The sequence below is a fragment of the Micromys minutus genome (assembly GCF_963924665.1).
Source record: "Micromys minutus genome assembly, chromosome: 5".
Taxonomy (NCBI): Eukaryota; Metazoa; Chordata; class Mammalia; order Rodentia; family Muridae; genus Micromys; species Micromys minutus.
In genome coordinates, this window is record NC_137974.1 from 79,572,665 (window position 1) to 79,686,666 (window position 114,002).

The window sequence follows — 114,002 nt, forward strand, 5'->3', positions numbered from 1 at the left end:
CCAACAACTAATAAATGGGACCTCATGAAACTGCAAAGCTTTTGTAAGGCAAAGGACACTGTCAGTAGAACAAATCAATGCCTGAAAGCTAAAAATAAATGATATCCAGAGTTAAACAGAGCAGAGCAATGACAACTCAATAGGATTTAGTTTTTCATCTAGTCTCACCGTATCTTTTAAATTTGAGTTCATGTTTAGGACAGTATTTTGTTCAGTCACACAGGAGGTATATATGTACACATAATATATAATACAACAAGAAATATATAAAATATTTCTAGCTTAAAGAATATTAGGGATTGGGAAGCTATACTTCATCTTACAGGTGGGGTAAATTTCCAAATGCAGAAGTAGCCTGACTACAGCACCTCCTAGTGGAAACCACTGAAATTACAGGCAAAATTCCCAGGAGGAAAAATGAACTACAGAGGGCAACCTGCCCTATTTGCTTCTCTGGAAGCCAACAAATATGAAATTTCAAAGCATGAACCTTAGTTATGGGTATCTGAATTTTATATATGCAAGTACTTTCTTGAAATGAAAAATTATGCTATACATGCACCAAAGCGACTTTCCAAATATGTGTGGTTTCTGAAAGAGTTAATAAAATACAGTGTCACCCAAGCAACCATTAATACTTAGCATCTTTTTGTTAATGGTGCCTTTTCTAATGATGGATTGTGAAAATGTAGTCACTGTCATGTAAATGTTTTCCAATTAGTTTAAGTCACATACATAGAAACCTGAAAGAGTAGCTCCAGGGGAGAATTGTAAGAGAGATGACCCAGAAGAAAAATAGCTTGCTATGCAAGCATGAAGACTAGGGTTCAGAAGCTGAGCAGACACTGTGGCTTTCTCTGGTCTCAGCACTCAGGAGACTGGCCAAGCTGGATTAGCTAGATTAGTAGGAACTGGCAAGCTTCAGTTCAGGAAAAGACCCAAGAGTAACAGAGGAAGACATTTCAATGTGAATCTTAGGCCTCTACATGTAGGTACACAAGCATATGCTCAAGCACACACACACACACACACACACACACACAAAGAGAGAGAGAGAGAGAGAGAGAGAGAGAGAGAGAGAGAGAGAGAGAGAGAGGACAGACAGAGAAACCAAACACTATGGTATATTGCATATTGATCCTTTTTAGATCATTTTTCTCCATATATTAAAACTTGGTCCCCAGAGAGAAGATGGTGGCACTGGAGGGTAGTAGAACATTTAAGAGGTGACACCCAGTGGGAGGTCTTCAGCTTTCCTGATGTGGTCAGGTCAGTTCAGCCACACACTCCTTGCCATCAGCCTGCTGCAGACCTTACAGCAATGAGCCAACCTCCTGTGCAACCTTCAAAGTTGTAAACCAAACAAACCTCTCCATAAACTGGTTACCTCGGGCACTTCTTGAAGTAACATAGAGCTAGAACACCTGGGAAAGAATCCAGGATGAACTTGAATCCGGTGGCCAATCAGTTGAAGCTGCCAATTCCGTTCTGAAGTCTGGATGTTCATAAGAAAAGGGAAAATCTCTATGGTACCCACCTGCTGCTCCCATGACAGTGTTGATTTAGGAGCTGGGGAGAAGCCGGAATGGATGATATTGGCAAGAATCTTCTCCTTCAGTTCACTGAGCACATGGTGAACAGTGCCCTGGGGATAGCCCAAGGAGCTAGATGACACAGGACACAGCCACCAGATCTGAACTGTAGCTCACTCCCTCGGGCACACCTGGGTCTTCTGGGGTTCAGACAGGGCGCCATGTTTGCCTCACACATGCAGTTTCTTCGCCTTGAAACGAAGATCACCATTTCTATTTTTAAATGTTTGTTTTTATTTTATGCATATATGGGTGTTTTGCCTGCGTGTCTGTCTGTGCACTGCACGTGTCTGCATCTGTGGAAGACCAGAAGGTGTCAGATTCTCTGGAACTGGAGTTACAGGGGGTTGGGAGCTGCTACCATGGGTGCTGAAATTAAACCCAGCTTCTCCCGAAGAGCAGCCAGAGTTCCTAACCTCTGAGCCATTTCTCTGGCCCCTATCATTTCAATTTTTAATTAGATGGATAGGACTTCAGCTCTAACTATTCCGTGAGTACCCAACCATGGAGCGCTCACTCGCCAGCCTCCCTTGAGAAGGCAAAGGAGGACTCAACAGTGCCAATCATGTGCTGCGGAGGCCTGGGTGTGGTTTGTGTCTCCCAAAGCAACGTATGTGGGAATCCTGCTTCTCCGTGCAGAGATATAGAGGTAAAGGGACCTTAAAAAAGTGGAGTCTTCTAGAAAATGATTAGATCTTTAGATGACAACTTTTCCGACTATTAAAGGCCCTGAATGACAAGCTAGATAAATCTCGTTTCTTTATAAAGCACCTGGCTTTATTTTTTCTACCTATAGCAAATGGGTTCACTCTGGCCTTGGCACAGGATTCCCACTACGCAGACACCAGTGCTCCCACTGAATCCGCACAACATCCCTGAGTCTAAACCGGTCTGTTCCCAGCTTTCAGGCGGACGACAGAGGCAAGGAGACCCACAATAGCTAGAGAACGGGAGACCCACAATAGCTAGAGAATGGGAGACCCACAATAGCTAGAGAATGGGAGACCCACAATAGCTAGAGAACGGGAGACCCACAATAGCTAGAGAACGGGAGACCCACAATAGCTAGAGAACGGGAGACCCACAATAGCTAGAGAACGGGAGACCCACAATAGCTAGAGAACGGGAGACCCACAATAGCTAGAGAACGGGAGACCCACAATAGCTAGAGAACGGGAGAGCCGGGTTATGCACTTGGAGCTCCACTTTGGGATGGGCTGGAAGCTGTTGTGGGTCCTTCATCCAACTGCAGAGGGCCCTGCCTGCGACTCCACTCTATTCTCACCAGGTACCAACTGTCAAGAACTCCTAACCCTAACAGCAATGTCCCCTTCACTCTGACACGTGTCACAGTAACAGCAATGTCCCCTCATTGACATGTGTCACCCTAACAGTGATGTCCCCTAACTCTCATATGTGTCACCCTAACAGCGATGTCCTGTAACTCTCACATGTATCACCCTAACAGTAATGTCCCCTCACTCTGACACGTGTCACACTAACAGCAATGTCCCCGAATTCTGACATTTGTCACCTTAACAGCAATGTCCCCAAACTCTGACATGTGTCACCCCATCTGCTATTTCCACACAGTCACCTCTACTTCTCCCAAGAGCTCCAAGTCTCACAGCTCCCATAGCGAGAGGAAGATGGTGAGGTCTAAGCTTCTCCAAACAGCACCTGACTAGAGTCTGGACTGAATCCAGTCAGCCCCCACCAGTGATCTTCCTGGTCCTGCCCTTCTGTTCAGGGTGGGCAGGGAGAGGTAGGAGGGCATCTGCCACCATTACAGTCTGGGGCTTTGGTACAGAATGAACTACAGAGACCTGCTCTGGTAGGACCTGGAGTCTAAGGAGCCCCTCCCAAAGTCCAGCTCTAAGCAGTGTACACAGCCTGCTGGCCATCGCTGACACTAATGGAACACTCCGGAGTTCACAAGGACATGCTCCACCTGGGCATTTCCAAGTTCAAAAGTCAAGGCAAAACAAGAAGATGGGGACTGGAGAGATGGCTCCGTGGTAAAGAGCTCCTGCTGGGACTTAATGCCTGGTTCAACCTGCCTGAAACTTCAGCTTCAAAGGCATTGTGCGCCCTCTTCTGGTCTGTGCATGTACCTGCACTCACATGGCATTCTCTTGCGCACACATACACGGTGATGCAGAAAGGCCCCGTTCTTCTACATCACGAAGACGTGGATGAGTCCCGTGCATGCGCTGTGCTACAGTTTGCTTCTCTGTAAAACAGGGATAAATGCAGCCAAGGAGACACCACCTGATGCCCTGACTGTCTCAGCAGAGATAAGGTGAACACCCACGGGGCATGTGGCAAGCAGAAGAGCCACACTGGGAGCCAGGCAGTGTGCCACCCGAGCTGGCTCTAGCTAAGCCACCCCTGGCCAGGGTTCTTCCCTTCTCTGAGCCTCAGTGTTTGTTCCTTGTAAACTCAGAGTGATTTTAAGGATCAAATTAGATGGTCAAGGTAAAATGATCTGAAATAATGATAAGCCATGCTCTAATTATTAATTATCTGAGAGCACAAGGCAGTGAGGGTTTATAGCAGTCATCCAGAATATCCAGTACTCACCCTCACCATGTTCCCATTCTGTCCCCCAGCACACACACACACACACACACACACACACACACACACCTCTACATAATAAGAAATGAGAGAAAAATGGCCACTGGCGATAAGGTAATTAGCATAGTTTACTTCATACAGCACACTCAGCACATACCACCAGATTAAGGAGAAATGACTGCTGTATAGAAATCAAATACTGCTTTAAATCTGTAAAGAGAAGGTGCCATAGAAACCTGGGGCGAGAGCGTGGATGTGGGAGAGCAAAAGAACAGGGAGAAAAGAGAGGGAGAAAAACAGGGAGGGAGGCAGGGGGAGAGAGAAGAGGAAGGAGGGGAGCGGAGGAAGGGCAAACCATTTGCTGAATGTCAAACCGCTACTAGATTCCCTGCTGTCAAAAACTACCGGTCTCCTGTATAGACCTACCAAAAAAAGTATGACCTGCTGGGCCTGCCCAGGGCTTCTCCTCAGAGCAGGAATGGGTCCCTCCTTCCAGCCCCCTTCTACCATTCAGATGGAGCACCCGGTTATTTAAACAGTTTAGCCTCCCAGAATGATGTTTGCTGCGGGGGTTCGAAGGGCCACCATTAGGTGTGCGGCTGTCCACCTTCACGCACTGTCTCCCACGTTCCCGGGCCTCTGGAGTGCTCTGAGCTGCTGAAAACATGGTCTCTCCTGAGCCTCCTTCCCAGCTCGCTTGCGGTCTCTTATCAACAGAAAATAGCCCACCCTCATTGAGGGGGCTCCCGAGAACCCCACAGCTACCCGAAGTCAGAGTGATTGCATACAGGAGCCCATGTGAACAGGGAAAGGGAAAAATAAGCCAACTGCTGATTAATTATGACTCATGAGAAAAAAAAAAGCAGCTATTTACCTAGCACCAAATTAAGTGCTGCTTCTTGCCCACGCGTGGCCACGGAGGCTTCTCAGTACTCACCCAGCACTGAGAAAGTGCAAGAGCCTCGCATCTCATGTGCCCTCTCCTTGAAGGCAGGACTCCTGGGGACCCAATTTCCCAACTCTTGGCTTGCAGGCTCCCCGCACCCCGAGTCTAGTAGAGTTCTTCATGTGTCTTCCCCTTGTTCTCTACCTGTCTTGACACCCAGGCTGGAATCTGACTTCTCTGAGAGAACAGAGCTAGGACTTGCGGGTCCCTGTCAAGAGGCACATGCGTGGAAGAATCGAATGTTCCCACGGATCCTGGCAGAGGTCCTAGATCCTCAAGTCGAGTCTCTATGGACTCCAAGCAGTGGATGGGACCCTCCATGGAGCGATGGCTAAAGGTATGTGGCGTGAAGCCACCAAAACTTCCTGCAGGGCCAGATCTGCACGGCCGCTGATGTTCTACCCGGATGTCTGGCCAAGGACCAGGCTTCTAACAATCTGTCAGCCCTGAGCTTCCTGCCTTCAGCCTTCTTCTGCTTAGACTAATTAAGACTGAATCCCAAATAACACAGATGCTGACGACCAGGACGCACGAGATCTCAGCACCAATTCCTCTCACGGCGAAGAAGCCCGGTGTGAAAAGAAATTACTTCAGGCAGGACATGTCAGAGGAGGAGCCTTGTGTATACACAGGAGTCCTTCGTCAGGGTTAAGCACTCAGAAGTAACCAGACAATTGTGAAGGAGCAGAACTCGGGGCAAGGGTGTTCACAGTTGGACGGCTGCTAAACGGGGAAGGGCTGGAAATGACCTGAGTATGCTCTACCCAAGATGAGGCTTAGATGAGGAATTTAAAACCTATCCCCAGAATGGAACTTCTCCCAGCCGTCAAACTGGTGCAAAGAACAAAGGTCTAATCATCCAGTGGAATGTGGAAAAGAAACTCCATGCACATATTACTTTTGAAAAGGCCGTCCACAGAGCAATATGCAATTGCCTTTGCTTGTGCATAAACAGGCCTATGCCACAGGATCTGCAAAAAGCTGGGGTTCCAGGAACCGGACCAAGGCAACCCAAATCTGCAGACGCTCAAATCTCTTGGTTGTTTCTTGTGTAAAATTTCTCCCACAATTTCATTTGTATGGCCACTTGGTCCCTAGGGGATGGCGCTGCTTGGGCTGGTTGTGACGTTTTAAGGACATGGGATCTAACTGAGGAGGTTTGCTAGAGGGTGGGCTTGCGGGGGTTACAATGCAACATTGCTTCCAGCACAACCTCTCTCAGATGCTCCCTCAATCATCTTGCTGGCAAAGTCACCATGAATTCTATCACACCTTCTTTGCTACAATGAACTGTCCTTTCAAACAACATAAAGTCCTTCCTCTCTTAAGTTGCTTTCTTGTCAATTATTCAATCACAATGATGATTAAAAACCACTACACCCTTAACAAAACTGTCAGGGCTGGAAAGATAGCTCATTGGTTAGTGCTCGCTGGATCTCAGTTTGATTCCCAGCCCCCACACCAGGTGGCTCCTAATCACAACTTCAGTTCCCAGGAGACCTGGTACCCTCTTCTGTCCTCTGAGGGCACCCACACACACGTGCCATACATCCACACAGACACATATACATATACATAAGCAAAAACAACTCTTTAAAAATGGTATAGCATTTGCATAGAAACTACATATAGCCTCCCACATACTTCAAATCATTTCTAGATTATTTAAAATGCCTGACACAATGCAAATGTTATGCAAATAGCTGGTAAGCTTCATTGTTTAGAGAAAGAGACCAGGGCAGGGGTGGGGTGGGAGGAAGTCTATGTGTATTCAGTACAATGTTTTCAAATGCCTTCAATTTGCGGTTGGCTGAATTCATGGATGCAGAACCCACGGCTACCAAGGGTGACTGCATATTCTTACTCAGTGGGTCTTCAGTATAGCACAGACAAATGTCTGGAAGGATGTTCCCCCAACGATATGAAGATATCTGCTCCTTTTCTGCCCTTGGCTTTGTTTGATGGTAGAGACCATTGAGTCTGCCAGCATCTGGCCTGGTACCACACAAGAGAACAGTCAAGGAGCCGTACCATGGCAGTGAGCCAAAACACGAGTCTGGACAAAACCTGGTCTGTCTAACAGGCCTGATCAATGCAGTTCGTTTCTCTCTGGCCTTCCCTGTTTGTTCAGCCAGGTTCTCCTTCACCTCCTGGTGCGTCTCTGTTCTAGAATGTAGTACCAGATAAGACTTATCTGCCACAACACCTCAGCCCAAAGATACGTCTTTTCCTATGGAGATCATGAAGAACAGGAGAACATGGGCCAGGCCTGGGAAAATGGCAACCGACTCCTCCAAATGTCTGAGCATGTATCCTGAGATCTCTATCTGCAACCTAACATTGTGTGGAAAACCCTTGGACAGAAAGATACAAAGAGATACAAAGAAATACAAAGGAGCTAATTTCCAACAGAGAGGTTGCCTAACAATTATTCAAGCCGACTTGGATTTTGGGTCCTCTGGAAATGATCTGTTTACAGAGTGAATCACCAGCCCCGGGAAGAGATAGGGTGGTGCGATTTCAGACTTACAGTGGGCGAGTCTGTTCTTCACCTCCTCACCTCCACTGCCCTTAGGATACAGCTTCTAAGTCACAAGTTGTGTGCACAGGAAGGGCCAAGTGTCCTGGGATGGGGGGAAGGTTGGAGCATTCGGAGCTCAACAAACTGCTAATGCAGAGGGCTCAGTTCCCAAACTCTCACTGGATAGCTGTAACTCCAGCTCCAGAGGGTTTGACGCTGTTCTGGCTGCCACAGGCACTGCATTCATGAGCACTTGCTCTTAGAGGTGTTTCATTGCAATAGAAACCCTAACTTTAGACGTGTATGTATGTATGCATGACTGAGATATAAAACAAGGTCATATTGGAATAGCAAGGATGGTCACTGCGATTCCCATGTCGACTGCAGAGACTCAAACGGAACTCAAGGGATCCAGGTCTCTCTCGGCTTATTCCCTGGGAGAATGTGTGGACTCTGTGTCTACCCATGTGCCCTTGAACCTGCTGGGTGTAGGCAATGTGCCTAGCAACTGAGCCATCAGCCGACCAAGGACAGTGAACTGTTGGGACCAGTTTTCAACAAGACTCCAAGCAGTATATGTGACAGTGAACTTCCCCTCCTTGGCCACTTCTCTCTCAGAGGCAGCCAAGAGCCTAAGCCAGCCCAAGTTCAGCATCCAAACCTAAAATGGATATAACCAAGCTTCGCTGTCCAATACCGACCTGCACCCACTCCCAGAAGGTCCCCAGGTGCCTCTTCTCACCTATACCAACAAGAGAATGATTTCACAACAATATATCCAATCCAGCAAACAAAACTGAGAGACTAACTTGAGACCTTCATTTTACTGTTTGAAAAATACTGAGTTCAGAGGAAAAGACTGTACATAGTATTACATGAACCCTGTCAGATATAGTTAATATCTTGTGTCTTAAACACAGATAGGGATATTTGGGAGGCCCAAAAGATGCTTAATATTCATGGCGTCCTAAATATACCCAAGACAGCTGGGCATCAAATAGCACGCCACTCTAAATACAGAAAAGACACTCAATATTTGTATGCACATAACTGTTTATACAAGAGGAACAGGCTAATACAGTTGCCCATGGATGACACCTGCTCTGGTCCTTTGGTCCTGCTATGGAGAACAGGGCGCTCCCGTATTCCCTCAGTAGAATGTGTAGGTCCTCGGCTTGGGGCACCTACAATATATGTGGCCTCATAGCTAGCATTTCCAGTCCAGTTCCTGGGATCCCGTGTTAGCGGGGAAGTACGACGCTGCACACAGGTGAATGTGTAATGTGGCGTGCGGGTGCTACGGGCTAACAGCATCTACCTGGCCTCTCGCTGCATGTTTAACTCCATCAAGGGCATTGTCCAAATGTCACCCCTGCCGTTAGCTCTGCTGGGGAACGCTATGTGCTACAGCTATGCCTGTTTTTCTTAAATTATATCGGATCCCAAAGGCTGAAGAACCCTTTTATGCTTTATGTTACCTCACTAGGAAATCTAATTGGGAATTCTAACAAATGCCCCCCCCCCCGTGTTCTTCTTATTTAAACATTCTGTTTGTTTTGTGAGCATCCGTGTATGTGTGAGAGGGCACATGTAGAGAGCAGAAGACAGCCCGTAGGGGTCAGTTCTCTCCTTCTACCACATGGGTGCAAGGGATTGAACTCTCAGACTTGGGGGCAGATACCTCCACGATTGAGCCATATCATGGGAATTACCCTACCGCAGTCTGCCAGGGTCAGCACTTGCAAATACTTAATAAGGCATTCTCTCCATCATTCAATAGTCAACATAGTGCGTGTTCGCATACATGGGCACATGTATGTGCATGTGTGCATCTGTGCATGTGTGTGCATGCATGTATGGGTGCATGTGTATGTGGGGGGAGGATGGGAGTGTGTCTGTGTGTGTGCACCACGTTCCTATTCCATGGGAGCCTGGGGTTACAGGCTCTGAGCAGTCATGCAGAAACCAAAGCCCGACCTCCTCACAGGACTTCCTCCTTTGAGAAAGCGAAGTCCCTCTGACATTTCCAAGTCCCACAACAGACTGTATCTTTCTAACTGTTTCTTGGAGACGGTGTGTACCACAGCTAATGGGCCTGGGGCCTCCCACAGGCAAGAGAATTTGGAATCAGAACCATGAGAGGTTTGGGTGTGGACTTCAGAGGTAAGGGCAAACATTTCTGGAAGTTCTTCAACTGCGTACATTTAAAGATTGGTCCCACACACCACAGCTAGGCAAAGGCCTGAGGAGCTGATAGCTTTTCATGCCTCGCCTCCCCAAAGGCTCTTTTCCTTGTCTCTTCTCACAGAAAACTTAATCGCAAATCCTCCCTGAGAGCACCTCCTCCCATGGATTCTTTTCAGGAATGCTGCCGGGATTTCCAAGGTTGGTGGTTGATGTCGACATACCTGAACCCTCACCTCCTCCAGCCCAGGTCATGGAATACAGACATGGCAGCCCAGGATGGTGAGCTGGGGCACTCGTAAAGCAAGTCGAAGAGCCTGGAGATTACTTCTTCGAATCACAAGTGTGTTCTTGGGGACCGTTTACTTGACCCAAAAGTTCACTGTTATTTTCTGGAGTCGGTAAGAATCACGAACGGGATCGGAAGAGAACTCACTGTTTCAGCGTAAAGACAGCAAGAGGAGCTCAGTGTGCTGCGTACCCTTGCTGTCCTACCTGCAGGTGACACTGCCGGTACCAGGTCTCTCAAGAGTGAAAGAGATGTGCACAGCAGCCAGACAAGCCATTGGCTAGTGCAAAGGATGCTTTGAGCAGGTCTCTGGCTCCTTCTCACATTATTGTGGCTAAGTCCATTTGAAGGCTCACCTCTTCCCAGAGGCTTCACTTTCCAAACCTAGCATGAACCCAGCATGGACAAAGGCCAGGGTTCACATACTCAACACCAGCCCTCCCAAGGGCCAGCCTTGCTCCCTCGGTGGCTCTTAACCTCTCAGAACCTTAACAGACTTTTCTGCCATCCTGCCGTGGCATCATAATAAATGCCAAGCACACCGTGGCTTGTTCTTAAGACGAAGCAGCCGCAAAAGCAAGAAACCACGTTATTTATGGAAATTAAAAAGTCCAGTATGTATAATCCAGGGCAACCTACCCAGAAACACAGAGACGGGGATGGGGAGGAATGTTCTGGTCTTGTTTTCTCAGTCTTTTCCCTCCATCCCCCACCCCACTTCACTTTCTCCAGGGACAGTGGAGTAGGGTGATTGCATTTTAAATAAATTAAGGCAGAATTTTGTTTCCCACCAAATATCACAAAGCTTGATGATCTAGTCAGGATGACTGGAATATCCAGAACCCCAAGAATTTAATTATTTCTCTCTCTCTCTCTCTCCTCATATATATGTGTGTGTGTGTGTGTGTGTGTGTGTGTGTGTGTGTGTGTGAAATGTATATAGTAACTCATTTTTACCTATAGTCACTTTGTTGTGTCAGAACATATTGTCCTCATATAACAACATAATTTGTGTTTATGTTCCCTTTACAGATTAGTGACAGAGCCTAGCTGTTTTGGTCTAAAGTCTACTGTAAGCCTGTGTTCAACATCAGAAGAAACCACCTAAAAAACATTCCTGGTCCCAGGTATGAAAAGCTCTTCTGGTCTTGGGAGGAGGGGATTGGGAAAGATTCCCCCATCTCCAGAACCTCTGAAAAGCTAATGGGGAGGCAGCAAACACAGGGGACTTTGGTCCAGCTTCCTCTGTGTAATGTTGGGAAAAGGCTGCCCAGAAATTCGGGAAAAAAAAATGGTGGCCTGCTGTGGCCGTGCCACATGACAAGTGCCTGGCCAGTTTACCAGCTACCTTCTAGAGACCTTAGTGAGAGGGATAGCCAACGCAAAGACCAGCTAAATAGTACTTAGTAGAAACCTGAGGTGGGAGGCCAGTGTAGCATGGGGATGGGGGGTGGGGGCTGAGGAGGAGGGGCTCCCTGGGGAACAGCAAGAAGACTGACACAACACACAAGAGGCAACTTCTCCATGTCCAGATTTCATGGTGGCTTTTTCCTGGTGCCTGGCCACCACTTCAACAAGAAGGTTCCTGGAGGAGGACTAGGGGAACAGACTGCTCTAAGCTACACAGGAATTGAAACATCACTTGAATCCTGCCCAAGAAAAACAGACTCCTGAGCTACAAGCAATCACACCGAAAGGGAAGCCGGGGCATTCTGTCTGGGCCACCGAAGTAAATTCACATCAGAAAGCTGCACCCCTTCCGCTGGGTCTCTGTGCAACACAAACAGTATTTATAAGACTATCTGCCTGGGCTAGGTTCCAGGCGGGAAGCACATAGACTCAAGCCTGCCAAGTCAAATGCAGGCCTACCAGGCCGTCCCAGAAGACTTAGCCCACAGGAGGGCCCAGGCCCCTGTTCACAGTCTCCCATTGTAGCCGAGAACTCTCCCAGAGCTGACTGCTAGGTAACATTCAGGCTGCTGTAACAAAACACCCCAGACTGCGAGGCTTGTAAACAACAGATGTTTGAGCCTCGGTTGTGGGAGCCTAAGACCCAAGCACCCAAGCATCTAGTACCTCGTGAGGGCTGTTTCTTGCCTCACAGATACGTTCTCCAGCAGCCAAAGGAGGGAAGAAGCTCTCTGGAATCTCACTATAATGTACTTCAGCCCAGTGCGCTATCTCACAAAACCATCACCACAGAGCCTTCAGGACAGGAATCTGGAGGTGGGCACACGCGCAGAATGCTATCACACGTCTGCTTCTCCATAAAGGACAGCGACTCGATGCCTGAACGAACAAGACCCAAAGGACCAGGCTGACGCTCCTAGCCTGACCCTCCTAGCAGACAGTCCACCACGTGCCAGATCTGACACGCACTTGCCAGCTCCTGAAGCATGGCCGCGCAACAGCTAAGGATGGATACTACCTTATTGGCTATTACACTGATTCGATAAATAGGGGAGGGGCTGCTGGAGAAGCTGGAGCAAATCTAGAACCACAGAGGGTCAAAAACAAACACCCCCCAGATTACAAAATAATTAATAATAATAATAAATCACTAATCCTACTAGAAATGTTAAGTGCAACATTTTGAAGCATTTAAAATAAATATGAAGACCCACAATATACAAAATACCTCAATTTTAAGTAAGGGACAAGATCAGCCTTCCTGATCTCTTGGTGCTCCAATATGGAACTGCACAGCCCTAGGATTGAGTCTGGAATCCAGCCCGGCTCAACGCAGGGCAGGCATCTTCAGCCACCCCCACCGTGCTTTCTCGTCACCATTTTATAATCTCAAAGAGCTCTTGAGGTGATTCCGATCCTCAGTCATCTCAGGTGTGTGTCAGCATGACTGAGCTCCCAAGGAATATCTGGGGCTGAGATTATTTCGTGGTTGCTATGTGTTTAGGTAAATGTAAGGAAGTTCCAGCCTCCGCCAAAGGAGGGGCTTAAAGTAGTTCTGGAAGGTGCGAGGTGGGCTCCCAGGGAAGAGGCAAACACAGGTGCCTGTCTCCCATTTGGATTTTCTGGTTCAGTTCTGACACGGTGCCAACTGGTCACCTGCAGGCAACAAGTCCAGTCACACGGCGGTCTTCCTAGTCCCTTGCATCGCAAAAACCAAATGCTTGCTCATTTGGGAAACTACTTCGCCTCTCGGCACATGCACACCTACCTCATACTGAAAACGAAGTCCTGCCGGCTAGTAGATGACCGCTCAACAAATATTTGTTGATACGAATTCTGATTATGGCTAAGATTAAACTCAGAATCCCCTCTGGTGGCTTGTAACCTAAACCCCAAGCCTGTTAAATAAACCATGACCCGAAGCATAAGGAAGACAGCCAGTGTGTCCACTGTCTCCCTCGCTGTGGCCCTTGGAGACAGACGCGATTATGCCCTGGTACTAAGAACTGAAACGCAGGCAGCAAGCCCTGCTCCCCCCCCCCCCCCTTCTGTTTTCTTAGTGTTAAAACTGGTTAAACTGCTCAGCTTGCCTCACATTTCAAAGTTAAGTCCAGCAAAGCGCTCAGAGGAAAACTTTGGGCACTTGCGCGTCTGGCTTCTCTCGGCCCCACCGACCAAGGTGTCATGGACTTGGCCCCCGCAGGGGTGGCGTGGGTCCTGCGTCCAAAGGACCCCGGGGCTATCTAAGCTCTGCTCCACCACCTCCCCAGCTCCACTTGGGGAACGCGTCAGACTCTCCTCCCCAACCCGGCTCCCTCCAACCTCCCTGGGTCTGCACCCCACGCGTGCTGCGTGGCCACGCCATTTCAGACCGTCCCAGGTACCTGGTACCGGAGCGTGGCCGTGCTTGACGAGCGTGCGGGGAAAGGCTCAGTCCGCGGGGACACGCGGGGACACGCGGGAGGCTGCTCTGCCGGGGTGCGCGCTGACCCCCGGCCGCAGCGTCGAGGGCCGGCGGCGCTGCGCAGCAGGTGGCGGTAAGGCGCGGGGAGCGCGGGGTCGGCGGCCGGGGGATAGACGCGGACGCGGGCGCGACCCTCGGGAGGCCGCGCTGGCCTTGCGCTGGGCGCGCGCTCGCGGCTCCGGGCTCGGCTGCGCGCGGCCCGGCGGGGGCGGACGCCGCTGTTCCGCTCAGCTCAGCTCTGCTCCGCGCCGCCCAGGCCCGCGCGCCTCCCCCGCGCCGCTCCCGCCGGGCACGCGGGACCCTGGCCACCCCACGCGGCGGCGCTGCAGAGCCGGGATCCTCCTGGCTGGCTCCTGCCTGCGCGAGGTTCGAGGGCCGAGGGACCCCCCGCCGGGACGAAGAAGCAAGCCCACGATCTGCGCGGCTCCTGCGCGCCACCTCCCTGCCACCTTGGCCTCGGATACTGGGCGCCCGGATGGCAGAGAGGAACGTGCGCATACGGATAAAAGTAAAAGTTGTTTCATAACCTTGTGGGTCCGAGCGTCTGAAGACTAATAGGGGAAGCTGCCGCCCCGTCTCTAGCTGAATCATTGCTGTGACCCTGGCAAGTGTGGGATAAAAACCTCAAGGAGACGTCTCAGCCTCGTTCCCCACCCCCACTCCTTCATCTAACTGGGGAGCTGGCCCATTTGGGGCTAGCCTTGAATACCCATCAGCAGCTACCAACAGAAAGAACCAAACTTTGACCTGCGGACACTGTAATCATCAGGGATTAAGTACAAGGAATGTCAGCTGAGCCCTAGCAGGGCGCCCAGGCTGCAGTAGCAGGAACCCCAGCAGGAAAAGAGAATTCTTCCATCAGATGGTGTCTCTGGAGTGGAGTGGTCCCTGAGCTCTGACTTCGCAGCGGATGTTAAGAGCACCATTGTTAGATCTAGAGGAATCTTTGGGGCTGATGACTTGGGACCAGAGACACTGAGGACCCAAGAAGCACACACTTGCACCTCTATCTTGACAAGTCTTTCCCCACAGCTGGCTTTAAAATGAGACCGAAATCCCAAACAAAATAGAAAGGCCGGGAAAGAACCTGTGATAGATCTCATTTGGCTGAATGCATGAAAAGAAGTTCCCTTTTTAACTTTTGGGTGTAATCGATCCCTTTGGTTCAAGCTAGTCATTTAAAAGTCTCCTTTGATGGTTAAATGAAATTAGTTCCTTCTAAGAACATAAACAAATCATGAATCAGTCTCCAAATGAACAACCACTCACAATGAGCAGGTGACTCACGGAGGAGCAAATGAATTGGTTAGGTGTGTGTGTGTGTGTGTGTGTGTGTGTGTGTGTTTGCCTTGTTTGAAATCCTCAAACTAAACTGAACATCTACTGGCAAGCCGGTGCCCTCACCCACCCTGAGGCGGCTGCTGCTTGCTGTTCAGATCCCCGTGCCTTCAGCGCTGCTGTAACCGCTAAATATGTATTGACTTCGTAAATTGCCTTTCTAACCTAAGAATTTTGTTTCCAGTTTATCAGAAGCCTCTGGCTTTATTTGTGTGTGCTTGTGGGTGGCTTTTGAAGTCCCTGGAGAGTTTTGGAGGGGGAAAAAAATAACCAGAGGATCTCGGTGATTAGCTAAGGCTGAGAACAGGGTGTCAACACCCAAAATAGAAAGCGGTTGGGAACTCAGTGACTAGGTTGGCAACAGGGAAAGCTAAGGAGGAAGGAACCCTGAGGAGGAAGAGCTGCCTACAGGAGACTCCCAGGGACTTCCACCTTGGTGGACAACTCTGGTTCTCAGAGCATCTGTCCATACAGCTCTTCTCATCATTTCTGCCACCAAGCCTTCAAACCAGCAGAGAAAACGCTATTGTATTCAAGTAAGGTTTTGTGGAGCTTCAAAGGAAACATCGTTTCTCAAAGCCAGCAGAAACCACCACACAGCCCAGAGCATAGGGTTGACTTTCCAGCCCCTAGAAAGTCTCTCTTAGCTCCCTCCAAACTTGCTCTTCCAGGGCAGGAGACCCTACAGATAAGCCAGAGGAGGTGATGCCACTCCTAAGTCCGTTGTCTCTCATCTGGGGACATGTCATTGTTAAAAGTTAGATGCTGTTCTGAGCCATGGACAAGCGGCAGCTCAGTAAAGGCTTCCTTCCCTGCAGAACCCTGACAAAAGAGCCACCATTGTTGCCATGTTCCCAGTGAGGGACCAATGTGTCCTCCACAGCCACAGTAAGTGGCAGAGAGAGAGTCTGAACCAACAATCCATGTTCTTACATGTAGAGCAGGGCTGCCTCTCTCAATGTGGCCTTCAACCATGAGAAGGGAGGAAAGAAAAGCTTTGAATTTAAACGAGACAACTTCCCTAGAGAGAAACCTCCTTCGGGGTGTCAGAAAACAACATTTTAAAAAGTTTTACCTGTTTACATTTAAGCATTTCTATTTCCTTTCCCCTCAATTATTTCTGTGTTGGTTAGTTTTTGGTCAACTTGACACAAGCTAGAGTCATCAGGGAAGAGGTAACCTCTGTTGAGGGAATGCTTCCTGTGGGCATTTTCTTGATTGCTGATTGGTTGATGTTGATGTGGGCGGGCCCAGTTCACTGTCTCCCTCCACTCCCCGCCCCCCCAAAAAAGCAAGCAAGGAAGCAACATTCCCATGTGGTTTCTGTTTCCAGTGGCCCCGCCCTGGCTTCTTTAAATGATAGACTGCAGTGTGGGACCACCCCCACCTCACTATCACCAAGTTACTTGTGGTCAAACTTTTCTGTCACAACAGTAGATAGCAAACCAATTCCTGGCGCCATCTTCACCACTGTGACTGAGAGGATTTGCGTAGAAAGGAGTTTCCACTGCCCTGAAGAGTCTCTCAGTTAAATGACAGGAGTGATGAGAGCTAAGCTAAAGGTGGGCTTTGTCACCTAGGCTGGCAGTGGGAACTTGTGTTTTGCAGGACTCTGCTTGTGGGTCCCTGGAAGACAGCTGGTTTCTTTGATTTCCCTTAGATTAGGAAAGCAGAGGCCCAACTGACAAGAATGTCTCTGTTTGGGTGGCACTCAGGAACCGAGAGAGATGTCATCCTCCAGACAACGGGACTGTGGCTCAGGAAAACATTGGTGGCTGAGATCTCATTGACCTGCCCTCTGTCTGAGTGTAATGGACAGAGTTTGAATCTCTGGTACCTACATAAATGCTGGTTGAGACCATGGCCTCTCACTCGGAAAGCAAAGACAAGGGGTCCTCCGAAAGCTGTCTGGCTAGGCTAGTTCATATTAGCTCTGAGAGACTGCCTCAATGAATAAGACAGAACAATCAAAGGAGACTCCCAAAGTCAACTTCAGGCTTCTACATATACACACATGAACTCCCGCAAATATGTACACCCCCACACATGCAAACATACCTACGTGCATATCAAAAATTTGATGGACCAGTGAGATGGCTCAGTGGGTAAGGGTGCCTGCTGCCAAGGCCTACATCCTGAGTTCATTCCCTGACACCCCTCCATAAATGTGTAGAAACATACCAGAATAACTAAAGAAATAAAAAATTAAACTTAACTAAGTTGATTTTTTTTAAAGGGTAGGGTTTGGCTCTGTTTTCAGCGTTACTATGTCCCCAGCTAGCACGTGCTCTTGCACAGCAGCTGTCTGAGGAATGTCATGGGACAATGATCTTTCACCATGACCCGCTATGTGATCCATATATGAGGCCATGGTAGCCACTCTTCTGTTTCAGACTCTGTTTCCCCAACTAGCCTATTCTCAGTCGTTGCCCAGAGTTCCCATTGCCTTTACCCCACTCCCTCTGCAGCCACAGTGGCCTTGATCCTCACGGTGGCTACACAAAGTCACCCTCCCAGGCACCAGCAGTGAATGTCCTGAGCCCTTGGTTCTCCCATCATGCTCTTCTGTTTAAAACCATGACCTACACCACCTTCCTCTGTTCCCACAGCCAGGCCTTGCCTGGGTGCCAAAAAATGCACAAGGTTAAACACATAGAGTTCCCCAGCCTCACTGAACTTTTCTTGGAACATTTAATTGCTTTCTGAACCCCAGATGGGCCTTACATAAATGAGAAAAAAAGGGGAGACCACTGGCAGTTTCAACCCCACAGGTTACTACTATTGCTGGGTTTTTTGTTTGCTTGTTTGTTTGGTTTTGTTCTGTTTTCATTTTTATTTACTATAAAGAGGGCTTACAAATGTCTCCTACATAACTGAAGTCAAGGCACAAGGAAGGAGATGTACCTCAGAGGTAGAGCACTTACATACGACACCCAAAACCTTGATTCAATCCCACCCCCACGCCCCAGTAGTTGAGACTAAGGCAAATAATTTTATATTCTCTTTAAAGAACTGCATTAAAATACAAGTGTTTCTGCACACAACAATGAAGTCTTCATAAGTCTACATTCTTAATGACTTGCTAGTGTTCTGCATCACGGCTATTTCATAATTTAATGTTTAATATTGCTTCCAAGGTATGTTACGGCATTCTCTGCTGGTATGAAGATGATCCGACAGTGTGTATTTACCAGTATTTCCTTCCTTAAGAGAGCTGCAGAGAGGGGTCTCCAAGTGCATCGGTAGGGGTGAGCCTGAGGACTTGGCTCCCACAGGCCTGAGACACATCAGTCACATTTTCACAGTCTCTGGGTGGCTCCCTGTCAGCCATGGCTGCTCTCCGACACTGTGTATCCCCATCTCCCACCAGAGTCTCTTGGGAAGAGTTTGTCTATAGGTTTGTTTCTTCCAGGAAATTAAAACGTTACAGAAACGTTAACTATTTGGCATGTGAGAGCAGGGTGGGAGGAGTTTCCTACATCATCTGGGTGGGTCCAACACAACCATAAAGTTGTTCGTAGGAGAAGGGGCCGATGGTGTTCTGCGAGCAGGCAGGGGACTAGAGAACCCCACTGAACAGTGCTTTAGGGTTGGACATAGATCATAACCCCAGGAAAGTGGGCATTTGCTAATGCTAAAAATGGACGGATATAGTTTCTCCCTGATTGAGCCTCCAGAAGAATATAAACCTTGATTTGTATCAATTTTATCAATAAAATCCCAGTGAGATTTCTTCTACCAGGACTCCAGCCCCCAAAACTATGAAAAGGGCTGACTTAAAGCTACCAGTTTGGAGCTGGGGGGATGGCTCCGTGGGTAAAGTGCTTACTTCCCAACTGAGGGGTCCCTGATCGTCAGCACCTACATAATGCATCAGGGACACTGGGATTGTTGGCCAACCAGCCTGGCCCAGGCAGTAGAGCCACTGCCTCAAAGGGACAACAAGCTAGAGGAGGACATTTCCTTCCAGTCTCCACGTGTGCATGGGTACGCATGCTCACGCCACACACGCATTCACACGCATATCAAACACAGACATACTCATGCAGGTGTACAACACCCCCACCCTCCCCACTGAGTTTTTTGGCAATTTATTATCAAAGGGGGATTAGTAAAGCATTTGTTTAGATTTCCCTTCTCCTTGCCAGCTCCATTCTGCAGTTCCTGCTCGCTGGCTCTGGCCGTGGCAGTGATCCAGACACACTTCGGTCAATTGCTGCCTATAGAAGCTTAATAATTAGTATTCTAAATGAAGGTTATCATTGCCCACTCTAATAGGGTCCAGACTCTTGGCTAAGAGGCATCATTTGTTTCTGTTGTTGTTTCATGCTAAACACAGATGATCTGTTTTGGAATCTTGACAACTACTTAAGTTCCTTGCAGCTAGTATAGACTCTTCAGCAATGCACGGATTGTCCCCCAAGTCTATCACAATGCTTCCAAGACAATCTACATCTAACCCACCCAAATCTTACTGGATTTATTCTTAATCCTTTGCCCCTTTCAAAAAGGTGTGTACTTTCAAAAAGATGTCAGAATTGTGTTGGTCTTAGACATTGATAATACCAACTATTTCCCACAGAACACTACAGTTGAATGATTAATCCTAACTGTTTGTGAAAACACTTGTTACTTTGCTTATGCAAATGTGTGGTCAGGTTCCTGGATATGAAAGAATCTGGAACATGACTGGGGAGCAGTACCAGTACCAATGATACTCTGTTTATATGAAATAATATTTAAAATAATAGAACTGAGAACTCTTAATTATCAAGAAAACATCCAAACTGCTACTTTTCTCTCAGGCAGAGAGATAAAACAGCGTGTATCTGATTTTTGTGCTGGCTCACATAGCTCCTTTTTTTTTTTTTTTTTTTTTTTTTTTTTTTTTTTGCAAATGTGGCTTTAAACCAGCTAATCTTTTAAAAGTCTTTACACTGACTAATTTAGAAGCAAGGAGAACAAACGTGGGAGTCTAAATGTAAGGCGCTGAATAAGAGTGATAATTTCCGCCAATGAGCGTGCTGCTGTGTCTCTGGTACCCAATGCCATCCACGGCTTTCATTCCGATGGAGCTTCCTGGAGCTTCTCCCGCCTCCCCTGCACGATGTGCTACGTGACTAGGGTTTGGAAGCTTAGATCTGCTCAGGATCTTAGAAAATGTGCTTTCCTTTCGCATTTTTCTGGAGGAAAAAGTGCCTGCTCCAAGGATACCCACCGACAGCCAAGCACGGCCCCACCCCAGCATCGAGAGGAGGATGCGTACAACCCCTACCCACCTCTGTGTGTGCAGACAAACCACTTCCTGGTCCAGTTCTGCACTTCGCAGAATTTCTCCGGTCGTCACACATTTTCAAGACAGCTATCTTCACAGCAGAACAAATGGCCATATTTTTTGGCCCCCTTGCTAGGAAAATCATACCTGACTGATTTGACAGAGCGTACATTTTTTTTAAAGGTACTTTTAGTCACTAAAATATTTTAATGGCCAATATTTGCGCTGTTCCTCATTTGTGGCCGAGTTGCAAACAAAAGGTGCTCGGAAGGCAGGTGTTTGGGACCCAAAACACACACTGTCTCTGAAAGCTGCTTAAGTGGCTGTTTCCAGTCTCTGTCAGTAAAATACTGTGGCATTAGGTGAGAGAAGGAAGCCAGTGTTTCTATAGCAAATGGTAGCACTAAAAATAGTGTCTGGAGTGGAAGGGGGTGTGGAATAATTTTTCCATTGTTTCCATGGAAAACCAGGAGCAGGGATGGTGAATCCGTGGTCTGACTGTGCTGATGATGAGTCTTCGTGTAGATTTGGAGACTTGCTGAGAGGAAAAGGAGAACATCCACAGGCGTTCACTTCCTGGGTCTGAATTGTGTCACACACACACACACATACACACACACACACCCCTTTAGAATGTCCAGGAGGGGTGGTCCATGGTTTATTCCACGGAGATACGACACTGTTTCTTCATTGGATTTTGAATCTAGTTTGTCCATTGATCAGCAATGAGTCCTTGCGGAATCGCCCCGGCGAGGACCCAGTGTGATACAACCAAGTCTCGGTTTGGTGCACATGAGAGTCCTCTCGCAGCTTGAAGCTGGACTACCTTGGTAGGCAAGCTTCCTTGGTTCACTAGTCTTCCTCTCCAACAAGCCTTCGTATAAAGTTCCATCGTGCAACTGGAAACCGGTTCCTTCAGAGGCAAGCATTGATTTGAAGTTCTCTGCTTATGCGTAATTTCCTGAAACCCTGGGGAGTGGGGCGGGGCGGGGGGTGGGAGGTGGGGGGACAGCCCCTAAGCAGCGCTGGGCTGTTGGTGAAAGGCACAGGCGAGGACATTGAGGGGAATGTTGGGGTGCAGGTCCTCAGCCAGCCTCTCACTGCTATGCCGGGCACAGACTGCTTCCGCATGAGTCAGCAGCATAGCCGGCAATGGCGGCGGACATATGCTTCCTTTTCTGCTCAAAATACAATTGTGCAACATGCCATTTGCATTCCAGCTACCAAGAAACGCACGAGAACCTGCAAAGTTCAAACACCAGTAAATAGCCACATGGGAACCAAGACCCAGTGGCCGGACCCCAAAGACCCTTATGGCGAGTGCCGCATTGGTATCGGAAGCTGATTCTCTTCTTTGTGGAGAACTTAGAGGAAGTATTGAATTTGGGCTATGATAATTTGGTGTATCTCTTTGACAGAAACGTAAATGTGTTTCCGTTTAGTCCATGGGGTGTAACGATGAAACCATGGGCCGTACCAGATACCTATGGCAGACAGGAGTTATGCTTTTTTTAGGATTGCCTGGACTTTAGGGGTGCTACACTCCTCTCCTGCCCCTTGCCTTCCCCCTTGACCTCAGAGGGGATTGTGCTAAGCGAACGTTTCCCTATTTATAGGAGTGCAGCTGAGAGGGGACAATATCCGGTCCACATGGACCTTTGTGAGAACTCTGGGCATATGGCTCTGAGGTCCTTTTAGCTCAGCTGGGGGGCACATATTCTACATTCCACTATTTCACACACACACACACACACACACACACACACCTATACAGGTGAACGCAGCAGTATAAGAGAGGTTAATCAATTGGACACTGGAAAAAAAAATAGGAAATGGTTATGCTCTCTTAACCAAAACAGCAGCACAGGACCGTGGTCCCTAAGAACAGAGAAATAAACGCAGAGCCTGAAGATCACCTTGGCTTCTTGCCTGAAGGTGGTTTCTGGGCTGCGTGGGCAGAGAGAGAAGGAAGCTGGAGTCTGGCAGCTTTGCTGAGTTAAGGAAATGAAGCTGGGAATCCAGGGCGAGTTGGAACTCACAGGGCAGGTCTGGAAAGGAGACATTCTTTAGGGAGAAGAGCTGTGGGGGTTGGGGAAAGGTGACTAGGATCTTGCAGATCACACACAATATGGTGCCCAGGACTCGCACAGATCTGGGGATACTCAAGATGTAAGCGTCTCATAACTGATGTATCGCACCTTGCTCAGCACTAGAGATACCTAAAGGGTCACTGGAGCTTCCCTGGCTTAATCGCCATTTAGACAAACCAGGCAATGAGTTGCAAATTGAATTCATCCCTCTCATGCCTAGCTGCAAGCATCTTGAATATGACCTTATTTGGAAAACATTTTATAGATGAAGTTAGGGAGAAGGGGGTCATCATAGATTAAGGGTGGACACCTAAGCCTGTGTGCCTTAGTGCAGGTGATAAAATAACATGACCAGAAGCAACTTGGGGAGGGAAGGGTTTATTTGGCTCACACCTCCACCTCACTGTTCATCATGTAAGGAAGCCAGGACAGGAGCTCAAACAGAGCAGGAACCTGGGGGCAGAAGCTGATGCAGAGGCTATGGAGGGATGCTGCTTACTGGCTTGCTCCTCATGGCTTGCTCGGCCTGCTTTCTTCTAGAACCCATGACCACCACAGCCGCAGGGATGACACCACCCACAATGAACTTGGCTTTCTGCCATCAATCAGGAATTAAGAAAATTCTCTACAGGTTTGCCTACAGCCCCATCTTAAGAGAACATTTTCTTAATTGAGGTTCCCCCTCCTTTCAGATGACTTTAGCTGATGTCAAGTTGACACACTACTATCCAATACGCCATGTTATTGGTACTCTTATAAAGAGGGAAATTTAGATACCGACACACAGAGAAAGAATGCCAAGTGGGCGCACAGACAGAGATCCTGCTGGTGAACATGCGAAGACACTGAAGATTGCTCACAAACCCACAAACCTAAGAAACCTGGAACAAACTCTTCCTGGTTGATCTCCGAGGATGCCGCCACACTCCCACCTTGTCAGTGAGTGTTAGCTCCAGAACTGGGAGGGACTATTCTTCTGTCATTCAAGGTTCTCAGTCCAGGGAACCTTGTTATGACAGCTTGAGCAAAGTTACATGCAAGCGTTAGGAGGGGGTGCCGGGGAGGAAGTGACCACTGTCAGACACTGCACAGCACAGCCTGTGAGCCTCCGGTCTGTTTTCGCTCAGCCAGTTCACAGCTGTACTGCCTCACCTAGACTCTCAGCCTCAAAGCTTAATGCCTACTTAATGAATTTGAGTTACATCAAAGTGTTAGGCCAAGGAAAGGAGGGGTGTATATTACACCAAGGGTGTTTGGGAAAACAGGGCATTGTATTGTTTTTATGTTTATCTAAAATTGCATGTAAAATGTGTGTGTGCATGTGTGTGTGTGTGTGTGTGTGTGTGTGTGTGTGCGCGCGTGCGCGCGCGCGCACATGCTTGTGTACATGGTTTACAGAACTTACACCACACAGGGAAACAATATACTCCCAAGAGCCATGGATTAATAAAAATGCCAGTACCAGACATAAGAAACCCCTCTGAAGCTGTTAGTCAGGGAAGTCCAAGAGAACCTGAAAGAGTAATAATGTATCTTCTGTGCACAATGTAGCTGCCTTTGTGTGGTAGAAGTATGCAATGCTCTTTTTCTTTTATTCAGGGTATTACAATCAAAATATTGCCTTGAATCACCGAAGAGACTCGAGACTTTGGATTTTTGAGTTGTCTTGAGATGGAAAGACCATGGGGACTTCTGATTAAATGCACTTCCTATAGTGATATGGCCAGGGGTCTATGGCGGGCAATGGAATGCACCGGCTTGAATGAGAATGGGTTTCATAGTCTCATATATTCCAATGCTTGGTCCCCAGTGGGTGGAACTGTTTGGGAAGGAGTGGGTATGGCCTTGTTGGAAGAGGAGTGTCACGGGGGTAGTAGAGGTTTCAAAAGTTCATAATATTCCAATCTAACACACACACACTCTCTCTCACTCTCTCTCTCCTCTCTCCCTTCCTCCCTTCCTCCCTTCCTCCCTCCCTCCCTCCCCTCCCCCCTCTCTCCCTCTTCCTCTCTCTCTCTCTCTCTCTCTCTCTTTCTCTCTCTCCCTCTCTTTCTCTCTCTCCCTCTACCCCCTCTCTCTTCTCTCTCCCTCTGCCCCCAACCTATGGATAAGATGGAAGCTCTCAGCTCCTGGTCCAGCACCATGCCTGCCTGTATGATGCCATGCTCTCTGCCATGACAGTGATGGACTCAGCCTTGGGAACTGTAAGCCCCAATAAACCCTCTCTTCTTTAAGTTGCCTCGGTCATGGTGCTGTGACACAGCAACAGAAGAGTAACAAAGACGAAGCCTCACAGGAAAGTCTTATGAAAAAGTAAAGTAATAAAAAGAAAAAGGGTTGGGTGACGGGAGCAATTGTTTTGCTCTTTGCTGCAGATGCCTAGATGCAGAACGGGTGGCCCAGGGGCTGGTGGGAGACAGCTCAGCAGCTAAGAGCACAGCCTGCTCTTCTACAGTTCCCAATAACCACAGCAGTTCACACCTGCCTGTAACTCCAGCTTCAGGGGATCTGATGCCAACTGTGGTCTCCATGAGTACCTGTAAACATGTGGTGTACACTACACACACACACACACACACACACACACACACACACACATCTTTTCAAAGGACTGGTGAGATGGCTCAGTGAGCTCTGGCTGCTTTCCCAGAGGACCTAGGTTTGATTCCCAGAACCTATGCACAGCAGTCCTCAACTGTCTGTAATTTCAATTTCAGGGATATCTGATGCCCTCTCTGGCCTCCTCAGATACTGCATGCCTGTGGTACACACGCATGCAGGCAAAACACATACACATAAAATAAAATGTAAAAGGAAGAAACTTCACTTGACTATCCTGACTCAAAACAGGGCTGGTTAGAGTAGGCAGCAGTCCATGCCACACCCCTAGAAAGAACTAAGCCGCCTCTGAGAGCTTAAATTTTGACAAAGTATCGTGAAGAATTCTCATACACAGACACCTGCTCCTCTTTGCCACTGCTGTGTGGCCTGTGATGGGATAAGAGAGGGAAATGCTGTGTACTTTATTGTTAATTATTATTACAAATGTATATTATTATTACAAATGTATATAAATACTTTCCACTTTTATTATTGTCTTTTAGTGTTTTTCGTGTCTGCATGAAAGAGTGTGCACATGAGTGTAGGTGTCTGTGGAGGTTAGAGGGCAGGAGCTACAGACAGCTGTGAGCCTTCTGACATGGGTGCTGGGAATCGAACTTGGGTCCTCTGGAAGAGCAGCAAGTGTTTTTAACCACTGACACATTTCTCCAGCCCCCAGATATATTTTAAAAGACTCCACCCCCATCAAATATAGCAGGAGGAGCTATACTTTCCACAGACACCCCCCCCAGAGCTTCTGGGGACTAAACCACCAACCAAAAAGTACACTTGGAGAGACCTATGGCTCCAGCCACATATGTAGAATTGTCTGCCATCAATAGGAGAGGCCCTTGGTCCTGTGAAGGTTCATGTCCTAGTGTAGGGGAATGCCAGGGTGTTGATGTGGGTGAGTGGAAGTGGAAGTATTTTCATAGAAGCAGAGGGAGAGAGGAGGAGGATGGGAGAGGACGGAAAGGGGATAACATTTGAAATATAAATACATAAAATATCTAATAAAAGAGAAGAAAAAAAAGAAGAAGGTTGTGGGGATGAGGAGTCTCTACCTGAACCAGGATGAGTCTAATGCAAGTGTATGGTGTTAGTACTCCTGTAAAAGGTGTTAATAGTCAATGCACATGCTGTTACTGTTTAACATAATATGAGTTCTGGCCCATCCTATCTGTGGGGAAGCTTCAAAGTCTTTCTAAACATCAGTTTTCCTATCAATGAATCAAAAGGGATTGAACTATTTAGAATATTGATAATTGATTTCAAATCCACACATGCAGCAGACCTGGTAGGAAGCTAATAAACCAACTGCCATTCTTCCTTGGTGGATGAGAGATTGACAATAAGTTGGTTTTTTGTAATATATTGTGGTGTATTAAATGAGGCTAGCCCCAGAGACTCAAATGTTTGAATACTCGGTTCCCAGCTGGTGGAACTGTTTGGGAAGGATTTGGAGGTGTGGCCTTGTGGAGGAGGTTTATCTCTTGGGGCTGGTTTTGAGGTTTTAAAAGCCCAACTCCATTGCCAGCTAGTGGATCCTACTTGTGCATAAGGATACTTAGTGACACAAGGAAAGCAATGATAGATACAGACAGAAAGGATGACAACCAGAATGCACACCAAGTTCTACAGCTCACCAGATTAGTATTTACAGCCATTACTATGTGTTCTCTAACCTAGTCATTTCTACTTTAAAACAAAAGAGCCGTTTTTCTCTTAAAATAAGAGTGTCTTCTGATAGTTGTATTGAAAGGATATCTATGGGACTTATAGGTCTATGAATGTATAGCAAAGGGTGTCCCGGCAAGTGAACTAAAGTACACCCTATTATAGGAAAAGAAAAATCTTTACAGCCTGAATAATAGTCACAAGTAAAATAAAATTTGGGATTTTTTTCAGAAAATTTTCTAATCTAGTGGAAGAAAATATTTCAATGTGTATGTCAATGCGTCTGAAAAAAAAATCTAAATGCAGGATAACAAAATCAAGATCTTTAGCTGGGCTTCAAATCAATCACACACCTGCAATCCCAGCACTCAAGACTCGGAGGCAGAAAGACCAGGAGTACAAGGTCAACCTCACTTACCTCAGACACAACTTTAAAACAATTAACAAAAATAAAAAAACAGCACAAGACTCTCAATGGCACAATGATTATACTGTCCGGCATTCAACAGTCATGCCAAGAAAAATGTGAGCTACAGTCAAAATGAAAAAATAATTCAGTTAACAGGAACAATGCTGAAATAAATAGGTTGCGGGGGGGGGGGGAGAATAGACAAAGCAACTGATGTGACCATGTTTAGACATTTGAAGAAAGACATGAACATAAGGAAAAGAGAAAGGGACCCTAGACTATAGTGATAATTTTGGAATTTTTGGTTTCTTTAAAAAACACAGAAATATTACAAGACTATGTTTTATGTTTTAATTCCATGTATGGGATATGGGACTTCCTCAGCTTGTCCACAGCAGCTGACTATGATTTACCTCATGCTCTAGCAAGGATATGATTTTTCCAGCTACAGATAGTTTCTGCGGTTGTGAGACAATTGGCATTCTGAGGACTTTTCGGAGGGTTTATAAATGTCAGAACCCTGAGAGGCAGAGGCCAGGGGTGTTGCTTGTTGGTTGGTTGCTGTTGATTGTAGTTTGTTAAGTAGTTGTGTTCAAAGAAGAAATTAGTTATCCTGATAGTGAAGACCAAAGTTGCCCCCAAAGAACTCCATGCCCCTAAGCAGCAGGAAATAGTCTAACAATAACATCTCCCCTTTTCCTTTCTATCCTTTTTTCTTCTCCTGTCTAGTGTTACAGAGTTGAAATGGTAGAAAAAAGGTGGAGAATGATGGAAGAAATTGTAACAGTAAATATTAAAAAAGGAAATCACCAACCCCTGCTATGGTCCCAGCGGCAGCTGCCCTCCTGTGACTCTGTTGCCCGCAGTGACAGCCCTGTTGACTCTCCCCCTCCACCCCTGCAGCCTCTCTGCTGCTGATTCTGTTCACATTCCCAGTAACTGCCCCCTGTGATTATTGTCACAATTCCCACTAGCCTGACAAAATCAAAACCCTAGAGGCTTGTAATTTATCAACCAGATTTATATCAATAAATTCACACTTCACAAAATGTCCACAAAATAAATTCAGAGACAATTGATATTGGTATAAACTGCCCACCTGGATAAGACATATTGTCCCTAGATAAGACATAATCTGTCCCTTATAAGATATTTATAGCTACCTGTAGCTAGGTATATTATCTTCTTCCTCCTTCATCTTGGCTTCTCTCATCTTGGCTTCCTCTTCCTCCCCTAACTCTCCAGCCTCTCAAAAACTCTGTCCCTACCTTATTTTTCCACTGTCCAGTCACAGGCCTTGCCTTATCTTGTGCCTGCTCTCACCTGCACATAGACATCAACAAGAAATAAAAGCCCACAATGTAGCAAATGCTGGCTACGGTGGAGAACCTGCTACTGCCATTTTCCTAAAGCAGTACATTTCTAGGTGCATTCTAAGGACATGCTTTTATACCCATACCTTCGAACCCCTCATCAGAGAAGCTCTGCCTGCAGCAGATGGAGACTATCACAAAATCCACAACTGGTTAAATGGGCAGAACAGCAGACCACAGGGAACCCAGTCCCAACTGATACATTTAGAGTGCAACATCCTTACACCTGAGGCTCAGGGGACATCTCAGAAGATGGAATGGAATGCCTGTAAGAGCCAGAGGACCAGGACCTCATTCAAAATAGTGGCTTCTCTGAATGAAACAGAGGCTACACTGATGGAATCTCAGAAGCATGGCTGCCTAAACAAGACCCAAATAATGACAACACTAAATGATAAGCTAACACAGATGAAGATCCCACAAGGCTCACCCCTAGGTGAATTGCTACAGATAATTACTGGCTGCTAAGAGAGGGAGAATCAGTCTTCTCCAAGGACAAGTCTCTTGACTGATTGGTTAGTTAGTCAATCTCAAGTGGTCAGCCCTAAACAAATACACATGCTATGAGCAACTAAATGGACTCAAGAGGTTGTGTGTGTGTGTGCTTGTGTGTGTGTGTGTGTGTGTGTGTGAGAGAGAGAGAGAGAGAGAGAGAGAGATAGAGAGAGAGAGAGAGAGAGAGAGAGAGAGAGAGAGAGAGAGAGAGAGAGAGGGGAAAGAATTGGAGAAGTCATATTTTGAGAGGGAGTGGAGAGACACAGGAAGAGTTGGAAAGGGGAGAGGAAGGGATGGAAATAATGTAAATGTAGTATTCATGTAGGAAATTCTAAAAATTTTTAATTAGAAAAATGATCAGATCTATGTATTGATATACTTATGTAATATGCATGTATATGCTTGACAATTACTGTTGTGGCTATTACTGTTTTACATATATAATATGCATATGTAAACACAGATTGATACTTTGGTTTTATTTTTTAAATTATCATACAAGAGTAATACAGGTTTCACTATACCATTTCCACATTTAAACTTCAGTATGCTATGTTCTTATTTGGCTCCATCCACTACTGTCCTCCCTGTTTCTGATCCTCACACTTGTTGGTCTCTGTCCTTCCCCAAATTAGCTCTCCGTTCTTTTTCCCCATCACGCATGACTCAGGCTACCTGAATCCTGTCAGTCTCGGGTTGCCTCGTGGACCTCAGTGCCTGCTACAAAACACGTGGCTGCCCAGGGCATCTGACTTTCAAGTGCCACACTTGGGAATCAGTGGCACAGGCAGTGAGGGTAACGAGGGTGAAGACCTGAACCAGCGGAGGGCTTTGCAGGAGAAAAGGATAAATGGAGACGACGAGAAGAAGGGGGGAGGGCTCCCTGAGAAAATCAAACTGAAGGAAAGAGGAAAAGGTCTTATTCCGGCTCCACTGAAAAGGACTCTTTAAAACAAGAGAAACAAAGAGTCAAATAAAGAACAACTTTGTTTTAAAGAGCCAGAGGGGGCCAGGACACCAGGTGAACAGAGCTCTGAGAGCTCATAGGGGCTCACAGAGAGGGAGTAGCAGCCACGGAGCCTGCATGACTTTGTGTGTGTGTGTGTGTGTGTGTGCGTGCGCACACACACACACACACACACACACTCTTGGAACCCTTTTCTTCCTATTGGGTTGTCTTGTCCAGACTTGATATGAGGGTTTGTGCCTAGTCTTATTGTTTCTCCCTAGGCTGTGTTAAGTTGTGTTTGGTTGATGTCCATGGGAAGTCTGCTCTCTTCTGAAAGGGAAACAGAGGAATAGTGGATGGGGGTGTGGAGGTGGAAATCAGCTTCACAGAAAACCCCAGCCTCTTCCATGAGGACAGTTTTCACATGTAGGAGCTCTTACATCTTCCTTGCCATCTATACTAAATCAATCCGGTTACTTGAGAGCCGTGCCTCGAGTAAAGATATTCATACATGCAAAACACATCATTTTGGGTATTTGTGTCTGTGGGTTTGGCTACTGTTGTCATCTCATAAGTTAATTATCACATGGCTTTACTGCAGTCAAAAGAGCAATCTACACAGAAGCTTCTGAGTCCTGTCAGCCTTCCAATGACGGAACTGGGCTTGTGCTAATGGATGAAACACTGAGTGATTGCCTACCGAGAAAGATCTAAATGAAAAGAAATGTGACTTTGTTGGAGGAGGTGTGGCCTTGCTGGAAGGGTGTGTCCTTGTTGAAGGGGTGTGTCCTTGTTGGAGGGGGTGTGTCCTTGTTGGAGGGGTGTGTCCTTGTTGGAGGGGTGTGTCCTTGTTGAAGGAGGTGTGTCACTGAGGGCTGGCTGACTTGAGGTTTCAAAGGCCCTCACCAGGCAGTCTTTCAGCCGCTACTACTGCTCCAGGGCCATGCCTGCCTGCTTGCTGCCATGCTTCCCACCATGATAGTTATGGATGCATCCTCTGAAACTGTAAACAAGATTCCAGCCAAATGCTTTCATTTATAAGTTACCTTGGTCATGGCATCTCTTCGCAGCAGGAAAACAGCAGTAAGTAGCTAAGCCGTCAAGTGACAGGCAAGTGAGAGAAATAAAAGCATCCAGACGTGAAAGGAAAAGGAAAGTATATTTGCAGATGCTATTTTATATATAAACATCCCAAGAACTTATCCAAGAGGTGTCAGAGCCAATAAGCAAATTCAGCAGGGCTGAAGGTTACTCACTGATCAGTACATAAAAATCCATCGTATGTTGTCAGTAAACAACCTGAAGTTAAAAAAATTCCATTTATAATAGCATCAAAATAATAGAAAACATAGACATAAATTTAACAACAGAAGCACAAGGTTCACTGAAATCATAAACCTCTGTGGAAACAAATTAATGGCATCTAAATGGCTGGAAAGCCAGCCTCTGCCAGCCTTACTGTTTATTGTTAAGATACCAAGTGCACTGAATGCATTTACAGACTTACCATGCCTGCCAAACAGTGGCTCACCTTCCCTCCTGCTGGCAACCGAAAAGCCTATTTACAGGAAAACATAAGAAATGCAGAGCAATCAAAACCATCTTGAACGTGAAGAACAGAAACAGGAAAACTCAAGTTACAGTGGAGGTGGCTGGAGAGATGGCTCAGTGGTTAGGAGCACTCGCTGTTCTTCCAGAGGTCCTGAGTTCAGATCCCAGCACCCATATCGGGAAACTCACAACCGCCTGTAACTCCATTTCCAGGAGGTCTGCTGTTGTCTTCTGTGCTTTGGCAGGCACTTGCACACACATGGTGCACTCGCACGTGCGCTGGCGTACACACACACACACACACACACACACACACACATGGAGAAAGAGAGAGACAGAGACGGAGAGGAGACAGAGAGACAGAGATGAGACAGAGAAGACAGAGAAATACAAAAAGAGAATCTTTATTAAAAGTTACAGTCAAACTACTGAAACTAAGGCCGTGCAGTTGTAGACAGACATATGTAGCGAAGGATACACTCGGCAACACGGAAACCGCTCCCACATTAATGGCTGAGTAATTTTCAACCTCAGTGCCAAGAAGGCTCACTGGGGAAAGAGCCATCTCTTCCACAAATGATGACGAGTGACTGGGGTCCACATTCCAGAGAGGTGATCTGATTCTTTTCCTCTTGCATAAAAGACACGGTAGTCAGGATAAATGTAATTGCTCACGTGGTAAAACTCTCAGAAACACAGGAAAAACCTTTGAGTCTTTAGGATAGGCATTTATTTCTTGGAAATGTTACAGAGAAGGAAGCAGAGGTCAGAATGCAGCAAAACCACCACCATTCCATGTCTCAATGGACATCAGCTAAGTTCGAATGCATACAAGACATCTGTAAGTTACATAGTGGGTAAGCGACTTGTGTTTAGAACTCAGGAGAAACTCCTACAACTCAGTAATAAAAAACAAATCACTTCATTAAGAGTGGGCATATGATTTATACAGACATTTCTCCAAAGACATGTTGGAATTCAATGTTCTCAGTGTTGTACAAAGAGATACCGAGTAACATAGCAAGGCTTTCTTTCTGTCAAGGGTATACCACAGCTCAAACCAGGTCAACAGGCAGCACTTGTCTCTGTCTTTTTGGCCCTTAAAGCTCCCCAAAGCCTCCTTCTGATTAGCCAATTTGGAAAGTGGTGGGGGGAGGAAGGAAAGGGAGGAGGGGTAGCTGATATGGGCCACCAAGTTCTGGGAATGCAGCAGGACCTTTACACAAATGGAAGTCTTACTGTGTGAGGGAGATTCAAAGATTTGAATTTCTTGCATGAAAACTCTACAGGGTGTGTGTGTGGGGGGCAATTATGAAATATTGGACCTTGTCAGACTAGCCACCTTTGATAGAAAAAAAATGTTCTCACGGTATGAATAGTTAATAAACACACGAAAAGATAGCAGCGTTGTGAGTCATTAGGAAATGCAATTCAAGCTCTTTAGTATATGTTAGGATAAAATAAAAATACCACACATCAGCAAGAAGGCAAATTTGCAATTTCGAGAGTGATGCATACCCATCATGTCCATTATAGAGAAGCACGGGGAAATTCATATGCCTAGAAACAAGTTTTCAAAATGTATGGTGCCAACACTTTCACACACAAAGCTTCAAGACATCGAAAATAATGACAGAGCCCTACCTCAGACCCCAAGATTAGAAACCAAAGCCCTGCCTACTTCTCTTCTGCCTAGTTACAGGCTGTAGGCATTTTTAATAACTAATCACAGGTAACTTGGAGGACAAGGTCCATCCAACAAAGGCTGGTATACGTGAGGATTTGCTCATCTTGGGGCAACCAGATCTTGGGGTACAGAATTTGGCATTTGAACACAAGTAGCACCAGACCAATCCCCTGCATATATCAAATGGAATTAACAGATCTGCAGAATGTCCCACCCAAAGTAAATATAGAATATTCCACCCTGACACACAAAAGAAAATGAACTTTCTCCTCTTCTAGAATAGACCACATGCTTCTAGAATAGACAGCTCTTCTAGAATAGACCACATGCTTCTAGAATAGACAGCTCTTCTAGAATAGACCACGTGCTTCTAGAATAGACAGCTCTTCTAGAATAGACCACATGCTTCTAGAATAGACTGCTCTTCTAGAATAGACCACATGCTGAGACACAACATAAATCTTTACAAATTCAAACAGATTGAAAATACTTCTTGTATCTTACCCGACCACAATGCAGTAAGACTGAAAAGAGCAGCCACATCTTTAGCAAATACATAAAAATTGAACAACTACTGAATGGTGAGTGGGACAGAAAAGAGATCTAGAAAGAAATGAAACCTTCCTGGAACTAAATGATAGAAACACAACCCAACAAACTCTCTAGGACATGCTGAAAGCAGAGGAAAGTAGATCTCTTGAGCATGAGTCCAGGCTACGCTACAAAGTGAGTTCACAGAGAAACCTTAAATGGAAAAACAGATATGTTTGTTGCTGCTCTATTTTAAAATAGCTAAGAAATGGGCAGAAAAAAAAAAAAACCCTAAATGTTCTTCAGCCAATTGGATAACACAATGTAGTGTATATACACTACGGAATACTATTCATCTGTAAAGAAGAATGAAACTATCCATTTCGTAGGGGAATGGATGGAACTAGAAAAGATCATCTCGAGGGAGGTAACTCAGACCCTGAAAGACAAACATTGCATGTTCTTTCTCACCAGAGGGTCCTAGGTCCAGATCTTCAGCTGTGAACAGATATTACGGAGTGAGTGCAGAAACCAGGAAAGTTAGAAGGACCATTGTCAGCATGGGGGCTGGTAATAGTGAGGTAAGAATAGGATATAGATGACGTAATCAGAGAAAGTGGGGGAAGAGAGGAGACAGATCCAGAGGAAGAAGAAAGAAGGACAAAATAACTGTAAGGGTGTCTTTAAAAGTCATAAAGAATAATACTATTCGCTACCTACCTAATAAAAAGCCCTATAATACACATAAGTTTGTGTATGAATATATGGTACATATATAGCTTAAATGAAAAATTCTTACCTTTGCTGACAATCCTCCCTCCAGGAGTCAAAGATCTACACACACACACACACACACACACACACAGAGAGAGAGAGAGAGAGAGAGAGAGAGAGAGAGAGAGCTGTAAATATTTGGGAGAGAGAGAGAGAGAGAGAGAGAGAGAGAGAGAGAGAGAGAGAGAGAGAGAGAGAGAGAAATCCACCATCCCTTGCCTCCTGGCTCTTTGCCACCGGCTATTCTCTGGTCCAGTGGTGATCTTTCTCCACTGTGGACACTGTTTCCATTCCCAGCAGTGGCTAGTCCCCTGCGGCTCTGGGACCCGACCGGCTCTGGTTCCAGCAGCAGCTGTCCTTTTATGGTTCTCTGTTGCAAACTCTGCTCAAATTCCCACTAGCATGACAAAATCAAAACTCTAGAACCTTGTAATTTATCAATCAGATTTATTTCAGTAAATTCTTACTCCACAAAATGTGTGCACAATAAACTCAGAGCCAACTATATGATAAAATCCACTCACCTAGACAAGACAAATGTTCCTATAATAATACATTCCTTATAAGATATTCATAGCTACCTGTGGCTATTCAGAGCCACATGGAGATGGGTCATCTTCATCCTCCTCCATCTTGGCTTCTCCCCATCTTTTCAATTCTCTGTCCTTGCCTATCTTTTTCACTTTCCAATCACAGGCCTTGCCTTATCTTGTGCTTTCCCTCCATGAATATTAACCATAACACACACACACACACACACACACACACACACAAACACACCTTTGAGTTGTTGGTCAGGGTTGCCTAAGACTCCAAAAATATTACAAATTACTGCTAGTGCCTTCAGTTGGCCTTCAGATATGGACAGTAAGTTCCTACTGGTAGTGATATCATGTAGTTTGAACACAGGGCCCAGAAGTCAATAATGTGGGACTTACCTGGATGTCACCCCTTAAGAACTAACTTTTATGGTACCAGAAAGCACCATGCAAGCTTCCAAAGGAGGGAAGCGACTGAAAGTCCTACCCAGTGATAACACCTATGAACAACTACTGAAGCATGAAAATCCCAAGGGTGCTCCTGCAGTGGCAAATATACTTGCGTAGTAACCAGCATCTCTCTAGTTGAACTTAATTTAAGGCCTACTCAACAAGAGAAAAACCATGCCTGGCACCAAAAACCTAGCTGTAAGGAAGTCATAGATCTTGAAGGAGAGAGAATGTATAACTGACCACTTTACTAAATCAGCATAAACCCTAACTACATTATAAACATTTATCCTTATACACACAGGCATAGAAAGGAGGATTAAATTGGGATTAAATATATATCCTTATATACACCCTCATGTCTCATCAATAAAACTTCTTTTCACAATAGACACAGGCCTTTACAGAAAACCACAGCCAATCAAAATGCAGTGGTTGCATCTACAAAAACAAATCCCATACATTAAGTCTCAGGATCATTGTGGACATGTCAGTGGAAAGACCAGAGAGCTTGCTGTGTGATATGTCTCCTAGTAATGTCAGAAGCTACACTCAAAATTTTTTCATTAGCATAACCACATAAACATGAGTCAGCAAGGACAACAACACACATGGCAAAGTGCATAGGGGAAAGCCCATGAGGCCTCACAGACTCTGTGAGTGTGTATGTGCAAGTCTTGTGTCTGGAAGACACTGTTTCCTTGGATATCACCTCTGTTTCTTACAATATCTTTACCTCCTTGTGATGGTTTGTATATTGACACTATTTGGAAGTGTGGCCTTGTTGGAGTAGGTGTGTCACTGTGGGCATGAACTTTAAGACCCTACTCCTAGCTGCCTGGAAGCCGGAATTCTGCTAGCAGCCTTCAAATGAAGATGTAGAACTCTCAGCTCCTCCTGCATTATTTCTGCCTGGATGCTGCCATGTTCCCACCTTGATGATAATGGATAGAACCTCTTAACTAGTAAACCAGTTAAATGTTGTCCTTATAAGACTTGCCTTGGTCATGGTGTCTGTTCACAGCAGTAAAACTCTAACTAAGACACTCCTCTTGCACAAAGACCCTTGATCTTTAAAGAAAGAGGTTTGATGAAGACATCCCACTCCAAGCTGAGTGCTCCAAAGTCTCCCACTCTCTGTACAGTGTCCAGTTGTGCGTCTCTGTGTTAACTACCATCTCCTGAATGAAGGAGTACCTCTAATGAGAGTTAAGTGAGACACTAGCCTATGGATGTTTTACTTGGTTACTTTTAGTCTCTCAATATGTGTGTTTCAATCCAAATAAGTGCAGAGCCTTAGGTACACAGTAAGAGACGGGGGCCATGGGGAGGGGGAAGGAAGGGACTCTCCCAAGGAAGGAAGCATAGTATCATGAAGAGATAAAGGGGGAAACACAAAGGATTAAATGGGGAAGGGGATGAGGAAGCAGAGCAAGGAGGGGATGTGGGAAGAGACAACTAACCCTAAAGGCATTCTGGGAAAGCCATATGGAAAGCGACTACTGTAGAAGCTTCCTAAGATATATACATGTTTAAATGAAGTCACCCCACAATATGGGAGACAACACCCCATGTAAACATCTCAGTCCATCGACTCTGCTGTGTTGATGTATGCCCAACACACGTGCCAAAAGACATTCACTGAAGCACTCTTCCTTTTTTACGGTTTGTTTTTATTATTGTCTATGGGCCTATGCAATATGTTATGTGTCTATGAGGTGCTCAAGGAGGCCAGACATGGGTGTTGGATCCCCCGGAGCTTGTGGTACAGGTAGTTGTGAGCTCCTAGGTGGCTGCTCTAAGGTAATAATGTGTCTGCACTGTGGAAATGAACAGCTGAAGCTACCGTCATGTTTATCAATATGGACAAGGATCATTTCATTCAGAGATTCTCTGCTGAAAGCCTCTGCATGGACTAAACTAAAGTCTCAGCACTAGATGCCAGGATGTTGAGAGACAGGAGTAGTGACTGAAATAGGGGCCAAAAAAAAAAAAAGAGCCTATTAAAGTTTGGTGTAGTGTATATTTTTACTCAGATTGTGGTTATATCATCTCATAATGCATTATGTTTATAAAACAGGAGCACTGTGTACTTTTCTGCCTGGTCGTAACCTGTTAAAGATGCATTCATTCAGGCATGGCCGACTCTATTTTCATTATCTCTTTTCTAATACTAAAATAAAGTAAATCAGAACCTTGCTTCTCCCCCGCCCTGCTCAGTCCAGCAAGCGGCCTTGTCTAGTCACTGTTCCATGTATCTGAAATATCAGGTGTCAGGTCTAGGATCCTGTGAGATCCTAGTCACAAAGAGAATGCTTCCCAGAGAAAGAAAATCTTCCCGTCCTCATTGTAGAAGCAGAGATGTCTGCTTTGTTTTGCCCCAGAGAGCTTTCAAACAATGAACACAGCACACCAAGAGAACAGACAGTACAGAGAAGCAGCCAGGGAGACACCAGGCTGCCCTGTCTGCCTTTGATGTTATGGTAACTCAAATAAATGATTCCTAGCCCCTCTTTTCCATTACGAATTAAACTCTAGAAATCTGCCATTCATTGCTGTGAAGGAGGGGACTGTTCTGTTGCTACATGGCCACTCACGCACTGGCCCTTCATCCACCCCCAAAGTGTTTATTTCAAAACCTATAAAGGCTAACCTATCCTGCCTGAGGGGTCTGGGCAGAAACGAGGAGCCATGTATCTTTTGGTGCCCCTCTCCCTTAACAATCCAATTTCACAAACATCTGAGGATCATGGATAAGCAGAGAGATTTGAGAGATGTCCTCAGAGGCCTGTCATGTTCAGATGTCCAGTCTATATCAGTTATAGCAAGTTTAGTAGTTTACAGTTTATAGTTTAATCAAGGTACAGAATTGGAGAGTTTTTCTTCTTGTTCTAGAGCAAGCATAGAATCATCACAAATACAGTTTAAAAATATTTTAACACAGATATAGATTTTATAACAGGCAACTAAGTGTTCTGGGTTCAAATAGTCTCTCTCTCTCTCTCTCTCATACACACCGTTTTCCACAGTGGTCACACCACCTTATATTTTCAACAAGGAATAAAGATTCCGTCATCTCCATATTCCCATCAGTCCATGTGAGACACCCTTTCTTTAACTTAGAGCCATAACAGTATTTCTGAGGTAGGACTTTAAGACTTTGATTCCCATCACCCTGATGACTAATGCCATTCAGCATCTTTTTTTAAAAAAAATCTAATTATTGGTCTTCTTTAGAGAAATATTTGAGAGGCCTTTGCTTATTTTTAATTAAACTGGATTTTGTTTAGGTTTTTAACATATATTATACATAGTAAATCCTTGTCAGATATCACGTGCAGATGTGTTCTCCTAATGAGTCTGCTGTCTTGCACGTTCCTGATGTTATCTTCTGTTACATTAATTAAATTAATTAATTAATGATTATGAGGTATTTTTTGCTGTTGTTGTTGCTTCTGGTTTGAGTTATATTTAAGAAACCATTGCCAAACCCAAAATAATTTGTCTCTGTATCTTTAAATTTGTGTTTGTGCAAGTGCACACACCCACACATACATGCTTGGCGGCCAGAGAAGGGCTTCAGATTCCCTAGAGATTAACCTCCCAGTTACAGGTGGCAGTGGGTCTGTTCCACATGGATGCTGGGAACTGAATTCTGGTCTTCTGGTGGAGCAGCAAATGCTCTTAACTGCCGAGCCATCGCTCCAGCTCTCTGTTTTGTTTTTGTTTGTTTGCTTGTTTGTTTCCTGAGAATTCTATAGTTTGACTCTTAAAATCAGGTGCTTGGTCCATTTCAGTTTGCTTTTGTGTGCAGTGTGGGTTAGGGTTCACTTTCATCATCTTGCAAGAGAATATCCAGTTGTCCTGGCGCTGTTTTTTCTCCTATGGAGTGGGCTTGGTGCCTGCATTGAAAACCAACTGATCCTCAATGCATGGGTTTAGTTCTACCTTCTAAATTCTATGTCGTTGACCTGTATGTATGTCTTAAAGCCAATTCTGTTAGACTACTCCAAAGGAAAAAAATTGAACTTTGGACATATAAACCCTCCAGCTTTACTTTTGTGTTTTAGAAACTATTTTGACTTTCCTTGGTCTCTCAAAATCCTGCATAAAATTTTGGATCAGGTTCTTATTTCTATATAAAAAAAACATTGAGGGTTTTGCTATTGTTGTATCTATCCTGTGGGTGGCTTTGGGGAGATTTTACCATATTAGCAACTTCAGGCCTTTTAATCCACAAGCTGTCTTCTAATCTACTTAGGCATTAATTTCTCTCAGCAGTATTTGTTAGTATGAATTGATATTTGGGTTCACTCCTGCAGCTAACAAGGAAGGAAGAAGTTTTGTGGGATGACAACTGGCCTTAAAAGTCATGATGCTGATTAGTGCCATTGGGGGGGGGGGCAAGAACAGAGGATGCTGGGAAGAAACAGTGCTGGCTGATCTTTAAACATACTGTGCCCGTGCCCAAATATTTGGGTGGAGATGTTAAGTAGGCACGTTGAGATGTGGTTTCAAGAGACAGATCAAGTCTGGAAACAGAAATAAGTCACCAGGATGTGGATGGCAATTAAAGTTAAGGAATGGAATGAGATCTCTGGGACAAATTACAAGGGGTGTCTAAAATAGATCCCTGATAACGAGCTATTATTTAAAGGAGAGATGTAAGAATCTGAGAGCTGCCAGTGAGACAGGAGGACAGTCTGCAATGAATGTGTTCCCTTGAGAATGTGTTGTGGCAAATGGAACATCCACAGGCACTTGTGCCGGCAACTGTGAAACCAACGGCAGATCTTCTCCTTCTCACCTTCCCCATGGTCACCTGCTAAATGTCTCTGCGGTCAGCTGCATGCCCCCCGTTCCCACTGTTCGGATTTTAGGACTTGTAGCCTAGACCATCCCCATATCAAGTGATTCTTCAAAATTGCAAAGTCTGAATAATCAGTCCCCTGGTTGAAAGTCTGCATTGAAATATTCCCAATGGCTTTCAGACTCCTTGGTATTGAAAATAAAACCCTTTATAGCCCATGTCTTCCTTTAAGATCCCAGCGCATAGACTCGCATGTAATGTCCCACCTTGTGTGAACTTTCATTCCGTTTCCACAGTCCCCGCCTTGAGGCTGTGCTGCCTTTCCGTGAGCTGGTCTCCCTCCCATGACATGGCTCTCCTCATCTATTCTTCATGGCAGGTTGTGCACCCCTGCTTTCCTCAGGCCTGTCTACCCTCCTTAAGCCCGGAGGGTCTTTGCCAAACCTGTTTCTGTTATTCTGTTATTCTGTTATTCCCTACTTACTCCTGTTTCTGGAACTTGTCTGTGAACTCACAAATGGCAAACTGTGCCTTTTATCTATGTGTTTCAGGTGACTGGAACTCAGTAAGCATTCGGCAAATGTTAATGAAGATTTTGTAGGAACACATTTTTTTTTTTTCTTTTTCTTTTTTTTTTAAGCAAAAAGAGATCAGAACGTTCTATGGATCAAATTGTTATAATAAAAGAGTGACAACAGGTATAGAAATTTCAGGAATGTGAACAGCAAATAGCCTGTCTACCTAGTATACATATACCGTAAATATAGGGGCTCTAAACTCAACCCTTCATGTGAGGAACCAGAGCAGCAAAGTGATCAGGCTCTCAAAACCTGATAGGTGAACATTGAGGCATACTGGGAGGAAGTGGGGACTCTGTCTCTTGACTCCCCCTGTAGGCTGCTGAGGGCATAATTATCACCACCATCCAATTCTTTGTTCCTCCACCTTGCCGCCCTCTGTGCTGACTAGCATGTGGATCATCTTTTCAGAAACAAACTGAATGTTTTACTTCTTTAACAGATGATGGCCATTAGCTTTTGAGGGCATTGACTTTTAAAGAGTCACCCTTTGTTGGCTTATACAAACCTGTAAGCCAAAGGACGTGTACCATGCTTCCTACAAATGACTGCTTAGCCTGTGTTCTGTTGCTTTGATAGAATGCCACAGTTTGGGTAACTTATAAAGGAAAGGAATTTACTCTGGAGTCTAAAACATCTAGCCTAGAGGAGCTGTCCACCGGTGCGGGCCTTCTTGGCCTATGATAACAGTCGAGTGATTGTGCGATAGGAACAAGGAAATGTGTGTGCTCAGCTCTCTCTTCTGGTAAAGCAGATAATCCACCAACAGGGCTCTTCCCTCATGAACCCAGCTAATACTAACTGCCTCCCAGGTGCTCTGCCACCAACTGCTGTCCCCATATGAACTTCAAGACTCAGTGTGCGGCACTTCAAACCATAGGAAATCATTTTCATGGATTCCTTGAGGGTCAGCAAATGTCTACACAATAACAAAAAAATGCTTGAATATCTTCATTTAAAACACAAGCAAGCCCTACTTATAAGTGTGTGTGTGTAACATACACACACATATAATGATGGTTTTAGACACTGTGCATAACACAAACATATCTAATGCTGAATAGTCAGTGTCTGGAGACGGAAGTTGAAAGCAGTTCCCAATGGTATCCAATTATGTCAACCTGGCAAATACATTTCCAATTGCTTCGGGTGCACATGAAGATGTATAATTACCTCCATCCCTTAATATCCTTACAGGTCCCACAGGCTCCACAAAGGTGTAGTAATCACTGGATGCTCAGTTCAGCTGTGTGACCTATGTCCAATATTTACTCTCCTCTCAGGACAGAACCAGGTTTGTTTAGAGAGCATCATTTATAAGAGAACAAAGCGACTTGCACACACTCACCAGTACAACTCATTGTAGTAGTATAGACTTGAGAGGACCTTTTATTGCAAGATGTAACAACACGCAGGGGTTGAGGCTGCATACTGTTCTCTCAGAGGCTCAGAAGGCCATATCACAGAACTGGAATTACAGATGGTGGCTCACAACCACCTGCCCCCCAGTGCTGTGGGGTATGATGCCTCCTCCAGGACCCTGAAGACACCTGCACTAAACACGTGCATATACCACACAGGACACATAATTTTTTAAAAAGTTGACTCAAGTTCTGGTCTCTGCATTCACCAGGCATACGTGTGGTACGCGTACATATGTGCAGGCAAAACACTCATGGGTATAAAACAAAACAAAGACATTTTAATAAATCATATAATAACAAATCTTAAAATGGAAAACAATCCACAATTTTAGAAAATCATAGGAAACAGCAAAATAAAACTACTAAAGCTGCAAAAATTAACATAATTTGGAACACAGGCAATATAGACTGCAGCAGATGTAATGTAAGGCTGGTAGAATATGTATTATCAATCCATTGTAATCTATTTAATTATGTTTGTAAAATTCACAAGGATGGGTTATAACTCTAAAATTGAGTTGTAATGTTTAATTCTGCTTTAGTCACATTGCTGGTGGCCTAGGCCAGTTGCTATTGTTGTATTTTTCTGTGGAGGTGTCTAGGTAAGTAAGAGTCACTACACCCTAGACTTCATCTCCCTACTATACACTTTATTTTTAGATTCAACCAAGAAGTCACATTAGTGGCAATAAGAACCGTTACCTAAGGCATCTTGCATAATTCTTGCCTAATAGAAGTGGTCACGTTTCCACCTGTGCCATGCTTGAATATGTCTGGCTGCACAGTCATCATGGGATTGGACATGCTTCTTCTGTGAATTCTAACCTAATGAGGTACACCTCCGACAAGTGGTCTGCTGCTGTGGTTACAACCACACTCTGGTTCTACAGTCTTATCATTTCCCGAGTCTTTTCTAAATTGTAACACACCTACTGAATGCTTTCCCTTAAAAGTAAACAAAAAAATTCATTTTTAATTCAAGAATTTATTGCAAGAGGGGGCAGAACTGTCAGTTGTACACATTGAACGGTGTTCACTTAAAGGACATGGATTATGATGTGAGCCCGGGCATTTTGTGGAAGTCATTATCTTCAGACAAGTTGCTCTGGGAGCTATTTAACATCTTCTGGTAAAACAGGCTGCCTTTTCAATTCAATTTGGAAACTATAGAAAATGTAAAGATAATTGGTCTCTTGGAGACAAAGGAACAACACATGCAGGATCTGAGAAGGTAGGTCAATTACCCTGAGGTTTTTAAGCCTTTGTGGTGTGTTTTTCACATCCCGAAACCCAGATAAGGCAAAGGTTTAAAACGTTACTTCCTGATAGTTTGTCATTTGTCTTGGGTCAGTCAGTGACCTTTGGTTTGCTGTGGGTACTAACCCACAGTGGGCTGCGGACGGAGGCTGTGAGGACTCATGGAAGGACTCAGCTTTCATCTGGCAGCTCTCTTTTGGCCTTACTGTAAAGAGATTCTCTTCAAATCAGTTATAAGTGTTTCTGATCATGTGAGGAATGCAACTTTGAGCACAGCATTTGGGAAGCCAGGGAGACTCTATTAAAGCCAGAATGAGACTGTCAGGAGACTCATGGAAGGCAGGGAAGAAAGCATCAGATTCTCGTGGCTTGAGCAACATTGTCAGTTTCAGCCTCTGTGCTATGTAGTTGGCACTGTCAGGAAACGATGGCCTCGTTGTGTATCCCTATTGTTAAACTTTAATAAAGTATGCATCTATGGTAATGTTTTTAAAGTTGAGGGTGGGGCCTGGGCCTTTGGATATGCAAGGCAAACTCTCCCATGGAGCCACACCCACAGCCTCTAATCATCGCACTCTGAAGATGACAGAACCTCACAGGCATTCCCTTTGAAACACCACCTTATGAACATTAGCACACGTTCTCGTGCTCATGAGTTTACTTCTGAAAGAGAACTGGGCAAGGGCTTATAGGAACTCAAAACCAAAGCAACTCAAGGGTGTCTAGAACTTTAAAATGGGCTTTTTATAGAACACTGTTTTTTGAGGTAGATTCTATGTAGCTATAATTAACCTAGAGGTCACTATATAGCACTATATAAAAGTCTGAAGCTTTTGGCAATCCTCCTGCCTCTGCCTCCAAGTCCTAGGATTAAAGGCATGTCCAGTTCAAACATTCTTTTGCCCAGTGAGTTAACAATTCCTTCTATCGGCGCTTGCTTCAGCAGGAGTGGATATTTTAAACATAACATGTCTCAGCTTAGAGACCTCTTCAGGAGGTGGGATGTTCTGCTGTTTCAGGGAAAGGATATGTTTGGCATTGTGTGTTTGCACACCACAACCACAGGCTACTAAGTATTAACATCAAGCAACAAGAATGGACTATTATCTTAATGAAGAGACTGTCTTCAAAGTTCCACAGAGAACAGGACAAGGTTCCTCTTGCCTCTGGGTAACAGTGGTCCTTGTACATAACATAGAGTTTTCCTCTGAAACAGTTTGAAACTTGGCACAAACCAAACACAGCTTTAATCAAGTTTGAGAACACGTTTCCTCGCTTCACTCCCATGCCCTCTCCTAACACTGCATCTGCATACGACCCAGAGAGTGTTTACCATCAGTAACATTCAGCTCTTGTGGGCTTTCTGGGCGAACACGTTAACTAATGATGTGATGGTCCAGTGCCAAGGTCACTGGGTCACCCGGGAGAGGTTAATTCTGCAATGTGCAATGTGTACACCGCTGTGTTATGAGATCTGAGCAGGAGAAATGACTCTGCACATTATTTTTAATGCATTTATGAGCAGGTCATCTTTTAGCCAGTTTGTAATGATTGTCTAAGTCTGAATGAATAACCCTGAGAGTTTTGAAGACCAATCTAAAGTGAGTATATGACATGAATTTGTTATATCGAATAATGACTAGATACAATGAGAAATGGTCCATCATATGAGTACTATTAATGTCAGGGCTCGCTTTTTTATTAAAATGTAAGAATACAAATCGCTTATATCAGTAAAATACAGTAGCATTCAGGCTCTAATATCAACAGTAAATCAGCCTACGGACAGAAAAGACGTAGGACATGCAGGTGAGGGAAAGGAGACATCTTGTCACTCTAGATTACAGACAGCTGCCACAGGCAAAAATAAAAATAAAAACAAAAATAATAAAATGGCAATTAAGTTCACTGCGGTCCTTTAATGCTTTGAAGAAAACTTATTAAGAATACATATTTTTTTAAAAAAAATCTTACATTTGGACAGATAGACCATCACCTACCTTTCTAACAACAGTAAGAGCAAACGCAGCTGTGCAAGCGCACGGTGCCTGGGCTGAGCACTGTGACAGTGTCACTGAGAGCCCGGGCATGCTCCTACGTTGAAGGCAGACTGTGGTACGGAAGTTATGGCAGGTTGGTTCCAAAATGTGATGCTGGGTTCCAGACCAGTGCTGCTGGGCAGTGCCCGTCTTGGCCCGGCTTCACCAGCCATGAGAATATAAATCACAAAGAAAAACTTAACCAACCAGTCATTTTGAGATAGCAAGAAAGGAAAGAAAATCAGTTTTGTAAAAACACTTTTCCCTCTTTTTTAAGCTTCTTTATTTACTCCGGATAGTTAACAAAACAGTGCTCAATAGTGAAGTAAGCAGATTTTACACTCACTATTACCGCGTGGATAAAAAGAGCCATATGCATTTTGTTTGGATACATCAATCATCCCAGATATCTGTGGTAGGGCCCTCGAGAACAGGCTCAGAGGCACAAAGTTGATAAATACATTTAACCCTGTCAAGCATTCAAAAGATAAATGCAATCACATAGCAAAAAAAAAAAAAAAAAAAAAAAAATCCATTTGTATCTTTGACCTTTCCAAGGCTGTGGAGAATCTTTTCACATGTCAGAAATCTCTATAGCAAAGATTCCTATAATAGAAAAAAAAACAAAACAGATTAAGGTTTTAAATTAAATAATGTTAGCATGTGTAAAAAGGATGTATTATGTGTTACTTTAGCAGTCCTTGGGTTTTACCCCCTCAGCTTCTGTGAAGGGAAATGACACAGTGAACTTGTTCACAAGCCATGGTGTATTCACACCACACACCATAGTATGTTCACACCACATACCATAGTATGTTCACACCACACACCATAGTATGTTCACACCACATACCATAGTATGTTCATACCACACAGTACTAATTCAGCTTAATAAGAACGAAATATTGAGACACTCATCTTGGTGGCTGTCACGGGCATTATGCCCAGTGAAAACAGTCGGGCTGTGTCCTGTGCATGACTGAATTTTCATGGGCTCCTCTAAGGCGTGGAATTATAGTGCAGTAGGGACACAGCAGGTTTGGATTCTAACTCTAAGGGGACAGGTGCCACAAGGGAGGATTTTCTTTTACACTTAATGTCTTTAAATTACCAATGGGCATTTCATACATATATGTCATTGTACTTTTCTCTGTTGCATCCCACCTCGGCACCCCTCCCCCTCCCACCATCCCCATCTGCCGGCCCCTTCATCCCATAATAGTTGCCCTTTTGCCTTCCTGTCCCATGTATTCCACTGGACTCTTCTTCAGATCTTCTCCTAAGTCCTGTGGTGTTGATGGGACAATTCCGTATCTAGTTTTAGTAAGTAACGAATACCAAGACTGTACATGCATGAACATGTATGCACACTGAATACATGTAAAAAGCTAGGAAAATATGAGTAAAGTCTGTGCTGAGTCATACCAGTGCCGACTTCCTGTTCTGCAAGGCATTGATACTGCAGGAACTGGAGAGGATCTATGAAATTCTCTGTGCTGTTTTTGCTGCTGCCTCGAAGGCAGTAGCCATTAAAAATACTTGTGATCCATCCATTCATCTGATGAATTTTAAATATTGCTTAGCAGCTAAAAGAGACGTGTAAGATTCTGTCCAAGACTCAAAATATATTATGTTGAGACTAAGTCAGTGCCAGAGGCGAGGTGCTGTATAACAGCTCTTTCACAACTGGAGAGACAGAGGTAAACAGAGCAGAAGTTGGGCTCTCTGGCAGAGCAGCAAGCACTCCCAACTACCTGCTCATCTCTCCAGCCTCAGGGGAGGCAGGTGAAGTCCACAGTAAATGATGATGTTTAAAAGTAACACATAGACTACAAGCCTTCCTAAATATTACAAGGCTTTTGCATTTTTTAAAAACAAAGAAAACCAATCAAATGGAGAAATATAGGGAACCACATAATGGCAGACAGCAAACAGGATATTGTGACAGATTTAAAACCAAACACAGCAGTTATAGCAACAGCGTGCAAATGTTTTACCTCTATTAAACTTTTTTAATCTTAGTAAAAAAAAATTTAATGGCATATAAGGCAAAACTCAAGCCAATACTTCATAAAAGAGATGTAGTGAGACAGGGAGATCCAGACAGAGTTAAGGGTATTTACCAGGAGAATGGAGACAGTAAAGGTGGATCAGCAACCTGGATACACAGTATCAGACACCAAACCAAAGAATATAAATGTTTCAGAGAAGAACACTTCATAAAAGTTGCACACAGCAAGGAAGGATGGCAATCCAGAGTGCCCAGGCAGCAGAGGACAGCAAACCATATGGGATGCAATGGTCTCAGCGTCTCTGTTAGAGCCATGGCAATGTGAGAGGCAAACGCTGGTGCTACAACAGTGCCACAAGCAGGAAGGAGAGAGAAAACCATTGGCCTGTGCAGCAGGCTGGACTTGGGACTGACTTCCTAGCAGTGAGATGCTGTATCTTTCCTAGAGAAAATGGGAGAGCATCTTCCAAGTTGAGTTGAGTTCAGTTCAAAAGCCAGACCTAGAAGGTGATTAACAGTAACTAGATATTTAGGAGTTATGCTGAGTTCCAAGGTGGTCCTGATGTCAAGAAAACGAAGGCTGGGGAGATGGGTCCATTGGTAGAGTGCTTGCCTTGTAACCAGGAGACTTGAGTTTCATTCTTACAACTCAAGAAAAACTGTACATGGTGGTTTCTGCTTGTAACCCCAGTGCTGGGGAGGAAGAGACAGGGATCCTAGAGGTGACTAGACAGCCAGCCTAGACCAGCTGGAGGGATCCTGTCTCAAAACAAAGAAAAAAGGTAAACAGTACCTGAGGAACAACAGCCAAGGTTTGCCTCTGGCCTCTATATATTTACACAAACATGCACAGAAAGAAAACTATTCTTTGAAACCTAGACCATCTTCTTAATCCAGAAGCAAGTGGAGAAAACCACAGCTTCTAAGGAAAGCAAGCTCCTGCCGTGCAGTCCTCCTGGAGACTGGTGGTGCTCAACATCCTGCATTATTATGATCACATATTAAGATCCCTAGTATTTGATGCTTCTGAATTTCTGACTTTTGAAATTGTGTTTTGTTTGGTGTGGTAGGTAGACTAATAACAGATCTTGATAGTTTTTATTCCAAATGCTTGTTAATATATGCTAATATACTTATTAATTCCAAATGTTTGCCTCTAGATCCTTTCTTCTCAGCATATATAATCCTGACATCTTTGAGAACAATACGTTTGTCCCTGTTTCTGTGCCCACTACTCCTTCTATTTCAGCCCTCTTTACATCACTGCAGACTTCTAAGAGAATCGGTGTCAGTGGACACTATTCTACTTCTGAAAATAAACAGAGGATTCTGTGCCTTAAAACATAAGAAATGCTAGGAATTAAGACATTCAGGAGACTTTAAAACACTGTTCACAAGATAAGACAGACCAACTGGACAGAAGGTAATCAGATCTACTTAAAAGATATGCACAGAACCACAAAGTCAGTGCTTTGTAGATATAATACTATGCTTCAAAAAGAAACACACCTGCTCAAGTGTACACATTTGTAAAAAACTGGCCATGTGGAAGGTATTCACAGAGCTCATGAAACAGAGATGGTAAAGATAATAATTCCTAGTCATGATGCAAACATAGCAGAAATATAAATCAAAACTGTATACACCCTTCCAACTGGAATTTTTAAGATTTCCCATCAACTTATTGACAAAAGTGAAAATAAAACAGAAACCAGAGTCTCACAAACAAGTTGAAGAAAAGCAAAACATTTAAGAACACACAAGTTCATTCAAAGCAGCAATAATGAAAATGAAGAGTTCTAAATCTCTAGCAACTAAACAGAGAACAGCAGTAAGTTATTAATCCCCCACCCCAAAAGCAAGGAGAAAACTCCAATATAACACAGAAAGAAAATAATAAAAAATTAATAACAGAAAAAAACAGATCAAAACTAATACATTGACATTCTGGGGTTTGTGAGACTAGAAAAAACTCAGTGGTTAATAAGAATGCTGGGTGTTCTAGAGGACTGGGGTTTGTTCCAATGGTGGTTCACGGCCTTCTGTAGCTCCAGTTCCAGGGAATTACATGCCCCTTTCTGGCCTTTGAAGGTACCAGACATACATTCGTGAAAAATACCCATCCATATATGTGTACACACATATATGCACGTATATGCATATGTGTGTGTGTATATACATTATAAAGTGGTGGTATTTTTTAGTATTTAACTTTTAGTATCTTTAGACTATTACAAAAAACAAACTATGTCCACAACTGGTCATAATACAGATATTATGGGTCATGGATAAATACAAGAACAAATTTAAGTCATTCATGAACTTGATATTTGTCTAATGCTCTCAGGAAAAACAGGATACAAGGGCAGGAATGGTGGCCTGCAAACAGATCTGGAGCCTTTTCCTTATCTATTCACTGAGATGATGTTGTTGCAGAAGCCCAGAGGCTGTGGGCTGAGGACTGAGTTGGGGGTGGGGTTGTGCTGCTGGTGGTGAGCCTCAGTCCTCATGGTGACGTAACAAATACAACATGAGGAAAGACAAGTTGGATGCCCATGATGGTGCTTTGGAGTTGGATGGTTGCTTTTTAAGGGAGGAAGGGACAGAAGGAGAGATAGACAGACAGACATACAAATGGACAGAGACAGAGAAAGACAAAGAGAGATGATGGGGAAATATGCAGTACTGTGGGCACATGAGATGTTTTTTTATACCATAAAACACATGGGACAAATTTCTAACAATAGTGAATTGAGCAAGAGGTATTTTTAGTGTCACATGTTTAGCTTATGCACATTTTAAATTATTCCCAAATAAAACTTTTAAACATTTGTGAAACATAACAATAAAGTCTAAAATAAAAGTAAATCATACTTTCCTGGTGCATATCGATTCTATGGAGCAACAGCGATTAACCCACATTTGTAATAAACGGACATGAGAAATGCACAAATAAAAAGAATGCCGACTTTGAGCACACAGCATGTAGGCTGATGGCCCAGGTCAGTGCCCTGTGCTTGCCGAGTTCATGGATGACAAGTGAGGGGCGTGGACAGTGTCCCAGCAGAGCTGGGGGCCCTGGAGCCGTCTCACCTCAGTGCGGTACTCATGTAGAACTCATTAGAGATGAAAACCCTCTATTTTTGGTGTCACCATGTCTTATAAGTATCGGCTTCCTCGCTTCCTCACATCTCACTGTGAACACGGCTACACTCCAGATCCTTGCACACTTACTCTTCCAATGATCGGTCGAGGCCTCGGTCAGGAGATCGATGGTGAGCACGCTCTGGTGAGTGACATTTTGTAGTCGGCTTCATTGAACCCAAATGATAAGCATTACTTGAGTAATTCTGGCGGCGAAGCTCTTGGACAGCCCTTTCCCTACAAAGACGATGATGATAATAATAACAATGCTTTCAAAATGTACATTCAGCGGTATTATTAAACCTATCATAAAACTGTAGCTCAACTCAACTTTAAAATCTACCTACCATGAAATAATAAACTCCTGACCGAGCCAAGAGAACTTTTTTTTTTCTTTAAGATTCTTTTCTAGATCAGACAGATGCCCCGGTTCTGCGATCTCCTTTCCCTACAGGTCACAATTTCTTCAGAAGAACCTGAGGGGCTGGGACCACTGAGCCCCAGGGTCACAAGCAGAACTGGAAAGCCTCAGATACACGCTGCTTCCATGCTTCCAGGCAGGCAGCAGAGTGGCGAGGCCCATGGCGTGCCAGGTCTCTCCATCGCATGACTTGGAGGTGTGGTGGGACGGCAGCTGTGCACCCGTGTCTGCCAGGAGGCCGATCAGAGTGCAGCATTACCGAATGGGAGGGCTGAGCCCGGAACATGAGCAGGGGCTAGCCCCTGCGTGGTGGCTCCTCTGGCCTGAAGACAGCTCCGTTGAGCACCTGCAACACTGGTGTGGTGCCCTGGACCAAGCTTTGTAGGGGACACCTGCCGGGGAGGCCTTCCCCAGTGCCCTGCTCCCCTAGGCTGTGGGAGGTGGTGACATTGAGGCCAGCCTCCTTCACCAGGAGCTTAGTGCTCACCAGGTTCACACCCACCTTCTTCGATGCCAAGAGAAGTCATAACAGCAGCATTCCGGAGGCTGAGGCAGGACCAGCCGTTTGAGGCTAGCCTGGGCTCGAATGAGACCTTTCCTCAAAAAATAAAAATAAAAAAACAAACAGCACACATGTGCACACACGTGTGCACACACTGAAAGCCACTAAGATAAACCCCCTATATGTTAAGGAACAACATATTCAGGCCGAGTACTGTGCAGAGAGCAACTCACCTTTCAAATCGCTCCGTTCCTAGTTGTCTTTTTGTAATGTCCAAATCTGCTTCTAACTGTGTTACAACATTTCTGAACTGCGCCACATCTCTGCTCTGGATGGCCCTGTGCAAAAGGTCAGAGTGACAGTTGATTAAACTCAAAATATGCTTGCAACCCCAAGAGAGTGTAAGTTATAGTGCCAATGGCATCTTAACTGGATCCAAGATACAAGTTATTTTATGTGTGTAGGGCATGTGTGGTGTGGTATGTGTAGTGGGGTGTTTGTGTGTGATGTGTATGTATATAGTATGTGTGCATGTGTAGTGTGTGTGCACACGTGTATGTGTGTGGTATGTGTGTATGTGGTGTGTGTGTATGTTGTGTGTGGTTGATATGTATGTGGTATATGTGTATGTATAGTGTGTGTGTGCATGTATGTATGTGGTATGTGTGTGTGGTGTGTATGTGGTGTGTTTATGTGTTTATGTGGTATACGTGGTGTGTCTGTATGTATGTGGTATGTGTGTGTACATGTAGTATGTGTGTGTGTGTATGTGGCATGTGTGTGTGGTATGCAGTATGGTATGTGTGTGGTGTATAGTATAATGGTGTGGTATATGGTGTAATGGTGTGGTGTAATGGTGGTGGTGGTGGTGGTGGTGGTGGTGTGTGTGTGTGTGTGTGTGTGTGTGTGTGTGTGTGTGGTGTGTAGTATGTGCAGGTTGGACTTGGTCTTGTTCTGTATATGTGCACATGTGGGGGTGGGGGAGGCCAGAGGCTGATGGGCATTTTGCTCATTCAGTCTCCACTGTTATTTTTTAAGAGGATCTCCCAACTGAAGCTGGAATTCCTCCATCTGGTATGCTGTTTGGCCAGTGAGTTCCAGAGATCTGTTTCCGCTCCCCAGTGCTGGGGCTAGAGTGGCATGCTGCTGCTCCCAGGTTTACATGGTCGCTGGTGGGCGATCCAAACTCAGATCCTTGCGTTTGCATAGGCAGCACCTTACTGACTGAGACAGTCCTCAGCCACACACTGATTTTTAGGGCCAGATTGACTGATGTGTGTTAGATATATTCAATGCACACACTTAATTACTTGGAAGGCCTCAGCAATCCCAGTCATGTTCAGTTAATCAAACCCTGTCTCTGGTTCTGTACACACAAATGGGGCTACATTATATATCACCAATCTGTATTATTCATTTGTGCAAATGTTCTTTACAAACATACTTTTTAGAAAATTTTCCACATGGGCTAGCTCTGAGTCACAGTATTTAGCAGCAGGCTGAAACAGTATACCTCATGGTGGGAGTTTTCTTCTTTACTAAGGTGCATTTCCTCCGAGCAGTCTGAGGAAGGGACCCTGAGGGACCTGCTGAGATTTGCAATAGCCTCTGACTGGAACTGACAAGTTACAGAAAGAGAACCCAGGGAACAGTCAAGGAAACTAGCCCTGGTTTGGGGTCCTTGGTGGCTGAGTGCTGAGAAAGCGTGTACCACACTTGCCCAGGTGCCAGGCTCAGGTGTAAGGAAGACAGGTGACAGCCTTATGGATGAGGCCCAGAGGAACAAAGGCTGAGGACCCACTGGTGACCAATTTCATAAACTTTCACTACCCAGACAATGGACTATCAAACTAAGGGTCTTCAAATTAAAGGATAATATAACTGTTTTTTTTAATGTACTAAGATAAAAATTCTGAGGGATTCCTCAGTGTTGTTGGTTCATTTCCTCTGGGCATCTAGCATATACTCTACTGACACACAGGGAACTATGGTGTGACAAATGGGGAGACAGACAGCAATACCAGACGCCCATAAATGCAAGAGTCCTTGTGGTTTCATGGTGTTTGTTTTACATTTCCTAATGGCAACATTTTACCTCAGACTACCATATTCAAAACAACTGGCAGAGACTGTTACATTTTAAAATCTTAGATTAGAAAACCTAGACTGTGGTATTAAATCTTAGGCAAATCACAATACTTCTGTTTCCCAGTTTAATTAACGGCAAACTGGGTTTCAGCATCTAGACCCCAGCTTTCAAACATTCCTAAATGACACGGCTGGCCAGCTCACATTTTGTTCTCGGCTAGGCAAAGGTGCTCCTTCAGCAGCTGGATCTCGGACTCCTTCTCCTGTAACGCTATCTGAGACTGGTACTCTTTGTCTCGGTTGGCCACCAGCAGAGCCTCAAGGTTCTGCATGGAGATCCTCTCATTTGTCATCTGACTCCTGAGCAGTTCTATTTCAGAGCGCGCAGAGTCCAGCTCATTCTCCATCTGTGTGAAGGAAGGCAGCCGGGTTTACTCCTGTCCATTGTCTTAGCTGACATGTCAGCAGGGCTCTGTGGCATGCACTGTGACATTGTTTCTCTTAACAGTTGCACACATGATGCACATGTGTTACCACTTTCCCCGCCCCTCACACCATATCAGAAAACCCACTATTTAAAAGTCTGTCAGTCCCAACTGCAAACACTTTCCATTTCCAGTTTCAATACTTTCTCATACAGTTTTGCACAACAAGATGGTGCTTGTGACCCCAGCATCACCTCAAACTGGTTGTGTTATGACTAAATGCCTTATGATATATCATTGTACTATACAGGCAAGGAGTATGAAGGGTAGATACACTATCCACTCTCTAATATAAACCTAGAAAAAACTTGCCCCTTTGAAAGGTATTCTGAGCTCAAAGTGTTCTCAGTAAGTTTAATATTTCTTCAAAAAGATTATCAGTTAAAAGAATAATTTATTGTCCTGTAATACATAACATTATATATGCATTTTAAAAGATAATAAAAAGGCATGAATAAAAATGAAATTACTAGTGGAGGGGCAGATACCTCAGTGGACAGAGAGGAAAGAACTTTCTAAGTTACATAAATGAACTCACATAAACTGAGGAAAACTAAAAGTAATACTATGATCAGAAAATTTAAAAAAATACAATTAAGTATAGCAAACACGTTGGGGAAACACTCACGGTCCATGATCAAGTACAGTGGTTACTGTAGGTTCTTCATAGATGCTTTTTATATTCCTACATTTATATGTTTCCTATATTCCCAGATTATAATTATTCTTTATTACATAAAAGTATTGGATTTTGTCAAATTCTTTTTCTTTATCTACTTGAGAAAATTGGGTTTTATTTTTGACTATTCAGTATGTATTACATAGACTGGTTTAAGGTATAAACCAATCCTCCATTCATGGGATAACTCCCATTTGATTAGTGTATAAATTTATTTTATAGACTGTTAGATTTAGAGAGAGAGAAATATATGTACATGCCCACATGTATGAGGTGTGTGTGTACATGTATGGTGTGTATGTGCACATGTGTACACATGTCATAGGTCAACTTAGGTGTCCTTTACAATTGCTTTTCTACCTTACTTTTTGTAGATAGAGTCCCTCCCTGAACCTGGAGCTCATCGATTGGCTAGAATCAGCTCCAGGCATCCACTTGTCTGCTCTTCTTTAGGACTTCTACAGGCACCTCCAAGAACCCAGCTTTTACATGGGTCTGGGGATCCAAATGTAATCCTTAATTAATCCTTAGCATTAATCTTATGTTTTGGCCCTTTCCAGAAGATCTCAAATCACTAACCTAACCTCATAATTCGGATATTGGGGGTAGGTGGGAAAGAAGCAAACTGCAAGCATGTTACATAGTATGGTATATCCCCAGCCCTGTATTGGTTTTCTAGTTATCACATAAAGAGTTCTTAAACAAATTATAGTCATGAGAAATATTAGTTTCCTTTTCTCGTCATGACTATGTAAGTAAACATGAACTATAAGTTGGAAATACAAGGAGACGTCCTCAATCTTACAAAAAAAAGCATCTGTGAAAAACCTACAGCAAGCACTATACTTAATAATGGACACCTGAATGCTTTTCTGACTTGACACAGAAACACCTAACATGCTATTTCAGTCCAGCATTTGAGTAGGGTTCTAGCCAGGGCTGGGCATCATATTGGAGTCCCAGAATGTGCTCTTTTGTATTTGGGAGAGTAAACTATTTTTGTATTAGCATATCTTTCAACGTTCAAGGGAATTCACAACTAAAGCAATCTAGGCCTCAATTTGCTTTCCAGAAGTTTTCAAATTACTATTTCAGGTTCTCAATTTGTTTGGAGGTTTATCCGGCTGTGCAGCTCTTTTCCTTAAGCCAATTTCAACATTAGAAAGCCAACAATCCAGTGAGAATGTAGACAAGGGCCGGAGACATGTAGCATCAAACAAAGACATGCAGATGGCAAACAACAAAAAGAAAAGACAGACTTTGCAATCCAGTAGGCAATGAATATTTAAATCACCCTGATAGAACTCTGTACACACAGAAGACTGCTAAAGACTTACTTAAGTGACAACAAGTTTGAACAAAGATGCAGAGGAACAACATCACTCATTCATCATTGATAGACATGGAAAAATGATACAAATATTAGGCAAACTGCATGGAACTTTTCTGAAAAAGTAAATCATACAATTAGCATGCCACCTAAAAATAGTATTTGTGAGAATTTGCACAGCAATGAAGACTTATGCTCATACAACCAGGTTGCAGGGTGAAAACCTGTCTCAAAAAGCAAATAGAACAACAGAAACTGCTCACAGATGTTTACGGTGAGTTTATTTTCAAAACTTTCAAACTAAAAACAACCCATTTGATCTGCAGTGGGAGAATGGCTAAGCTGTTAATGGTGTGACTTCATATATATTAGCATTTTAAATTACTTCTAGTTTGCATGGATTAGAGCATATACATAGTATATGTTACTTTTTTTTACTCCCCACGGCCCTCTTTGTCCTTCTTTTGCTCTTGCTGGTTTTTTAAGTGACACAGTTACAGAGGTGGGGACAGACTAATGGCTGACAGAGGTTGAGGAGCATGTGGATATGCTACAGTAGAGAACTATGTAAACCTGCCAAAAGGAAACATGATAGATTCTGCAGTTGGAAGTCTCTTGTTTCCCTGGATCAAGTTAATACTATAATTATATCAGACTATAATTTTGACAGCTGTAATCATTAAGGGAAACAAAGTAACAAGTACTCTTCATATAATTTATTAAATCAGATGCAAATCTACCACCTTAAAAACCACAAGTTGCCTGAGTTACTTTTTGTTGCTGTGAGAAGATACCAAGGCAACTTAAGAAGGAACTGTTTATTAGGGCTTACAGTTTCAGAGGGTGAGTCCAACACCGGAGTGTGGCAGCCAACAGGCAGCATGGTGCTGGAGGAGCTGAGAGCTTCCATACTTATTTACAAGTAGGAGGCAGAAAGACTGCCAACTGGCAATGTCCTGTGCTTCAGACACCTCAAAGCCCAGCAACAGCCCACCCTATCCAATAAGGCAACACCTCCTAACCTTTCCAAACAGTTCTTGAAAGTATTCAAACATATGAGCCTATGGTGGCTAATCTCATTTAAGCCATCACAGAATATTTTAAAGTCTCCATGGCTCTTAAACAGGTGAAGAAGTCCAAAGACAAAATGATGATCCCTACATCTGACATCAGCAAAATCAAAACACAAATGGCTCAGTGTCAAGGCAGTTAATGTCACAAGTGATTCTGAAGAGCTGGGAAGAGGAGGCTATACCACCTACAGTGAATATTTCTTCAATGAACTGGATTTATAAAGCCCTCTGCTGAGGACTGTGATTGCAAACTCTAAGGTTACTGTAGGCCTGGTCTGTGCCTTCAAGTGGCATGCTAGTGTATAAACTAGTAAATTGTCACTACTCATGGTTCGGGTGCATATCATTTTTGTAACAGTAACATGCTAAGACTTTCCCAATTAAAGAAAAAATCAAGTAAGTGTTTAAGTAAAAGGTTATCTTTTTAAAAAAGTTTTTACAGTAGCAAATTAATCTTTTAAAAGTTCATGATGAAATAAAAAATAATTAAGAAAGTAAGGGTTTGGGCAGATGGCACTTCATTAAGAGATTAATAGTAGATTCTTATAAACCAGACACATGATTCTCAAATGTGCCATAAAGGGTTGATTAACAAGAGATTCAATAGGTTTAATAATGACAATAACCAAACTTCGCTGGCATTGCAGTTACACTGCATACTGTCTACACACTCAGAGGGAGTCACCTCTCCAGGTTCATCTCCAGATAGTCCTTCTCACACACACCACACTTGTCACTAAAACGTACTTATTCTCATTCAAGAATCCATACAGATCTCTCCATCATTTCCTATGTGGGGTGCCCCACCCACCCATGGTCAGCAGTGATTCCTTACGGAATTATTCTTATACCAATATTGGGAGGTTCTGGAGAGCTCGGGCCTGTATGGTCTGAATATTCTAGCTGTAGTGCAGGCAAAAAGTAGATACAATCAAGCATATTACAGCTTCGAAGAATTCATCAATTATTAGATAGAGTTGGTGAAGAGAATGTCATCGAGGGTCTAGCTGAGTGAGGCTGTGTCCTTCGCTCACAGTTCTGTAACGTGTTTCATAATTCCAGCTACATGTAATTGCAAACTACAAGTTTGAAGAAAGATTTTTGTTTTTTTTTTTTATGTTCTTGAATTCCTTAGAATTCAGCTGTCATAAATTAACTTTTTAAACTTTAAAAATAAAAATGTAAAAGCATAATAAAAAAAACTTAGTATTGTATAAATAAAAAGAACCCTTCCTTCAAAAAAAAAAAAAAAAAAAAACAGTACCATTAAAGTAACAGCAATCATAAATGGATTACATACCATTTCTATTTCCTGATCTTTGGCAACCAGCTGTCGGTTAAGAAGTTCTTTGCTTGAGTCGAGCTTAATGCAGAGCTCCCTCGTGGAAGACAAGTCTGCGAGGGCAGACACCTTTTCAAACTGAACCTTCTGAAGCTCCTCCTCCATCTTCACAAGAGACTTGTGTAGAGTTGCAATCTGGGACTTGTAGGAGCGCTCAGCATTTAAGTGCTGCAAGGACAAGACGAGCTTTACACAGATGGAGAGAGCTTAGCCGCAACAACGTCCACAGGGACAACACAACCGGCAAAGCTCGGCGCTGGGATAGCGGACCTCGGGTGATACTGTGCTCATGGGATACACATCTCATCCTGAGACAGACAAACCGAGGCTTCGGCTTTCTTTAAATAAATCTTATCAGTAGTTTTTAAAATGCAATTAGGAAAAAAAACCTGTTTTCTATTAAAATACCTGCAGGCCCACTGCTAGTGACATATCATTTGGTCTATAGTTGATCTGTATTTCACAGTTTGCCTGGTCTACAACGCAAATGTTGCTGCTGCCAAAAAAAAAAAAGATGCTAGCCATTGCCTCATTTAAAGACTTCTTTTTCAATTTTTGACGGACAGGTTTAGCTCAGTCATACTATCATGAGGACTGATGATTTTCTAACACTAATACTTTTGGGAGAAAATGCTTCTCAGCAAGTACAAATTAAGCACAACAATTATGGGGAAAAGCACATTTTTAAAACCATAATATGAGATTCAAGTTACATAAATGCTTTCAAACACTCAAAATAATTCCACTCTCCACACCTTTCTCCTGGCACGCTGCTGACGTCCGTGCCCCAGCACCTACTGAGAGAAATACTTGTTTGCTACAGCATCAAGATAACAGACCTGAGAGGCAACAGCTGTGTGTGCTTCGCACGGATAAAGCACTAAAAACTGTTCCTGGTCCATGGTTTTCGGCCATAGTTTAATGTTCCGTTCGCTCTCTTAAGCCTTCCGTAGCCATTCCTGCTCACTCTGCACATCATCTGCCTAGCTGTCCATCTGTCCATCCTCCCATCACATCTTTACACAAGACTTCATATGCTACAGTTACTGTGCCTCGAGCCAAGTTCAGTGGGAACAAAATTACCGCTGTGTTCACAGACTTCTACTACTGAGGGAGTCGCTATCAATCAAATGCGCTACAGATGAACATATACATACATCAAAAACATATTTTCTGGAAAAAGTAGGCAACAAAAAAATGACCTATGCTAAAGGACCCAGAAAGTTAGGAATGGCTTCCCCAAGGAAATGAGAAGACAAATAGCAGGAGCAGGCATTTCAAGCTAAAAAAAAAAAAAAAAAAAAAAAAAAGAAAAGAAAAAGAAAGAAAGAAAAAAAAACCGCAAAGCGCCATAGATCTGTTGGGTGCAACAATAACACACTCCAGGAACTGACAGAAGGCTGGTGTGAGTGGAGCTCAGCAGTCACAGAAAAGTAACAGGAGCTGCAGAGAGTCAGGCAGGGTTAGTAAGCTGTGGTCGTCAGCGGTGAGATGATCAGGCTTCTTGTGTTTTGGAAGGTCACTCTGAGTTCACTCGAGGTTGTAGACTCTACTAAGATGAGTAGCTACGATAAGGGAAAACTTGCAAGTTAAAACTGAGCAACAAAACATTTTGTTTTGATAAAAACTATGTAGCCCTGGCTGGCTTGGAACTCACTATGTAGACCAGATATAGACCAGGCTGGTCTTGAAATCAGAGTTACTCCTGCCTCTACTTCCCACATTTCACCATGCCTTGCAACAAAACATATTTATTAATTTCACATCTGAGCTCACAGAGAGGAAAGAAATTCCCATTTCCCCAAAAGAAGCAAAGCAAGCGGGTGTTTAGGTTTCACAACTCAGGGATACAGCACCTTGCCTAGCAAACATGAAAAACTGGGTTTAACTGACAGTAAAACACACACACACACACACACACACACACACACACACATACACACACAGTCAAAGACCAGCTTTAGCATTACAGGGTAAACTGAGGTAGGCAGTGAGGGTATGGTGTTGGTGATTGGGGTTGTGCTGATAGCATCCAATTGGCCCCCACCCCTGCTGACAGTGGAGTGTACTCTATGGGGTCAGCATTATTGACAGAACAAAACTTAATTATCTGGGGCTGCAAGAATGCCCAGAGAGAAACTCTGAATTTTAACTCTTAAGTGTATATACATACAGACAGACAGACACACATACATACACAACAAACACACACACACACACACACATTTAATGGATGGAACACAGCCCAACAGCAACACTTTATTTTTTTCTCAGCCTTTTAATACCTTCTGACAAAAGTTCTTCATAGAATTGTGCATAGATAAAATGTTACACAGAAGGGGAATCACAGATGAATGTTAGTAAGTCCAAAGCAGTGCTTCATTCGATAAGCTCATTGTAAGTTCAAAGCAACAGTTTCCCATGGCCTCGCTTTATCATGATGCACACCTGTGGCCTCATCCTTGGACCTACCTAGAATGAATGATTTTCATTGATCACAAATCTGTCCCAAGCCTGTTTCTCTTCTTGGTGCAATTTATGAGAGCTCATTGTATTCCTAATTATGCAGCCTTTACTCACTATTGTAAAAGGAGGGGGCACATTCTATTCTTGATTCTAACTTTATGATATCTCTCTAGCTGAACAAGTAAAATCATCTCTTTAAACTTTCTCCCTAAAATTATTTGAATGAAATCAGGAATCCTATAAAGTCATTACTTCATCTAAGTAGTATTAATTCATGAAAGGTCATCTTTATGTTATCTGCAGAAAATTTGGCCAGCAAGGTGACCTAATGTCCAGGAATCATTAGGCAATGTCATAGAGGCAGAAAAGGTGTATCAGCAGCAAGGAGCAATCCTGGGAGGAAGTCTCTGGGGCCATGCCTCTCCAGAGTGTACTCATCACAGCATTCAAGCCAATGGGCATCTCCAAGAAACTCATGCACTTGCTATAGCCTTTCCTAGATGGCTTCTGTCAACACACACACACACACACACACACACACACATACACATACAAATAAAAAGAACCATGACTTCTATATAACCTGGGATTCTTGAATAATGTGCTATAAATACAAGAAGGGGAATCTAATACAGAAACCACTAAACACTGATCTGGACCTGATCTCTGGATAGGAAAACTTTAATTCTAATAATTTTGAGATGCTACTTTCCTCATCTCTACTTCTAAATGTTAGCATAAGGTTTGTGCCCTGTCAGCAATAACCTAGAGTCACTATATAAATGCAAACCCACAGCACCACAAGAGATTCCGTGCAGAGGAGGGCTCTGCTTAAGAAAAGTCTGTGAATATAGGAAGTCAAAATCCACCTTGAAGCAGGGTCAGAGCAACAGAACAAAACCCCACGTCCAGAAATCCACATGACTGAGAAAAACTGGAAACTGCAAAGACATTAAGGAAGGAATCTGAAAAGAAAAAAGTAGCACATGGAAAAATAGGCACATTTGAAAAATAATTGAATAGAAGTGTTAGAAAAAAACATAGTGTCTGTACTGAAACCACAGCAAAGACACCAAGAACGGCCTAGAACAGACAAAAAGGCACCAGTGAAGTGGAAGCAGAGGCACGGAACACAGCCGTGCACACACTATGACAGAAGCAATAGTGAAGAGAAATGAGTCGAGACAGACCAAGAATTGAGGGGACAGGAAAGGGAACCTGAAAACTGTAGTGTTCCAGAAGTAATATCTGAAACATTTCCAGAACTAATAAAAAGTACATGTACTCTGAATGAAACAGAAGAAGAAAAATTCAAAATACCAAAGGCAGAGGAAACAAAGCCCACACATGGCCGTAGAATTTAACCAATGAGAAGGGCAAGACCGTAACAGGAATGACGACAGAGGCAGATGCTTGAGGAGAGACACTGGAATGAAGACATCGACCAACAAGGACAGGGCTTGTCTCGAAGGCTTTTTTCCTATTGTATGTGTGCATGTGGCATGCAGGTACCCTGTCAACCAGGTGAAGGCATCAAGTCCCCTGGAGACAGTTGTGAGCTGTCAGACGTGGGTAGGGGAACTGAGCTCAGGTCCTCTACAGAGGCAGTATGCATTGTTAACCACTGAGTCATTTCTCCAATCCCCACCAGGTTATTTTTAAAGTTATAAACGGAAGTACTCTCAGTCCAGAATTCTATGTTCAGCTAAACTAATTCTCAAGAGCAAGGACATACTAGTCATTTTCAAAGAGATGTAAAAATGAACATACTAGTTTCTGCAGGAAGAAAGGTCAGAAAAGGAAACTGAGTAAGGAAGAAACAGAACACAAGAAGTAAGTGAACAAGAATTTATATGCCTCTAGGTACATACAGGCCATACTGATCATTAGAACAGCAATGGTTATGTATTGCAACATAAAGACTGTGAGACTAAAATAGCGCATGGTAAGGTTGTGAAAATTGGGGGAGGTGTGACAGAGAAAACACAAGTGTGTGCTAGCGAATAGGTTGTGGTGCTCATTAGTCAACCTCAACAAAATATCACTAGAAAATCAAATCTAGCACCAAAGAAAGAATAATTATTACACATAATGAGCAAGTAAGATTTATCTTCGAGTGCAAATTTATACGTAATAGCATGTATAAAATTTAACCCAGCATGGATCAAAGACAGGAGACGGTAGTGGCTGAGACAGCTAACGGGCACATTGTTTTTGTTTTAGGGCGACAAAAATGTTCAAAAGTGGTCACTGTTACAGGGTCATAGCACTCAATACCCCAAGGCCAGTGAATATACTTTAAATAGGAGAACTGCATGACAGGAATAATTCCCGAGAAAATGCATTAGAAAAAGCAGTAACTTTAAAATGTGTAAGCCTGGTGTGGCGGCACATGCCTACAATCTGGGAGACATAGCAGACACATCATGAGGTCGAGACCAGCTTGAGCTATACTATCACCTCCTACCTCAAAGGAAAATAAAGGACAGTGACACTGTGTGGCTGGAGACACCATACACTTTGGTCACCAGACATGCAGAAATCAAGCAGGAGCTGACCTGGAAGCAATCACGTTACTGGGAGGTGCTGTGCTGGCAGCTGGGGTTGGAGGGTCATCAACAGTCTTACCTGGGATAGTACTTGATAACAGCACTGATGCTGCGAGCTACAACAACCCTCGTGGCAAGATACACTGGGGTGCAGAGTGGAATGAGGGTTTCGAGGATGACCAGCTGTTTCTCTTCAGATTTATGGTCTACCCCATGTAAGGAAACTCGTATTTAGTACTGAAGATCTGGGCAAGAGTGTATGGCTAGAGAGACCGCAGGGCCTAGGGTAAGCCTGCTATAATTTTGGTCCTCATCAGAGCAGCAGTATCTTCCTTTGTTAAAGTAGAGGTTTCACTTGATCAAAGTGCAGAGTGTCAGGGATGCTCAGCTACAGACAGGATGCATATGCCACTTCCCTCAGACCTCCGAGCGGAGAGGTGACAGAGATCCACTTAAGCACTTACGTACCTTTTTAGGATAACTTTTGTCTCTAAGTTGACATCGTATTTGTGGAGTATAATACATTCACACAGTACACAATGATCAAACCAGGGTATCAACAGTTGTATCAAGCGGCAGTCACTCCCTGCTGGGAACTGTACTAACCTGGAGTACTGAGGAACAGAATAGGCATTTCCCCTCCCTGACTGCACTTTGCTAAAAATTACCTGCTTTTCTCTACCAATCCCTTCTCCTATCTGTCTCACCCTCTATATAAGTTTACATGAAAATATAGGAACTTATCTTCCAGGTCATAGGGTACTAAAGAATTACTTAAAGAAAACATAAGATCATAAATCATGAGAAAAGATTCAGAATAATTCTAAGTTCGTCTGCATTTAACATCTCTTTATCTTGAGAATCAATGAGAAGAAAAGCTAACTGTTAAATCTTTAAAGGGGCTGTCATCTAGAATATTATAGAGAACTCCTGCCACTTAACATTAAAAATATATAGCCAGGTGGTGGTGGTGATGCATTTAACCCCAGCACTTCAGAGGCAGAGGCAGGCAGATCTCTATGAGTTCAAGGCCACCCTGGTCTACAGAGCAAGTTCCAGGACAGCCAAAGCTACATTAAACAAACAAACAAATAAAACCCTGTCTTGAAAAACCAACCAAACAATTGAGTAGAAAAAATGTATACAAATATAAAAAATGAATCCTTCCAAGGGTTAGAGAAACTGCAATGGCTGAGAGCACTTACTGTTTCTGCTGAGGACCAGGGTTCGGATCCTAGCATCTACATGACCGTACACAATCATCTGTATAATATGTTCCTGAGAATCTGATGAACTCTTCTGGATTCTATCAGACCCACATACATCCAGGCAAACACTCATGCACACAATTTTTTTAATCTTAAATTAGTCCAAAGAAATTTAAGAGAAACCCATCTAAGAGGTGTTGTGGATTTGGTCTAATGCTTGCATTATGCTATTTGGGTTCCTAAATTTTCACAAGAGTCAGTATGTAAGACACTGACCCTAGTTGGTTCTGATTGGTATGTAAAGTTGCCAGCAGCCAATGGCAGGAAAGGAAGACAGAGGTGGGACTTTAGGATTCATGGGCAAGGGTAGAAAGGACATCTATGACACCAGGAAAGGAATAAGATCCAGGCTTGAGAGCTGCAGAAGAGAGAGAGCACACTAATCATGTAAGAGCAGGGAAATGTGGCCCCAGCCTCCCCCTAATTGGGTCTAGGGTAACAAATATGGAATATAAATTTTAATAAGTAATAACTCAGGAGTATCAGAGGGAAGGCACTAGCAGCATGTAAGTTTGGGAGTGGCCCAGCTATTAAGCTGTGTAAGGCATATTAAAATAGAATTCTGCCCTCCTCCTGTGTTTTGTGTCTGTGTGTCTGTGTGTGTGTGTGTGTGTGTGTGTGTGTGTGTGTGTGTGTGTGTGGTGTGTGTGTGGTGTGTGTGTGTGTGTCTTTCATTTGGGAATCCAGAACATTGGGGCAGCAGCAAGAAACTCACAGTACTACCACCAGGATGATCTAGAGTAGCGTTAATTGCCAACAGCAAGAGGAACCGTAAGTGGTCAACAAACACTGAACCCTAAACTTGTGTCTTCATCAGACATGTGCCACCTGCTACTGACAAAATGTGGATCAGGCAAGTGTCAGCCTTCTGCCAGGACCTCCCAGCTTCCTGCTACTGGGTTTCTAGTGGTAGTTTTGCTCTTGCTGAAGGGAAAGCCTCAAATATCTTAGCTATATGTGGAAGACGTTCCTCAAAGAGGTCCTACATGTCCATCAAAGATACACCTAGAACATAGTTCTTCTGGCACAGAGGACACTTGCCCTAGAAAGTGCTTTGCTAACAAAGTATGAAAGGAAAACCTTCAAATTAATTTTGGATGCACAGTCACTTCTGAGAGTTTGTGTAATTTTCGTGGGGTTAGAGGACACATTGCTTTGGTTAAATATTTGGTTGTAGTTTTTAAAAAGCAGTATTAAAAGATAATCAGTTTCACTTCTAATCTAGGACACATAAAACCCAACTATGGAAAGAACTAAGGCTCATAATACTGAATATAGTATTTAAGCAAATTATAACCCATGGTTTCTGGCAAGAGTAAACGTTTAGAAAGCAATTTGATATACTAAGTGAAATCGTGTATGTCTTAGACTAGACACTTGCTTTCAAACATAAGCCTAAGAAAACAGAGCCAGAAGAAATAAAAAGAATGTGTTTCAGAGTCCTTCACTACAGAAAAGGGAGAAAAAACTCCCCTTAATATGGGGATAATTTAAAATCAAGAAAATATTTACACAATGAACCCATGCCACAGTGTGACATATACCTGTGACATATATGTGTGACGTATACGTGTAAGGAATCGAAGGAACTTTAAAGTTGCTGCTGACCTTTAAAGGCTGCTTGCAAACACAGAACTAACACATCTTATTATTTAGGTAAAATTCTTTGTAGGGATGTAATTCAGGCCCTTAGATGTTCTAGGCAAGTACCTGATACTGAACCAAATCCCCAGCCCTAACAAATAAAGACTTGATGACAGGGGCTGGAGATATGCTCAGTGGTTAAGAGCACTGGCTGCTCTTCCAGAGGTCCTGAGTTCAATTCCAAGCAACCACATGGTGGCTCACAACCATCTGTAATGGGATCTGATGCCCTCTTCTGGTGTGTCTGAAGACAGCTACAGTGTGCTCATATACAAAAAAATAAACCTTTTTAAAGAAGAAACTTCACACACACACACATACACACACACACACACACACAAACGCACACACATCTACAAACCTGACCTGGAAACAGAAAACATTATATGTCACTGGGAGGTGAGAGATGCACAGAGTGTGAGCTCATGAGAAGCAGCCAGAATAATGTAAAAGTTACACGTACCCAATATGTGTATGAGAAGCTACAGGTTTAATGTTTGCTTTCTTTTAATTTATCTTATTTTTGTGTGTGTGTGCATGCGCACCACCCCATGTGGCTCCTAGAAATGAAACTCAGGTCCTCTGGAAGACCAGCAAGAGCTCTTAACCACTGAGCCACACTGCTCCTGACTCTGATGATGTTTTATAAAAATACATGAAACAGATGCAGCAACATGCTAATGTTACCCAGCGTTCTTACATCTGCAGGATAGGAACAGATAGATCTGTTCTACTATTCTTTTTTTTAAAAAGGTTTTTTTGAACAGTTCCCAAATAAGAAATAAAAAAAGCTGATAATTATTCTGGTTGTGGGTACCTGAGAACCACAGTGGTTAGAAGAATAATTAAGAGGCTCTAACTTGCAGTGCATTCATATAATTCAACTGTTTGTCAATATGCTGAGCCAAGTCAAATGCACTTACTTGCTCAAGCTCTCTGTTGAGGGCATCAACTTTCTCCTTTAACCTGTTACCCTCCGCCTCCGCAGTGATAAGCTCCAGTTTGAGCGTGTTGTTTTCTGCCTCTACTTGACGGGACTTATTTTCCCAGTTCTCAGCATCCTCGTTGGCCTTTCGGAGTTGTTCCATTATTTGCCGGTTCTCAGATTCCTAAAAGGCAGACGTGGTGTATTACTTTAGAGCTTTAGAAGTATTTAGCATAAAGTGCATATGGAGCACTGCTGTCTGCGCCACTGGGAAACCACTTCCTCCATAGCCTTGAAGAACCATCCTAACCCCTTAGCCTAGAGAGGGGTCATCCTGTAAGCAACATAGCAAAGAATACCCCCCTCACCCCGCGACAGTCAGTTACCCACTCAGCAGACTACTCATCTTCAGGACTGGACACGCATATCCTGCGTTTCTTCTCAGAGAATCTTTTCCTCCATGACTGTTTACTGACCCCTGCTGGCCTCAGCTGCTAACCTCATCACCATTCCCTTGCTCCCGACCATTTTTACTGAGCTGTATGCACTAGCCACAGAATCTCTACATGACTCCTGCATATCTTAAGTGTCAATTTATGATAAGATTTATTTTCATTATTTTTAACTGGGATGTGTGTGTGTGGGGGGTCCTCTGGAGTTGACTTTGCCTCTGAACACAGAACTTGAGTCCTCTGAAAGAGTGCTCTTTAGCACTAAGCCACGTCTGAGGTTTTCTTGGTCACAGACAACCACATGCAGGTAGACACACACAATCACACAGAATATACACGCATAGGAAGAAAAGACCTCAGCACTGTGGTCTGCCTAACTGTTCTTTAAACGTTAACAATTATCTCAGGGATGTCTAGAATGCTCTCTTGCTGGAAACAGTGCATGTCCCTATCAGAAATCCTAAGCTAATAAAATAACTAAAGTACAACAAATGGACACCCCATCCCGTCTAGTCAAATGTTCCCCCAGACTCACAAGTTCCAAAGCTCCTGAAGGCGACAGGTACAACCTAGGAGTCCTAAGAATGCCTTGCCTCACCAAGCCCTTAAAAATTGTGTTTATGTACACTATGAACAAATGTTCAAAATGTTTGTATGTGATATTAAATGATATGTTAAATAAAATACACAGATAAGGGAAGTAAAGTTCCAATAGACACTTTGAGTCTCGTGTAGGTAACACCATACCTAGGATATTGATCTATTACACTATTTTAGACATTTTACCTCAGTACATCTGTGTGTACTTAATACACAGTAATAAATGTATCTCCATGTTCAGCACAAACTATGTATTACAGAGCACACACACACACACACACACACACACACACACACACCTTAGATCAAGTAGTATCTAAAGAGATATGCAGATGACAGTAACCTACTGATTCTTAGAACAGATGGTCTAAAAGTAGAGTGATCCATTCTACCCTGTCGATCAATCAGGAAGAGCCACTTTTGTCGTGTATAACAGAAAACACAGTATTTTACACTCCTTGTTCTTCAACTAGAGAGAATCTACTTACCTAGGATGTTTACTGTGAGTTTAGCAGATGGAAAGGAAACGCGTTCTATAGTGTATAGCACACTGGTGATTGTGAATATAAGTGGCTAATGTGCACAGTCAAAACTGCAATGTCTGGTGAAATGTGAGTGTGACAAATCAGGAGACTAGGTCTTAGGAAAACCAGTGTCTGCGCACCTCAGACTTTAATATGTTCTTCAGTTTGTTAACCTCCAGGTTCGTATCCTGGACCTTCTGCTTTATGTCGCTGAGTTCATTGTGTGTATCATTCAGTTTTTTGGACAGTGCCTATGGAAAAAATAGCTAGATTTAACTATAATAAATAGACATTCATATAAGTGAAAACATCTAAACTAAACTGTAAATATTTGAATCAAATGATTATATAAAATTAATATAACAACCATATCAAAAATCTATGTAAAAGAGGTTTTAAAGAAAACAACCAAAAACAAAACAAAAAATCTCAAAGTAAACAGGCAAAGGCCCCAAACAGACAAGTCATCATAAGGGAACATAAGTTGGTAACACAAATTAAACTTTATTAGTAACCAAAATATGCTAATTTAGACAAAGGAATAGTGTTTTGGCTATTATAGTTAAAGAGTTAGAGTTTCAATTGTGATAAGGAATGGAAATTTCTATGTATTGTTTACTGTAAACAAGATTTTTTCAGAGAGAACCTGTGCACCATTATCATAGAGATGTACTGAGCATTTCCAGATGCTCATAAGAGAAGAAAGACATTCTCTATGTATGAAATATAAAAATTCTATTCACAATGCTTAAAATCGCAATTGCTGTGAATCAGTAAAAATACACGTGAAAAGCTAAGACAACAGTAACTGGATGGTAAAGACACCAAGAGATATTTCTTTTTCCTTTCCTTCAAATAAAAAAGTTCTACAATGAACTTATAATTCTGTTAAAAGGTGTGGTATTAAGAATAAAACTTTTAAGGTTTCCCATTTTCCAAAATTTCTACAATGTTCTTTCTTAGCCTGATGTTTATGAAAAAGACCTCTCTTATTTGATCTAAGGAAAGAAGAAAACTACCCTGGAACACATATAAACTCTTATGATGCTAGTTTTCTTTTGGTGACCAATCACACTATGCAGTTTAAGGGGGCAGAGAAATTTATAGCGTGGTGAGCTACTAAGTGGCATTCTGAACACTACAGCGACTGCTTCACTTACCATCCACCTTACAAATTATGCCATTCTTAGAGTTTAAATGGATAATGCCTAGCAATGAGTCTTGGAGAACGAGCTCTATTGCCCCCCACATAGAAAGGGCATCAGGTTTTCACTCTACCTACATCTTAAAGTGTACGTAAAGGCAGCCTGGTGGCTTAAATGAGAGCTGCCCGGTAGGCTCATGTGCTTGGATGTTTGGGAAGGCTTAGGAGGTGCAGCCTTGTTGGAGGTAGGTGTGTCAATGGGATAGGTTTTAGGTTTCCAATGCCAATGCCAGGCCCCGTCTCCTTTTCTCTCTGATGCTTCCTGTGGATGAGGATGTAAGTTAAGCTCTTAGCTGCTGTTCCAGGAGCATGCCTGCCTGCATGCCTGCCTGTCTGCCTGTCACTCTGCAAAAATTTCCAGGAACTAATCCTCTGAAACCATCAGCAAGCCCTAATTAAATAACTGTTTTGTAAGTTGCTTTGGTCGTGATAGTTCCTCACAACAATAGAACAATTAAAATTTTGAATTGAATGAGATAAGCAGAAACACATGTTAGATGTCAACAGTAGCTGTTAACTTAAGTATCCCAGAATGACATCAAATTGATTTACAGCCAAGGACAACCTTGAGCTCCTGGTCCTCTGGGTTCTACCTCTTGACTAGGGTACCCAGTGCCTGGTTGTGTATGGTTCTGGATGTTCTACTCAGAACTCATGCTTACCAAGCACATATCAACTGAGATACGTCACAGCTCCCTTCATTTGTTTTCTATTATTTCTCAAGAAATAGAATGTTTTAGTGTTCAAATGTATAGTGTTAATAGAACTGAAAACTGTCAGTGAAATATATTGTGTTACAGAGGAAAGATTAGAATTTCCCTTAAAAACAGTCATAGTGTTTAAAAGGTCCAAAACTATACCATAGTATACATAATATTTAAACAGAGTAATACGTAGTCCATCATAAATATGCCCCTGCTCTAAAACTTTTCATTGCTTTTAATTCTTGTTTGTTTATTCAAATACCATTTGATAAGATGTTTTTCTAAGGTTTAAAGCCAATTTATTCTATTCCATTCCTCTCTAATTTCGAATTCTTTCTGTTTGAGATGTTCATCTAGAAATTACATGTCAATCTGTTATGAAGGCAACAGCAAGAACGTTGCGAGTTGCGGTGTCTAAGCTTCTCTGCAGAATGAAGTGAGGGCTGTGCCTCCAAAGAAAGCACTTCTTTCCTTTGGGAAAGCGATTCTGGGAACAAGAAGTGTACCTGGTTTTCTTGTTTGGCTTTGGAAAACTGTTCTTGAAGATTGTCATTCTCGTGAGCCAAGATATCTCTCTCCCTGGCAATCTGGCCCAGCTCATCATTTGTTTCATCCAACTGCCGGCGCATCCTGGAAATGTCTTGTTCGCACATAATTAGGGCTTCGGTAGACTGTCTATTCCACAAATCAAACAGTACACAAGAAGAGACAGTTACTGAAATAGAATAACAAGTTCTCACAGGACAGAAGATGGACAGTTAGCATGAAAGCGAACGGTGGAGGTTTGAGACTTTTACATTTAAAGTGCTGCAAACACGCTTCCATTCCCTCTGGCAGGTGCACACTGCAGTGTGGAAGTACAGACAGACACAAGTCAGTGAGTGGGTCACTGCATCTCAAACTTCCAACACATATAGGAAGTTCCCCCATACTTCTATTAGAGCTGACTCTCCTGTGCCATGTTCTCTTCCTCTGTGCTTTTAAAAGTCAGTTTTCAGAGTCCGTTCTTCTCCGTCTAGCCCTGCTTTTCAGAGCAACCCCTGTCGTGTCCACAACTCCAGCAAGGGTTTTCATTCTTAACACAACGTGGATTTCAAATATAGGAGACACACCCTCCTGTGTCTGACAGTAGCTCCAGAGATACTTAATTGATGAATTAGAGCCTATTCTCAAAATGGGCAACACTTTCCAGCTGGCTTCCCAAGGACTGATTCAGACTACCAGGGGCAGATTGACTAGTATCCCACAGTGAAGGAAAGCAACAGCATGTCTGAAATGCAGATCTTTTAGGGCATCTCTTAGTGTTATAATGCCCTTTGATTAAGGTCAGTGGGAAAGAAACTTCAACTTAACCTAGACAGGATGATAAAAACCCAAGATCCTTCTGGAGGGAAGGTGTGGGTCATGTTCCTATATAAAGAATCCAGATTTACTGAGGTAGTTTTTGAAGATAAAAGAAATGCAGAATGAGTAAGTAGTACATTATCAGCTACAGCCACATGACTAGTTATAGAAACCAGGATTTTAATTATCATACATTTACTGTGTGTCTGCCTGTGCACATGTACATACATACTTATTAAGCAGATCTATTTGTCTTTCTTTCCTGTATTATAGCTTTATCATGTAATACATTGATTTAGTTGCTTTCAGAACTTATGTGTCATATCTATATTACCAAACTTAATTCATGAATTATCAAGAGTAAACATTCCTCAAGGGACTTTGCCATTGTTATGGAAGAAGAATTAGTTGGATGTGGGATAGGTATTTCACATCACATTGGCTTATGACCTTGTTACATTCCTCATTTAAAAATTAATAAAGACATTAGATGTGACTGTGTGTCAACTTGGTAGGAGGTAGAGTTGTCTCCATGGTTAGTTCCCTGCTAACACTACAGATTCCTGCTTCCTGGACATGTGTACAAGTTTTCAGAGGTTCTTTTAAGTTCAGAGGCAAAAATCATCTTTCTCTGAACACACCCTGCCATGTACAATGGGGGACTGGAAGCCCGACATTTCCCTAAAGTCTCTCATCACAAACAACTCACTCCTTCTATTGTTCTTATCTCTTCTAAAGCCCAATTTAGTACCCCTTCTTCCTGGATAGTTCAGTAAAACATCATCTTAAAACTCTAAAATCTCTAATAGTCTTTATTTACTTGCTAAGGATGCAAATCAAACTCGTCTGTGTAGTGTACAAGCCTCTTCACATGTCTGGCTCCTCCTTTCGTCACTTCTTTTTATCCAAAGATTTATTTAATATCCCATGTATGCATGTTCTGCCTGTATGTGTGTATATATACTGCATGCATGCCTACTGCAGGACAGAAGAGGGCGAGATTACCTGGGCCACCATCCTCTGCAAGAACAGAACATGCTCCGTACAGCTGAGCCATCCCTCCAGCCCCCTTCACTTTGCTTATACTTGAGCGAACTGTGGGTCTTTGCTACTATGTCTGATTTGGAAGCCCTTCCTTTGTGTCTCCTGGGACACACCCTCCCCTTTACTCTCCGAGACAACCTAAGCCTCTTTGAGCATCAGCCTCCTGGCTTCCAGTCTCCTTGATCCTATTGTGACTCCAGCAAGAATGCCAGTCTTTTGATTTACCTTGATGCCTGCTCCATCTCAGCAATGATATTCTTCATGCCTGAAATGGTCTTTTCCTTAAAATCAATAAAAATAGTAAGTTAACATTATTTAAAACACATTTCTACTAAAGCTGAATGAATACCAAGAACACTCTCCCATGATTTCCACCTGTTTGTAAACATTTACACCATATTTTCTACACTTCAAAGCCTATAATCAATGGATAGACTTGTACTGGGTAAACTTAATACATTCATAAAAGGAAAGAATTAAGTGTATTGATCTGATACCATATAACTAACATTGTGTTAAAAGATTTGTGTAATCATCCAGCTATATAAAACGCCCATAACTACCATGCTTTGGCAGTAAAATATTCCACACTAAATAGTATTAACTTACTTCTGTATGTTCCTTATATTAAAAACTTGGAAAAGTGAATGTTTCTTTTTAATTACTTATTTTATTTTTAAAAATATAATGTAATATAATAATGCTATTTCCCCTACCTTTCCTCCCTCCAGACTCCCCCATGTTGTCATGTACATGTATGTGTATATATGTGTGTGTATGTATGTATATATATATATGTGTGTGTGTGTGTGTGTGTGTGTATAAACACATTGCGCGGTATATGCATGTATGTTTCCAGGGCTAACATTTAGTACTAGATAACCAATTGGTGGATCTGAATGTACTGATTCACATGCCTCACTCTAGGGCATCTTTAGCTTGTGCTCTTTAACAGAATGATGAAGTCTCTGTATGTGACAGTATGACCTAGTATTATGCCAGGGCATGATTAAAACAACCATTAAGAAAACAATTCATACCCCTGAAAACAAACTCAGGGAAGAAAGCCTTAAACACACACACACACACACACACACACACACACACACACACACACACATTTTTTAAAAGTAAAAATGGCAGTTTGGGGTTTTAAGTAAGTTGTGATGTCATATATTTAAAAATGAATTTAGAAAACTTCACTGAACATCTAGTGCCTTGAAATACATTACATGATTAAGTACAAAATATACTTCATAACCCTAAACAAGGCTTTTTTTAATCAAAAGGATAAAAAAAGAGATTCTATAGGAACATATAAAATATCCAGGGCAAAAATTATTGACTAGAACCCAATAATATATCTTCTCAACTTTTCTTTTAGTAGAACACTAATATCACCATTCTTCAAACCTACCAACAGAAGAACATTTAATATTCCTAAAAATAAAAAATTAATATCCCTGGCATAACCTGAGTATGTTCTTCCAGTGAAGAATACACATTCATGTGAACTATTAAAGCACAATTATAAAGAAGAAAAACTAAAGCTTTCCAATTCTAGCTTTTCATTCCCAAAACTCTATGAGCTTGCTACTCTATTTTCTACCATCAAATAAAACCTGTGAAATTAAAGGGAAGATTACCAGGGGTAAAACAGCTTATCCACCCTAATGCAGAGTTCTCCAGATTGGCTTATTTCTGTCTCTCCACATTAGACCATGAATTGCCTTGCTCTCTTCTTATGGGCATTTTTTAGTTCAGTTCTAAAGTGTCACTACAGAGAACATTATCTCTTTTGTTTGGGTTTTGAGACAGAGTCTATTCTCTGGATGGCCTGGAACTTGCTATGTAGCACAGGATAGCCTTGAACTCACAGAGATCTTTCAGCCTCTGCCTCTGCCTTTCCAGGTTTTCAAGAATGTGCCACCATGCCTGGCAATCACTTTTAGCTCTATTGCTGTCTTAACAAATTATTTTCCCTTCAGAAAATGTATGGTTCATAAAACCTTTAAAATTTTAAAAGATTATTTCAGCAAGAAAACGCACACACACAAAACACACACACAAAACACGTGTGCATGCGTGCACACACACACATACACATGCAGGCACCATTTCCTTCTATGACTTCAATTATATTCATGATTTCAAATTTATTTTCAATTTCCACTCTAAACCTAACATTCCAGCACCTCTAAGTATTACATTTACATGTCCCACAGACAACTCCAACTCAGGAGGTGAGTGATCACTCTTCCCAGACATGTTCTGTTTCCTGTGTTCCTTCCTCACACATAGGACTATTGAGCACATCTGATGTTTCTCTCCAAACTCCACAGCTTCTGAGGACGGGTCTCCTCGTCTTACTCTTTACAGTCCCTGTCTCTAGCCTCAGGTCCTCACAGCCCGTCTTTCATGACGATCTAATCAACAGAGCGTTCATTCTGAAACAGATCCAGCTGTAACCTGTCCTCACACCATCACAGATATAAAGTCCATGACAACAGCACGTGTATCTTAGTGATTGCTTGTTTTTCTATCTGTACGTAGCTCTCTTCAGCCTATGCTCTAACCACAAACTCTGGAACTGTCCTGAAATTCTCACACAGGAGAAGTGAACTTTAGTGTAAACTTCTGTTTGTCTATCACATTCCCACTGTCCTCTTCCCTAAGTCCTTCTCTGGCTTATTTCTAGTCATCTTTTACAAAAACTTAGACGTGTCCCTCCCCGGAAGGCTTCCTAGACCTTTCTCCTTCTGGCCCAAGCCCCAGGCTGGATCAGACAAGCTTCTGACAAACTCCAGTAACACATGGCACCTTGTGGTGCAGCCCTGTCCTATAACAGTAGGGTGGTCTCTCTACTACACTGTGGACCCATTTACCCTCAGTTTTTATTATATCACCCAGGGCATGTCAATAAATATTATTGAAAGACTGGATGACAGATAGATATATTAATGAATTAGTTCCCTTAGAACAGAGAAAGCCCCTACTTCAATGATACAATCTTTGCTTTAAAAAAATATATTAGGTAAAAACAGACTAGACTTGCCTTCAGGATCAGTTTATGAGCTAAAAGGAGCTTTCGTATTTTTCTATTTCCCTCATGAAATCTTCTATTATTGTTTAACAAGAACAAAATCATGGCTGACATGATTATCCAGCTTTACAAACAAGAAGCACACAGCCTATTCTCAAAGACTGACAATGGCACTAAAATACCTTAAATAAACTGAGCTTGGTGGTGCACACTTTTAATCCCAGCACTTGGGGAGGCAGAGACCTCTGGGAGTTTGAGGCCAGGCTGGTCTACACACTAAGTTCCATATCATCAGGGCTACACAGTGAGACTTGTCCAAAAAACAAAGTATGTTCCTATTTTACAACCACAAAGGAAGTTTTCATGGAATGAATATATGACATTCTAAGGTAATGGATTTAAAATGTTTGAAAGAAAGTCATTTTTACCACTTTATTTTGATGCTAGATTTAATCATTATCAGTGAATATGAATCACTAATTCATGACAGAAAAGAACATTTAAAACATCAGCTAGTGGATTTGCATATATGTTTTCTAAAATGTGCTTAAAACATTTCAACATCGGGTTTTAAAGTTTTGGCTTTCTAGGAAAATCTGAGAAAATCCCATTCTTTATTCAAAGTCAAATAGCCCACAGTTTCATATTTAAACATTTCATTTAAGCATATCTTGTCTACCAGCTCTCAGAACATACTTTCATTGCCAAACTCTCTCCAAGGGATGCAATATTCTCAGACTTTTTATCCAAACATGTTTGCAGGCATTCCTTTTCTTTAGCCAGATCATTGAGGGTTGCACCAAGAATGCTGATTTCTTCTCGCTGTGCAATATTTTGCCTCGTAAAATTATCTAAATAATTATAAAGGTGTTGTTTTAATCAGGATAGAATCTTTTTTTCTAGTTCACCAGACTGAGATAAAATTATCTAAATAATTATAAAGGCGTTGCTTTAATCACGATAGAATCTTGTTTTTTTCTAGTTCACCAGACTTACGTATTCTTCAACCAGTTGCCCTATGCTACCCAATCACTTAAGAGTACTATATCCCAAATAAAATCTTTTTCTGTGTGATCACAGACAATGGGGAATCACAAAGTTCTAAATGGCAATAAATATAAAAGCACAATTAATGTCTTCCAATGAGAGCAAAGGAAAACTGTGTCAACATCTAAGCAGACAGGTCTGTGAGGGAATGAATGAGACAGGTGGGGCATCAACCAACCAACAGACTTTCTATTACCTTCCTCTCCCCTCTAGCCTAGAACACATATGTAATGTAAAGTTGACAACAAAATTTAACAAAATATTATATCAAATCAGCTTTAGAGCCAATTGCTTCCCAATATTTTGATTCTTCTTTATTGTTCTAAAATGTCTAAGAAAGAGGATCATCTCTAGTATCCTCTGAGAACCAACTCTGACCAGTCAATGTCAGTGTTGAAGGCACTGACAACTGATTCAGAGCAGAGATGTTTAAACGGTGCTTTATCATCCAACTGTCAGAACCACCTGGGAAATACACATTTTTACGCACAGTAACTTGTATTTTAGCAAGCACACCATGCCCCACACCTCACAGTGGTTCTAATCCACAGTGGGTGGGAACTGCTGCAGAAGTCAATGCTCTAGGACAGCAGAATTTCCCGGCACAAGCCTTCAACAAGTCTGCCTCCAGTGGTTGTTGTTAGCCTTCTAGGAGACCATGGCGCATACCAGAGTTTGAGAACCACTCTTCTGGTGCTCTAAGAGGAGAATGCTGGTAGACCAGTCCTCGAGAATGCTGCCTATGGGTTAAGCCCTGTCAAGAGCCATTCAGTGCAACGATTACTAGGTAATGCCATTCTATCATCTATAGTACTTAACAATAGGCCTTTCTGTATGGGCAGTGATGACTCCCAAGCAACAGACATGTATTGATGTGTCTATATCTATGTATATTTCTACTGAAACCCAGTCAACCTATCATCCAGATATCATGGTGATGTCCACATGACAACCTAGGATTCAGCTGAGAGAATGGTCTCTTCGTATGCCTATATGGGTTCCTTTTTTTTTTTTTTTTTTTTTTTTTTTTTAAGTAGGATATTTTCTTTACTTACATTTCAAATGTTATCCCCTTTCCCGGTTTCCCCTCCGGAATCCCCCTATTTCATCCCCCCTCTCCTTCCCTCTTAATTACATTAATTGATGTGGAAAGACACTTCTGACTTGGGAGTGGGAACATCATCTAGGCAGTAGGTCCTGAGCTGTATAAAAAAGTAGAGAGCGCAAGCTGAGCAGCAAGCATGTTCTGTTGCTTTCTTCCGTCTGTAGACATGTCTGCAGCTACTTTAAGCTCCCACTGTCTTGACCTTCCTGCCAGGATGAGGTGGTACTTTCGAACTGTGAACTGGAATAACCCTGCCTCCCTTAAGGGTCCTTTGTCAGAGTCCTTTATCATAGCAACAGAAAGGAGATTACCAATAGCCATTTCTGTAAAACTCTAACAAGCCTTAGTTGATGCCTTTGTATCTCCCTGCAGCTACCACGTTTTTTTCTTGATACTTGCCATCTCAGTGTATTTTGCTTGCTTGAATTTTTTGTTTTGTTTGTTTTCGAGACAGGGTCTCATGGTATAACCACAGCAGCAGGCTTGGTACTTGTGAAGTAGCCCAGACGGCCTGGAACTCACCGTCCTCCCATTTCAAACGCTGAGACTGTGGTTATGGGCTACCATGCTAGATTCTGGCTGGTTTTTAATTGTTTGGGATTACAAATGAAATCCCGTGGATAAAGTTCCCATGTGTGTTGATGTCATCACACCTAACTCTTCTTAGAAGTACCAGGTAAATTTTTGTTAGACTTATGAAAGATGAAATTATTTCTAATATTTGAAATTTTCAGAAAAAAATAGCCTTCCCTTGGGAAGAGCACACCAATTTATTATCCAATATAAAATATCTTAATAATCTAGTCCTTTATTTTGTTTAGCCATATATGTATGTATTTGTGCATATATGTATTTATGTGTGTGTATGTATGTGTATGTATGTATGTGTGTATATATGTATTTATGTGTGTATGCATGTGTGTATGTATATATGTATGTGTATATATGTATTTATGTGTGTATGTATGTGTATGAATGTATGTATGTGGTATATATGTATTTATGTGTATCTATCTGTGTATGTGTGTACATATGTGTGTATGCATGTATGTGTATGTATGTGTAAATGTAGGTATGTAGGCATCTGCACTGCTCAGTCTGTCATAAAGGCTCAGGCTGGCTTTACTTCACAGCAGCCACTCGCACTGGTGGGCAAGTCCTGGCATCTTCAATATGAGGACGTCTCACTGCTTTTCTGGCCTCACTTCAAGGATTCTGACCCTATCTCATGGTGCAAGTGTGTGTGTGTGTGTGTGTGTGTGTGTGTGTGTGTGTGTGTGCACAAGCTCGCGCTCGTGTGTGCACATATTTAATGTATGCATATGATATATACATATGTACACAAGTCCCCAGACTTTGTGTTCTTTCCCACTTCTATTTGCATTCTCATTCATTCCTGAATCACTGCTTCCTCCACAAATCACACTCTAGGCTTTTCTCGTCACTGTTAACAAGGCAGCCAGGGAGCTAAAGCTGACTGACATTTTTAGCTCCATGTTATTTCCTTTTCCAAAACGTCTCTGCTTTAAAACACCTTTCTTTCCTGCCTTCCAAGTAGATTCACTTATGGGTTTTTGTCCTACTTCTTTGGTTTTTTTCTGATCTTGCTCTGGATTCTCTTGTTCTTATTCTCTGCTTGTCTCCCCTCCCCTAGCTGACTGCATGGTTTTAAAACACCCATTTATATAAGGTATCTTATTATATTACCTTTCATATTTCTCTATTTTGTGTCTCAATCAGTAGCAATTCCACCTACCTAGTTACTCATGCTAGCCTTTACTAGACAACAGAAAGGAGCTTAAGTAACTCTTTCCTGAGATTATAATATAATTACATCCATCCACCCCTTTTCTTTCTTTCTCACAACCCCCCATAAAGCTCCCTTGTTCTGTTTCAAATTTATGACCTCTTTTTTTAAACTGTTGTTACTTATATATGTGTGTAAATATTTAAATCCAGCCTGCTCAGACAATATAGTGGTACTTGGATGTATGTTTTCAGGTCTGACCATTTGGTATTGGATAATCAATTGTGCTCTTTAATGTAAAGACAATTTTCCTGAGAATTCCAAATACTAAAAATAATTTCCCTTTTGGTTTTCCAAGACAGTTTTCTCTGTGTAGCCTTGGAGTCCTGGAACTGGCTCTGGAGACAAGAGTGGGCTCTGGAGACCAGGCTGGCCTCAAACTCACAGAGATCTGCCTGCCTCTGCCTACCAAGTGCTGGAATTAAAGGTATATGCTACCACTGCCCAGCCCTAATTTTCTCTTCTTTAGTCTTCCATAATCCAAACAAAAACGTATTTGCTGCTTGTAATAGCAATAAAATGTTCCCATTAACATAAAAAGGAATTTTTATCAAAATGATATTTTATAAACTCAAATATTATTGTAGATATGACTAAATAGGTGAACATTTTCTACCCAAAGTGAAAATACATATACATTACAATGCCTTTCAATAGCTCTGAGTACACTGCAACGTTATACAAATTAGAATCAGATTCTAATTAATTATCACACAGAAAAAGGATCTGTGGCTTTAACTATCTCTTGATTGATGAAATTCAAATCATAGCTAAGTATTTTTTCTTCTAGATCTAAGCTTTAAAATGTTATAGTAAAATAAAAATGCATTTTCCACTAATCTTATTCATAAACTTAAGGCTAAGGACCTCTCCATAAATGTGTGTGCACTTCATATATGTGCATTATATACTTTATATCTCTATATATACTTTAATTGTAACATAGAAAATTGAAATTTTACCAAAGTTAAGAAAAATAAAAGGTAATAACAGAAAAAGACTTACCAATTTTTTCATCCAAGCACATAATTTTCTCCTGTGTAAGCTGTAGCTCATATTTTTTCTTAGCAAGATGTCGCTGAGTATCAGAAAGATCTTTTTCTGTGTTTTCATATAAAAGTCTGAAAATATTTTAATAATAAAAACTAATTCTGGAATTTGTATGTTTTGTTAATGTTTAGTATATTTAAATCCAAAAGCTCTTAAGGACACTAATATGTTTCCCTTTTAATATGGCATTCTTATAAAACCACAATTTAGAAAATTTGCAAAATAAGGAGCTGGGCTAGCAAGATAGCTGGGTCAGTAAAATGCCCACTGTGCAGACATGAGGACTGAGTTCAGATCCCTGTGCACCCAAATAACAGGCTGGCTAGAAGCATCTGCTTGTAATTCCAGCACTGGGGCTGGGAGAAGGCAGGGAAGGCAGATTCCTGGAGCTCACTGGTCAGGCAGCCTACCCGATCAGTGAGCTCAAGATTCACAAAGAGAAAGGCTGGAACTCAAAAGTAGATGGAGAGAAACTAAGGAGGGCTCCCAATGGTGACTTCCGGCCTTCACACACGCACACACACACACACACACACACTCACTCTCTCTCTCTCTCTCTCTCTCTCTCTCTCTCTCTCTCTCAATATTTTTGCCTTGTTGTGTTTTGTTATGAACATTTTAGAATTATAATATCATAAAGATAAACTGAAATACATCTTACCTATACTTAATATTTAGTATTTTTAAATCTTATAATGTAGCTCTCTAGATTGTGGTTTTCTGTCTGAAAAGTATTACATGTGATAATCATGCACTTAGAAACAGGATCACAGATTCCCTGTTATCAGACTTTTAGGTTTATTCTGGGTTTTCACCTTTGCAGCTAAACCTTCTGTAAACAGGTTTATTGACTCCAAACACTGTCTGGCTTGTGTAAGCACTAGAAGTTGGGGAAGCAGTGGTGAACTAAGTGGGCACTGCCCAAACTCTCAGGAAGTTCACAGTCCCCAGTGTGGAAGTAAAGCAACCTCCATTTCTTGAAATATGAACGTCCATTCACCAAAATCACACTTAGGCATTTTAAAGATAATATGAACCCACTTTATTTTTATTTGTTTGTTTGTTTGGTTGGTTTGGCTTTATGGGACAGAATTTCTTCACATGGTCTGGGCTGTCCAGGAACTTGCTCTGTAGACTAGGCTGGCCTTGAATTCAGAGATTCAACTCCCTCAGCTTCCAAAGTGCCAGAATTAGAGATGTGTGCCATCACCACATGACACTTTACATAAATGACAAAATGTATGTAATTTGTATGGGATATCTACTTGTGCATAATCAAGGCCATGGCACTTAGATTAGTCATAGTTCAGTTTGTCTGACTCGGTGGCCTACAAAAGAAAAGGATGCCACAAGGTATCTTTATCACAAATAATAGACTAAAATAGCCCACATAAGGCCACTGAGATTTTCCACTAGTGGAAGTCTAGAATCTGGTGGTTTCTAAAAGCCTCAGGGAACTTTTCCTTGTGAAATTCTTAGTTTTAAAGAAAACAAAAGTCAAGTTGGTTCCAAGTTGGACACATAAAATTGTGATGCTGGCAAAACCTCTTTGGAGACAACACTCTCAGTCCAGGTGAAAGGCAGTGCTCAGAAACAGTCCTGCTGAAAAAGATCCCCCACCTCAAATGACAAGTTGTATAAGAAAACCATACACATTTAATAAGAGGCTAAAACTAAATTAGATACCCCCAAATTCCAGGGTATAGCACAAACAGAAACTTTAAAACGGATGTATTAAACATAGTCATAAACTAAACACAAAGTCAAAAGAAAAACAACAATTTTTAAAAATATAATCACAATATCATTAATATCGTTAAAATTTTAAAAACAACAAAGCTCAATGGACAAGTTAACAGATACAGCTAGAGAGACAATTAGCAAAATGGAGAAAACAAACCAGAGGAAATCACCTTTATTAAGACGACAGGTAAAAAGGTAGAAAACTGAGAAAGAGACATAAAGATGGAAATGTAAAGGTCTGTTATCTACCAAATCAAAATCAAAGAAAGAGAATCAAGGCACTGTTTGAAGGAATAGTGGTTAATAAAAGATGGAATCTTAGGATAAGGAAGCACTAATCTGAATCTATTATGGCAAATGTAAGCAGTTAAAAGTATAGAGCTTCAAAGGAATGAGAGGAGGGTAGGGGTAGATTAACCCAAACTAAGGATATGCAAATATTATGGAAGCCCACTTGAAAGTGAGCCAGTTAAGAACAGCAGGAGATCCAGAGGTAGAAGAAACACTCGCTGCTCTTGCAGAAGAGCCAATTCAGTTCCCAACACCCAGAGGGGTTCACATCCATCCCCCATTCCAGTTCTAGAGAGCTAATGTCATCTTCTGACCTCCATGGGCACCAGACACACATGTGGTACATGGGCATATATGCAAAAAATACTCATAAACATAAAAGAATGTCACGGAATGACAAAAGAAGTTTGAACAGAGGTATCCTGTGTGAACAGACATGCTCCAGAAGATATGTTATTAAATGAAACTCTCAGTGTTAGGTATAGGATACCTCCCTATGAATTATTAGTCAGGGATACCCCCAGAGCAGTGGTTCTCAACCTTCCTAATGCTGTGACTCCTTAACACAGTTCTTCATGTTGTAGTGACTGACCCCCAACCATAAAATTATTTTTGTTGCTACCTCATAACTGGAATTTGTATTGTTACAGATTATAATGTACATATCTGATATTTCCAGAGGTCTTAGGTGACCCTGTGAAAAGATCATGACTCAAAGCTTGAGAAGTATTATTCCAGAGACACCCACAACAATATAGGCTATTGCAGTCACTTTCTGATCGACCACCATAATTAGGCACCAAGACTCTATTGCTGAAGACACCAAATCCTTAGGTTGCAGGACACAGAGATGTCGCCTTGTGTCCCTGTGAAAAGATGGCATGGCTTTCACAGTGCTGGAAGGTGCTATGCAGGCTTCTAGGAGGAAATGACATGAATGGTCTTACACAGGCTATACATCTTACCTGCTAGGCAACAGTGCGACAGACAATGACACAATAATGGCAAGGTTGTGTGTAGGGTAAGCAACTGTTGGATTGAGGTCTTGATTGGATTTGAGGTCTGACTGAGAAGGGTACTTCGTGTTTTGTACTGTAAATATGGCCAAAATTCATGGATAGGAAAAGCCATAGGCCCAAGAAGTAATTGCTTAGTGTTGTTTTTCTAAATGATCATGTCAAACTGCCTTCTAAATTTCTGTTTTGCTTAATTCATAGATTTGAACTTTCTCAACTTTTGGCTAAGAAGCTTCTTGCTTCAGTAGGTGGTTAATGCAGAGGCTCCTACCTGTTCAGAGTGTTGAGAATAAATTACTTGGAATGCTTAGGGAATGTCATAAGAGAGAAGGCAAGAAGAGTGTAAGAACCAGAGGGTAGAGAGGAGTGCTGTTAAGTGCTATCTTTAGGATATAATATGAGTTTTGAATGCATGAATTCACAACTATGTTTACCTGCACAAGATCAAACTAGTTAAAAATTCTAACATGGTGGTAGGAGTGAATCCCAAGGCCAAACTCCTAGCCAAGGATCTACTGGCAGTTGGTTGTTGGGACGAGAGGGACAGTCACTTTTTCAAGGGGTGGCTATTGGCAGCTTGTCCATGCTCCCAGTAGACAGCACCAAAGCCCTGGGGTGGGGTTATTGAATGTATATTTTTTGGAACACTTGAATATATAGATAGACATACACACACATTTGGAGGGAAGGAGCAGAAGAGTTAGAGGTAATCTCAGAACAAAGACTAGTCTACCTGTACAGCAACCACATACTATAATCAAACTGGCTTCATTCCAGAGATGGAATTTTAAACACAAAAAATAAAAATAAGCTGTTAAATTTATTCCATTGTCAACTGGCCTTGTTTAAGATGCTTTCTTAAAAAAAAAAAAAGAAAAAGAAAAAAGCTTCTTAAATACTGATCCTACTGTTGTTAAACCAGTTAGTGGAGCTGGCTCAGCAGTCAAAAATATGTACTACTCTTGGACCTGTTTGGTTCCCAGCACACACATGGAGTGCCCACAACTACCTGTAACTCTGGCTCTATGGACATTTGACATCCCTGACCTCAAAGGCACCTACAATCTGGGCATATATCCATACACAGACACACAGACACATACAAACATGATTTGGGTGGAGGTTAATACAGAATTTCTCTGTGTAGCCCTGGCTGTCCTGGAATTCATTCTATAGGCCAGGTTGGCCTTGAACTCAAATATCTGCCTGCTTCTGCCTCCCAAGTACTGGGATTAAAGACTCAAGTATAATTTTTTTTTTTTTAAAAATCCTTTTAAAAAAGTGGTAAAATATGCCTTTAGTTTCAGCACCTGGGAGGCATGGCAGGCAGATTTCTGTGAGTCCTAGACCAGCCAGGGCCATATAAGGAGACCCTGTATCAAATATTAGTTAATTAAACCAGTTAGTACAGGTATACAAAGGAACATGTATGAATATCACTTTAATATTTGTGAGACTTAGGGAAAACAACCAGAAGAAAAGCATTTTTGTATAGATATCTCCTGGCAATTCTAAAACTGAACTTCCTACTGCATGGGTTTTCTTTGATTTCTTTATACGGCCCTATTTTCAAAAATCATTTATCACTTGATTCAGAAGTATTTTCCATTACTGCTTGAATGCAAACATAATTTACCCAATTCTATGAGAACTTCACTGAGTCCTGTATTAATTAATATAGAAAGTTAAATAATAAAATAAAGTATTTACAAAAGACATGAGTACATAATAAACAAAAAAGCTATAGAAGTAGCACAAAAAGGTCCTATACATTCAGAAATCAGAGAGGGACAATAATAAATGTTCACTAGAAAGTAAAATAGTAACAACAACAAAAACCCACCCATATAACTTTTTTGAAGTAGGGCTCTACAAGAAAATTAAGAATTAAATAAAATTGCAATAGTAATATTTCTCAGTTTCTCTTATCACTGCTTTCATTGTATTCCATGAGTTTAGGTATGTTGTACCTTCATTTTCATTACATTCTAAAAAGTCTTTAATTTCTGTCTTTATTTCCTCCATGACAGAGTTATCATTGAGTAGAGTATTGTTCAGCTTCCATGTGTATGTGGGCTTTCTGTTGTTTTTGTTGTTATTGAAGACTAGCCTTAGTCTATCATGATCTGATAGGATGCATGGGATTATTTCAATCTTCTTGTATCTGTTTAGGCCTGTTTTGTGACTAATTATATCAGTCAATTTTGGAGAGCTATGAAGTACTGAGAAGAAGGTACATTCTTTTGTTTTAGGATGAAAAGTTCTATGGTATGTTAAATACATTTGATTTATAACTTCTGTTAGTTTCACCATGTCTCTGTTTAGTTTCTGTTTCCATGATCTGTCCATTGATGAGGGTGCAGTGTTGAAGTCTCCCACTATTATTGTGTGAGATACAATGTATACTTTGAGCTTTAGTAAAGTTTCTTTTATGAATGTGGGTGCCCTTGCATTTTAAACATAGAATTGAGAGTTCATCTTGGTAGATTTTTTTTTTTTTTGATGAGTAGGAAGTGTCATTCCTTATCTTTTTTGCTAACTTTTGGTTTAAAGTCAATTTTTTGATATTAGAAAGGCAACTCCAGCTTGTTTCTTGGAACCATTTTTTCCCAGCCTTTTACTCTGAGGTAGTGTCTGTCTTTGTCATTGAGGTGTGTTTCCTGTATGCATCAAAATGCTGTGTCCTGTTTACATATCCAATCTGTTAGTCTATGTATTTTTATTGGGGAATTGAGTCCATTGATATTAAGAGATATTAAGCAATGGCAATTGTGCTTCCTGTTATTTTTGTTGTTAGAGGTATGATTATGTTTGTGTGGCTATCTCCTTTTGGGTTTGTTGAAAAACTACTTTGTTTTTCCTGGTTGTAGTTTCCCTCTTTTTGTTCGCGTTTTCCATCAATTATATTTTGTAGGGCTGAATTTGTGGAAAGATATTGTGTACATTTGGTTTTGTCATGAAATATCTTGGTTTCGCCATATATGGTAATTGAGAGTTTTGCTGGGTATAGTAGCCTAGGCTAGCATTTGTGTTCTTTTAGGGTCTGTATGACATCTGCCCAGGATCTTCTTGTCTCTGTTGAAAAGTCTGGTGTAATTCTGATAGGTCTGCCTTTATATGTTACTTGACCCTTTTCCTTTACTGTTTTAATATTCTTTCTTTGTTTTGTACATTTGGTGTTTTGACTATTATGTAACAGTAGGAATTTCTTTTCTTGTTCAATCTATTTGGAGTTCTATAGGCTTCTAGTATGTTTATAGGCATCTCTTTCTTTAGATTAGGGAATTTTCCTTCTATAATTTTGTTGAAATATTTATTAGCCCTTTAAGTTAGGAATCTTTGCTATCGTCTATATCTAGTATCCTTAGGTTTGATTTTCTCACTGTGTTCTGGATTTCCTGGATGTTTTGGGTTAGAAGCTTTTTGCATTTTGCATTTTCTTTGACTGTTGTGTCAATGTTTTTTATGGTATCTTCTGCACCTGATATTCTCTCTTCTATCTCTTGTATTCTGTTGGTGATGCTTTCATCTATGACTCTTGATCTCTTTCCTAGATTTTCTAGCTCCAAGGTTGTCTCCCTTTGTGAATTTTTTTTTATTGTTCCTATTTCTATTTTTAGATTCTAGATGGTTTTGTTCAATTCCTTCACCTGTTTGGTTGTGTTTTCCTCTAATTCTTTAAGGGATTCTGTGTTTCTTTTAAGGGCTTCTACCTATTTATCTGTGTTCTCCTGTATTTCTTTAAGGGAGTTACTTGTCCTTCTTAAAGTCCTCTATCATCCTCATGAGATTTGATTTTTAAATCAGAATCTTGCTTTTCCAGTGTGTTAGGATATCCAAGTCTTGCTGTGGTGGAAGAATTAGGTTCTGATGATGCCAAGTACCCTTGGTTTCTGTTGCTTATGTTCTTGCCTCTTGCCATCTGGTTATCTCTGGAGTTAGTTGGTCTTGCTGTCTCTGACTGGAGCTTGTCCTTCCTGTAAGCCTGTGTATCAGCACTCCTGAAAGAAAACCTCTTCCTGGGAAGAATTTGGGTATGGAGATCTGTGGCACAGGGTCAGATCTAGTGCACAGATAGAAACTGGAAGGATCTTGTCCCTGGATGTTCCTTGGTTCCTGTGTCCTGAGGGCTCTGAGCAGGTCCCTCTTGGGCCAGGTATTTGAGGGAAAGTGGTGATCTAACATGTGCTCTCAGGTGTGTCAGCACTCTTAGGAGACAAATTCCCAGCAGGATTTAGATACAGTGAGCTGTGGCACAAGGTCAGCTCCAGGTGCAGATGGAAACCAGAAGGATCCTGTATATGTCTCAATTTCTCAACAGTACAAATTAGAATCACAGTAGATTTATAGGAATCTAGAATCACTGGATGGTAGCTTCCTACCTGTAACACTTACTTGAATAGTATAGGGCTTAATTTTCTCTGAGAGCCCTAAGAAGACAGGTATCCTAAATTATTAGTTATATTATTAAATAAACAATCACTGCAGAACACTATTTGGACATTTCTTGTAAAATTAAAGACTACTTATCATATAACCCAAAAATTCCACTATTAACCCCACAAAATAAATATAGCTATAAACCAACAACATGTACAGGTGCTAGAGACAGCTTAGAGGTTAAGAGCACTTGGTACTCAGATAAAGAAGCCAGGTTCTACTGGTTAACTGCTCATATGGCAGCTAGCACCTATTTCCAACTCCAGTTCCAGAGGATCTAATGCCCTTCTCAGGCCTTCATAGTTATTGTACATGTGATAATGCACAGACATAATGCAGGCAATATGCCCACATACACAAAACAAAAATAAGTAAAGAACAAAAGGTTTATATGCATATATATATATACACATATATATAATAGATAGATATTCCTGCCTTATTCCTTAAGAGTAAAAAACAAAGTAATAAACCCAAACATTCACCAACTGACTGAACACATGTAGTTTTATCAATTCCACAGGGCAGTACAAGCATTTTAAAAATATTAAATCACTTACAATGACACGGATGACTTTAAATACCATTGTGCTGCAAAACTAAGATGTATTTTTGAAAAGCATATTATCCCAGTCACATGTGGTCACTTTTAGTTTCTTGCCCCAACAGACCATAAAATTATTGTATAAGAATTATGTGCAGAGAAATTTTAAAAATCAATAAAAAGCTTCCACAGTCTTTAAAAGCTTTCCAGGCTGGATGGTTGTGGTGCACGCCTTAAATCCCAGCAGTCAAAAGGCACAAAAGGCAGAGACAGGCAGATCTCTGTGATTTCAACACTAGCCTTGTCTATAGAGCAAGTTCAAAACCTTGAGAGAGAGAGGGGGGGGGGGACAGAGAGAGAGAGAAAAGCAAGCATATACGAGATGCATTAAGGACAAACACCTGGAAGTCAGCATGTAACTTTCTAGAAGAAAATTTAAAATAAATCTACCATTATCCCCAGTTATACAATTCTTGAGTAGTTACCACAAGGAATCTAAGCCAACACATCACAGAGATTCTTGCTAATGATGTTTACTGCAGCACTCTTCCCAGTAGTTATGGGACCAACTAAGTGCCCATAAACAGTGGAATGGATAAAGAAAATATGGTATACACACACAATGGAATTTTATGCAATCATAAGGAAGAATAAAACTATGTTGTTTGTAGGAAAATAAAATCAGATAACAGTCATTATATTCAATAAATTGTTAGACCCAGAAAGACAACTATCATATTACTTCTCATCTGTAGAGCCAAGATTTTATACAGATATATAAAATCATGTATGAATCATGACATGAAGGTAGAAGCAAAGTGTCTAGAGGAACAATGGAGCTAATGAAGAAAGAGAAAAGTGGAGCTGTGTGAGAGAAAAGGAACATAAATACCATACACTATGATCATATATGTGTGTGTGTGTGTGTGTTCATAAAATATCCTTATGAAACCTAGTATTATGCACAATGAATAAATGTCAATATGGGGAGAAAGGCAATGAATGTAAGTAAGACAATTCTCCAAAGAAGACAAACAAATAACCAAGAAACGATGCTCAGGAAGATGCTCAGCATCATGACTCATTATGGAAATACAAATCCAAACCCCATGTGATGCCTCACACCTTTCGGTATAACCACCAAAAGCAACCGGAAATAACAAACGTTAACAGGAATGTGTAGAAACTGCACCCTTTGCACACTGTTGGAGTGGAAGCAAGATAGAGTCCCTTTGAAAACCAGGGTTACACAAACACAAACCTGGACTCATCTTGGGAAAGAGGATCTTAATTGCAAAGATGTGGCCACTAAATTGGCCTGCAGACAATCCCATAGCATTTTCTGGATTAGTAACTGTGTGGGAAGGCCCAGGCCACCATAGGTGGTGCTGCCCTAAGCAAGTGGCTATGGTGTGTTTAAGACAGAAAATTGAATGAGTCTCGGGGTCAGAGTGGTAAGCAGCATTTCCCATGGGCTCTGCTTTGGCTGCTGCCTTGACTTCCCTGAATGGACTGTGACCCAGGATATGTAAGGCAAATAAACCTTTCTTCCCCAAGTTGCTTTTGGTCACGGTTTTTATTTACAATATGAAGAACGCAAGCTAAGACAGCCAGTATAGAGTTTCATTCTCAAAAATAAAAACAAAATTTACTTTAACAACATGGAAGGTCAGGGTGATGGCCAAGGTCTGTGATCCTAGAAATTAGAAGGCTGGGGTAGAACAAAAAACCCACAAAACAAAACAAAAACACACACAAAAAAAAACAGTAATACAGTATTACAGAAAAGATACACACACACACACACACACACACACACACACACATACACACACACACACACCTGGGACAACTGGAGGCACTAAGAACTAGTACCAGCCATGTATACAGGCTGCTGCCTTGGTCACCAGGGGCCTACTCTGCATGAGACACTGCAACTTTCACCCTGAAGATAACCACCGTCAATCCCCACCACAGGTCAGGTCAGCTAAATGGGGAGAAAGTGCTATGTCATCCTCTCAAAAAGAAGTCATTTTTGTCCCCTGCCCTGGGGCTGTGACCACTTTTCCAATATCCACGTGTACTTCAAGCAATAAGCTACCTGGGCTTGCTTGCAGCTCAGATACCAGAAGCAGCACTTCCACAGACAAGCACTGCCTGGGGCCTGTCCCATGTGCTGTGCGTGTTCGGCATACACACATGTGCATGTGTGGTGCATGTGCTTTAATTTTACCAGTGTTCCACAAACACGCAGGACCAGATATCTTGTGTGGAAGCAGGGAGAGCAAGCTGATGCACTGAGCTCAAGAGTCACTCCACACATCTCATTTCCACACCGAGTTCCCCAGTCACCCTGCAAAGGCCACTACCACTGCTGGAGCAAACATCCGTTCATCCATCCTTGGAGCAAAAGCGGCCAAGCACGACCATGCTGGACCTGGGCTCTGGGACCAGGCATGGCCACGTATACTGCGCAGGCGTCAAGCAGACGTCCTCATTCATAGTCTCTCCTTGGAGAAGAGAAACAAACAAAGAGCTGCCACAGCATCAGCGTCGCTCAGACATCCACAGCCATGGCTTTAAGGACACACACCCACAGCCTTGCTGACACTAAGCACAACTGACACACCGGCCACTGTGCCTTCTCCACTGCGTCGAATGGTTTCTGTACTCACTACTGTGTGAAGATGCTTCCCTACTGAAACTCAGTGACAAATGTGCACACATCAACTCAAACAAAGAACTGTGAGGGGGAAAAACACTTGACACAATCCCCCAATAATATAAATCTTGAAGGCACATGAACAAAAATTCAAAATAAATGATTAAGGTAGTTAATGAAGCTATAAGAGAACATAAATAGACATGTTAATGAAATCAGGTAAAATAACACACAAATGAAAGATTCCGCAGATAGATTGTAATTATTTCTAGGAGCCTAACAGAAATGTGGAGTTAAAGCAGACATAACGAGGAGTAAAAGTGAGGCAGCTCAGCAGCCACCATGACGAAGCAGAAGAAACAGCGTGCAAACTCACAGCACGGCACCTAGAAGCACTGCTGGAGAAGAGACAGCGAAGAGGAGCTGTGGACCCCTGGAGAGAACTAGTGCTCAGCTGCAGGAGTGTAGTGTGCATGTATTAACACAGATCAAAACTGCACTACCACGTCAGTCCTGTAAGGACAACTACCATTTTAAGTTATTCATGTATTTACTTTGGTTTCTTTTTATTTCTTGTTTTTAAACCCCTCCCAGTTCCTTCCTACCTTCCCTCCATTCAGTCTCCCTTTCTCTCTCTCATTAGAAAAGAACAAAATATTATAAAACAAAAACTATCATATCAAAGTTGGACAAGACAGACCAACAGAAGAAAAAGAGTCCAAAAGAAGGCACAAGAATCAGAGACCCACTCGCTCGCACACTCAGGAATCCCAAAAACCACTCATTTGGAAGCTGTAATGTACACACAGAGGACTGGTGCAAACCCGCGCAGGCCCCGTGCCTGCTGCTTCAGCCTCTGCGAGTTCCGATGAACTTTGCTGGTGTGATTTAAAGGGCCTTGCTTTCTTGGTGTCCCCCAACCCCTCCGGGTCTCACAATCTCTCTACATCTTCTTCCACCAGGTTCCCTGAGCACTGCAGGGAGGGATTTGATGGAGACATCCATTTGGGGCTCAGTGTTCCAAGGTCTCTCTCTGTACATTATCAGGCTGTGGGTCTCTGTGTTTGTTCCCATCTGCTGCAGGAAGAAGCTTCTCTGAAGATGGTTGAACAAGGCACTGATCTATGAGTATAGTATTTTGTATTTTTAAAAGTGCTTCAAACACTGAAAGATACAGCTACTCCACTGATGTAGCAAAGCCACTTATGTACATATTCCCCCAGAGTGTATCTGTCTCACTAGACAGCGGCCCTCGGTGAGTGATGCTGTCCTCAGGGAAAAGACTGCCATAAGTAGGGACTGCAGAAGTAAACTTCATGATAGCCACAAAGAACCAAACCTAAGACATGAAAGACAATGAGACTCAGGCCTCAATATAGAAAACCACTAGCTCACACATACAGAAGAAAGAAACAAAGGGCCAGAAAAGAGCTGCCTAGCGGCCAGCACCAAGCACTTACCTGCACAAACAGGAGCTGGGGGCAATGAGTACAGCAGGAACGTTCACAAAGTTTCGTTTCACAGTGTATACGTATCAAAACATACTGTAGTCTTTAAATACATACAAGTTTTACTGTTCCACATTAAAGCTAAAATGTTTTATAAAACTTAAAAAAAGAACTATACAACAAAATAATAGCTGGTGTTAGAAATGAACTGCACACCAAATGTCAGCAGAATATGTAACTACTGAAAAGCTCAACACTGCTGGAGAAATGCACAGCACTACAGCCACACTGAGAAAGGCTCTAATGATTTCCCTGAAAGCTTAGCATTTATTCCACATACTAATCCAAGAAAGAAAACGTGTGTCCACACTAAGACTTACAAAGGGAAGAACTTAGTGGCTTTATTCATTATAGCCCTATACTGGAAACAGTGCAGCTGTCAGAGTACAGACCCACACAATGGCATACAGCTCAGCAACCAAACAGTATAGATTGTATAGGACATGGATACATGAAGAACAAATCTTAAGATAACCACACTGAGGGAAAGGAGTCTGATTAAGCAACACAGGTGATATGATTTCAACAGCTTAACTTTTTAGAAAGGGTTAATCAATTTACTCCTATGTTAGGATCCATCTTTTCCTTAAGGTTTTGAGTCTGGGCTTTTTTTATTTTTATTTTTTAAGATTTATTTATTTCATGTATGAGTACACAGACACACCAGGAGAGGGCATCAGATCCCATTACAGATGGTTGTGAGCCACCATGTAGTTGATGGGAATTGAATTCAGGACTGTGGGAAGAACAGTCAGTTCTCTAAACAGCTGAGCCATCTCTCCAACCCGAGTCTGGGCTTTCTTAAATTGTTCAGATCTCAGAACAGAATTTAATGTTCTAAAAGTCCCCTAAAAGTCCCCTAAACAACAAAATACTGAAGTTAAGTATCTCAGTTGTCAGAGGGCCATATAAAAACTGTGTAAGAACATTAAACTCCACACATGCTATGCTGCAGACGGAAGGTTAGAATGAGTGTAGGGCCGTTTTCTGGCTAAGTGTTCTGGGGACACCATTACATGTTGCTTATGTTTCTACAACTGCCTCCTATAAATGTTTTCATAAACTGAAGATAACAGATAATTAATGTACTATGAAGCAGAGCAGTTCAGTACAGCAAACTGTTGGTTGTTTAACGGCAATGTAGTGTTTACCTCAAAGAATTATTCTCTGCTTTTTGTCTGCCAAGCTCACTTTCGGTGTCCATTGCCTTTCTTGCTAATGACTTCATTTCCTTTTCCACAGTGGTTATGGTTTCCTTCATCAAAGTCATGTTTGACATCTGCTCCATGCGCTCATCGTCAAGCTGCACAAGCGAATGACAAAGGGAGCCGCCATCAGTGCGCAGAGAGACTCCTACAAAGCACAGACTCTCCACCATGAGACAGTCACTGGGGTGGACACGAACACTGCAGAAGGTCTTACGGAGAAAGTATGCTCTAATAGGAGTAAAACCAAGTCACCACATAGTGTTGCTATAAAGCCTGTCTATCTCAGAATGTCAGTCCTTCCTCAGTCTGGTTCAGCTTAACTATATACATAATGAATATGAAAAAGATCATTCATTATGCAAGATTAATGCATTACATATAGAGTAAGATTGTGAAGATCTTTTTTTTCTCTTGTTTGCTTTTTACATATAGGAAAATACCTCAAATGAACATATCAGTACATTCAAACCCTTAAGACACTGCAAATAAACATCTAGAGCATCTCAACTGCTTGATGTACTCATATTGAGCAATATTATCTATAACTGAGCATGGAGATGAGAAAAAGATGAAAACTGAGCCAAGTTCAGTGGCACTACAGTGCCAACACTCAGAAGGTTGAAGCAGCAGAATCATGGTTCAAAGCCAACCTAGGCTACATGAGACCCTGCACACCTCCCAGTAAATTAATGCATTAATTAAAATGAATACTCCTGACACTACATCCTAACAATGAAAACAAAAAAGCTGTGCAACCAAACACACCAACAGTAAAGGCTGCACCCCATCCAGAGGAGACTAACTGTGAGGACGGGTGATGCGGGATTAGGGAAATAACACTTTATACAGACCACCTTAAACAGTTTAGGACTGCAAATGAAATCCTAGAAAAATACAGGAATTCTTCCTAACAGTGAAAAGAGAAAGGGAGGAGCATGGAGAAGGAGCGAGGGATTTGTTTTACGCTGTGAACTGTGCACTCCAGCTCCTCTATCCGCTGTTCCAAGTGAGCCTTCTCGTTGAACGCTGTCTCTTGAGCAATCTGTTTAAGACACAAGCACAGCGAAGCCCGCTCAGTGCCACTGCCCTCACGCTGCATCTCTGAAGACACACAGAACACTGCCACACCTTGAGCCTCTCCCTCAGACTATCCCGCTCTGTGGTCATTCTTCGTAAATCAGTGAAGGCGACATCTCTTTCCGTCTCCACCCGACGAAGAATAGCGTGCGCTGTGGTTGATTTAGGAGACTTGCAGCTTTTCATCATTTCTCGTCGAAGTCGAGCAATTTCTTCCTGTGCCTATGATAGAGACCCATAGAAATTTTAAAAAGAAAAACTTAAATTACACATGCAGTCGGTTAAAACCAAAACCAGAGTAATATGCAAGCAACAAGGAAATAAGGAAATGGTAGCATTTTTATTCTCAAGAGTTCACAAATAAGTATGCGTATACGTGATATATGTATATATGTGTGTATATGTGTGTGTGATATATATGTATAAGCATGGAGCTAAGAAATAGACTTGGTATGTTCCACTTACTCACTCTGAGGTATAAATTTGACCTCAACATACCTCAGCGGAATATTTGTCTAATGATCACTGCACAATGCCTCTCTTTTTTCCCTATTTTTGCTCTATCTCTCTATGTGCTATTCTATGCCTTAGGTACGTCTACCCTGACAGGAGGTTCCACCAGCCCTTACTCACTGCCCAACATGGTCTCTGAACACTTACTTAACAATCCTGAGGCCCCAGACCTGCTGCATATCTACAGATGATTTTATGTCCCACTTTGCTTCCTGACTCTCAATTTTGATGATTATCTACTCAGCTGGTTGTGATGGTTTGTATATTCTTGGCCCAGGAAGTGGCACTATTAGGAAGTGTGGCCCTGTTAGATTAGGTATGACACTATGGGCATGGGTTTTAATACCCTCCTAGCTGCTTCGAAGCCAGTCTTCTCCTAGTGGCCTTCAGATGGAGATGTTGAACTCTCAGCTCCTCCTGCACCATGCCTGCCTGGATGCGGCCATGCTCCTACCTTGATGATAGTGGACTGAACCTCTGAACCTGTAAGCCAGTCCCAATGAAATGTTGTCCTTATAAAACTTGCCTTGGTCATGATGTCTGTTCAATAAACCCCTAACTAAGACACATGTTTTTTTGGTTTCACAAAAAGATATACAGTTTCTTAATATCTACACTTGCCCTGCCTACAAGACAGATGTGCAGGGATGAATATAGGGCAGAGATTGAGGGAATGGCCAATCAATGACTGGCCCAACTTGAGACCCATCCAATGGGAGAGAGCCAACCCCTGACACTATTAATGATCCTCTGCTATGCTTGCGGACTAGCACAACTGTCATCTGAGAGGCTTCATCCAGCAGTGGATGAAAAAACGTAGAGACCCACAGCCAAACGTCAGGCAGAGCTCAGGGAGTCTTGAGGAAGAGTTGGGGGGAGGGGTAGATTGAAGGAGCTGGAGAGATCAAGGACACCACAGGAAGACTTACAGAGTCAGCTAACCTGGGCCCATGAGGGCTCATAGAGACTGAACCACCAACCAAAATGCATGCATGAACTGGACCTAGGCCGCCTACAAATACATAGCAGATGTGCGGCTTGGTTTTCATGTGGGTTCTCCAAACAATGTGGAGTGGCAGCTGTCCTTGACTATGTTGCCTGCCTTTGAATCCCTTTCCACTAATAGCTGGGCTGCCCTGTCTGGTCTCGGTGGATGAGGATGCACTTGGTCCTGATGAGACTAGGAGAAGGGAAAGAAGAGGAGAATGGGAAAAGAGGGGTGGGAGGGTGGGTCTAGATGAAGAGGAGGAAGGAATTGCTATTGGGATGTAAGGTGAATAAATAAATAAATTACTTAGTGAAAAAATATTGCATTGAAAAAGAAAGAGTACCTTGAGAACAGGGCTGTGGATGTAGCCCAGAGGTAGAATACTTGCCTACACAAGGTTCTGGGGTTTGATTCCCAGCACCACAATAAAAGAAAAGGAAAAGAGGATATCTTAGGGGAAAAAAAAATGCAATTCCAAGTGTTAGATTGTATTGACTGGCATGTTTACTTGCGATCATAAAACCTATACAAGAATTGCAAACCTCTAGAAGTGAGTGCTGTAACGTATACAATCTGTCGTTATAGTTATACGCTTACCTGCTCATAAAGAAGGAAGGTCTTGTCTCTCTCAGATGTGAGAACCTTGACATTGCCTTGGATTTCTGCCAAATGACGTTCGTATTTTTCCAGCATGCACTTCAGCTCCTCACGGTCTCTTGCAGTTGACTTCAAAAGCTCTACATCACAGTTTGCAGCCTAGAATTATTATTTAAGATATCTCAAGTTCTTGCTTTACTTTCTGCTTGTTGAGACAGAGTCTCAATAGTAAGCTGACCTGAGCTCACTATGAAGCCTTGAATTCCTGACCCCCTGCTTCTGCCCACCAGGTGCTAAGCCAGCAGTAGTCCAGGCTTGGGATTCTCTCTTACAGCCCTGAGGGGACTGTGAGTGAGGCTGCTGGCAGTGCAGTCTCTCCTGAAGTGACCACAACCACGGATAAAGGAGATGAAGAACAACCACAGAATCGCCTTTTACAACCTAATCCCAAACTGCACCGCATTGGTTCAAGTAGCTCCCATTCCCTTTGACTGGGAATAAAGAGTTTTATTGTTCACTGTGCCATATCTCCCAACCTCTTTCATACTGTAATTCATAAAAAAAAATTACATTAGTCAGTTCCAAATTAGATAAATCAAAGAATAAAAGTCAGAACTTGAGAAACAAACTAAAAGATTAAAAAATGTCCTTTAAACCTACCCGGGAAGATGGCGACGGGCGTCTTGGACTCTTAGATCTATTTCTCATCATTTTTCTCAAATTCTGAGCTTCAGTCTTATAATAATCTCTGTCTGCTTCTAAAGTCTTGACAAAGGAATCAAGTCTAGAAGGAGATTTATTTTGTGCTTTTTCAGTCTCTAAAATTATCTTGCCAAGGAGGAAAAAGTTAAGCAATTATTTAAAGCTAAATTATAACATCCTTTTAAAATAGAAACACAAAGAAATCTTCAAAATATCAAATTTAATAATTTTAAAAATAGAACATGTAAACACTTATTTACTATTTAAAAAGAAAGCACACCATTTTTAAAGCAATCTTCACCATTTTGGTGTGCTTTATTTGAATAAGACACTACATTTAGTTAATCGTTTGGAGAAGAATATATATGCTATTATATATTATATGCTTATTATATATTTTCTTTATATTTAATATATAATTATATACATATATAAACATACACATACACACACACACACACACACACACACACACACACACACACACAATTAGGGATTTCAGAAACATGCAGCCCTGAAACAAATCTTAGAAACAGAATAACTGGAACTTCTCCTACTCCATCTATTACACGGTGCTTCAGTGGCTGTGTTTGTTCAATGAATGGATGTGCTAGTGAGTCTGAACCGTCCATACACTCAGGAGCCTTGCTGTGAACTCCCATTCACATGGACATTTAGAAAAACCTTTAAAATGTTTTTATTTTTGTTTTATGAATACTGAGAAAAAGTTGACGTTTCAGATTTTTTAAAGTATTTTAAATAACAGATTAAAATATTTAAGCAGAAGACTTCATTTCATGCTATAAGATAAATAAAACATCAACTGGTACTAAGTAATAATTTATAACTAAAAAATAATTATGAAAGACACAAAATTTAAAGTATAGAAGAATGTACCTTATATATCAAAATTTAAAAATTCTGAAGCCACCTTGTTGAAGCTAGTAACAATTAAAAATCACTTTGCTAAAACCCACCACGGGTTATTGCCGCTGTCTAGAGGAAAGCAGCGACTCCAAAGAGGCAAGATGGTACACTGTGCAGACGAGGGTGCCCACAAACCTCTCTTAGTGGGAGTTCGTTTTAGAAAACAAATGTTTTACTGTTCACAAAGGCACGCGGCTATATTTAATTCTTTGAGTAGCTTACTAACTAAATAAAAAAATGATTGCTTACCAAGAATTTATAAAAATGTACTTACGGACTTAAGCTTTTCAACTGTAGCTTCTAATACTGTTATGTTATTTTGCTGGCAAATGAGTTCAATCTGAAACATTAGAAATTCTGTCATTTATGCTGAAGATGCTTAAATTGATTTAATTAGAAATAATATAAAGAGGAAACTGTTTAAAAATAAAAGCATTCACACTGACTATTTGAAGCAGAAGGTAACCTGCCCCTATGCTTGCCTACCTTCAGCAGTAAAGGTACCCAGACTTTTAAAGGGGTTCCTTTACCCAATGTTTCTCATGAAATATTAACCTATTATATTGTACAAAATTATATCATTAACTGCATCAAATGTTCATGTTAATCTTAATTCTGAGGATTATAACAAGAAAGCGATGACTGAAGTATTTTGAAACTCACGTTCAGTCTTCTTTCTCTGAAGAACTATTTTAATGCACTGCTTCATTCAACCCACTTTATGCGTCAATTCTATGATTGAACATATACTCCATTTACAGTACAGCGATCCTCCACAGCTATATACGTGACAAATCTACACCATATGTTTCAAAACAAGTGACTTTTTTAAATTACAGATACTAAAGTTCTTTGCTTAAAAGGCAGCAAATAAGTTTCAGTGCATATAATATACCCATAAACCTGAAAATTTTATGGGAAACATATAGAACCTTTATAACAAAAGTGCTAAGCCTATCCTGACAAGAATTATAACTGGCCCATAGAACAAGCATTAATCCTGTGTTTTTACTTTCCTAACAGCTAGTAATGGTTCCTTACTGTGTGTGTCTGAGAGTGTGACGCTGGCTCAGGCTGGGAAACACAATAAATGCAACAAAACACAAATGTCTGCCCTGGGAGCTTATAATCTAGTCAGACAGAAAGATAAGATGGTAGTCAAAATATATATCAAACACTGTCTATGTCAATCAGAAACACATTATAACCACTCAGATTCTAAGGCACTGGAGATGTTCTTAAGATTTATTTTATGTATATGGGTAATTGTGTCTCCATGTACATCTGTACACAAGAAGAGGGCATCTACCTTATAGGACTATAGTTATAAGCCACCAGGTGGGAGACAAATGCAACAAATGGTGGTTAGAATAGGAATGGCCCCCATGAGCCATTTGTATACTTAGTCCCTAGCGGTTTGAAAAAATTAGAAGGTGTGGCTTTGTTGGAGAAAGGTGTCACTAGGAATGGGTTTTGAGGCTTCAAAAACTCAAATGATACCTGGTCAGTCTCCCCTCTTCTATGGCTCCCCTCCCCTCCCCTGCCCCGTCAACCAGGATGTAGCTCTTAACTACTTCTCTAGTGCTGTCTGCTGCCATGTTCTCCACCATGATGATAATGGACTGACTGAACCTCTGAAACTGTAAGCCAACTAAATGCTTTCCTTTGTGAGATCTGCCTCTGTCAGGCTGTCTTTTGACAGCAAGAGAACACTGACTAAGATAGATTTTTTTAAGTTAAAATAAGTTAAATCAAGTTGTATACCATACTGACAAGGAAAAGCAGAGCTGAGGGTTAATGTTTATGGGAAACAAGACTGGAATTAGGAACAGAGATATTAGGGAGTCTCCACAGAAAGGCATCCTTGAACAAGGTTTAAATAAGGACACAGGAAACTCTTGGTGAACATTTGAGGAAAAGGGGACTGTCACAGCATATGTCTAAGAGGAAAAGAATCCCTTGTGAGTTCCAGTGAACAGTAAGGTGGTCAGTGCTGATGAGGCAGAGTGGAGGAGGGGAATGCTGTGGGAAAGAGCTAACGAAGGATAAAGCGGGGTCCAGAGAGATACAGCAGTTACAGGAGCTGTGCTCCTGCACCCACGTGATGGCTCAGAAGCATCTGTAACTCCAGGTCCAGGGGACATGATGCTTTCGCATAGCCTTCATGTGCATAAGGAACACACATGATACACAAACACACATTCAGGCAAAACAATCATATACATAAAATAAATAATTGTAAGATATATTTTTTAAATTCAGGATTTGGATTTTACAAATATAAATATTAAGTTTTACACAATATTTTCTATATGGTAGATTTAATTATTTTGGCTGACTGAATGCCATGCAAAGGTAGCAATAATAAAAGAGTATCAAAGAACTAGTTCATTAATGGGTCTATGTCAGTTAGGGAAATTCAGTTTTCCCCAGAGATAAGCCTTCTAACTAGTTACCCACTACCAACTGGTCATCCCTAAACGTATGTACATACAGCAACGGCAAATGGGCTCACTAGGCTGTATTTATGCTTATTTCCGAATACATGTGAATGTGTACATGTAATGATAATGATTAAAACAAAGAAGACATGAGTTTGAACGGAAGTGGGATGAAAAGACATGGAAGGAGCAGGAGGAGAGAAAGAGGAATGATATAATTTAGTATTCATATATGACATTTTCAAAGAAATTAAAACGTTTTGAAGTACACATGCTGGGGCTAGGGAGATGGGTCAGAGGTTAAGAGCCTTTGCTGCTTTTGCAGAGGACCTGGTCTTAGTTCTCAGTATCTTCATAGTGGTTCACAAGCACTGAGAATTCCAATTCCGGAGCCTCTTTGAGCTCGGCAGGCACTAGGTGGTACAAATGTGATACATACATACATGTGTGCAAAGAACTCATACTCAAACATAAATAACTAAAATAAAACAGGAGCTCTCACATTAACAACTGTAATATCTCATATAGAATGTATTAAAATTTAAACACATTGCTGCCATCTTAGAAAATGTCTTTTAATTAAAGTCATAATTTAGTTGGGTTCAGTTTAATTGCAAATACCATTGACATAATAGCTCGTCATTTTCAGTGATTTATGGTTATGTTACTTGTCCTTAACATTATTACTGACAAGTTGTGTGTGTGTGTGTGTGTGTGTGTGTGTGTGTGTGTGTGTGTGTGTGTGTGTCACACACTGACATATATGGTGTAAGAAACTAATAGTAAACTTGCAATCCTACTTTTCACACTACAGAGAATCACATTCAACTGCCTGGGAAGCTGCTGTGTAAATTATAAATGCTAACTCAAGCTGTGAAGACAAGCAAAGGCAAAAAGTGCGCAATGTCTAATGACGCTGCTGTGAGAAGATGCCGGCCTCCCTTAGTGCGGTTCTGGATAATGCCACTTCTTTTTCCCTGAGACGGTCTTTCTATGCATCCCTGTGAACTGTGAACTCACAATCGTCTTGCCTTAGCCTCTCCAGTGCTGAGATTACAGGTGTGTGCTGCCACACGTGGCCCTAGTGAGTCATTTTAAAAAGCAAAGATGGTGGAAATGTGTACTGCAGCTTCCAGCTTGTTGTCACTCTTGGATCACTGGCTCAGGAAGTAGAGGTCAGCTGTCATTGTACAGAAGACTCCTGCTGAGGCCCAAGCATGTCTGCAGAAAGCTATCTGAGCCAATCTGACCGTCACCTTCCTTACAAGTTCCTGAGAAACTCAACCTCAACCACCACCTCACCTAAAACAGTTTGGAATCGCTTAGCTTCCAGAGTAGCTTGTTACATAGCAATAAAAGTGCACTAGTAAAGACTCAAAAACAGTTTAATGAGAGAGGTTACTTCATGAGTATTTGAAAATAAGACTAACCAAATAAATTCTTCCCATAATAAATGTAATCCTACCATTAGCCTTAGATTCTATGTGGACCTATGAGAGACTGTAAGAACACAAGCATTCAGCAATCAAATCAGAAGCTACTTCAGATTCTATCCCCAAACTTAGACAAGAATCATGATAATCATAAACCTACAATACAAGGCTAAGGCAAAGGATGAGGACCACTGTGTTGGTGTCCACAGCCCCAAATGGCCTCGCACCCTCCTCATCTCCATCCTGCCCTGCAGCGTCACTAAGGCTGTTGCTTTCCCACAGCAAGGCACCAATCCTAAGGTCGCTCGTCTTTGATTTACTGTGATTTTGCAGTCTCTCTCCAACAATACTACCCCAATGATGCTGGGAACCTCTTTCTCTCAGAAGCTCAAATAGCTTTCCAATTCTCCATAGTAGCAGAAATCCTACATCATACACAAATACCATTTTTCTAGAAATATGCTTTTCCGAACCAGGCAAAAACCTATGAATTTAATATTTTCATTTTTACTTAAAGCCTGTGCTTTATAATTCAGAGGCTCTCCATTCCTGGAGTCCGTCCTTTTAAAACCAAATAATTCACCTTGACACCTACCTACTCCTAAAAAACCTTTAAAATAGATGCTGTCTTTAAAGAGCATCCTCAGGGTCAGAATTCAGCCAGTCATATTTCTCTTCAGTCTGGGAAAGAGTCAGCTAATTTTTAATATAAAGAATGAAGGACAGCAAAACTCTCAACTTGACAATGGTCACAGTCCAAATAAAGATTGTACTCAATTGACCTCTAAGCTGTGCTTGAAAGGTCAAAGTAAACTGACCAGTTTATTGGGACATGTTGAAAATATACAAACTACTTTTAAGAGCCTTTTTAATACTTGTGTAGTGGCCATGTGATATACATTATTACGGGCTAGAGATAAGCTTATTCTGTATCTATTCTCACTGGGAGTTCTAGGACCTTCTCCAGGCAAGCACTTATAGATAAATGTTCTCAGATGAAAGGAATGAGCCTGATGTGTTGAAAAATGTAAAGGTAAATTTTAGAAGTTAAATTTATAATTCTTGATGTGATAAAGATCTTCCTAACAAAAACTAAAACTCTTAAGTCAACCAAGAAGAACAAATTAACAACATAAAGCATTTATCATTTGGTTAAAAGTCAATGATAAACCACTGTGTGTAAAAACTAGATAGGCATGGCACCTGGAATCCCTGTTCTCAGAAAGCTGAGGAAGACAAGAAGATCCAGAGTTCAAGGCAAGCCTAGGCTAGAGAGCAAGACCCTTCTAATGAAGCATGGGGGAGTGTATCTGTTTGGAAAGATACAAAGAGAAGAAATTGGGAAGCAGAGCAATCTTGTGCATACAGGTCATTCTTCTTGCTTTGAAAACTTCCTAATAGCCTCATAAAACTTAGGGGAAAATATGAGCACAATATGTGTGTGTGTGTGTGTGTGTGTGTATAATTATAAGAAAAATATAACTTAATCCTTATAATAAACAATATATGCCAAACTAAAAAGCTTCCAAATTACCTGAAAATTTCACTTTTCCAGTTTACTTTTACAATCACGGGCTTAAAGAACAACTAAGATATTATCGGCGGGAGATTTAGTTACCTTTGCTTCTTCAAGTTCCTTGTCGGCAGTGTCCACCACAAAATTCTTTTCCTCTTCTAATTTCTCTGCTAGTTGGTCAAGTTTAATCAACTCTTTACAAAGATGCTCATTGTGGTTGGTTAAATCATCTACTTGAGTGCTTACCGCCTCTTTACTATCCAAGAGTTTCCTAACATACTCTTCCAAGTCATGATTTGTCTGTTTGAGATCTTCAATCTGTTATAAGCAGAAAGAAAGTTATCACATTAAAAGAGTCCCTCTGAGAAAAGCAACTGGGCCTTAGAATCAGAAAGACAGATTTTGCTGAACTGACAAGAACACCTAACTACAATCTTTGTGTCTTTTTCATTTTGTACCATGTGAGTGTTGCCAATCTGGAAAGAAACACTAAGTGAAAATATGAATTAACTAATCAGTGTGGTAAAAATTGAATCTAGGCCGCCATGAATGTCTGCAAGGAACCTACTACTAAGCCACATTCCCAGCCACCAGATTATTTTTTCTTAATAATGGCATCTTCAAGTCAAATTTCAGGTTTTTTAATAGAAATACTATCAGTGATATTGCATGTCTTTAATTCCAGCATCTGAGAGGCAGAGGAAGGTGCTCTCTGAGTTTAAGGTCAGCCTGGTCTATAGAGTGGGTTCTAGGACAGCTACACAGAGGAACCTTGTTTTGAAAAATAAAACAAAGTAAAACAAAATTAGTACTTTAAGTAGCTTTAAAAAAAAAACCACTTTCCACTTTTCCTTTGAGAATTTCATACAGCATATAACACACTGAAATCACACTCATGCTCCCCCAGCTCCTCCTGGAGTCCACTCCCACACGTAACCCTATAGCTTTCTAAGCAGACTGTTCAGAGCATGCCCAATAATCAGGCATGGTAGCATATGCCCATAATCTGAGCGCTCGAAAGGCTAGGGTAGGATGATCATGACTTTAAAAATAACCCAGCTACATAAAGAGACCTTATTTCAGAAGGAAAAAAAAGCCAAATGCTTGTCTGCAATAAAGAAATTAAAGTTAATTTGAATAATTAATGACATTCACTTCTCAAGAATCAAATTTCTACTTGCTGTTCAAAACTCTGTTAACTCTTTAGAAAACTCTTCTTGAACACAATAACTCACCTGCCTAAACAAAATGTCACATCAATCTAGTATCTGCTGATTAATATGGAGGACAATAGTTCCCAACCCAGTGTCAAACTATCAATAGGTGTAAAGACACACACACACACACACACAGAGAGAGAGAGAGAGAGAGAGAGAGAGAGAGAGAGAGAGAGAGAAGGGGGAGGGGCAGGACAAAAGGAGGGAGGGAAGAAGGGAGGGGGAGGGGGAGGGAGAGAGGAAGGGAGGGAGGGAGGGAGGGAGGGCACACTCACTGCACAACACTAACACCAAAAAGCACATTAAACTCCAATGATCCCAAGGACAGACTAGATGCCTACCCTCAGAGAATGTGTGTTTCCTTGAGGCGTAATATGTTAAGTGCAATAATAGGAATGCTTGTGAGTTAAACATATTTAACAATTATCTATAGAGCACATACTATATGCAAGATCCTATGATGGTCTTCTTCAGAAGATTAACTCAATTTAAATAAGAGATACAAGCCCTATTCCCTGCATACCACCCCCCACACCCCAAGAAAACAATCTAAGCCTGTAAGTAGCAGCTAAAATTGCTAAGTACCTAGCCTTAGTTTTGAGTCAGTCATGCCTTAACCTTGAATGTTTCAAGCAATTACAGAGGTAACTTCTTTCAAAACTGAAAGTTTATTTTAAAACTATAAATTGTGTTTGTCCCTCTATAAAGAATATCCTGTGGTTCATAAATTACTTTTTCCTTTTCTGTCTTTCTGTTTTGAGACATGGTCTCACTACTTAGCCTTGGCTAACTTGGAAGTTCCTATGTACACCAGGTTGGCCTCAAATTTAATAAATGCATCTGCCTCTGATTCCTGAGTGCTGGAATTAAAGGTAAGAATCACCATACCCAACAATAAATTATGTTAACTAAATATGTCACAAGGCCATTTATTATTCTGAATGGGTCACATTAGGAAGCATCTGGGGTCATTATGGTAATTCAACTATCACTATGGCCCTTTGTGAAGCCTACTAACGTGTGAGATTTAAAGTCTACAGTATCAAAACCAGGAAACAAAAAACAATGTTTTAACAAATAGGAAGGGGATCTATAAATGTACAAAGTACTTACACATCACTTTTTAATTCCGCCTTACTCAAATGTTCCTGACACAGGCAGAATGGGCTGGTTCACATCTTGGTGGACCAGGACGCAGAGGGCAGACTGGAACCATGGGCAGTTATGACCTTCAGAGGCCAATCCCTAAAGAGCTACTTCCACCAGCCAGGCCTTACCTCCTGAAGGCCCCCCTCTAAAATAGAGCCACAAGCTGGAGACTGGCCATTCAAAGAAAGAACCTGCATGGAACAATCCAGATTCAAATCATAAAAGATGCCCTTTCCGGAGAAATAAAGTCCTGACTCTGCCCTCACTCTCCTCTGACACCTCCCTAGCAAGAAGGAAGTGTTCTTACTGCAGAGTAGAAGCAGATGCCTTGGTGTCCTCTGCGGTCTCTACTGACCTCGGAGACTGCACGCCTCCCTACGACCTGATGGAAATGGAAGTCTTGGTTCCCTACTCAGTTCCCCTTGAGGCCAACTCTTCTTAGGGTGGAGGTAAGGAAAGGAGGTCAAGAAGAGCCACCAATGGGGATCCTTGTCCCCACCTGGAAAGGGTTAAAGTGTAGATGCTGGCAGGAAAGGTCTATAGTTTTCCTTTAATCTGTTCGTTTTGAAGCAAGCAGTCATTATCTTGCTCATCTGCCTTGTGTGTTTCTGGAACTTTTTTTTTTTTATGCACTAGCTTCTATGTGGATAGCCATTAAAAATGATAACCAAACTACAATCCACAGAAACAAAGAAGATAGGTATAGAGGAAGGTGCACACAGACGGACAGACAGGCAGTAGCAGGCTCCTGGAACTTGATAGACCCCTGACTGTGAGAATGAGTGTCTGGTTCTGCTGCTTCGGGCTCTTTTAATCTTCTGTTGGCTCGATTTGTCCAACTCTCAATACGATGCGTTCTACTTTCTGTTATTAGATTTTAGATGTTTTATGTTTTGTTATCTCACAGAAGCCTGCTCTTTCTAGTGACAGACAAAAAGTGAGTGGGTCTGGATGGGAGAGGACGTAGGAAGGGACTGGGAGGGAGTAGAGAGAGGGAATACGTCATTCAGATTATGCTGTATGAGGGAAGAATCTGTGTTTAATAAGAGGGAAAAGTGTTATGCTGTTTTATATCTCACGTGCACAGTCTGAAGCAGCATTTAACAGGATGAAACAGGAAAGAAAATGATGACTCCCCTTTATCTTCCCCAAAGTCCCTGCTTTCCCACCTCCAAGCAGAGAGTCTCATGGAAGCCCTGGGTGGCCTCAAACTCATTGTGAAGTCTGAGTATTACCTTTAACTTCTGATGCTCCTGCCTCTACCTCCTGAGTGCTAGAATTAGAGGCATGTTCAGTTTGCCCAGTTTGTATGGTGCTGGGATCAAACCCAGGGTGCTGTGAATGCTAGGCAAGTACTCAGTCAGCTGGGCTACACCCACTTCTGCAAGGCCTGTTTTAAGAGCCTTTATTATATCATGTGCCAAATGGGCTCAAACCTGGAGCACAGAACACTCTAGTTAAATCTTTGTCAACTTGAAAGTTCAAGGAAATCCTGTTCGCCATTTGCTAGCTAAATGTCATAACCATTTAACCACTTGGAATTTAACAGTAATGTATGTCAATAGAAATGACCACTATCCCACATGGTTGGAAATGGCTAAGTAAGATTCTACATTAAAAAGCAGCTGATGGTGGGCTGGAGAGATGGCTCAATGGTTAGGAGCACTGACTGCTCTTCCAGAGGTTCTGAGTTCAATTCCCAGCAACCACATGGTGGCTCACAACCATCTGTAATGAGATATGATGCTCTCTTCTGGTGTGTCTGAAGACAGCTCCAGTGTACTCATATATGTAAAATAAATAAATCTTAAAAAAAAAAGCAGCTGGTATGCCTGGCATGGTCTCATTCCTGTAACTACAGAATTTGTGAAGCTAACACAAAAGAATTGCTGAGTTGGAGGCCAACCTGGGTTACATAACATAATCCTGAAAGAAAAAAAAATACTGCATGATACATAATTTCCACTCAATAACTATGAATCTGTTATAGCAAAGTGATTAATTGTATGAAGCCAGGCAATGGTGACTCAAGCCTTTAGTCCCAGCATTAGGAATCAGAGGCAGGAGGATCTCTGTGAGTTCAAGGCCAGCCTGGTCTATAGAGAGAATTCCAGGACAGCCAGCAAGCACTGTTACACAGAAAAACTCTATCTCAAACAACCAAACCCCCTCCAAATTAAGTAACTTTAGAATAATTAGATTTAAACAAGCTCTAAATTAGGAATTATTTACTCTACATCTTCTTGTTCTAAAATAAACCCACATGCCACATTAATGAAGAAAAGTATTTATTAATATGTAAACCAAAGCTAACCTGTAATTTCAGTGTAGAGATGAATCTATCTTGGGTTCTCACTTCTTGTTCTAGTTGTTCAGTATTCTGGTTTCTTCCAGCTTCAGAAACTGGAGCCCCGAGACCAAACTGATGTTCTTTGGTGGTACCCTAACCAAAAAAAAAAAAAAAAAAGAGAGATGTAATCAAAAGTGTTTAAAACAGAGCTGTAACTTCTCATATCAGTAAGTTTTGAAAGCCAGTAACAATCTATTTTATTCATATTTTCTACTGCTTTTAACTGTACTTTACTGAGATTTTATAACACCTGGGGCTAGTGAGATGGTTCAGCAGTTAAGGGTGCTTACTCAGAGGACTGGAGTTCAGATCCTAGCATTCAAACTGAGGGACGCAGCTCATAAATACCTCCAACTCCAAGAGATTTGATGCCTCCTTCTAGCTTCTGTGGGCACCCTTGTACACAAGCATACTCATGAACACAAACAAACACACCCACACAAAACAAATATTTAACAACAAAACAAAAGAGATAATTCAACAAGAAAGACACCATGCCTGGTACTGGAAGCCTAGATAATTAATCAGTGCTAGTCAAATCATGGTTATTGGGGGAGAATCTACTAATTCACAAATTTACTAAACCAGTATAATCCCTGACAACAATCCATACATATTTATTCTTATACCCCCCAAAACAAGTATAATCTTTACCCCTCATCAAGGAAATGTATCATTACAACAGATGGAGACCACTAAAGAAAATCACAGCTAATCAACATGCAGAGCTGTGGAGCCCGGTCCCAATGGGTACATCTACAAAACACTCCCACCCTTAAGGCTCAGAGAACATGGCAGAAGACTGTAGAGCCCCAGGATCGGGAAGTTTGTCATGTGACCATGTCACCCATAAAGTCTCACCCACATGACCCACAAATTTGAGCTGAACAAGGCTTACACCAATAAACTTGCCAAACAGGACAGGGAAAAGCCCATGAAGCCTCAACACCACACTGAACTATAGGCAACTGAGTAAAGCTGGGAGCAAAAGAGAAGAGCCAGCAGTTTGGTTGTCCAGTGCCAAACTGTGAGCTCTGAAAAGTACATACAGTAACAGTACATGAACTCGACAAGTTATAGTTAGAAATACATATGTATATACAAATAAAGACTTGCATGTAATAGCAATTGATGAAAAAAGAGTTTTGAAGGAGAGCTTGGAGGGAAATATGGGAGGTTATGGAGGGAGGAAAGGGAAAGGAGAAATGGTGTAACTAAAACACAATTTCAAAAATTAAAAAGGGGCAGGGAGATGACAACAGGAAAAACTGTATCTGTTTTCCAAATAGCACATGATAGTGAGTGTGCCTTTAAAGATACACACCCTGCCCTGTCACCTTCCTGAAGAAATGAGTTGATGGCAAACAAGAGTCTACTCCAGACTCGTGTTTGTCAAATCTGACAGCCCATTAGTCATGTTAGCTATTGCCAATGTATAGTAACCAATGTTTGCTACTTATCCTTAAGGGGATACAATCTTTGAAACACAAGTTCTGAATATAAAAAAGCAAATGGAATATTCTAGCAGAAAAAATAGCAGAATATGAACATTTACAGAAACATTCAATACCCTTGAGAGGTGTGATATGAATTAAAACAATAATTTTAACCACCACCTTGACAAAGGCCAGTTGAATTGGATATATGACTGTGTGCGTGTTTAATATGCACATGAGTGTATAAATGTGGAGACCATGGAACATTTTAATTGTGCTCCACCTTACTGCTTTGAGAATGAGGTCTCTCACCGAATTGGAAACTCACCATTTTGGCAAGACTGGCCAGAGAGCCACTAGGATCCACCTACCTTCATTTTCCTACGATGGGGTTACTGGAATGTAAGTCCATTCCTGTTTTTTCCCCATGAGTGCCAGGGATTCAAACTCTGGTTCTCACATTTGTAGAGAAGCACTCTTAACCTCTGAGCCACCTCCCAAGACTCATACATTAGAACCTAACTTCACAACTAGACATCATTATTTGTGGTAGTATAAAATGATAGCTTATGGAAAACAGCCGTACAAAATCTACTAACACTTAAAGTGTACATACAGCTTCCACCCGAGTTATCTCATTCTGGGACTCTATCACAGATTGCACAGCTACAGAATAACATGTGTTCAAGTCTTCCAGGTTATTGTGGGAGTCCACTACTCCACAGCATTTTTACATAGCAATATATCTAAAAAATTATGTCATTTAGGAAAGTGTTCATATCTTCCCAACTCAGTGTTATCACTGGGTTAAAAGTAAGAATTTGGTACACGCCTTTAAGCCTAGTACTTGGGAAGCAGGGGCAGCTGGATAACTGTGAAATCATCTACAAAGCAAGTTGCAGAACATTCAGGGCTGTTACATAGAGAAACCTTGTCTCAAAAACTAGAGAGAAAAAGAGAGAAAGACACTGAAAGAGAGATAATATGTAATTACATTCTAGATCAATGGCTCTCAGTCTGTGGGTCTTGGCATCTTTGGGAGCTGCATATCAGGTTATAATTCATACATTACATAAATCATATATTGTAATTCGTAACAAAGTTATAGTTATGAAGTAGTAACAAAATAATGTTACAGTTAAGGTCACCACAACAGGAGAAACTTACAGTAAAGGGTCACAGCATTAAGGAGGCTGAGACTGCTGTGCTAGAATTTTCAACACAGTTGCTGTTCTCCGACATCACTCCGAGGAAATTATAAAATCAAGATATCCCTGATGACTAGCCTGTGCAGTCTGGTTAGCAGATCTATTTCCTTCTTTTTCCTCTCCCTAAATAAGAGAGAAAGTGCATTTCTATTCATTTCTAGCTACTACCTGACCTGGAATGTCAGCACACATCTCAGAGTACTTGGAGTTATGAGTTATTTAGAACTTTATGAGATATATAAAAAGCCTACCACTTCTCGCTCAGTTCCTGTTGACAAGTGTGTTTTATTTACAAACATTTGACTTGGAAAAGCAGAAGAAATAACTTCTCACTTTGGCAATTAATTGTTCAATTCTGGCAAACATATGAATCACAAAAGCATGTGTTTAAATGGAGATTCGTATTCACTGTATACTTGACGCCCTGCTGCTCTAAGAAGCTTCCCTGCAGTCCTTACTGGCTTTCCACCACACTCGAACTGCCAAGATCTATTTTTGCCCAACATACAAAGTCCTTCACAATTTGTTCCCTTCCACTCTGACAATTTTATCTCCTGACTAACACCCCCAAAACTATTCTACACATTCTGACTACATATACCTAGAAATACTCTTCTTCACTAACATTTTAAAGCTCAGTTTGAACTCCATACTCTCAAGATCTTTTCTGTTTTCTTATGCTCTGAGGATGATGTCATCCACAAGACTTCTATACATATACTGATTAGACAACAATTTAGGTATTCATGTACTCTAGATATGTCTTCTTACATGTTTACTTGAACCTTAAAAAACAAGCAATGTCTGAAAGTTATGTCCCTACCAGTCTGTCTAAAGAGAGAGAGAGAGAGAGAGAGAGAGAGAGAGAGAGAGAGAGAGAGAGAGTGTGTGTGTGTGTGTGTGTGTGTCCATGCACAAATGGAGGAAGACAGAAAACAATCTCAATTGTCAGCCCTAGCTTTTCCACCTTGTTTTCCACAGGGTCTACTGTCTGTTGCTGCATTTACCAGGCTAGCTGACCAACAGGTTTCCAGGGTTTCTCCTGAATCACCTCCCACCCTTTCGCTACCATCTGGCTTTACCTGGTGTGCTGGTTGTTTTTTGTCAACTTGACACAAGCCAAGGTCATATGAGGAGAGGGGAGTTCAGCTGAGAAAGATGCTTCCATCATACTGGCTTGTAGACAAATCTGTAGAGCATTTTCTGGGTTAATGATTGATGTGGGAGGGCCTAGCCCATGTGAGTGGCACCACTCTTGGGCAAGTGACCATAGATGGTATAAGAAAGCAGGCTGAGCAAGCCAATAAGCAACATGCCTCCAGGTTTCTGCTTTGATTTCCTACCCTAACTTC

At 42.0% G+C, this 114,002-nt stretch overlaps 1 protein-coding gene across 1 annotated transcript; it reads right to left on the reverse strand.

Annotated features, from left to right (window-relative positions):
• Positions 1-46,375: 46,375 nt before the first annotated feature.
• TSGA10 (testis specific 10) lies at positions 46,376-110,095 on the reverse strand. Its single transcript, XM_080916949.1, has 19 exons — positions 109,971-110,095; positions 105,393-105,608; positions 100,175-100,240; positions 98,932-99,099; positions 98,272-98,430; positions 96,225-96,395; positions 96,061-96,138; positions 95,040-95,191; positions 81,640-81,755; positions 77,372-77,526; positions 73,858-73,913; positions 71,751-71,919; positions 69,477-69,587; positions 67,759-67,944; positions 58,867-59,076; positions 54,204-54,406; positions 52,145-52,249; positions 51,079-51,225; positions 46,376-46,439 (listed from the first exon to the last, which is right to left on the reverse strand). The coding sequence occupies exons 4-19, from the start codon at positions 98,980-98,982 to the stop codon at positions 46,415-46,417; spliced, it is 2,094 nt and encodes a 697-aa protein (XP_080773075.1). The 5' UTR covers positions 98,983-99,099; positions 100,175-100,240; positions 105,393-105,608; positions 109,971-110,095; the 3' UTR covers positions 46,376-46,414.
• Positions 110,096-114,002: the final 3,907 nt, after the last annotated feature.

What these genes read in the sequence shown, in the direction of transcription:
- TSGA10 (XM_080916949.1), bottom strand. Translation starts at nt 98,982, where the DNA reads ATGATGAGAAATAGATCTAAGAGTCCAAGACGCCCGTCGCCATCTTCC. An exon ending in GAGATGGAGCAGGCATCAAG is followed by an intron (nt 71,920 to 73,857) that starts GTAAATCAAAAG and finishes TTTGTGGAATAG; the next exon opens with ACAGTCTACCGAAGCCCTAA. An exon ending in TCAACAGAGAGCTTGAGCAA is followed by an intron (nt 59,077 to 67,758) that starts GTAAGTGCATTT and finishes TTGTCCTTGCAG; the next exon opens with CACTTAAATGCTGAGCGCTC.